Consider the following 144,179-nt stretch of genomic DNA (forward strand, 5'->3'; position numbering starts at 1 on the left):
GAAACTCTTCAGTGATAAACTCCTTGTACAGTAAGATGTAAACCTCAGCTCCTGACAACTCATGTCCATTAGAGATTTCATGGCACAGTTAATAAGAATAGGGGAGTTAGCTTGTACCACTTAATACCGCTCAGCCCAATCCCTGGCTGAGTCAGTATTAGTCTTATGGTCTAGTGGTTAGAGAAGTGGAACAGTTGTCAGAACAAGGGCAAATTCCAGCTTGGCTAATTGCTTATTGCCTCTCTAAATTCCCCTTGGAGTTTCAAATGGGCATAGTATTCTTCACCATTTCTCTCTCCCTCTCTCCACACTAGTAAGTATATGGACGTGTATCTATCTATATCCTATGATGTGCAGCTATCCCTATAGTGGAACAAGATATCTGTTTAATAATGCACAGCAACTTTATACAGCAGTTTAGACTAGGAAATGATCTCTCTGTATTGGGGACCTGCTCCCACTTCTCCCAGGAATCAGGTTTTAAAGGCTATTTGGGCATTGGCTCACTGAGCATTGCAAGGCTTACGTGATTTAGGTATCTATGTCCCATGTTCAAAAATGACATAGGCATTTAGGGCCCTAAGTCTCAATGGGACTTGGGATGCTAAGTGCCTAAGGGTATGTCTACACTACCCCCCGGATCGGCGGGCAGCGATCGATTCAGTGGGGATCGATTTATCGCGTCTAGTCTAGACACGATAAATTGACCTCCGAGCTCTCTCCCATTGACTCCTGTACTCCAGCGCCCCGAGAGGAGAGTCGACGGGGGAGCGGCAGCAGTTGACTCACTGCAGTGAAGACACCATGGTGAGTAGGTCCAAGTACGTCGACTTCAGCTACGGTATTCATGTAGCTGAAGTTGAGTAACTTAGATTGATCCCTCCCCCCCACCAGTATAGACCAGGTCTAAGTCACTTCTGAAAATGGCACTTAGCCATCTAAATCGTTTAGGCCTTGCAGCACTGAATAGAACAATACCTAAATACTTCTAAAAATCTCAGCCCATGTAGCCTCAATGGAAGCAGGGCTGGGCCCAACGGGTGGAACCAGTTTGTAATGTCTGTTGTACACTTTGGGATCTTTGGATGAAAAGTACTCTGAAAGCAGCAGCTTTGTAATATATAATCTGACATCACCTTTCAACACCCAGCCACGGCATGAAAGTGTAGTTAGCATGTGCCAATTTGGCATGCAGTGTCATTTGTATTTTGCTCTATTAGTCTAGAAGTGGCAGTGTATTAAATTAAACCTTCTCTCTTCCTGCCAGCAACACCAGCCTGGTTCTGTGCTCATTCTGTTGCCAATAATTTCCCCCACTGTCTGCTGCTAGGTTCACGCAGAGTTGCTCTGTCAAACGTCTCAGTGTAGTTAATTAGCTGTATTAAAATGGAGTTGATAGGATTTTTGGAGATCTCACACTGAACTGTGCGGAAGTCCAAAGAAGAGTAAGGACCAGTTATGGGATGAAGCTGGCTGACGCAGCAGTAGGCTATAGTTTTGTATCATGAACAACAAACCGAATATTCAGCCAGTTACATCCTGTGTATTCTGTGTGCTTTCCTGAGTGTGACCCTAGGAAAAAACCTTTGCTGCTTATTTTCCTGAAAAACTAAGGATGGAGAAATCCTCGATCTTATGCTCCCCATTCATAAACTCCAAAGCCCCTCACTGCTAAACCTGCACAAGAGAAAATCCTCATCACTAAACCCCTAATAAGCCTGTAGCAAAGAAGCATATTATTGTTAAAGAGAAACAGCAGCCATGAAATGCCTCTTTCTAGGAGTGGATTAAGGCTAAACAAGACCCATATCCTCTGGAACTTCAGAGTCATCCCAACAACTTTCCTCTTTGGCCTCTGGCCTCCTTGATCTTGCCATCTCCAAACCTCTCAAATTGGCTGTTCCTCTGAGCCTCTCTCCAATGGATCAATACTTCTTTCCTGTTGCCATCACCCTCAAACCTACTCCTTGATCTTCCTTTCCCAACTATCCCTTCCACCTCCAGCACAAGCAAATTCAAAAAGCCCTGATGCAAGTGGATGCATCTCCCCTGGAACCCAGTGGAAGTCTCACGCACTTATGCCAGGGCTCAGTAAGGCCTTTGGTTTCGCACTAGCTCACTGCTGCATCAGGCTGGAATCCCAGGTATTCTGCATCATTCTGCCCGTCAGTGTCCTTTCCCCAGACAATCCAACTCCCCAATATTTTCCCTTGACATGAATTATTTATAATTATAATTTTATGTATTAAGGACTGACTACATGCAAAATTAATCATTGGTGTAAGCAGGCATAATTCCGTGTTAGCAGTGAATTGTACTCCATTTATGCAGTGCTTTACAAGATAAGTAAAGAGCCAGCTTCTTCCATGACTTCATCAGTACTAGAACTGAGTACCCAGCTCTGGCTTGATTCCATGTCTCTGAATAAAGACAAGCCAAAGAAGTGCTGAATAAGGGTGAGTAACGTCCTCCCTTACTGTGAGGCTAGCTTCTTCAGCAGAGTAATTTTCCTATCTGGTGGAAACGCCATCTAGCCAAGCAATTCTCAGAGTGGAGTAATGCTGTAGATAGGACTGAAGGATTTATGAGTGAGATTTTCAAAGCCGGCTAGGGGTTTGAATGCCCAAATCCTATTAAAATCAATAGGAATTAACTGTCTAGTCCACTACCTTTGAAAATCTCACTAGCTTTGAAAATCTCAGTTTAAATGCTTTTCATTGTGTCTTTGGCTCTCTTGTTTATCATGTGAAATTAAAGGAGGGCAATTCAATGATCCGAAAATCAAAAAGGAATCCTACAAAAAAGTGGAAACATGGATGAATTGCTAAGGAGTACAAAAGAATAGCACAAGCAGGGACAAAATCAGAAAGGCTAAGGCACAAAATGAGTTAAACCTACCAAGGGACATTAAAGGCAATGAGAAGAGGTTCGTCAAATACATTAGGAGCAAGAGAAAGATGAAGGAAAGTAAAGGTCGTCTACTGAGTGGGGAAGGAGAGCTAATAACTGATGATATCAAGAAGGCTGAGGTGTTTAATGTCTATTTTGTTTCAGCCTTCATTAAAAAGGTTAATGGTTTCCAAATACTCAACACAATATTAACAACAAGGAGGAAGAAATATAAGCTAGAATGGGAAAGAACGGGTCAAAGAATGTTTAGATAAATTAGATGTATTCAAGTTGGCAGGGCCTGATGAAATTCATCCTAGTGTACTTAAGGAACTAGCTGAGGCAATCTCAGAACCGTTAGCAATTATCTTCAAGAACTCATGGAGGACATCTGAGGTCCCAGAGGACTGGAAAAGGCCAAACATAGTACCTAGCTTTAAAAAGGGGAACAAAGAAGACCCAGGGAATTATAAGCCAGTCTGCTTTACTTGATACCTGGAAAGATACTGGAATAACTTATTAAACAATCAGTTTTTAAGTATCTAAAGGATAATAGGGTTATAAGGAATAGCCAGCATGGATTTGTCAAGAACAAATCATGCCAAACCAACCTAATTTCCTTCTTCGACAGGGTTACTGGCCTAGTGTATGTGGAGAAAGTGGTAGATGTGATATATCTTGACTTTAGTAAGGCTTTTGACACAGTCCCACATGACATTCTCATAAGCAAACTACGGACATGCAGTCTAGATGAAATTACTATAAGGTTGGTGCACAGCTGGCTGAAAGAGTAGTTATCAATGGTTCATTGTCAAACTGGGAGGGTGTATCTAGTGGGGTCCTGAAGGGGTCAGTCCTGGTCCAGTACAATATTTTCATGAATGACTTGGATAATGGAGTGGAGAGTATACTTATAAAGTTAAAGGATGACATCAAGCTGGGAGGTGTTGCAAGCACTTTGGAGCACAGGATTATAATTCCAAAGGACCTTGACAAATTGGAGAATTGGTCTGAACTCAACAAGATAAAATTCAATAAAGACAAGTGCAGAGTACATCACTAGGAAGGAAAAATAAAATGCATAACTACAAAATGTGGAACAATTGGCTAGCTGGTACTACTACTGAAAAGGCTTTGGGGGTTAGAGTGGATCACAGATTGAATGTCAACAATGTGATGCAGCTAGGGGAAAAGGCTAATAATTAATAGGACTATTGTATGTAAGACATGGAAGATAAATTGCAAATTGTTCCACTCCACCTAGCACTGGTGTGGCCTCAGCTGGAGTATTGTGTCCAGTTCTGGGCACTACACTTTAGAAAAGATTGGACAAACTACAGTGTCCAGAGGAGAGCAACAAAAATGAGAAAAGGTTTAGAAAAGCTGACCTATGAGAAAAGGTTAAAAAAACTGGGCATGTTTAGTCTGCAGGAAAGAAGGCTGAGGCAGGATCTGATAACATTCTTCAACTAAGTTAAGGGCTGTTATAAAGAGGACAGTGATCAATTGTTCTCCGTGTCCACTGTAGATAGGACAAGTAATGGGCTTAATCTGCAGCAAGGGAGATTTAAGTTAGATATTAGGAAACACTTTTTAACTAGAAGGGTAGTTAAACTCTGAAACGGGCTTCCAAGGGAGGTTGTGGAATCTCTGTCATTGGAGGGTTTTAAGAACCTAGACAAACACCTGTCAGAGGTGGTCTAGGTTTACTCGGTCCTCCCTCACTGCAGGGGGCTGGACTTGATGGGTTCTTGAGTTCACTTCTATCCCTACATTTCTATGATTCTAGGTTCTGAACAGAACGTGAGCATCCGTAAGTGGCTAGACAGGGAGGTACAAGTCAAAATGCATTTTAGTTTCCATGAAAAATATCAAAGGAAATGACAATTTTTAATTTCCATATTTTTTTCATACAATTTTGAGGGGTTTTGTTGAAAACTAAAGATATTTCAATTTTTGGAAACCCAAGAAAATTTTGATTTTCCGATAAAACCCTGAAAACATTTGACAAAGATGGAAATTGTCTCAGGAAAATTTCAATTTTTGACCCAAAAAAGCCATTTTTCATTTTAAAAAATGGCTATGAACATTTTTTGACCAGCTCTACGGAGAGGACATGCTGGCATTCCCTCCTGGTAACTACCCCACTATTACATATGGGGTGGAGTTTGGCTTTATACACCTCCTTTCATACTCAAAGGTCTAAATTCCAATCTGCTAAGTACTATTGTGGCAAAATTGGAGTAACTCAATGGAAGTCAATTTGAGTTGCCTTGTATTTACAGTGCTGTAAATGAGATCAGAATTTGGCTCAAAGCGTACTCCATTAATGAGTAAGATACTGGCAATGCAGCCAATATGCATCCAGTAATGGCTTTAACAGAGCCTTCGATATTCAAAGTTGATTTATTGAGAGATGGGATTGAGGCCAGGATTCTGGGGCTCTCCTTAACTCTTTGGGTGAAATTCACCCCTATGCAGACAGCCAGCAAGAAGCCTATGCAAAACTTAAGTTGCACTTAAGCCCTCAAAACAGGGCTTATGTGGTAAACAAACATCGTGCTGGTTCTTTGTCTGCACAGGGGTAAACTTCTCCCTTGGAGCTTAAGTTTTTGAATTCAAAATCTTTTAAAACTTTGAGAATGTTTTCTGCTGGTTTAGGGGAAAGAGAGAAACAATGTTTGTAGAATGTAACATAGGATGACCAGACAGCAAATGTGAAAAATCGGGATGGGGGTGGGAGGTAATAGGAGCCTATATAAGAAAAAGACCGAAAAATGAGGACTGTCCCTATAAAATTGGGACATCTGGTCACCCTAATAACATCTTCAGGAGATGGGCTGTCTCATGCTATGTGTTTGTACAGCATCTAGCTCAGTGGGGCCATGATCCTTGGTTGTGGTCTCTAGGTGCTACAGTCACACAAGTAAAGTCCTTTTGTAAAACTTCAGTAAAATCCTAACACCCTTATTTGGCTTTTACTCAGGCAAAGATCCCAGTTCAGTTTATTTAATTCCACATAGACGTCTCTGAATCTCATCTCCTCTGAGAATTTTCCTTGATTTTTCCTCTCACGCCTATGAAGTGCACCCTTTGACTTCTGAAGACTTGGGTTCAAATGTGGCCAAGGTGGTCTCAGGCTAATCCACGGTGATTGTTCACACACAGGCGAAAAACCAGCAGAAGCCTAGAAATCAAATTTACAGGAGTTCTACAAACCAGGGCTGAGGGGCATTGGCAGCACGTGTAGGAGCCCAAGGCTGGAGTAACGGTTGTGTCACTCACAAGGTCAAAAGCACTGAAGCGAGCGGTGTGTTCACATCTGTCCTCTGGCATGTTTTGACTCTGATGGTATGTCTACATTGCAATTAAAAACCATGCTAGCTGACTCGGACTCGGGGGGCTCAGGCTAAGGAGCTGTTTAATTGTGGTGTAGATGGGCAGGCTCAGGCTGGAGGCCTGGCTCTAGGACCTGGTGGTGGGAGGGTCCCAGAGTTTGAGCTGAATCTGAGCCTAAAGTCTACACTGCAATTAAACAGGCCCTTAGCAACAGCCCTTTAGCCTGAATCAGCTGGCCCGGGCCAGCCTTGGGTGTGTAACTGGCCTGTAGACATACCCTAAGCCAGTATTATCATGCTCCCATTCTCTTGAGCACTAACACCTTTCCCCCTTTTCCCCACCAGAAAAAAGTTGCTACAGCATAAGCAGATCTGCAAAAAAGGTGAAGGTTCAGACATGTCTGTGTGTGTGCATGAACACGCAGGTATCATAGGTCAGGCAACTTGCATTGCTTTCTGTGGGTAGCCTAACCATTTGACAGGTGTTTCATTCCTGGCTGATTCAGTTTGGACTTAGTCCTTCTAGCTTTGTTCACAGTTGCTTTAGATCAGTGGTAGGCAACCTCTGGCACAGGTGCCGAAGGCGGCACATGAGCTGATTTTCAGTGGCCCTCACACTGGACCATCAGTCCAGGGGGCTCTGCATTTTTATTTAATTTTAAATGAAGCTTCTTAAACATTTTAAAAACCTTATTTACTTTACATACAATAGTTTAGTTATATATTATAGACTTATAGAAAAAGACCTTCTAAAAACGCTAAAAACGCTAAACACGGAACCTTAAATTAGAGTGAATAAATGAAAACTCGGCACACCACTTCCGAAAGGTTGCTGACCCCTGCTTTAGACACTTCATTCTGACAGCGGGAGCTATGGATGGGGAGGGTTAGAGAGGGGAGTAATTGCTGAAGTTCCATGTAGACTGGGACCTCTGAGACTTTGTGGAGATTGGTGTGTTTACAGAGGAACAGAACAATCATTAATTGGTGCAACAGAGCATGCGTTCAAGAGTTACTCAGCTAGGGTCAGATTTTGATCACACACACACACACACACACACTCTCTCTCTCTCTGACGGTACTGAAGCCAATGGAGTTACTCTGGATTTACATTAGTGTAACTTAGACCACACTCTGCCCCATAACCAGCTGTCAACCCTGATCATTCTCTCATAGTTGACACAGTTGGATATTTTACTGCTCACTCTGTATGAAATTCATCTGATACAGAGGGCCAGCACAGATTTCTCTATTGAGGTTTTTATGAGGTCACCCATCCCTATGGGAGCTGAGAGCTATGAACCTCTGAAGTCCCTTAAAAGCCCCATAATGGGTATTAATCTGACTTAAAAAGTGTGTAGGCCCTGCGCTGGCTCTCTGCTCAGGGGTGAATTTCACTCCATCTCAGGGGCCAACTGAAAGACTGGAGATGCAAATATGACATAGAAACTCTTTATTTTAAGAGTTTTTCCACAATCTGCTCTTGAGAACTGGGATTTACACCTGCAAATGCCTGTATCAATGAGCACATGTGCCCTGGGACAACACTACCACTCATTTGCACTGATATGGCACCTTTCATCTGAGGATGAAACCCTAACCCGAAGCACTTTATAAATATTAAGATATCTTTGAGGCAGGTAAGTTATTACTGCCCTGGTGTTACAGATGAACGTGAAACACGCAGGCATTAAGTGATTTGCCCAAGGCTGCAAGTTGAATCAGTGGCAGAACAGGACTAGAACCCAGGAGTGCTTCCAGTTCCCTGCAATTATCAATAGACCATGGTGCCTTTTTGTAACAGTTAGTTGTTTCTCTAAAAGTTAACATTTAACTCATCTGAAGCTGGATACCCAAGAAGACGGTGACACCCAAAATTAAAGCCACACAGGATTTGTGGTAGCACTATGAATAAAAGCCAGATCTCTTGTTCTCCTGTGATTTAACCACAAAGCTCTCTTCCCCATAAATTACATACACTTCCCAGTCAGTAAATTCTTGCATCACCAGGAAGGTTTATGCATACATTTAGGAGATACTTTTATTGTAACAATTGCATCAATATAATTAAAAACAAATTATTTTGCTTTCTCAGGCTGGAGAAAACCCTGCACCCTTGGAGAAAATCATTTCCCCTTTTCCTGCAGGGAGTACAGAGTCTGAGCAGCAGCTGTGATGAATGGAGAAAGAAGAGGAGGTGGATGAAAGAGGCTGGAGCAACGTGAAAGAAGATTTGTACTGAAGGAGCTGTTCAAGTGCCCAGCAGCAAAACAGAGACACATACATGCTTATATAGAGAGCATACGTTAATACATGCATGCCTTGTTGAGATCCTTTTAGATAACTGTGGTCTGAGCGCTTGTGCTCCTGCAGTTTGAATCAAAAGATTAGTGATGTCCTTGCTGTAGTGCTAACACTTTCCTCACCAGGCAGTGTCTATGGTATGGCACACATCTGCCCCTTTAAATGTAGAAGTGTGAACAATCACTTGCAAACCCAGGGCTAAATAATACCTGCGGATAGTGCATTTGCTGCAAATAGGCATCGGCTTGTCTTGGGAGGTGTGGAAAGGGGTGTTTAGCAGTTTTGACAAGAGACAGTTTGTGTGTGTATATATTAAGCTCTATGACATCAGGCAAGATATGCTTTTCTTACGACTGTACTTTCTCTGGTGCTACATTTAATGTTTGTCTAGGGCTAAACTGTCTCTTTGTGGTGCTACAGTTTTACCAGGATGATGTTCTGAAACATGAGCCTGGGAGAAATATATTTTGGTTATTAATATTTATACACAAAAACTAGGTTGAGAAGGTGCTATTTTCCTTTCAGTCTACCTGTAAATAAATTAGCAAGCAAGCAAACAAAACACACCAGCCAATCTAACCCTGAACTTTATAAAACAACTCACTTTGGGGCAGCTCATCTCTTGCTTTGCTGGAACGTACCATGGGATATGATAGCAGTTGTGCAGAACCGGAAATTCTTTTCAGCCCTAGATATTCAAAAAAGGTGGAAGGATTTGGCCCAATAATCAGCTACGTTAGAGTTTTGTGGTGGGGAGCTGGTAGGGATGCATGCCTAAGTCCTTGCTACTCTCTGAAACCATAGGGGTTTAAAGAGTTACAAAATCCTCAGAGCAGTTTCTAAGGCCACGGGGCAATAACAGCCATTCCTACTAGTACTGCATCAGCTGATGTTCCTTTGTAAATCATTAGTTTCAGAAGTCTCATAAAAACAGTGATAAAAATGGCTCTGGGCTGGAAGTTTAGCAACCAAGTCTGATCCAGCTGGTCATTGTTCTCACTAAATATTTTTAAAAGACTGGGTCTGATACATCCGTATTAAACAAGTGCATTCTGTTATTTCAGAAATGTTATGCTGGGTGATCAGCACAAAGAAGAATCAAACACACAAAACATCACTGAATGTAAATTCATGTGAGATAACATTGTGCATGACTGTTGTGAATCAGCACACATGGCACCAGAAACAAGACTAGGCCTGGCAAAAATATTTGCATGGAAATGCGTTCACATTTACAAACAAACAAATGCTCACCAGAACAGGACATTAAACAAATATTGCAGAATGCTCACAGAAAGTCACTGGGGTGTTTGCACCCAAAGATTGATTTTTACTAATTATGGTGGAGATTACAAGTGGCACAAAGGGATGTCAGATGCACAACTTCCATTGACTTCCACTGGGAATTGGACACATACCTGCTCTTCGAGGCTTTGAATATCTTCCTGTACTTTCATCCCACCATAGAACAGAAATGTACCATGTGATCTTTACATCCAATCAGAACTGCTTGAATTTTGGATACTTGCAGAGAAGAGTTTTGATGCAGTCTCTAGGCTGAAATCTATGCATCAAACATTCATCAGTTTTCAGGCACACCGGCACATGTGTGTGGGAATTACTGGTTCTTGAACAACTGATGAACAGGGAAAAGGGTGTAAAGAATAATTTTTTCCCAGGTCAAATTATGACATACAGTGAGTGAAGAATGACACAGTTCCTCTGCTGAAGAGATTTGGATGGGACATGGCTACGAATGGACCTCAGTCTCTTCTGTACCACATTTGGGGCCTGGTGCTGAACACTGTTAGCTCCACTTGGGTCCTATCTCACTCCTACTGAAGTAAATGGAAGTTTTGCTGTTGACATCAATGGGAGCAGCCTTAGGCCTGCTGATTTCAGCAAGTGTGGTGGGTGCTCAGCACTCCGCTGGATCAGGCTGACTAAGAAAACCATATATATTTAAGAAAATAAATCACAAAGGAAATTAAATTAGATATTTTAGCATGATATCCTATACAGACAGGAATCCTGTATGAAGATGGCTAGGAGACAAGGCCACCTCATGTGGCAAATGATCTGGTTTATGTTTATTTGTATAAGACAGGCGGGGACCTCCCCTCCCATGGAATGTCCTCCCCTTTCTAAATTATCGGCTTCCTGCCTCTAAACAGTCAATGACTTCCCAGTTGAGGGAGCTGTTGGTCCCCTTCCCTTTAAGCGTGTGTAGTTGAATTATCATTTGCTAACTATATTATGATCCATGGGCTACCTCGGTCTGCAGCTCCAAGACCTTATGTGGCTTTCGCTCCATCTAGGGCTTTCATAACCCAGTCACGGATAAGCCACAATCCTGTGACACAGTGAGACAGTTTAAGGGCATGAGGGACAGGTTCTGCTCTCAGTGTTGTGTCCCTGGTCAGTGGGAGCTGCTTCAATCAAGGTGCCGAGACTCAACAATGAGGCACACAGCACTGACCAAACTTGCAAGTCCCTTAGTACAGACAGGGCTCAATGTAAAATCCAGGAAGGATTCTCTGGAGGAGGACCCGGCCGAGGATGGGGATACGGGGTGGGGAGAAGAGGGACAGAGACCTCTTCAGCGGTTCCCAAGAATACAAAAGGACACGTTATGCCCAGGAAAGCTACAACCATATCAACAGCATTTCACAGGTTTACATGAGAACAGAATTTGGCACAGGAATTCCACTTCAACTCTGACTTGCCTGGCCTTTGTAGGCTTAAATCAGATGTTTTGTGTGAATGGAATATTAGGTTTACGGAGACTTAATCTAACAGCTGAGTCAAGGAAACTTTGCTAGAGAAGTCTCTTGGCAGAAGCTTTACAGCCAACATTCTCTGTATATAAATTCAGTGATTTACTAGAGGGTGTGTATTTGTCAAAGCCTTACATTTTCTGGTATAAATGACTATACTTGAATGCCTCCATCTTTTGACTAGGAGTGTTTTTATGCTTTTTTTTTAAAAAAAAAAAAAAACAACAAAACCAGATTCAACTCCAGTTGATATTTGTATTTGGAAACCAATACATCTTGTGTAGTCCCCACCATTGTTCTTGTTCATTACAAGTACTGCGCAAGATGGTAGTGGGGGGGTTGTACTTTCCTAATGTGAAGGAAGCCTACACAGTCCCTCGCTGTTCTCTCCTTTTTACAGCAGCCAAGAAGCCATTGATTTTGATTAGCTCGCAGTGGAGCCTCTGCGAAGAGCGGGAGTGCTCTCTAAATGAAAAAAAGACCTCATCTTAGGTTTCAGCAGACAGTGTGTGCGCAAGCCAGGGAAGGAGGTTATGAGATCATAGTCTGTATGGAATGCTGCATAATGTGACTGTGAAGAAAGTCTTTATTAATTTTTAAAGCCGCATTCGCATGAGCTAGATCCCATCACACATTGGAACTGCACATTTCAAGTTAGAAACGCAGCTAAGAATAGGATAAATACTGCCCCCTCATCCTCCCCATCACTAGGCCAAATTTATTCCTGGTGTAAGTCCATTGACTTGGAGTCAATGGGGTCATACCCAGGGTTGAATCTGATCTAGTGTTTCTAGATTTCTACTCTTTCTTGGAATGATTTTCACCAGCTAAAAGGGAAGGTGTGGAAGCCATTTTACCCCTTCTATATTACAAGGATATACATGCACGCCAACATTTGTGTGTCCTAGACCAAGTGTTACCATTTGGAGGCAGAGCAAGTCATCCAAATACATGGTTTTGTGCTGAGGCAGCTTAATTGATCCACTGACCGCTTGTGTACACCTTGAAATTGCACCAATTTAACTAAATCCTTCCCTAAATCAATGTAGTTAAATCAGTGCAGCTCCCTTGTGTGGACACTTCGACCAGTTTAAAAAACTTAACGTGGTTTGTTACCAACCTAAACAAAATAGAGAGAAGACCCTCAAATCCATTTTAGAGTTTCCAGAAAGAGGGCAGCAGCTATTTAACTACATTGATTTAGAAACAGATTTAGTTAAGTGGGTGCACTTCCATTGTGTAGAGTGGGCCTTAGACTTCAGCACTTTCTCTGTTCTTTTGCAACAGGTAAACACTTGACTAAGTGCTGCTACAGCCATATTCCTCATACCATAAACCTAGGAGATAAAGAAAGAAGCATTTCCCTATGGGAGCAGGTAGAGAACAGAGAAGTGAGGCAGCAGGAAACCCTTCTCTTGAGAAGCCAATTTCCCGTGTAGAAAAAAAGTGTTGATAATGGGACTGGGTCCCATGTTGCCAGGCCCAGCTTTATTTTTTTCCAGATTTCTTTATGAACAGCTTAGAGAGGATAATTATTCCTTTAAAATAAGCCTGAGTTAAATGTAACAGAACTAGGGACAGCTCCAAACCAAACCCCTGGATCCAAACACACCAAACCTTGTGGAATTTTGGATACAGAGCCACACTTAGCAGTTAGACCCTACCTCTGTAACATATTCCCATATTCACATCCCTCTACGTTTTGGACAAGTTTAATTCTGGAGGCAAACTCTGTGGTTTAGCCTCATCTATACAAGCTGCTGTATGTGGTTCATAATGTTCATCTTGTTCATCTCATGGGACAGAGGCTTTGAAAACACTGGCATGATTGATTACGACCATGTTAATCAAAGTCAAAACCTACTTAAAGCATGAACAATGGGTGACTTAAGAACATAAGAATGGCCATACTGGGTCAGACCAAAGGTCCATCTAGCCCAGTATCCTGTCTACCAACAGTGGCCAATGCCAGGTGCCCCAGAGAGAATGAACAGAACAGGTAATAATCAAGTGATCCATGCCCTGTTGCCCTTTCCCAGCTTCTGGCAAACAGAGGCTACCATCCTTGCCCATCCTGGCTAACAGCCACTGATGGACTTATCTTCCATGAATGTATTAGTTCTTTTTTGAACCCTGTTATAGTCCTGGCCTTCATAACATCCTCTGGCAAGGTGTCCCACAGGTTGTGTGAAAAAATACTTCCTTTTGTTTGTTTTAAACCTGACGCCTATTAATTTCATTTGGTGGCCACTAGTTCTTGTGTTATAAGAAGGAGTAAATAACACTTCCTTATTTACTTTCTCCACACCAGTCATGATTTTATAGACCTCTATCATATCCCCCTTAGTCGTCTCTTTTCCAAGCTGAAAAGTCCCAGTCTTATTAATTTCTCCTCATATGGCAGCCGTTCCATACCCCTAATCATTTTTGTTGCCCTTTTCCGAACCTTTTACAAGTCCAATATATATTTTTTGGGATGGGGTGACCACTTCTGCACACAGTATTCAAGATGTAGGTGTACCATGAATTTATATAGAGGCAATATGATATCTTCCACCTTATTATCCATCCCTTTCTTAATGATTCCCAATTACTTCACCTTCCTGAGAAGAATGCCAGCATATCAGGTACTCTGAAGGGAGGAGAAGAATCCTCATGTGCTGTCTCTAGTCTTCTTCCCCACTCTGTTCTGGATTGAATTTACCACCTCTTACTCTAGAGCCCTCTTTTCTCATAGCATAGAGCATGCTTCCACATCCAGAATGAGGCACTTCCACTGTCATCATCGTTAACCTCTCTCCTACTGGCTTGAATAATGTTCCCTTTGCCTTTGCAATGATCACCACTGCCACTTAGCCCAAAGTCATTTCCATCCTCAGGTCTTTTAAGGAACAGCATCTTCCTCTATTAGCTATGGGACAGAGCTGGGAGCTCTACTAAAAACTGTGGAATTAGCATACCCATAATATAAAACGGTGCGATATATTATAGCTCAGCATACAAAAACATTTTTTCTATCAATGTTCATTCAAATGCAAAAGCAGATTTTGATATTACCATGTTTGTGCACCTTCAGCACAGGTATTTGACCACTTGCGCTTTACCGGTGTGCGTATATTTGCGAAAAGTTAGTTTTCAGCTTAATGCTCGAATATTCACCAAAATTAGATTTCAAACTGTGTAAGTGACTCTCTCCCTGATTGACTGGCATTTCAGGCCATTCAATCAGGGAGCAGAAACTATGCCACCTGACTTAATTTGCAATCATATTCATAACACTCGTTAAGATCAATCTGAAGAACACGATTTATTTGCTGAAGAAATTCGCCCATAATTTCAAAGAGCGAATACATTTGAGAATTTTCCAGTTTGCTACCAGTCACACTCTGCTAACAGGTTAAAAAACGTGAAATGCATCAAATCTACTGGGTACAGGAAAGACGCTACAGAGTTACTGTGCAAGTTCCTTCCCACACCAAACCTAAGGCAAGGCATATGCTTACTTCAGATGCAATGAGCTAGTTATGGCTCTTGTGTATAGATGGACATGGCTTCTTTCCCTCTTTTGTAAAAGGAATTTCATATGCTGGAGATTCTTTGTACATATTTGTAATGACTTTATTAAAAAAAATCAATTGTTCACTGGGAAAAAAGTCTTACTTTTTATTTCCTCTCCAAAATAGAGAAGATCATTTACTATGAATTCTTTCCCCAACTCGGCTCCTGCTCCCATTGAAGGCGACAGAAGTTTTGCCATTGACTTTCACTAGAGCAGGAGCCGGCCCTGTGTTACCTTCCGAGAAGAGGCTAAGACTCTTTTGCCCCACGTTTAGGCCACAGAAGAATTACCACAACTAATACAAGACAGGACGGCTCAAGGAATTGCTAATGGACTGTAAAGCCTGTTACCTCCATGTTGCCCAGCACACGTTGATAATGACAAAAAAAGTACTTATGACTCACAACTGTTTGGTGGCCTATGTGAACTGAGCTGACCTCTGCCCTTCACGTGGAACAAGTGCCCGTGGTACAAAAGCACCATGTGTGTAGCACTAAATCTCAAGGGAGAGGAGGAAGGTCCAAAACAACTGAGCTAGTCTCTCCCCTCTAGACAGGACTGAGGTTCATTGAAAAGCATCAGCATGGAGAAAGTTACTCTGCTGCTGTTAGTGCTGCGCCTGCTCTGTAGCGAAATGGAGGCCTTCAGTCTCCAGGAGTGTCAAACCAAAACCTTCATGCGTTTCTGTAATGACAGAGACACTGGAAGCTTAGCATGGCTTCCTCACTCAGAGCGGTCTGATTGCACAGGACGGCCTAATGTACTGAAATAGAACACAGGAGAACCATGCACATGTCTCTGAAGCTAGAATACAGGCCTATAATAGAAGGGAGAAACACGAGTCCATAGGGCACTTTGAGGTGGCATAAAGATGGAGAAAAGGCACTCATATCTCCCAACAAATGGAAGTGTTTTGGCAGGTGTACAATTCTACTGAAAGCCTCAACTAAACAGAGAGATTCCCCACAATGAGTAGTAGTACCAAGCCTTGCCTTATGTTTTTCTGGAGTGTTTTAATCCTGGCAAGTTACTATTAAGATGCTAATTCACTCTCTCATGTTCACAGCTGGAAGACAATAGTCAGGGGTGGGGGTGGGGGGGGAAGAGAAAAGACCAATAACAGAGAAATCTTGCACCTATTGACGGCAGGAGAGGAAACGCTAGACAAAAAACAGCTTACTTATAACCAGAATGTCAAATGCCATCAGTAGTTTTAATCTTTCTCCTATTAACATTTTGATACACTTCACCATCATTCCCCACAGCATTGATTTTTGCAGAAGTTCCTAAAGGCAAGCAAAGAAATAGTCACTCCTACTTGGAATCAGGTTTTCAGAACAGCCTTGAGACTCTAGAAAGCAGAAACTACACATTAACCTATCAGTTTCACTCCATGGTATTACACACAGAACAGAACCCATTCATACTACATTCACCTGTGCTTCCTTGCAGAGTCAGCAATTTGTCATTCCACCCAGATAAAAGTTCACCCAGGCTATGATTCACATGTCGAAATTTTGTGCCACTTGGAAATCTCTCCTGCAGAATCTAAGAGACCTTTCCTTTGGAGACAATCAGAGGAATGTTTGGCTTAGTCCATGCCTTTCTAAAGAGGCTTTTAACAAAGGCACCTCACCTCATTTTCTGGAGCAAAGCCTCTTCTCCTCTCCCTTCGTCCTCTCTCTCTCTTAATTCAGGTTTGATTCAGATTCTGCCTCCATCATTTCTCTTTTGTCTTATTTTTTCCAAGGAAAGTTAAGACAAAACCCAATTGCCATTAGCTCCTGTTTGCTTTAATTTTTTCCCCAAGGAGGGTTTACAGTAGGAGGGGAGGAAAGCAACCAATACATACATGCAGCCCCGTTTCCCTGAGGTACAGTTCTTCCTGCTTGATTATCCAGTCAAGTGGGATTGTAATCTTACGGCCATTTCCATAGTAATGAGCACAGAAGATGCCATGATTGCTTAATGAAGCCATTTCTCCATGCGTTCAGCAAAAAGTAAATCGTCTAGTGAAAGAGAAAGCTCCAGCTCGAGAGACAGTGAACAAACATCAAATATATTTGCATCCTAGTGCCAGCAGAAGATCCTCGACAGACACTGTGACAGCTGAATACAGACTCATGCTACTCCAGCATCTAGTCTGTTCATTTGCCTATTAAGGGTACAAGCTGCTGTCCTTGAAAAGCATTTTCTGAAGCTGAGGCATTTGCTTGTTTAGGCGAGATGGGGTTTTTCAATACAGAAAGTTTGTCCCAGTCTACCCTGGATGGTGGAACCTGACTGCAAGATCCTCATAAAATACAACCTCTCAAGTAAAAAGCAGCCTGCATCTATTTCACACAATCCTCATAGCAGGAGGGGGCCACTAATCGCTTTTATTAGAGGAATTGTCACCATGATAGGGGATTTTGAAATATTGTCTGTTTGCATGCAGGCTGGCCACATCCAGATACATACCCTAGATCCAGGAGAAATCTTAAGATGAGCTATAAGATTGTCTTTGGACATCTCAAATGAAGCTCAAAAGAATCCAAATTCTTGATGTCTGTATCACACTGGTAGCATTTGCATGCAACACTCCACCCTGTTAGCAGGCATCAATCCTGCTAGGAAACAATGAAGTGGATTCTGCTGACTCCCTACAGAGAGAGGATCTAAGGTCTGGGCTGAGCAGCACTGAGAGAGGAGCCTTCGGAACAACCAAGCTTAGGAAGAAAGTTTTGAGCTAAATTATAGGTTATTGGATTTCCATTTTGTTTTTTTAATAAAGCCAATCCCCAGGAAACAACATGAGGTACTTTTTTTTTTTTTTTTAAATGACTCTATACAGTTTGTGGGCTGAGTTTGAGAAAACCATCTCTTTACATGGCCTTCAATTAGCACCTGAACTTTTCTAATAAAATTCAGACCTGGCTTTAATCTCTTCCCACCTCTCCATGCTCTCCCATTTGCAGAAGAAACAGATAATCCAACCATGAACATTAAAGATGAAACATTTCAAAACTGAGAAAATGCCACCTCCTTCTTGGTCTCTTTAATATGTTCTTCTCCTATTTCTCTTGAAGTTTCATAAAGATCAAGATGGCAACCCATGTGTTTTATGGTATCAATGACAACAACAGGTTTATCGGCCACCGACCTCTCCCAAAACCCTAAATGAACCTCTGAACCAGTGGTACTGAAGCAGTGACTCTGACATGTTTTCTCAGGTAATATAATAGTGGCAATGTAACTTTACGACTGATTCTGGGGAGCCAGAAGGCTGGTTTAATGACATAACTCCAGTCTGCTGTCCTCTCACGAGTCAGTTGAGGAAAGCTTTCCTCTAATATTATGGACTACACACTTACAGTGGGAAACTCTCATCATGTTTTCCCTACAAATACGACATTTATGTACACTGAGAGAACAGACAAAGAGGAACCTGCCTGGGGTAGTTTGTGCTGTAGATAGCAAGTTCAAGCAAGGACCTCGGCCCCAAGTTACCAGTAAAGAGTGGCAGGGATGGATTCTGACTCAGAAGAGTTGAAAACCCACTCCCCTTCCCTCTCCTTAGAAGATTCTTCATGCTAATGGACTCTGATCCCTGCTAAAGACATAACAACATGCCAACCTGCTCCCCCACTTGGATGGAGAGAGAGAGCTGTGTGAAAGACCGAGACAACAACCCACTAAATACTTGGAAGCAAGGAGTTTCCCAGCTTTTTCTTCTGTCTGTCCACATGTCATCCTGATCCTGGTATGTGCTGGGGTTAATAAACCTGGAAGTGAGCTGAGGTAGTGCCATCTTTCCAACAGCGCAGAGTCTCCACTGCAAGCGATCGACAAAGAGGACAGGTCTTCTCCCTGTCAAACCACAGGCAGAGGCACTCTTCACAAAACACATGCTGTGGAGAAAAAGGGACTCCGTCAGGCAGAGGGGAAGGGAACAACCCTGCCACCCAGTGCACAGATGCAACAGAAAAGCTTTGGTACAGGAAGCAATGCAAGTTTAGAAGGAGGGAGCAACCTGTAGGATCTCACTCACCCGTCTGCATGAAAAAAAAACCTAAATATGAGCACACTAGCCCCACACAGGCAATAACTCAAACATCAGCATCTCTTAATGAAGAAATGGAAACACATGTCCAAAATACAGTTCTCTTAAGTTCGGAATGTCTCTCTGGGTACATAACAGCAGGGTTCTGTGCTCTGCACTAGCTATCTGTTCTCTTCAAAGTGCAATTCCAGGTGTGGGCCAGGCTCTCCAAAACCTAGGGGTATGTCTACACAGCATTTTGAAATGAGTCGCAGCAAGTCTCTCAGCCCCAGTCGACAGACTCGGGCTTGCACTAGGGCTCTAAAGATAGCTGTGCAGGCAGCACTTTGAAGTTGCAGCTCCAGCCAGAGCTCAGGTTTTGAAGCCTATGGAGGGGGGTTGGCTTCAAAATCTGAGCTGCAACTTCGAAGCGCTGTCTCCACAGCTATTTCTAGCCCAAGTCTGTTGACCCTCTGTGTGGGCCAGCACTAGAGAAGGATGAGACACACATCGGCTGCAAGTTTCACAGATATTTGCTGACAGTAGAGCAGGGGTCCCCAACGTGGTGCCTGTGGGCACCCACCAGGGCACCTATGTGCACCCACCTACTGGCCGCTGGACAAGCAGCCGACGAAATGCCATCAATTTTCAGCGACACCTCTTGATGACGCTACTTCTCAGTGGCATTTCGGCGGCTTCTTGTCCGGCGGAAACATGCCTGGCAGCTAGTTGTCTGGCGCCCGCCACACGGAAAGGTTGGGGACCACTGCAGTAGAGGAATGGAGAGACTTGGGGATCTTGGTTACATTCTAGGCTCTACAGGGGAGTGTCGATGTCTATACTATGTTAGGTGCTTTGGTGACTTAGGTGTCCACTGGGCACTAGACGGAGATACCGTGTCTATTTCTATGCTATGTTTAGAAGTGACGAGGTTAAGTTTGATCCCACAACGGGTTTGGCAAGCTTGGTGTTCTTACCTGGCACATAAGGATCAAAGGTTCCCTGAACTCCACTTGGCAAATAGCACAGATGTCTCCAGCCTCACTGCACTGCTGGCTGGTTGCACGGACTCCATAGGTCTGTTAGGGAGAGGGAAGAAAAACCTCTCTGTGCAAAAGGGTTTAGATTGCCTGGTTTGTTCTTGTACACATGCACAAATGCTTCTTTTCATGCCCAGCTTTTCTACACTGAAGAAAGCCCACTGGAAACTAAGCTACATCACTGCACTGTGGCTGACTGCGGGAGTCTGGAGATGAAGGTCCTGGACCTTGGTTTTCCAGTGACTTTGCTGCAGGATGTTGGGTAAGTCACTTCATCCCTCTGTGCCACAGTATCTACAGTTGTGAAATAAGGATAAATGATATTTACTGAGCTCAGTGGGGTGTTGTAAGGATTAATTCAATATCATTTGCAAAGCACTGATAGAAGGCGCTTAGAAAGCGCTAAGTATTATCATCAACAAACTAGCTCCAAAAAATCCCCCAAACACTTTCATCCACAAACTTCCAAGCTCTTTATAAAAAGGAAGGTATATGTCATTACCCCGACTGTGTGAATGGGAAAACAGAAACCTAGAGAGGTGAAGTGACCTGCCCAAAGCAACATGATGAGAGAGTCAAGTGTCCCAACTCAGTCCAATCCCCTATCCACTGGGCCACACTGTCTCCAAACATACACATTACCCGTGCAAAGTGCTGAGAAAATACCATGGTATTAGGACTCATATCTATACTCCACATGGCAGAAAAGCCACGGGGTCCTACCACTATAAAAGATAACCACAGTATTCTCCAGTAGTGGCTGTTAATACCACCATAACACTACTGTACGTTGCCATGGCTGGGGCAAATACGGTAGTATTTATTTTAATAATAAATCAGGGGATGTCAAAGTCTCTGCCTCACACAGACACACACACAAAACAGCAACTCGCCGCTTTATTAGACTCAGTGGATCAAACAATACTATTCAGTGCCTCTAACCATCACATTTCATACATACTTGTCAATCTATTTCCAGAAATGGGATGCAGCATCTTGCAACAGACCAGCCATGCAATGTTCCATTAATATCGTTGGGAAAGGGCAGACATCAGGAATTGCTTCCCCGCCCAAAAGTTAGGTAGGGCTTCCCATCACAGCCACGGGGTGCTGGGTGACTTTTTTCAAAAGTACCATAAATCTGGCATTCCGAGCAATGCTTTACTGAACCTTTCCTTTGTGGCAACATTTCCCAAGTCAACTTGGCCACATACATTGACTACCTACCTGAGGGGTGCAAAGGACCTTCAGTGCCTTCCAGACACTCCCCACACGGCCACAGATGTCAAAAGACTGCAAGAGAAACATTTAGCTTTAGACACTGTTCACAGGGCGATAAAGACATAGAGTCTTGTAACTTGGAGAACATCTAGGAAGAGATGGTCCAAACAGATGCTCACAGGAAAGAAAGAGCCCAAAAAGCAGTAATGCCCAAAGAGACTGAGGTGTGGCAAAGAGCAGAGAAACAGACATGAGCTGACACTGCAATATGGTAAATAAAAAGGACTATAGACTCATAGACTTTAAGGTCAGAAGGGACCATTATGATCATCTAGTCTGACCTCCGGCACAACGCAGGCCACAGAATCTCACCCACCCGCTCCTGTAACAAACCTGTATGTACCCTTTGAGTTACTGAAGTCCTTAAATCTTGGTTTAAAGACCTCAAGGTGCAGAGAATCCTCCAACAAGTGACCCATGCCATAACTTTCAGTTGCATACCCAGAGACTTCACGTTAGAGGAAGGGGACAAAACAGACTCTCTTGACATCTCTGATGTGACTACAGCTGGAATATGGTATTCATTTCTGGGCTCTTCATTATAAATTGGAAGGAGTTCAGAGAAGATCAACAAAAATGGTGGGGGGGCTGGAGGGACTGATTTCTGAGAAAAAATTAAAGGATTAAATACATACAGCTTGGCCAAGTGGCGACAAAAGGTGAGTGAGTGTGTGTGGTGGGGGACATGACACGATAACTGTCTACATATCTCAAGGGAGATAAACACCGAGGAGGCGAGAAATTATTTAGCATAAAAATAGCAGTGAGGATAGAGCAAAGAAAGGGAAAAGTCTGATGGAATATCAGGGATAAATTTCTGAGGGTTTAATCTATTAGCCTGGGGGACAATCTCCCAAGACAAATAGAGAAAGCCATACTGCAAACTAGACTAGACAAGATGTGAGAAAAGGCCCCAGAGGGAACAGCTCTGCATTAGCAGGGAGTGGGGCTGCATGGCATAACAGCACTTTTCCATCTCTAACTTGTCTGGATATGGAGTGAGTGGAAGGGCAAGAGGAAGACCTAACATGAAGAACTGCATTAGACTTACATGATATGCACACACCTCAGAAAAACTGGATTTTTTTTTGTGAGGGTTTTTTTGGTTAGTGTGACTAAGTGAGCTCTCTGCAGAGAATGCCAGTGAGATCACCATGCAATAGATGTGGAATCAAATGCAGGCAGCAGTAATGCTTCCAGTCGGCAGATAAAAGGGCTCAAAGGGTTCTTCCGTAATGTTTCCAGTCAGCTCCTAGGGCTTGAGGCTGCGGACAGTTACAGATCTTTAAAAGTTAATGATCCCTAGACAGGTAGCAGCTCTCTCTCACACAACCCCATTCTCTCTCTCTGGGGCTTATTTGTGTCTCTGCTGGGGCCCCACAGTCTCTTCTAGCATCCTCCCTACAATGTGTGTTTCCCTTGCCACCCATTGAAATCTAAATTGCAGCCACCATCTTTCTGGCCAAGGAATTGCTCCACCTTTGTTCACAACTGGCCAGTGCTGCTCCTTAATGAGCTGGAAGGGCAGCCATAAAGCAACACTAAGTACCTTCAGCCTCCACTGGTCCAAGGAAAGTGAGATTAGGATGGGACTCAGATCAGGGTCCCTGACTTGGCAATAGAAATCCCTGCCTGCAGGCCGGTGAGCCAGCCCTTCCAAACTGTTTCCCAAACCCCTCTTCTCTCCTATGCAAATGGAGCCAGTAATACTTCGGGCAGGACTCGTCTCTCTGGTAGGGCATGAAGACATGGGCGTGCATACATATTAACAACTGGGATTCCCACACCAAAGTCAGCCTTGTGTTTACATGTAAGCCAGGCATATGCACTGAGATGACTAGTGTCAGTTGCTCTACACAACCTCCCTATAACCTGAGCCTGCAGAACCTTCCCTTTGTGCTTTGGAGAGGTGATACAGTCGAGCTAAGCCCTGGATTTCTGCCAAGAGCACAGCAGGTCTAAGCACCAAATAGGCTTTTGTGGTTTTTGTAATGAGGTTTGTGGTTTTGCTCATGTGGACTCCTAGGGGTAGATTTTCAGTGCGTCGGGCAAAGAATTAGACATGCAACTCCTGTGACTGTAAATGGGATCTGAGCATCTAATATTCCATGCATTGTATTGGAAATGTATACCAGCCTATTCCCTCTCCCAGTCCATCCCCACTCCTCTCACACGGAGTCTCCAGTGAAAGGGGAGCCAAAATCTCTAGTCTGATTGTCCCATACCCCAAATCCTGTATATGGCTGACAGACACTCAAAGCACCTTAAACGATCCTGGACTCTCAGCCACTGGGCTGTATTATCTTCCCACATACACTGGTTTAACTCTACTGACTTCAGAGTTACTCCCAACTTACTTCAGCGCAGAATAAGAGGAGAATCAGGCCATGTTTTGCCAACCTCTTTGGCTCTTCCCAACACTAGGCTGTAGGCTAGAGGCCATGGTTGCAGGCAGGCTCTTAGATTCAAAACAGATATTTCCTGGTTAAAGGTAAGAGATATTTGCTTAAAGCAGAAGAACCTGGGCAGTTCCCTCCCATTCCTGACCTCTGCTGTTGGTTCTGAGCCGTGCCTTTGCAGTGTCATGAGCAGGACAGGCCAGAACTGGCAGTTAGAATTATGCAAGCTAAGAATTCACAAAAGATACCAAAGAACAGCAGGTTTAGTGGTAGGGGGGCAAGGTCCTGATCTGTTATAAAGGTGCTTTTCTGAAGTAAGTGCACTGACATCTCTCCTCCCACCACATAGCCCTTGTATATCAACAAGGACTTGAATAAAGCAGGAAGGAAAGAAACTTCCACACTAACAGCATATGCAGAGAGACTTCTCCAAAAGGGAGCCCTGCAATGCTACTCCCGAGCCACAGTGGAGGGCAGTAGATCGTTATTCTCCTTTGATACTGCAGCTGCTAAATCACAAAATAGGAGAACTTTTCAGGACAATCAGATTGCCGTCCAGCTACCTCAGAAGTCAGCACCTCACCCTGTGGAGAAATGTCAGCCTATTCCATAAAGAAGAATGACCTGAACCTCGGATGGTCTCTCCAGACAACAGGAGCCATATGAGGAGCCCAGGACTGGAAATATCTCTTCCTCTTTCCCAGGCGCTGCCCGTTTACACAACAAGAGACACTTGAAGCATACAAGAAATCAGAGTCACCACATGGTGCAGGAAGGACACATAGGACTGCTTAGGTCCTTCCTGGAAACTTACAGTCAATGCCACTTTTGAAGAGGGAAGCTTCCTACCACCATAAAATATGAAATAGTTCAGTCCTCCAAAAGCACAGTGGAGAGCACAGACAAGCAGTGTGGTCCAGTGGACAGGCACTGCACCGGGACTCACGAGTCCTGGTTCTATTCCTTGTTCTGCCACTGACCTGCTATGACCTTGGGCAAATCACTTCCCCCTCTCTGTGCCTCAGTTTCCCCTCCCACCATTTATCTAGTAATCTCTTTATACCAGGGAATGTCTTTCATTCATGTTTGTGCAATACCTAGCACAAATGGAGCCATCTAGGCAATACAAATAAATTATAAGCAGCAGCTATCTCTGGACTGCACAGACTTAGCCTGTGTCTAGCTGAGCAACTTGCACAGATTTAAGAAAATCTGTTTAAAAACTAATTTCAGTTAATTCTTACGTGGACAGACTGATTTTGGTTTAAGAATGTCCACACAAGAGGCTTACACAGTTTTAACTTAATCAGTTAAATCAGATGCACCCTTTTAGTTTAGACAAGGCTACAGGCTCTGCATTCAGCCTGCCTTTCTTGAGCAAACTAATGGAAAACATGCCAAGAGCAGTCTTCAATTACATCTCCTGGACCTCTGTCAGCCAGGTTTCAGGTGAGGACACTGAATGGAAATGGCACTACTCGTTTTGTCCATATGGGGGCAGCAGGAGAGATTTATTCTATTACAAGTCAGGGCCCAATCAGCACACATCTACGGCCCATGTGACATCCTCAGGGCTGTACAGGTAGTATATATACTCTGAGGATGCAGCCCACATAACACAGAGAGAGCTGCACAGGGCACCCACAATGGTAAATAGGTTGAGAACCACTGCACTAGACCCTTCTGCATGCAGTACTGTTGATTACATGATACTTTTATTCTGCCTCACTGGAAGAGCAGGGATTGATGGGGAAACCCAGAGCTGACTGCAATCTTTTCTCTAAGGCTGCCCTCAGAGAGAATGGTGATGGGCAACTTCTCCTTGTGCTACCAGATAGTTCATCTGCAAAGTCCCTCAAGGCCCTAGACTGTCTCCCATCCTCTTCTATTGTTTTTTATATGAAACCACAGGGGGAAACAGTGACACATCAGAGACTCAAAAATGTCAACAATATGCGGTCAACCCCATGCCTACAGCTCATTCATCACTCCTGTCCAACTATCTCAGTGCCTGGCCAATACCAGTAAGTGGAGGAAGACAACTGGCCAAAGCTAAGCCCAAGCAAGGCAAAGGTGACAATGAAGGGGGAAAGAAAAACCCCTGTGAAGATCTGGTCTTCATGAGAACATCTCTGAACACTGAGTGACTCTGCCATCAACTAACCAATTCAGTTCATAATTTGGGAGCTCTCCTGGACTCTTCACTGCTTCTAGATACTTCGACAGCTACAGCTGCTCAAACCAGCTTTTTCCATCTGTAATTGTCCAGGACCCGGGCAAAGCAATCCATGCCTTTGTGGTTTCTAGGGCTGGCTACCACAACTCATTGTACTTGAACACATTGACCTTAAGAAAACTCCAGCTTGTCTAGAACACAGCAGCTTGCCTCCTTAGCAACACTAGCCATGAAGAACATAGCACTGCAGCACCTGAATCACCACACTGGCTGCCCAGACAGAACTGGGTAAATGTCACAATCTCAGTCCTCATCCTGAAGGTCATCCATCGCAACAGACCGATGACCTGAGAGCAGGACCTCCCTTGGGAGTTATGTTCCACAGAAATAAGAAACCCATCAGCAACATAGGTCAGACTCATGATTGCGGGGCACACAGTTTGCTCAGCAATCACAAGGCGATGGTGAGAATCACACTAAGGACCTTACATCCTTCAGAACTAACTGCAAAACTCACTTCTCTTCCCTCATCTTGCCTCTAGTGAAAAGCAGAGAGGAAGAGGAGAAACGCTCTTATCCACACACCCACACACCTCTCCCAGAAACCTCCTGCAGAAGGGGTGAAATTTAGTCCATTTGCTCATCTCTTAGTCTGGGGCCTAACGTTTATGCTTGTAAATGTAATCCTGCCCTAGAGCCTGGCTATTGTTATTAAGAAAAATGGCAAACTCCAGGAAGCTTCCCATCTGGGCAAGATCCATTGTGCTGGTAGGGATGCCAGCCTCAATCTCCAGTGGTATTAATCCAGTATCTTCCAAAAAACTATGTCCATCCGTCAGAGCTCTCATTCTGGCTGCACTAGTATGATGTCCTCACAGGCACATAAGTAGACATGGCTGCTTTCATAAATGTAACAGGCAGAAGGATGGTCCAGCGATTGAGGTGCCAGTCTGATACACAGGGCTTGTCTACATGAACATTTAGACTGTGGCAAGCTGTAAATCTATCTCACACGAGTCTGCTGTGGTCTCACTGTCCATGTGGACCCTGCTGAGGCATGCGAACAGTTAGCTAGAGCACTCGGAGCTAGAGCAAAGTGCTCTGAGGAATTGTTAATGCACAACAGCATAGTGCACACAGACAGGCCAGTGAGGGGCAGGATTCATACCCCAGCTTGCAGAGGTCTAATTGTTCAAGTACGGCACACCCTCAGAAGACCAGGATTCAATTCCCAGCTCCACACAGACTTCCTGTGGAACCGTAGGCCACTCATTTAAATCTCTCTGAACCTCAGTTTCACCATCTGCAAAGTGGGGATAATAGTACTTCTCATGGGTGTTGGGTGGATAAAACTCTTTGAAGAGCATGAAGTGCTTATATGGCCCCCATTAGTGTGGTATCTAAAATAGTACATTTTTAAAGAGTTTATTTTTTAATCATAAAAAATAAAAATCAAGGAGTTTGCTGCTGTATACAGAGTTTACTCACCAGACATCCCCTTACCTTGCACAGACTATACAGTATGATCAGGATCCCTCCTAGGAAATAGCTGCTGGATGGATCATCCCCCATGATGTATTTGTACCACGACTGAATGGGGACAAGTGAGCGGAACAGCTGGCTCAGCTCTTCAATAACCAAATAAAACTTCCCCTGTAAAACATAAAGGATACAAATTATCATCATTGCCAGGGGCCCAAAAGGAGAAGAGAAAGGCTCAGACGTAAGCGTTTGTGCTATGATGAGTCCTGCGTGTCCATTAGCCTCTCAGGGCCTTTGCTAATGGTTGCACAGACTAGTCTTGGTGAGTTGTAACTATTGCCCTCTTCACTGCCACCTAATTTAGTGCCCAGAAAGGGAAACGTATCCTCTCATAGCTTCCTTGTGCTCCCCCGGGCAGTCTGTTTTACCCAGTTGTTGTCTACAGCCCTACACTTAGAAGCTTCTCAGGGCAGGGACTCTCTCTTTGCTATATGTTTGCACAGTCCCCATAGGGCACTGGCTTGTAGGTATTGTTGTATGATCAATACTACTAATAACTAGGAAGAGGAGTACAAGACATGTTTCTCTTTCCCTGGGCAGAGAATTACTACCATACAACCAGCATGGCCTCCCTATTTTGCAGAGAATCCTCGTGAATCAAAGTGCAACAGGCCCTCCCTTGCTTTCCAGCGTTCCCTTCTGCACAGTGTGTGCTGGTCTCAGGTACAAACTCTGAGACACAAAGACCAGCTCTGAAATACAACCTTCAGTTTCAGGCTTGCTAAATCCTCCCAAGAATTGTATTGGGAAAGAGAATTCATCCAACTATCTGCTCTACATTAGGGAGCCAAGCACTTTGCAGGAATGGGCCCTATGCCCTTTTTAAACCTCCCCCAAAACAATCCTCTCATCTTAATATTTCCTCTAGATTTGAAACCATTTGTTCTCACAAAGGACACCATCAAGGCATCATTGTTTACCTTCAGGTTTCTCATAACCCCAGGAGGCTGCAACAGAAGTATGTTTTCTAACCACATTTTCTTTCACTCTATAGCAGTAAGAACCAGCCCCAAGAAACTGACCACATAAGTAGGATCTAATTTTGGGTCTCCCAGCTTTGATAAGGATCTGTGTTTGTGTTGTCACTCATTGTTTAGAAGGAAGAATTGATGCCAGGGCAAAGGGGTGGGATGAGGGGTCATAAACGTAAACCAACAGATCAGCTTCATGGTGTTAACACTCCTAAAAGTTAAAATTTAAGATGTTAAGATTTTGGATTTGGTAAGGATAGGGAGGGATGGGAAAAATTCCCCTAGAATTTTGCTGCGTGCATCACAGTAACACTATCGTTGACTATGTCATCACAGGTCGCTGTCATTAATCGCCATCGGTGGGGCACAGGGATTCAGCCCTCTGCAGTCCAGGAAGAAAGAAGCAGTCAGCACCCTCCCCCTGGGTCTCAGAGATGAGATCACTTGGCAGGCTGTCCTGCTGTGCTGAACAAATCGAATCCTTCAGAGAGCTCTGGCATTCTCATGATCTCATATCCCCCCTGAGACGGTGAGTGAGGTCACACCAGCGGTTGCTAAAGGACCTGGGCTCTTTTTCCCCTTCCCCCATCCCTCCTCTTTTTAATCCCATGTGGCATCACATAGCAAAAATGTAACAGCAACAATATGAGATTCTAAATGTAAGCAATTTATTAAATTAGCACGAAAGGCTCTCTTACCAGACTCACACTTCAGTATGATCATCATTTATTTCATAAGCCCTTGTGACAGAGGGTCGCAGTTTGCTAATGACTAGGCTATCACTTCCTTTAGCATAGGCAGCTCTTTCTCTACACACACACACACACACACACCAACCCCTGATGAAAACAACACATCACCACACACACACACACACACACACACACCAACCAACCCCTGATGAAAACAACTGGCAAGTAAAATGCACTGCAAATTCCTAAAGCAATCCACTTTGCTGCCTCTCCTTTTTAATCCTTTCTCCCACCAGACTCGGACGTTTCCTTCATCCAATTCAGCATCTATAACAGACTGTCCTGGTACAGGTCAACACTTGATCCTCCAAAGATTTCAGATGTCTTCTATGAAGCTATGGGATAACAAGAGGAACCTCACTCCTGTGAAGCTCAGGAGCTGGGCAGGGCTAAAACTAAGCTCCTGCAGAGTTTCGGAGCTTCCCAGGGTTGGAGCACAGGGCTAGGAAACATTCAGGTGAGCTCTGCCAGGGAGCAGAAGCATAGGAAGAGGCAGAGATGTATTTACAGCAAATGGAAGATTCTGATTCTGTTAAATATGGTGCTTCCACTCCTGTAAACTAAGAAGTGTTAATGTAATTCCAACTCAGTCACCTCCTCTAGGCTAGCACGTCCCACGGGTTTTTACTGGTAACTAGAGGACATGTCAGCAGCCTGCAGATGTGTTAGCAGCCCCAAAGGAGTGCAGCTACCAGCATGAAATGGGTATGTATCATCCTGGATGACTCACACCACCAGAATGACCATCCAAGAGAACCCTGGAACCGAATACAATATCATCACAGTCATGATGGGTGCAGCTACAAAGACAGCGAAATGAGACTTAATAAAAGGAAAGAGTGCCATATGAAACATTGCCCCAACAAAATTAAAAGCATTGCCTTCTGGGAGCGTGGAGTACAGAGTCCATACCAGGGGTCGGCAACCTTTCAGAAGTGGTGTGCCAAGTCTTCATTTATTCACTCTAATGTAAGGTTTCGCGTGCCAGTCATACATTTTAACATTTTTAGAAGGTCTCTTTCTGTAAGTGTATAATATATAACTAAACTATTGCTGTATGTAAAGTAAATAAGGTTTTTAAAATGTTTAAGAAGCTTCTTTTAAAATTAAATTAAAATGCAGAGTCCCCCAGACCGGTGGCCAGGACCCAGGCAGTGCGAGTGCCGATGAAATTCAGTTCGCATGCCGCCTTCGGCACCCACGCCATAGGTTGCCTACCCCTGCTCTATATCCATCAGATACACCAAAGTCTCAACCCTCCAGGACATTTATCTGTGACACTGGCCTCTTTTTAAATTTAGGAAAAATCTCAAAATAGCCACAAAACACTGGCAGAGATATGAGCCTGAAAAGAAGTGAGGTCCCTCTCTTTTAGCAGGTATATAGTTTCCTTTACCCTCAGCTGCAAAATTCAGCATTTCTGATGTCCATAACTTATTACAGGCAGCATTGTGAGTGCTGCCTATTATTAAAGTTGGCTGACATGTCCCATTCTAAGAGTCTGTTTCCAGTTGCTTATAAAATTTTGCTGAACTTTAACTATTTGCCATGTGTCCTCCTCAGGCTCTGTGTTATTTATTTAATTAATTTGTAAGTTTCAGACATTTCTGATAATAAGGTGAGGGAAAAGTCCATTGCTTCACCAGTGTTAAAAATAAATCAGTCACACAACCCTTCCATTAAGAAAGTCCAGCACCTTCTCACTTTGGAGTTGGCCTGTCAGGATATGCCTTTTGCTTTTTCCATCACAATCTTCACAAATCTGGCTAAGCTATAAGCCTTTGAAAAAATATCTCCCTTTGTACATGCTTCTTAGAGACTTGTTAGAACGTCACCTAAAATCTGAAGATTCTGTCAGCACTGAGCAATTGCCAGCCCCCCACCACTTTTTCATGTGACTGGATTGCGCAAGTGCCATCCCAACAGAGCAGATAAGCATGCTGCAGACCAGCGGTGCAGGGGCTGAGGAGGACTTTTCCTGAAACTGCAGTTCTCACCTGCTCCAGGACAAGGGACCAGAACTATGAGCAAAGCTTCTGTCTCTCCTGTGCTCTCTCTGACTCCTGGCTGGTGTCCAGTATGGAGAAGGAGGAGGAAAGTGTACGAGTAGAACGTAGAGGGGAAAGGTTGAGGGGAGGGGAACAGGAGAGAAAGAGAAATTGGGACAGGGAGCTGAAGTGGGGCAAGGACTAGAACTGGTTGGGAAAGGAAATAGGATCTGGGATAAAAAGCTTGCGAAGTGGAGACTGGGAATGGAAGGGGGAGTCAGTGATGGGGAAGAGATAGGACTAGGGCAGCGACAAATTGGAGGGGACAGAAGGGTCTGTGACCACTAGAGAACACTCTTTTCCAGAGTCTGGAATGGAACCCAAGATCCCAAAGTCTCACCATTCCTCTACTGTCAGTAATTATCTGTGAAAGTCACTAGCAAAGTATGTGCCTCATTTTCCTCTGGTACTGGTCCACATAGCAGTAGTAGGTTGTCATCCTCTATCAGTTACTCTACTAGCTCAAGTGGCAAAGGTCTCTGTGGCAGATCTAAAGGTGATGAGACATGATGGAATTTCTTTTTTCACTTTCCTTCTCCTCCCCTCCCCCCGAGGAAATTACACACAAAACTAGGGAAAAAATATTATGGAGGTTGCACTGTCAGAAATTAGGAAATGCCAGAATTAAGGTTGCCTGTACAACCTTAATTGAGATCCCATGTGCGTATGCATTATGATACAGTCTTTAATTATATGATTACATACTTTTTTCCTCACAAGCTCTCTGCTTCATTCAGTGCACAGGATGGATGGTGCTCATTTAATGAGCAGCTATTCAATATTTTGTCTTCATGTCATTCCATGCGTGACCTCAGGCCTCATTTACTGCACAGTATTTAAACCCTATTCTGAAGCCAGAATTATTATTTTCCACATAGGCTTTTCTATGGCTCTCATCCCCATACAATCTATCTGAATGTGTCACAAACATTAATTAATTTATTTTCACAAAACCCAGGAGAGAGGTAAGAGGGTGCTATCCCCATTTCACAGATGCAGAACTGAGGCACAGAGAGACTAAGATCAGAAGTGTCCACTAATTTTGGGTGCCCAGTTTGAGAGGCCTAGGACCCAGTGTTTCTGAGTGCTTCCCATTAGCACTTTATTTGTTCAAACCACAGCTCCCATTGACTTGAGTTGCAGCTGCGCACGCTCAGCATTTCAGCAAATTAGCCCATGGAGTTTCAAACCAGGCACGCTGAAAACAAGGAACACACACTGACTGACCACCTGTGAAAAGTCTGTTCAAGTGACTTGCCCAGCATCGCATAGACACTCTGTGGCAAAGGCAGAGAATCCAGTTCTCCAGGGTAGCATTCAGCTGCCTTAACCATGAAGCCATCCTCGCCTCATTCACTACACACCTCCAACTTCTGCAAGAAATGAAGCAGAGGACCTCTAGAGAACAGTGTCCTTCACTACACCACCCTGATTCCTTCCCAGAGCAGGCTGAACCAGTGCACTGAATGTGAGGGGTCCTGTGGAGAAAATAGCATGTGCTCGTGTAATTAAAGACTTTCATAAAGCATATGCACAAACGGGTCAAATTGAGGTTGTATGGGCAACCTTAACTCTGGTATTTCCTAATTTCTGAGTGCTTGACTTTACAACCTTAATATTCTTTTAATGGGGGGCGTGTGTGTGTGAGTGGCAATGAGATAACTGTGATTGTCACCCTGGAGAAGTTCTGAGTCACCCTTGCCCAGCTGCCAGCATTGTTAGGACATGTCCTAAAAGAAGAGGATGCTGAAGACATCTTTAAGAGAAACCTGCTGGCTTTCAGACCACAGGACAGCAGGGAGATTGACCAAAAGCCCTCTCCCTTAGAGCCTCTTTGCCAGCACAAGAAAAGAAACAGGTTGGGTAGGATGAAAAAAGAAAAAGAAAAGAAAAGACTGTTGCCAATACGTAAAGACAGGTGAAAACTCACTGCAGGCTAACTATGAATGAATCAAAAGGGGTTTTCTTTTTTCAATTTCAGTCAACGTGAGCAACTCCCACTGGACCTCTGCCTAGTCATTGGGAGTTCTAGGTGCTCAGCATTTCTGAAGATCAGGCCCCAGATCTCTTGAGTTGGCAAGTCAAAAAACTAAGGTACCCAAAAATCAGTGGCCACCTCTGAAAATGGCGGCTTTGGTGACTTTCTAAAGATCACGCAGGGAGTCTGGTGACAGAGCTCCAGTTCTGTGATGCCCAGTCCTGTGTTTTGGTCACTCTTTCCTGCAAGAAAGAAAAAGATAAAATGCCCCTCTAAGGCAGAGTCCCACCTCTTCCAGCCACAGCTCCCAAATTAGGGAAAGATGCTGTAGAATCTGCATATGGTTCCCAGGAAAGGAGAGAGGGGATGGGTCCAATGGGTTGAACGTTAGTGCAGGGTCTGGGAGCTCTGAGTCCAATTCCTGCTTTGCCACAAACACCCTGGACAACTCTGTGCCTGGTCTCCATCTGTACAATGGGGATAATAGCACTGCCCTACCTCACAGAGGCATTACGATGATAAAGACTGTGAGGCACTCAGGTATCACTAAGCACCCTAACCCCTTGGCTTTGTGGTGATCAAGGCATAGTTTGTTGCCACTAATGCGCTGCATCATGTGAATGTCTGAGACATCTCTTCCTTTGCAGGTGTCATCAAGGACAGGAAAGGAATGACACCCTGGGCTAGCACCACTATCGGAACAAACCATTGTTTTTAAGTCACGCTGCTGGGGAGGATGGGGAAAAACTTAGTCATGGAATGTGAGTTACACAAAAGAACCCTCCGTGTCTCCCACACTGAATCGAGCAGTGGAAGGGTGGCAATTTCAGGCACAGAGTCCAATCCTGCACCTTTGAAACCAGTGGGGAGTTTTTATGGGAGCAGGAACATGCCTATAATGACAGAATGTAAACTACCCACAATGTTAAAGAAGGCCTCTTTTTCCACCTAAAAAAGCCCAGAGGAGCAGAGCAGAAATTTAAATAGCAGCTGGGTTCCTAATTTCCACAGGAGGGGGGCTTGGCTGCCACCCCACAATCTGAAAGCTCTCCATTAAAAAAAACCCCCAACAAATATCATTTGGTTCAATATAAAATGAATTAAAGTAAATTAAACTGCAGGAGCCATGTGGCCTGCGAAGGCCTCTATTGTTGTACATCTATAAATGGCAGCTTTTCATTTTCACTGCTAAGGAACGACAGCTTGGTGGGTGTGGAATTAGAAGTAAATAAATAGAAAAGATACACTTATTGAAGATTGCAGTTTAGGAAATCCCAGGTGCATGTGAGACTCCCCCATCCCCTCCCCATGTGGCTATTAAACAATCTTTGTTGCTCTTTCAGTGAATGGAATAAAGGGGAAAAAACAAAAAAAGAAAGAACGATGCAAAAACGCGTGAGGTAAGAGAGAAAGGAACCAGGCTTCCATCCTAGGAATCTTGATTGCTGGAGCCTTTTAAACAACGGATGGGGGCAAATTTTCTTCATAGCTTCTTGAAACAGCACTGCAACAAAAGGGGTTTCCTGGTCCTGTTTTGTATTACCCATTTTCCCCAGGAGAATCATGGAAACCAGAAGTTCCATTTCAAGGGGGAAAAATAAACACAAGGGGAAAAAATCCAGTAGTTCAATTGTTTTAAAGCACTTTAATGAAATAACAGTATTAATAAATACTTATCACTCTTTTTAAAGATCTGGACCTAAATACTCCCAAATTTCCAGGGCATTTAATATGGCCCATTGTGATTTGGGCCCTGGTCCTGAACAGATTCATGCATGCACCTAAGTCTGTGCCCTTGTGAGTAGTCCCAATGGCAGGTATTCAGCACCTCTGAAAGTCAGGGCCGAGCTACCTCAAGTTGGCCACTCAGGACAGAAGCCCCTTTTGAAAACTTGTAAGTGACTTATCAAAGGATAAAAAGTGTCAGAGATGACATGAGAACTCAGGAATTCCCGGGTCTCTGGCCTGGATCAGACTACTACTCCATACCGCTTATCAAACCTCTCATAAAAACCTCTCTTCCCAGTCTCTCTCCCAACCCAAGGATTTTCTACATGCCCAAGAGAAAGAGAAGAATGAGCGCACTGGGGAAAGCGCATAATGTTCAGAAAAGCCTGGGAACTTTGATGAAGGGTGGGAAAATATTGAGGAGTGGCCAGAAGAGCCAGAATAGTTTTCGACTCAGAAAGATGGGACTAATCTGAAAGTGACTGGTCTGAAGTCAAACTGAGAAAGATAAAAGGCTTTGAATTAGACCCCAGTTAGCAATTTTCACTACAACCATTGCTGAACACCAGAAAGGCACTGCCAGCAAACGCAGGAGAAAATCCCTCTTCTCCCCACCACCTTCTCCATGGTGTTGAACTATATCATCTCTTTCACTGGTGGCATGAGGTTCTCCATTCCTGGTCCTGGTCCTGGCAGCTGGAAACCACTGCTTTGATCAGGAAAAAGAATCCAATAGCACCAGCATTAATCTCATGGCAGCTGAAATAAGCATCCATCTCTCCACTGTGATTTTAAGTGGACATTCCTCTGGTAGCTTTCACCTTGAAGGATCCCAAAGCATTTTGCTACATTAGCCACATATAGATAAGATTCACATCCCCCACCATTAGGCTGTAGCCATCAATGAAATGGAATGCAGCAGCTGTTTAAATTGCAAACACCAATGCCATAATAATAATTTTGGGCAGACAGTGAAGAATACTATATCCAGCTGACTTTGCAAGAGGAGCTGTCAGACTTTAAATACCTCGAATGGATTTTGGCCAAACCACAAAGAGTATGTCTATACTGCAAACGGGAGCGTGCCTCCCAGCCTGGGGAGACAGACACTTTCTAGGTTCAATTCAGCTAGCATGCTAAAAATAGCCGCATCGACACTGTGGCACAGGCTAGCCAATCAAGCTTGGACCCTGGGGATTGGACGGGCTTGTGTTCAGGCAGGTAGCCCGGGCTGCAACATCCATTTTTAGCATGCTAGACACACTAGCTTTGCTTGAGCTATCTACCCTATGCTTCCAGCTGCAGCACAGACATCCCCTAAGGTGCCATAGGATCTTCAATACTCTTAAGTGGACGAGAGCTTGGGTTCTCCTCTACCAATGGGACTTCCAGCATCTCATTGCCCCCTAAAACTACGCTGGGGCATCAGCTCAGCAAAAAGCGCTCGACACCATCACTAACAGCACTTCCTGTAGTGAGCTGCTTTTTTCTTAGAGGTCTCCCCTTCGAGTCCAATCCTGCTTAGTTTTTAAGATCAGAACAGATCACAGCCCCAAATGGCTTGATGGATGTAGAGAGAACTCTGTGTGTGTGTGTGTGTAAACCCATGATTAAGTGATAGCAACAGAGCCTCAGATGTCAAGGGACAGAGAAACCATCAACAACATCTCAAGACAAAAAGAGACTCAAAAAAAATTGGAGAAATATCACTGTGCAGAAAAAGGTATTAAAAATGAAGCATCTGTGCTGCAAGCCATTATAGGCCCTTGACAGATGTGATCTTACCAGCCTCCCACTGTAGCTGCAAATAAAGACCCAGTCTCTTTCTTCTCCCCCGACAAGGATTAATGAGTACTTGGGATAGCTCTCAGACAAGCAAGCAAAGGCTGTGAACCTTTTCCAGTGCAGCAATTTATCTTGGGATGACTATTCACATCACTTTTTTTGCAAGCTAGATTATGCTCTGACCCAGCACATTAATCTCCCAAAATAAAATAACAATAATAGAAAAAAAAAACTGGACAATCGCCAGAGATAAATTAATAACCATCTCAAGTACCCCTGGTGCGCAGGAACAAACAGCTCAACTCCCCTGCCACCCATGTTATTTGTAAGCATAACTATTCCTGCTTTAAAAATTCCCTTTAAGTGCTTTGTCTGAGACTTTCAATAAGAGATGAGGATAGTAATATCTTGCATTTCTATTGTGTGTTTCATTCCAACCAAAATTTAACTGATCCACAAGCTCTACTTACCACATCCACCACTGATGATGGGTTGAGGGTGGGGGGAAGGAAACATGACAGCTCTAAGCGTGAACAGGCACTTTACACAACTGTTTAGGACAGGAAGTGAAAAACATCATACACCGAGACCTGATCTACACACAGTTTCAGTATCAACAGAACAGTTTCAGTCAGGGATGCAATTTTCTGCTGAAATAGTTAAATAGGTACTGCTCCTACTTTGGGTGCAAAGGTGTGGATATAGCTTTTCCCCCTTCCCTTACAAAAATAAGCTATATCCATACAAGGCACCTTCACACCCATATAACTGCATCCACACAGGAGGAAGGTGTTCTACTGCTTCAACCTGCGTGCAGACAAACTTCTAGGGTGATATAAAGTCATTATTTAAGCTGGAACGTTCCCAGGACACCTGGGTTAACACATCTATTCTTGTAAAACAATAAAATAAAAATAAAATAAAAAGGTCTGCAGTGAACACAAGAGCTCAGAACCAGAGTTTCACATCTCATCCAAGAATCACAGCAGCATAATGTACCCTGAACATGCTGTTGGTTTGGATAAGTACTGACTCAGAAGGAAGAATGCCAGCATCTCTGAAGATCAACCCCTTGGGGGTGTCTCAGCTTCAGTGTCTAAAATTAGAAAGCACTTTTTTTAAACAAACATTCACCTGCCATAAGAACTCAGATGCAACAGCACTGAGATCCTGCATGCACATCAGGAAACCAAATCCATAAAATGAAATGGATTCTAAACATGAAGTGACCCTGGCTTGTTTAGTTTCATTGTACACAGTGAATGATGCTAGAATTCAGGTTAAAAAAACAAATGGTGAGGGAAGGAAGAGAGATTGTACCAATTAATAAGTACACATATCAGAAAAGTTGCTACCAGCTCTACAGTCGGTCAAAAAAATTACCCAGGAAAATTGGTGCAAAAATTTTACCAAAACTTTCTATGATTTTTTCTTCCCTAACATCACATTTTCATCAAAATGTTGATATTTGAAAAATTTTGACCATTTCTACTAAATACATAGTAAATCAGATTTCTAAAATTCCATTTAAATAATCTAAGGTGCTAACAGTTACACAGATAAGGATGCTTGTCTTCCACAAAGCATGCAATTTTTATCACTTTAGTCCACTGTTTTTCCAGGGGAAGGAGGGAGGCAGGGAGGCGGGCGGTTTGTTCACAAAAGGCTAGATAGTGCAAACTGCCCACAGCCTGTAGCAAAGGGCAGCGCTTCATTCTCATCCATTGTTGCTGGCTACAACCCCACCTCCCCCCTTTTCTTTTTGGGGCAATCTGTAGTTCTGGAAGCGAGGGAGCTAGCAGCCCCTACCCTACCTTGTACATGGGAGTGAAAATCTGTCTGGTCCTTACACAAATCATGCAAGAGTTTGGGGAAATGGAGACTCCCTTTCCTTTGCACACCCAGCCAAGAACCAAGCAGAATCTGTATCTAACCTCAGAGGCATAGTTTCATTGGGTGGCTCCCATCAGACATGGACCAGGAAGAAAGCTGAGCCCTTTACCTTTGACTTGACAGCCAGAATGATTTTAGGCAGGGCAACGACCAGGCATTTCAAAGAGATGGTGAGATACTTCAGTACGAAGTCCGTGATCCCCACAGTCCACATCAGGTCAAAGAAATCCAGGCTCTCCAGGTTGGGTTTCAGAAATATCAGGCTGAAAAGCAGGACAGCAAGACCCAAACATTAACAAATGGCCCACGATCTGCCCTTCATCAAAGCTCCAGTACAAAGAATGGGCCCAGGGACTCCACCAAACATGAGCACATGTTCTTAAGATCAAGTGTAACAGGAGCAAGGTCAGCAGATTAGTCCCTTCCAGCCTTTGACCCATGCCTGCTCTTATCCAGCCCCACTGAGGTCAATGGCTTCAGACTTGCCCATTTTCAGTAAAGGGAATACAGTCATCCACAAAGCCTACGGTGGAAGTTAACCCCTGCACTCCATGCTGATAAAAGAAACTTCCCTCCAGGGGGGTGTTCCCAATATCAGCAGCTCTGGTGCCCATATGTCCCCCCTCAATCCTATTCCTGAAGGGAAAGCCACCTACATCTCTCCATCTTTACCACTGGGGAATGATCTGAAACATGCACACCACTGCAGTTCAGAGCTGCACTGTGGGTAGTTGCCACTTCTCAGTAGGAACAGCACAGACCAATTCAAGAGCACCAAGTGCGTAGACCAGCCTTGAAACCCCACAAAAGCACATTCTGGCAAAGGCAGAACTGCTACCGGGGCAGCATTCTCCACAGCACTAATCTAGCTGGGAATGCAGGGCAGGCATGCGACAAGGGCAGCACCGCATAAGGCACAGCAGAATGCTCAGGGCCATTCAGCATGGGGTAACCGCACTGAGACAAAACAAAAAGTTGGCTCACAAACTTTCGAGGCCGACTAAGAGCTGGGCTCTGTGAATCAGCATCGCCTATTGAAGTGCACGTATTCCAAACCTATAGAAAGGGGAATCCAAGCTCGGTCATGGATTCCAGCAAACACAAATTAGTGGGAGGTGGAGAGCAGTGACCCAGCAGGGCTCAGCACGCAGATCCTGCAGCTGTAAAGGATCCATGGGCAGCGGAAACCAGCATGGTTCTGCTGCAGAGAGACAGAAGGCTGGATTCCGGGGTGTCTTGCAAGGCATACATGCCCCACGTGAGGCATTCAGCACAGCAGCTCTCACTGAATAGGAAGGAGCAGGGCATGGGTGAGGTAGGGTCAGAGTATCCGCTGCAGCACACATGCTCTGATTAACCCCCGCACCTGCATTGGGGACACATTAGGGAACGTGCAAGTCTACTTCAGCCATGGGCTAGAACAGCCTTCAGAGAGCAGCAGAAAGATGCCTCTCTTTTTCCTCCTCCCACCATCCCCAGTCCAGCAACTCGGGCTGGACACTGAGTTGAATATTTGCTCCCTAGGCAGGACGAGCCTAGCGTACCAGTACTTCAGGAAACCACTGCATGGGGTACCAATTAAATCAGGTCCTTCTTCAGCAGTCACAAGGGGCTTCTTGTCACTATTACTGTCCAGCAAGCTCTCTTGTGTGAAAAGCAAAAACTTAACAAAAAGAAAATCCCGAAACAAAAAGCCTGAGCATGAAATTAAAATACTCACAACTCTGGCACAGCGCAACAGGTAAAATTAAACCCTAAAAACAGAAACAAAATCAGAGACTTAAATATTATTGTGGGCTATGAAAATAAATACACAAAAACAACAGCAAAATCAGGAAATGAAAAATAACTGAAAGGAACAAAAAGTGAATGGCGATTTCTAACCTCTCAAGCCTGTGCAAGACTCTGGGCCCCACTGCTGCCAGGGTCTCTGCACAGACAGAGCTCTCCATCCACACGGAGCACTGCATGGGGGATCAGGCCTTGGTGTGGAACTCTCTGTCAGCCTTTGCAATATATTTAACCCTTTCGCCTCAACTCACCACTCCCCAAACACAGGGGCACAATGTTCCTGTTTTGCTGGAATCCTTTGAACTAACCTGCCCCTCTCCCAGCCCAACTCTGCTGTTCTTTTCCAAATCGGCCTGGCCTCATCAGCTCCCCCACACCCCCATCTCACCTTCCAGCTCCCCCACATCCCCATCATCCTCATCAGCTCCCCCACACCCCCATCTCACCCCCCTGCTCCTCAGAGTCTCCCAGCAGCCTCCTTCCTGCCTTCTGTTTCCCGGCTGCCCACTATGGCAGCCTTTCCAGCACATTCTCCCAACTTGTTCCTCCTGTTCCACTCTGACCCAATCCTTCCCTCCAGAGCCTCTGAACTGCAACTCTCCCTCATAGTCCCGTCACTCGTCTGCTTCCACTCTGATTCACACTACAGCAGCCCCTCCACTCCAAACACCCAGGCAGAATCCCAGATGAGAGTCACATTTTTTTTAAATAAAATAATTCAGAGTGTTGGGGTCAAATGAAACTCATTTTTCTCCAAGTAACAGTTAAAGACACAGGTATTTCTAATAACTGCTAATGGTAAATTTGGTTTAATAATGTAAATTCAGTTGGGTGCCATGGTTCTGAGCATACAATCGTTCTACCATTTAATATGTATTTTTCCAGGGAAGAGCTGGTTCTATTACTACTGCCTTATCCCAATTAAAAATGGAAAGGCTCTACCTGTGATCTCATCTCAGCTATTATTGCTCATCTGATGCAAGACTGTTCAATATAATTCATATTCCAATGATTTCTTGAATATGTACAGTTCCAAACCTCAATCAGTGGGACTCCCACAACTTCCCTTGGGAAACTTCCACAGGGGAACAGATCTCATTGTCAGACCAATTTTCCTAACGTTTGGCCTAAATTTGCCTTTGCATCATTTCACCCCATCTATCCTGGTTACACTTGCTTAACCTAACTCCAATAGCTTCATGGCATTTAATTCTTCCTTTACCATTGTAATAAGAGATTGACCCCAACCAAAACCCTGGATGTTTACAACCCTCAGCTTCAGAAAAGTTGAGCTCCATAACTAAATTTGGAGACTGGCCCCTATTTGCACCAGATCCAAACACCCCCAAATGCTGGGAACATTTGGCTCTGGATCCAAATCTAAACGTTACTACTCAAGTCCATCTTTAGTAACAGAATAAAAGCCTGATACACAGCAATGGCAAGAAGCCATTGTGGAAAGGGAAAATGAAGGTCAGTATTCTCATCTGGTTCCAGCACACTGGCTGTCTATATCTCAATTACACCATAATAGAAAATCCAGCTTCCATGGGCAACAAGTAACTCGTATGCTTTTCCTCCATTTACTGTAGCAGAGATGGCTACAGAGATTCCATGGAACTACACTTGCATCTCACAAAAGTGTGAGAGAAGGTGGGCAACCTCTTTTCCACCCTGGCAATTACTACCTGTTTCCACCAGGTAGGATTTACCACATGCCCACCTGTTATATAGCTGCTGGGAGCTGAAAGTGTAAAGCAAGTATAAGGTATTTCCCAGGAGGAAGGCCAGGATCCAGAAGACAATCAGCACCGACCTCTTCTCCTGAGCACAAACAAGAGGCAGACAAGACAGATTCAAAAGTCTAAAGGGAACATGCATATTGTGCACCAAGCCTTTAACTGCTGAAAAATGTGAGACCAACCCAGGGGACAGACACACACTTCTAAGCATTCAGTAATTAGTTATTTACATGGGAGTGAGACATAAAAATAGGCAGCAAGGTACAGACGTAGATAAACAGGACCAGAATCTGCTCTCATTTACTTTGTCAAGCAGAGCTACTCCACTGAAATCAAGAGAATTACACTGGCAGAAAGGGAGAGTCAGACCCACATAACCCAGTTTTCAAAGGTGGGTACCTCAACAGGACATCCAAATCCTGCATGCTTACACTCAGCTTGATAAGTAGGAGCAGATAGGCTGTACCATAGGTTTGAGCTTCAATAGGCAGGAGCTAGATGACCTTATCAGGAGACACATTTGATAACTGAACCTATCACATCTAAACATGTAGCTTTAACAAAAAAATCAAAAAAACCACCTAGACTCTTTTAGATCCTCATCATATCTAGAACATACTGCATAGAGCATGAATGGACAGTGTTTGGATGCAGGAAGGTTTCAGGGCATGTGATTTATAATCAAGAAACAACTGAACAAATGAAAGAACCAACAGTAACTTAAATTCTACATTTGTGAAGATGGGAATGAATGGCACGATATTAGATCCTAAACCTTCAGGTCTGAAGGTTACTTCTTCTAAGCCTTGGACCAGCATAATTTTGAGAAGGAAATTCCACATTTGGGAGGGAAAATGAGAAAGAACTTTTTGGGCACGTTTATTTAGTAAAAATGCAGCTCTTTGAAGCTGTTGAGAGGAATGCTAGACTGAGTCTTCAAGCAACTGGATTAATGGACAGGGTAAGGTTGGGCAGCCAAATGTGCAAGACAGAGATAATTAACACCAAGTTGTGCAATTTATCCCATCGGCCTGCATTTTGTCACATTTATTTCATTACCATGTGTGTATAATTATATATTTATGCCACTTACATATCATCTATATGATAATGCAGCCCCAACCCGGAACTGCAATGCTGTTGAGATATCCCAATGAGACTATAAACCATGATACCTGAAGAAGCCAACTGGTTTATTTAAGATGTAACCAGAACATCAAGCATATTAATAAGTAATACTTCTATAGCGTCTTTCATCTGAAAATCTCCAAGCTCTCTGTAAGCGTTAATGAATTAAGCCTCACCACACCCTGCCGAAAGGGGCATTATCACTTCCATTTTTACATATAGGGAAACTGGGGCACAGAGCTTGAAGTTGCACTGCAAGTCAGTGGCAGGGCCAAGAATAGAAACCAGTTCTGATTTTTTATTCTCTAACCACTATACCAGGCTTCCTGCAAGACATGAAGGCTCTGTGGGGCACGGGGGGAACAGAGTATTCATATATGCAAAGAAATCTGTGCACATTCATTGTTTCATCCACATAGTGCAAGACAAGATCTGTCATCAGCATTATTTAGCATATTAAGAGCAATGTCTCAGAACATCATAGAGCAAGATACTGGACTCACCTTCAAAGAGACCTGTTCTCGGAGAGTTGAGTTAGCATATGCAAATGTGCTGGCCATACCAATGCACACAGCAATCCCTGCAAGGAAAGACACCCGTCAAACGGTTGTTGAGCCAGGCAGGGAGTATTCACATTGTTAAATTATTTCATAGTCAACATTTTAGGTTTAAAAACAAACAAGCCCAACACCTGTAATTGCTGGATATAGTGGGGGATGCTAACACACTGACCGCTAAGCTCTGGAGAGCGGGGTTAGAATCACAAGCCAAATTAATGTGAATGCATCATGGCGATTTCCAGTGCATATATGCACAGAAGCACAAGCTGCCACACAGTTTGATACAATACTGAAGAAATGGCAGCCTCTGTTCATGAGAGACCCAGGAACACAAAAGCAAAAGTACTGCAGGGTATAGCTGACTTGCACGAACAGAGCTAGGAAAGGAGGGAAGACTGGAATACCAGCTGGTTCTGCAGATCAAGACTGAGGTGCGCTGGCCAAGCTGCGCGTTGTGACCTAGGACTGAGGGGTGCTGCAGGCAAGGATTGATGTGCGGGGCGGGGGGGAGCAGCCTGCACATTATGGCTTCCTCTAGCTAGCAATATCAGTGTCCATAAAGACAAATATTCACCAGACAGTTACATACTCCATCTACAAATGAACATTTAAAAGGGGATGCCCAATTCCCATTCAAATTAAAGGAAATTGGGTGCCTGAATCCTTCAAGCAGCCTTGAAAAATCTCAGTTGTAAAGTTTAACTGGTCATCCCATCTCCCAACTACCATCCTTCCAGCCAAGCACAATTCGAATCCCTTCCAAGACTTTCAGCGCCACACAAGAGCTGACCAGCAGAGGCTGCTATAAGCATTCTCATCCCACCTCTGCCCCGGAGAGCTGAGTGAGGATTCTTCACTGTGTTCTCAGCCCCTGGTGGAGAGGGGCAGGGAGAGAGACCAAGGCAAAGAACAGAACAAAAATCTGCCACATGGCAGGACAGGACATCAAACATGGGCCTCACTCAACTGTAACAGCTAGTAATGAAATTAAAGGAGAAGAAAAGGCAGGATGCCTAAAGATAGGTAGCTTCACCCCTGCCCACCTAGATCCCCTTTGGCCACTGAATTTGCTACCTCTAAGAATTCTTACAGAGATGAACACAGTGGACACTGCGGCAGGACCCAGCTGCTGAACCAACCTTGGAACCAAATGAAGATGGTGAGTTGGCTGCTTACCAAGCTTATGCTGGAAACAAACTTTAGCCAGGAGTATCAGGATGAAGGGAAGCCCCTTCTGGAGCCAGCAAATCACAGCCTTCAGCTCCGAGAGGGCAGGCGCAGGAGTCCCAGGCTGGTCCTCAGCATTATCTTCTGCGTGTCCGTGGCGGTCTCCACTAGCCACGTGCAGCAGAGAGGATCCCCGATGGTGACCATGGTGATAGTGATGGGGCTGCTGCCGGTGGTGGAATGGAGCTCCTTCTGTTCGGCTGGCCCCTTCTTCCCTTGGGGCTGGCATCTGAATGAACACATCCCCGCCTCCTGCTGAGGAACCCAGGACTAAACCTGACTGGAATGGGGTAGTTGGGATGGTACCAGATGGGATGCCTGCCAGCCCTGAGAAAAGCTGCTGGGGTGAGGGAGTTTCAGCCTTCAAACCTTCGAAAACTCCACCTTCATCCACGCTGGTCTCAGAACTGACTGTCTGACTCCGGCTTCTGCAATGGAGAGAAAGAGCCCCACAGTGGGAACCATCAAACAACCGGCTGTGCACTGGGAAAGGCATCCTCCTGATTCTCCAGAACACCACGGCTGGCTTTGATTCACCTTGGCATGGCTGGAGTCATTAGGCAGTTCAATTGTGCTGGTCAAATAGTGTTGCTTTCCCCCACCCCCCAAATGGGTCATAAAGTTCCTGAGCTCCTCGCTGGGTTTTTAAATCAGAGTTGGAGTGTTCCCAAAAACAGCCCAGTTACAGGCCAATTTAAAACTCTACATCATCTCTAAAATGGTTTTGACAGTAAACACGTGGTGTATGCAAAACACCGTGTGCAGTGGTGTACATTTGTTATCGGTATGAATCTGGGATGGCCACACTACCCAGGAGTGAAGTAACTGTGTCATCCCAAATAAATGACCTAACAGCTCCAGTTGCCAGGCTCTTCCCACTTTAGTTAAGGTGGCCAACTGCCATCCTGGCGCTGTGTGGAGGGAAAGCCAAATGATAACAACATGGGGTAAATCAGCCAGAAGGAGCTACTTCCCTGTCACATGACCTAATAGGGTATTTAAGGGACGAGAATGCCCTCCTGCATTTGTTTTGGTGTTATATATGAATTTTGTGTTTCACTGATAAATTGTGCCCTGAGGCAAGGGTCTGAAGCAGACTTGGGCACAGCATCCGTGCCTTCCTGTGCTCGGGAGACAGCCCACCAGCCTATAGAGAGTTTCCAAGAAGAGGCTCAGGAATCTCGTTATTTCTTCCCAATGCCACATGCCTAGGGAAAATATGCTCTGTTTGTCTGTACTCAGTGGCATGGCTCTACAGTGAATGTATGGAACGTATGACCCCATGTGGCAGTGGGAACAGAGGGGACAATTCCCAAAGCAAGTCGCTAGTCAAGAAAATGCCCAGTGCAAAGTAAACACTTATTAACACAGAGAGAGAGAGAAAAAAAAGAGTAACTACAAAGATCAGCAATAGGTCGAACCCACAAATAGACACTCGGTGCAGCACTACAGTCTCTCCGGATCCTAATCCCTGGAAGCCTCCAACTTTAGAAACTGTGATCACGAGCTGAGATTACACAGGTACATACACAGTGCCCGCACCTTCCCGTAGCCGGTCTCCCCCCCGGAGCCCATAACCCTCCCTAGACCTCTTACTCAGCACAGCTTTGAATTTCATCTTGCTCTGGAACCAGCTCCAACTCCCTCTTGGGCACTTCCCCACTAAGCAAGCTCCAAACAAGGCTTTTCATAGTCACACCCCACTCCCAGAGTCTCTGTGCAGGCACCCGCAAGGAATCAAAGCAACCAGATACTGTACCATTTTCTGTGGTTCAGAATTAACCAGATACATACTGGATGACACACAGAATGCCCCGAATCAGGGTTGGACACAGAAGCTACACCAGTAGCAATTCTGTATTTATCTCCAAAAACATAAACATAGACAATATAACATACCCAGGGCAGGTCCATATGCCAATCAAATACACTGATGTTATCTGGAACAATGCTGTTAGGATACATGACTATTCCTCCACCAGGAAAGAGGTTAACTAGCTACATAAGCGATACTCTGAAGGTGAACATTATGGGTGAAATCTTGGCTCTGTTGAAGTCAATAGGAGCTTTGCCATGGACTTCAATAAGGCCAGGATTTCACCATTTTTTTTTTTTTAAATAATCCTTGCCCATGTTAGTGATAATACTTTATTGTATTAAAAATGAAAGAGTTTTTAGAATCCATTTTACTTTACTTACTTTTTGCATTTGATAATGGTACAAATCCTGAATTTGTACAGCACCTTTCAACCTTATCAATCCCAAAGTGCTTTACACATTTTTTACTGACTGGGGACAAGCATGTCAGAAGGTCCATGCAACATCCAATGAACCACTCAGCTAACAAAACCTCTGTTCCAGTGCTCAGCCCACACACCAGACTACATGCCAGGTAGCATCATGGAAGTGTGAGGTGACAAAACTAGAGGTTGGCCAAGAACATAAAAATAATTTAAACAGAAATACATGGACTGTCTCTTCTGCACTAACATGAAGAGTTACATTCCTGTCAGAATTTGAGCAGAAGACCAGACTTAACCTGCTCCTGTGAAAAGTGTTATGGAATAATTAATGATCACAAATGGTCAGGATCTTTTGCTTCACATTTCACTTGACAGACATTTCCCTCAACTCCGCAGAAAAATGAGACTGGTTAGTTTCACTTTTGTTTCTGATTAATTTCATTTCCCCATTCTCTAGCCCAAGAAAAATTTAACATTGAAAACTACCACCACAACAAACCTGTGTTCACAGAAGTTATAAAAAAAAGATTAAAAATAAAGTAGGCATACCATTATCTATCCATGTACAAAGGGATAAATCCTGGTTTACAGAAGGTCTCAGGAACCATCCAAAATCTTCATAAAATTTGAGGGTGTGCTAACCAAGAGTTTCCACCTAAGCTCCAGACAGCTGCAGTTAATTTCTTGAGGAGTTCCACAAGAACATCTCAAGAACACAGCTGTCATGGACCTTCACTCCTGCAGAGTTCACTTCCAAATCTTCAGCACTTAGGATCCCCACAGGACAACAGCCTGAAGTTCTCCTATGGAGTTTAGAAGTGCCACAAAAGTAGAGCCTCAGTCAGTAAATCTTGAGGGACATAACTCTGGCTTATCTGAAGTTTGGTTATCAGGAGTTTAAGCTAGGCTGAATGTGAAAAATGTTTAACTGTATATATACAAAACTAAATGTTGGGCCTAAACTATGTTGTCTCTGTCTCTTTACTAAACAAACTGTAGGAACCGCAGCCCACGCCGCTTCCCACTACCCCATTGGCCTGGGATGGTGAACCGCAGCCAGTGAGAGCCGCAATTGGCCGAACCTGCGGACACGGCAGGTAAACAAACCAGCCCGGCCAGCCAGGGTGCTTACCCTGGCGAGCCGCATGCCAAAGGTTGCCGACCCCTGCTGTAGCTTTTACCTTTCAAAAAGATATGAAATACACCAAACAAATTAATCAGAATATTGCCTGTGGGAGAGGAATGTGGAAGAAACGTGGGAGGAAAGAAGACTTACCTTTCCGGAGGAAGGCTATCAGTGTTGCTGCTGTGCCGTCTCTGCATTTTCCTTAACACCTTGAAACACAGCACACTCAACATTAACGTTGCAGATCAGCAATCCCCAGGGGGACTAGTAACAAAGGCCCAGAGGGTCAGAGAGCTGTGACACCCATTCACTCAGTGACATGGCTGGCAAAAATCACCTGCTTCTCTGAACAGTGGTTCAGGAGTGTATCAGTTTTTTTAGCACACTAGCAAAAAAAAACAAAACAAAACTCTTGAAAGGTTTTCTGCTGACATTTGGTAGCGCACAGAAATAGCTCTCCAGTCGGGGCAGGAAGGAGCCAGATCCCATTCTACAGCACCAGGAACAAAGTTGAAAGTCACATGGACTTTAGATGAGATGATCCGAGAAGTGACTCCAGGATACTGACAGCAACCCTAGATGTGACATACAAATTGGCTGTTTGCTATCTAGGAATAAGATCTTCTCCTCCTCCTCCTCTGAAGGAGTTTGCAGGGCAATGTGAAGCACACAGAGAGGGGAGAAAAAGTAATATTTTATGAAAAATGCAGTCACATAAGGACAACACAGTTTTATTTTTTGTTACATAGTGCATCCCCGGTAAATCACATAATTCACACTAGCAAGCTCTCCAGGCTTTTCTTAAATATGTGCATGTATGAAAGATCAGATCTTTTGGGCACTGTCAAGTTATTTAATAAACTAGGGTCTGGAGTAGGAGAAGAATAAGCACAGAGATTATAATAACTTGAAACCCTTGGCTACAGTAGCCTGTCACAGAATTGGGATGAGGTTTTATTTATTTTTTATTCTCTTTCCAGCAGCAATTTTGAGTCCATGAAACTATTTTTTTTAAATAATCATTCTGAAAGGAGAAACAAATGTGTCATCACCTTAATATCAGTGCCACACAGACATGAATGAGAAAGGCTAGCATTATTACCCCATTTTACTGCAGGGGAAACTGAGGCACTGAGCGGTTTGGGTTTTTTTGTTTTGTTTTTTTTTAAAGTGACCTGCCAAGGGTCAAATTGACAGTTTATAAGAAAGTTGGAAATAGAATCATTAAATACTTATTTCCAATCCTATGCAATCCTTCACTGAGATTTTTTTTCAACATCACTTAATTTAGTTGTTTTTTCTTAACTTTTCAAGGGTTCGTTATAGGTACACCTCTACCCTGATATAACGCTGTCCTCGGGAGCCAAAAAATCTTACCGCGTTATAGGTGAAACCGTATTATATCAAACTTGCTTTGATCCACCGGAGCGCGCAGCCCACCTGCATCTGGAGTACTGCTTTACTGCGTTATATCCGAATTCGTGTTATGTTGTGGTAGAGGTGTATATTAGTTACATATAGGATGGATCAAAATTTATGATTAAAAAAAATAAATCTATAAAAAAAATCAGATTTTTTAATTTAAATTAAATACAAGGTTTTGGTTTTGGTTTTTTTATAAATAAACCTATACATTTGAAACTGAGAACCTAAATTAAAACTTTTGGGCTTAATGTATCAGAAACATATAAATTTAATTAAAAAGTAACAGAACATGTTTGCTGTCAAGTTTTAAGGAAAGTCATGCCACTAAGCTGGTGGAAGTCACTGGCTAAACACCTGGAACCAGAGTTTATTGAAATGCTAATCAAGCTTTTGGGAGCAGTAGCCCCTTCTGCAGGTGCAGAGAGAATGTTTGGCCTTGCCTACACTGGCACTTTACAGCGCTGCAACTTTCTCGCTCAGGGGTGTGAAAAAACACCCCCCTGAGTGCAGCAAGTTACAGTGCTATAAAGCGCCAGTGTAAACGGTGCCCTAGCGCTGGGAGCGCGGCTCCCAGTGCTGCAAGCTAATCCCCACGGGGAGATGGAGTACCTGCAGTGCTGGGAGAGCTTTCTCCCAGCACTGGTACTGTGACCACACTCGCACTCTTCAAAGCACTGCTGCAGGAGCGCTCTCGCGGCAGCGCTGTACAGCTGCAAGTGTAGCCATGCTCTTTGTTTCAATTGTATAAACTGGTTCAGCTGAATGACTAGTTCATTCAGAGTTAAGAAACCAATTGGGAAGTTAAAAAAGCAGGAAAGCTTGTTTTCCTCTTCCAATCTCAAAATAAAAATTAGGTGTGTGTGTGAGAGAGAGAGAGAGAACTACTAGTTCTAAAATCTTGAAGGACATGGTAATCAGAAACAAATCAGTTCAGTGAACGAATTATAGACAATACTTCCTATGTTTAATAAAACAGTTTGTTTTAAATGCAAAACATGTTTTGATGAGCTTCTTGGTAAACTTCTTTTCTTATGTATCCAGCACACGTAAACGTAGTTTTTAGTTAATAAAAGAAAATTAAAATGCTGTTTATGTGCATTTTAACTGAATTTTCATCCAAATAGAGCTCACATAAATCACAAGTAAAAATGAATGATTAACTAGTAAATAAGACACGTGTTGTTTATCATTTTCTAACCTAATCAAAAATGTAAAAATTAAGAACCTGAATAAATGTAAGTTAAACTAAACAATTGCTTAAATAAATGTGTATAGACATTGTGTATCCTCCAGACTAGCAATAAGAAGCACCCCATTTAGTGTAAAGGCTATATTTAAGCTGCAAATCAACATGTTTTAATGGGAACCAACCAAGGAGAATGAACCTCTCTTTAGGAAAATAACTAGAAAGTATAAATGCAAAACTTGATTAAAATCTGTGATTTAAATCAAGATTTCCTGCTTGCTGACTTAAATCACAATTAAAATCTGTGACTTAAAACACTTCGATGTAACTCAATCCACCCTGGTAAACACATACCTTTATTCTGTAAGGATATACCGTAGTTGTTCTGGTGATATTTCCCAACTCTCCCTCAAATATCCTAAGGTGTTTGATGTGTAGCCTATACTTTGTGAGAAGCTATAGAAGAAAAAAGAAAAAAAAGATTTAACTTCAAAATCTTTCTGCTCATTTTGCCTATGTTGCCATATTCCTCATCCCTCATTCTTTATTCCTAAAGCCCCACATGGAAACAGAATAAACATTTATTTGGCAGAAAAGCAAAAGGCCATGCAAATTGTATCCTGGTCCTGCAACTTACCATACGTAAGCCGACGGATGCACATATAGGGAAGTCAGTGAAGCTAGGTGCAGGCAAAGGAGTCCACCTGTGCATTGTAAGATGCAGGAGTAGGATGAAAATAAATATTTTGCATGAACCTTTCCTCCCAAATCATTTCACAAAATTATAAGATATACATATCCACCTCCACCTCCCCACATATACATCCCAACACTGAAACATAGCCAGCTCAGAGGTGGAGCTAAGTGACAAACCAATGAGGAGAGAAGAGATATTTTGGCTAGAATACACAAGCAGATGCCTGTACTATTAAAGAGTACCACATGATTTTGATATCTGCAAAACCCAGAGAGGACCTTGGTTTTTAAAGCCTGATCCTGAAGATTACAGTCTACTGTGTGTGTCTTTGTCCTATACCTCAGAAGGATGAAGTGCTGGATAAGAGTCAATAGCAAGAAGAGGAATTAGAGCGAGAGAGAGAGAGTGGGGAAAACCACAAATTGCATAGGAACATGGCTGAAACTACATTATACAGAGCGTACACAGATGGGCTGACGGACTCATGAGCTCCAAGGAAGTAATTCCATTCAGGATCTTTGGTGACACTCTAACCACAAGCACTGTTCTGATTATAAACATCTTCTTTGTAATTCATGGCAGCCCTTTGATTAGATACATTTTTTAATCCAAGGTTGTGTTTTAGGATTCAGAATATATTATAAAAGATACCCCCCTCTGCCCTCTCCCCTGCAAATAAAATTGAAGCTGCAGTTACAGTGGCAATACTTAGCATTTTAACAACAATTTACTTTTTCTCCCCCCAGATACTGTGTAAATGTTAACCCATTCTTCCAACTCCCCTGCAAGCTACGTACACACTATTACCCCCATCTTACACATGGAGTGAGACAGAGAGAGATTAAGTGACTTGCCCAAGGCCTCAGTCTGATTTGTGCAAGCAGATTCCTGTGCCTATGCACAACCACGGAGCTCCATGTTATAGCAGAGATCTGCCCATGCAGGTCTGATCACAGGATGAGAGCAGAAGTGAGTGAGAGAACTCAGGAGTTCCTGACATCCCCCCTCCCCTCCCCAACAGCCCTGAGCTCAGTCTATAGGGGCTCCACTAGTTTGTGCTATGGGGTGACTATCCATCAATTTGTCTTTTCAAATGTTTTCCCCTAGCTAAACCAAGCATGGTCCTTCGCAAAGTGAATTCCTTTTAGATATCAGCCATAGTGGGGGCAGTGAAGAGAACCCCAAAGGGTTAGGAGCCACGATTGTCTAGGGATCCAATAGGACAGCTGATCTTTGGCCTTGTACACAGTATTAGAAACCTAAAGCCAGATACCATTGGAGTAAATGTCATTTCAAAAGACACCTAATTAGGGCTGTTAAACAAGTAAAAAAATTAACTGCACTGTTAAACAATAATAGAATACCATTTATTTAAATATTTTTGGATGTTTTCTACATTTTCAAATATATTGATTTCAATTACAACACAGAGTACAGTGTACAGTGCTCACTTTATATTTGTTTGATTACAAATATTTGCATTGTAAAAAAAGAAATAGTATATTTCAATTCACCTATTACAAGTACTGTAGTGCAATCTCTTTATAATGAAAGTTGAACTTACAAATGTAGAATTATGTACAAAAATAACTGCATTCAAAAATAAAACAATGTAAAGCTTTAGAATCTGCAAGTCCACTCTGGCCTACTTCAGCCAATTGCTAAGACAAACAAGTTTGTTTACATTTACGGGAGATACTGCTGACTGCTTCTTATTTATAATGTCACCTGAAAGTGAGAACAGGAGTTCACATGGCATTGTTGTAGTCAGCATCGCAAGATATTTTATGTGCCAGATGCACTAAAGATTCACATGCCCCTTCATGTTTCAGTCACCATTCCAGAAAACATGCATCCATGCTGATGACAGGTTCTGCTCAATAATGATCGGAAGCAGAGCAGACCGATGCATGTTCATTTTCATCATCTGTGTCAGATGTCACAAGCAGAAGGTTGATTTTCTTTTTTGGTGATTTGGGTTCTCTAGTTTCCGCATCGGAGTGTTGCTCTTTTAAGATGTCTGAAAGCATACTCCATACCTCATCCCTCTCAGATTTTGGAAGGCACTTCAGATTCTTAAACCTTGGGTTGAGTGTTGTTTTTATCCTTAGAAATCTCACATTGGTACCTTCTTTGCATTTTGTCAAATCTGCTGTGAAAGTGTTCTTAAAACAAACATGCGCTGGGTCATCATCCAAGACTGCTATAACATGAAATATATGGCAGAATGTGGATAAAACAGAACAGGAGACATGCAATTCTCCCCCAAAGAGTTGTCACAAATTTAATTAATGCATTATTTTTTAACATGCATCATTAGCATGGAATGGTGGCCAAAGCATGAAGGGGCATACAAATGTTTAGCATATCTGACATGTAAATACCTTGCACTGCTGGCTACAAAAAAGTGCCATGAGAATGCCTGTTCTCACTGTCAGTCAGCAGTATCTTCCGTAAATGTAAACTTGTTTGTCTTAGCAATGGGCTGAACAAGAAGTAGGACTGAGTGGATTTGTAGGCTCTAAAGTTTTGCATTGTTTTGTTTTGGAGTGCAGATATGTAATTAAAAAAATCTACATTTGTAAGTTATACTTTCATGGTAAAGAGCTTGCACTACAGTTCTTGCATGAGGTAAACTGAAAAATAGTATTTCTTTTGTTTATTATTTTTACAGTGCAAATATTTGTAATAAAAATAATATAAAGTGAGCACTGTACACTTTGTATTCTGTAAATCAATATATTGAAAATGTAGAAAATCATCACAAAATATTTAATCAATTTCAATTGGTACGCTACTGTTTAACAGTGTGATTAATCACAATTAATTTTTAATTGCAGTTAATTTTTTTGAGTTAATCGCATGAGTTAACTGCGATTAATCAACAGCCCTATACCTAACTTAAACACTGAATGATTGAGTTGTGTCTGGATTTGGCTATTCCACATCATGTTGTGACATATGGTAATTTTGCACCTGCAGTGCCATGTGCACACTAGCATTTAAATCAGGAAAAAACAAATCAGGCTACATACATCTTGCTAACAGAGGACTTTGGATGGTCAAAGATTGCACATTATTCAAGTGTTCACATCACAGGCAAAGAGTACCACACTAATTAGGTATAAGAACAAAATACTTATATTGGGTATAATAAGGGGTCATATTTCAAAAAGTAATGCTTTTATTTTTATTATTTGTATTTCAGCACTAACTAGAAGCCCCAGTCAAGGACTAAGACTTCATATTGTGCTAGGCGCTGTAGAAACAGAATAAAAAGCAGACATTCAAACCTTGTCTGTTTATCATGCAGACACACACATAGGCCTGCCCCTATGCATCACAGTACATTGCAATTTGAAGCTAACCTAACAAAGTTCAGGCTGCCGAGTGTTTGATTTGATATGGAATGACTGATATTTTCTCTGCCTGTGCTCAGATTTCCCCAGCTATTCTGAGATTTGAAAAAATGAAATTTACGATGAAAGAGATGGCTAAAGAATTGCATGGGGGGGGGGAAGAGAGGAATTTCCCTCTTCTTTTAACGGAGCAGCACAATAAAAACCGATACCACATAGTCACCATCCCATCATCCCTTTTACAAAGCAGTACAAAGAACACAGCACGTTACACAGGAAGAGGACAAACAGCACAGCGCTCCTTTACCTACCCTCACAATCCAGCCATCGCAGACTCCATCATCCAAACCCTGCCAAGCCAACTGCAAGAAACAAAACCACCCACGTGACGGGCGACTTCCGATTCCCCCACCTCTTCCAGGAGAGACACAAAGTAACTTCCTCCCTCCCGCTGCTCCCGGAGCCTATCAGGCGGGGGCAGCTGGCTACAGCGGATCATGTGCCGGGAGCGGGATTGGGGAGCGGAGCGGAAGCACTTAGCGGGTCTGTTTAGGTTCCTTTGCTGCAGGCAACAGTAGCAGGGTGTAGGAAGGGGTGAGTTGGCAGCGCATTTGCTTCAGATTCGGTGCTTCGTCATCAGCGACTAGGTTTTTGTTTGTTTTTTGATTGATCCTTTTCTGAGAAAGGAGGAGAGGTTATTTGCCCCTGATTTAGACAGGCCCAGGAGGCTGGGAGCCCCATATACCATCCTAGTATGCTGTTTTTAGGAGCATGCCATGGGGGGGAGTGGGGCTAGCAACAGAGGTATAGGTTGGCGTGATAGTTTCGTGTTTTCAGAGACTGGAGGGCATCTTGGCTTGGTGAAGGTGCCCTCTCTAGGCTAGGATCAGAGGGGTAGCTGTGTTAGTCTGGATCTGTAAAAGCAGCAAAGAGTCCTGTGGCACCTTATAGACTAACAGACGTATTGGAGCATGAGCTTTCCTGGGTGAATACCCTCTCTCTAGACTAGTGTGTTTTGTTAGATTTCCTCTACTTCATGCTAAATCGATATGTAAAGGTGGTCAGATGGACCTGACTGTAGCTGCAACTTCAGTTTGCTTTTTAAGGTTCTAGAGCCCTCCTGAAGTGTCTTCCCCCCTAAACAGCATTGCTTGAAAATTTACTCACACAGGAAAAGCTGTGGCTTTTTCTCTCTGTATTTAGTCCCAAACTCCTTGTTAGGATTTAAGCTATAGCTTCTATTTTTAAAGATTTTTTTTTTGTGCTCTTCCAGTTCCTCCAGAGACTTCTCAGGCTGGTTCTGTGTGCAGCTGATTAATGCACTCCTGGAAAAATTAGTTTACCTCTAGGGGTTCTCCCCCCCCCCCCCAAACGAGCAAGGGCAGTGGCTGAAGGAGAAATAAAAATCCAGGGAGAACCAGAACCTGGTGCAGCTAGTGCAACAAGGGGAAAAACCCACAATTCCAGAGCAGAGCAGTGTCAGTAAAGGTGTATATGGGAATGGTGCAGTTTGTGTCAATGGTGTGGCGCAGGCTGCTGCGGAAGCGTTGGGTCCTGGGTATTGTATTTGGACTCTCCCTCATCTATTTCCTTACCAGTACCTTCAAACAGGTCAGTATTGCTTTTCTTCTTTGTCTTCTTCCTCCACCCTGCCCCATTTCTCTGTAGGTCAAGGTCCAGCCCTACAAAAACACTTAATGCCAAAATATAGTTCTTATTACTGCTGGAAGGGCTCCCATTGTACGACTACAAATTGAATTAAGTACTGCACCTGGCGGTTGCTGCAGGTCTGTGAGACTAGAGAACATCCTCTACCGTGTGTAAACTTGCAACACATTGTGAGAGATTTAAAAAATGACTTCTCTTGATTTCTCTTGCAGGTTGTAAATTATTGATGGTGACCTAAAAATAATATGCTGAAATGCTAAGATTTTTTTTTTTTTTAAACCTGTGTTAATGATGGATCTCAAAATCTTATCCTAGGCACCTTTACTTCTGCCAGCATCATCAGTAAGATTTAAGGGTACTATTAGTTAGTTAGGAGCCTGAACCTGAGACTCTGTGTAAAATGAAAGTTTTACATCAGTAATATGCTGTAGCAACCTGTTCATGGGATCTAAAGGGCAAGTGGAAAGTTTTATGGGCTCAAAGTGTTCTCTTGTAATGTATGTTGTAAAATGCCGTCCCAAGCAGGATAACAGCATTGTACATGATGGACAAAAAGTGAAACCCACTGCTCCAAGCAAAGGCCCTAATTCCACATTAGGAGCCATGCAGGCAGAAGGGCCTACCTGTGTAAATCTGGTTGGAGGATTGGGACCTCAGTGAGCTGCAGAAAGAAAGCAAATATCATAAATGGTGAAAGCTAATGGGAGCTGAATAATTAACTCTGTTAGGTGACCTTGAAAGTCTCTATACGTGTAAATTCTTTTTTTTTTTTTTAAATGAACTAACCTTCTTTTATTAAAAGTCAGGACATTTTTTTCCCCGTTGTCAATGAGTTTTGTTAAAAATATCCCTGTAATTAGATCTTTGTTTAAAGAAAAATACAGAGTCCCAATGGTGAGATTTGTTCTAGGATTGTTACAATCTTAGGATAAGTCCAGCATGAGGCCTAGATTTCTTAACACCTGTACTTTCTTAAGCAGCACCCACATAAAGCCCTATTCTTTTTTCTTTGGAGCTGCTTTAAAGGTGCATGTGTAAGATGGTTTTCCAAAGGCAATCTTGAAATGTTTTAAGTGTCTGTCCATCCTTAAATGGACTTCACCTGGCTGTTCTTGAACTGCCTCTATCACATATCACCTCTTTATTTGAGGTGAGGTAGCAAAAGCAGCTTTGAATGTCTGACCTGTCTGGAGCCTTAGTAGATCTTGCAAGGGAGTGTGTTTTAGTGACTAGAACAGGGGGACTGGAAGTCTGGATTCTTGGTATCTGCCCTGTCTGCCCCACTGACTCCCTATATGACCTTGAGTAAATCAGTTAAGCTAAGCCAAATTTTTACAGGTGCCCAGTGATTTTGAGTGCGGAGGATCTGCAGGACCTGACTTTCAGAGGTGCTGAGAAACTGCAGCTCTTTTTGACCTAACTGGTCCATAGAAGGGCCACACCAAAGAAAATTAGGCCCTAAGTGTTTCAAGTTGGGCACACAAAGTTAGTGGATGCTTATGGAAAATGTAGGCTTTCAATGCTACCTGCCTCAGTTTCTCCCATCTTTAAACTTGGAATAACAATATTTAATAAACCTCTCCAGGAGTGAGTTGCAAGGTTTAATTCAAAGTGAACGTTGCCCAAGTGCTTTGGGATCCTTGAATGAAAGGTACTACAGAAAAGCTCATTTTATTGTTCTTAGTGTCCCTGGTTTGTAAGGAGAGCTGGTGGGGGATGGAAAGGAGAGAGCATTCTTTCTGTTGCTAGGAAGAGGATGAAACAACTTGTAATGTATATTACTTAGAGAAAGGAATGCTACTTTTATGGCCTGAAATAATGTCTGAGGTAGGATGTGTTAAATAGTCCTGCAATTAATATCTACAACACCCTTTATTTTTATGATGTTGGTTTAATGTTACATGCAGTATGTGGTAAACCACTGTCTCAGGCTGTTGGTGTGATATCTCTTATACATTAGTTTCTTGCAATTTCTTTCTGTCTTGGGAATTGCAACCATTAGAGTTCAGCTGAGAGAATGGAACACAGAGTTCAATAAGAAAAGGGAACTGTGTGTTAACTTGCATTGCTGTGTTTCGTTGCAGGAAGAGAGGACAGTACGTGATCGGAATCTTCTCCAAGTACAGGAACATGAGCCCATCATGTGGAAGGTGCAGTTCAGCCTGGGAAATAACAGTCAGCGGAGTAACCAGTGCAGAAATTCTGTCCAAGGGAAGCTATTCATTACGGATGAGCTGGGTAAGGCCACTGATAAGAGCCTTTCCTGCAAACCATAATGCTCAGCACTGTGTGTACCATCTGGACTTTGCTGGGACCCTCTAGCAGCAATTCCCTCCACTCTCGTGCATTCCCACTAGAGTAAATTCTTCTGTTGTAGAAATGTTGTCTGAGATGCTACTTCCTGGCAATAGAACACCGCCTTGAATTGAAGCAAGGGATGTTCAGTAATGGCTGTAGGTACATCTGGGGCGAATGCAACAACTGTCTTAACAGCACACCAGAGGGAGTAGCATACATTGCTGAACACCCTTCACTTCATCTGGAGACAGTGTTCTGTTATAGGGAAGTAGCATTTGAGACATTTCCCACAACAAAATAATTGACTCTAGTGGGAATGCACTAAAGTGGAGGGATTGCTACTTGAAATTTGAATGTAGCCAGGACAGTAAAAACTCCAGTTGTTTCACTTTTACGTATTTTTAAAAATACCGTGCTTGGAATTTTGGTTTGGTATTGATTTAGGGAAACGAGTAGAATGCTTTCAGCAGGATTCACTTTCTGCCACACTTAAATGGACCCATCCTATTTCTGAAGCTGACCCCATCCTGCCCTAGTTTCTGAGATCTGACAGGTTCATAATGTGAGAGGGCTTAGGCGTAGGCTACATTTCCACCCTAGTTCCTTTTCATGTTTTATTGTAATAAAACTCTAAGATCACTGGCCACCCGTCCTTATCAATGCCCATTTTAAAGTTGTTTGAATGTATCTAGCTGGTCTGCCCTTAATAGGAATGCAAAGGGCATATTTCAGAACTACATCCATTAGAGGTAAAATACATGCAGTTTTTCTTTTAAAGGTACACTACAAACATCTTTTTCCTTACTTTTGGCTTGTCTGAAAATGATTCACTGCTTGCTCAAATGCTCAACTAACTTCATTGTTTTATTATTGCAAATCTGTTTTTTAAGACACTTACAAGCACTATCATGCCAGAAACCCTACAGGGTGCCAGGAGCATAGGTGCAATGTCCCTCTAATTGCAACTTTATATTGTTTACTTTGCCTGGGGCTGCCATATGTTACATTTTTTGTAAGCTCATTGGAGCTGGGACCATCTTAGTTTGGTACAGTGCCTAGCACAGCGGGGTTCTAGACACCAAACCATACCATAATATAAATAATGTATTAGTCACACGTGCTTTGATATGGCCCAACAAATGGTACAGGCACCAATCCTGCAAACATTTAAATGTGTTTAACTTTAAGTATGTGAGTTGTCCCCTCAAAGGCAATGAAACTACACACTTTTAAAAAGTTAAATATGTACATAAGTGTCTGAAGGATTGTGGCCATAGAGTTGAAAGAATGAAAATTTTAAATCAACTTTGGTATGACTGGGAGTTTCCAGGATTTTTTTTTTTTTTTAAAAACATGTTTGCAAGAATAAAAGATGCAGAAATCAATGCTGTATTCCGATGACTCCCCTATTCACTTAGCATTTGTGTGTATGTGAAATGCGAATGCAGTGCTTTCAGTGTGAGAGACCAGTCTCCCCGTCTTATATTACTATTATTATTTAGATTGCAAAATCCTTACAAATGCGCTAATTACTTTCCAAACACCGAGGAAGACACAGTAAAAGCAAGAGAGTCTTGTACAAGCTTGCCCCCCAGACAGCTTTGCAATGCACCTTGCTCATGTTGTTCCAGCACTGGACTTTTCTTGACAAGAGATCATCAGTAATGCAAAAATTGTGTAGTAACTTTTGTGATGTACGCAAGTAGAGACTAAACTGAAATCTACTGCAGGGGTTCTCAACATTTTTCTTTCTGAGAACCCCCTTCCCCCCCCCAAACTCCACAGCCCACCTGTGTTGCAACAACTATATTTCTGCATATAAAAGCCAGGGCCAGTGTTAGGGGGTAGCAAGCAGGGTAGTTGCCTGGGGCCCCACACCACAGGGGCCCCTGCAAGCTACTTTGCTCAGGCTTCAGTATTAGCCCTGGGTGGTGGGACTAAGGGCCCAAGGTGTCAGCCCCATGCAATGGGGCTTTGGCTTTCTGCTGTGGGCCCCCAGTGAGTCTAATGCTAACCCTGATTGGCAGACCCCCCAAAGCCAGCTTGTGGCCCCCCACTGATCTACTGAACTCACTGTCACTTGTGAGTCAAGCTAGGATTTGAATTCCAGTCCCAAAGTTCCTAGTGTACATATTCCCTAAAACATTGAAGCGATGCAACTTCTTCAGAAAGCTTCATAATGAACCTACTCAGTTAAGATTCCTCCTAAGGGATGAGTCCGTTTTGTATATAGGGTGTATCTAGACTGTAATTGTGGGGTGTGATTGCAGCGCAAGCTGATATACCTAAAATAGCTTTAATTTACTAGTATGGGGCCTGAAGCACTAATGCTGCCTCAGTGTGAACTTCAGTGCAGGCTTGCCCCAGAAGTAATTACCCAGGATTTCAGTTGGATTTGTGCAGCTCTTGCTGCCACGGCTTGGCTACTCTGGTAGCCAAGCTAGCAAGATTAAAGCGAGTTTGCATATGTTGCATCAAGCGACAGTTGCTCCTACGGATTACTGCAATCACTAAATAGTATGTATAGGTGACAGGATTCGTTTTCAGATTGAGATGGGCAGTGATCTATCTGGAGAGGTATGGGGTGAAATTATTGTAACCACCCTTACTCATGCCCTCCAAAATAAAGCACTATGGCAAATTTGGAAGAGTGCAAGTTTTGAATGTATTTTAGTTCAATATATTTATCTACAAAGTATTGAGTTAGAGACAGACTGGCCGTAAGCTTCATTATTTCCAAATAGCATCTGCTGGGCCACCTGGTCATATCAGTCATCGGTGTACAGCAGCATTCCTCAAACTTGCCTGTTCTCAAATGATAGGGTCCTAATCTTGTGCATGCGGTCCTTATTATAGCCCCATTGCTTTCCGTGACCCTGCTCCAGTGGGAGGCCCAGCAGAGTGAATTCTGTAAGTTACTACTTTTTCCTCTGTTTTTTCAGGCTACATCTGTGAAAGGAATGACGTGTTGGTGAATGGATGTTGTAACGTCAACGTGCCTAGTGCGAAGCTCTATAGTTGTGACAGCTGCCTGCCCAATGGTTGTTGCAGCGTGTATGAGTACTGCGTTTCCTGCTGTCTGCAGCCCAACAAGGTGCATGGAGTGCCTCTTGTTTTTCAAGTTCTTATCCTGTTCAGCTGGCTGAACATCCTCAGATGCCAGCTGGCCAAGTGTGTGCACTCATTGTGAAGGGGGCTGGAAACAGGGAAAGCCTGCTAGGACCATGTAAGAAATTGTCTCACAATAACAGCTAGAGCTCTGTGGAGGATGGAAAGTCCATTTTGCAAGGGATTTTGAGATTTCTTGGTTCCAATTAAGAAAGAGAGCCGTAAATTTCAAAATTCTCTATGAAAGAAAATTTTTGAAAAACCTATTTGTAGCCATCCTCCCTCTGAGTCAGGGTGCCCCCTCTTGTCAGAGTTGGGCAGTCGATGTGTGGTCTACCTTACGGCCACACAATCACCCAGATATCATTTCAGGTCTCCAACAAGGAGGAATCAACACCCGCACTCAGCTGGTAGCCTTGGCCTCTTGGTGGCGAGGGGGTGGGGGGAAGAAGGGGACACAGCCCAATCTAGGGCTCTGGCTCTCTGTGTGTGGGCAAAGCACTTCAACAGTCTGTGGCCTGCTGCTTCCTGGCTGGGGCAAGTAGCAATAGGCTAGAGCTCTGGCCCACTTGGTATGGGCAGAGCAATTACAGTTTATAGCCCTCAGCCTCCTGGATGGAGCAAACAGCAACAGTTATCTATGTTGCCAGCCTTTTGGCCTAAAGGGTAGTGCACTGCCAGCCTTGCACACGGGGTCGGGGATAGGGGACTCAGGCCCACGCTGCTCCACCAGGTTCCAGCTCAGGGCCCTAGCAGTGGCAGGCAATCCCGCCACTGGGTTGGTGGGAAACATGTGGTTGCTGCCTCATCTCTTGGCAGCACAACTGGACCAAAATATTCTTCCCTGGGCTACTTCCTACCAGTTCCTGCTGTCGCTACTCCATCGCTGCTGGGACCTGGGTCTCCATCTCTCAGTCATAGAATCATAGAATATTAGGATTGGAAGAGACCTCAGGAGGTCACCTAGTCCAACCCCCTGCTCAAAACAGGACCAACTCTCATTTTCAACTATCTTTTATGGTCCTTGAGTATTGGCATTGCAGCACTTCCCTACATTCCATTAAGCAGGCACAATCCAAAGCTACTTTGAATTTTATTATTTAAAAAATGGAGCACTGAGAAAGCATGGCTAATAAACCTTTCAAAAAACAGTGTAAGAAGAACAGTTTGGTGAAATTGTTCTGCTGTAACCTTAATTGTCAAGCTCTCAATGTATGCTAACAAAGAAATCCACTTTTCTCTATTCCCCTTCTGTAACTAACTTACGCAGGTGCTTATTATGTCTGCCTCTTTCAGCAACTTCTCCTGGAGCGTTTCCTGAACCGGGCAGCTATTGCTTTCCAGAACCTCTTCATGGCAGTGGAAGATCACTTTGAGTTGTGCTTGGCCAAGTGCAGGACTTCATCACAGGTCAGATGCTGCGGCATGTGAAGTGGAGGAGGGAAGGGAGGTGCCAGAAATATCGGAGAAGGTGGTGTTGATGCTATGAATGTAGAAGCTTGTCTTCACTACGAGGAGATCAACACTGCTGCAATCGATGCAGCAGGGGTCGATTTAGCGGGTCTAGTGAAGACTCACTAAATCGACGGCAGTGCACTTTCCAGTTGACCCCGGTACTCCACCTCTCTGAGAAGAGTAAGGGAAGTCGACCGAAGAGTGTGTCTCATCGACACAGTGCAGCGAAGACACTGTGGTAAGTCGACCTAAGCTACATCGACTCCAGCTATGTTGTTCATGTAGCTGAAGTAGTGTAACTTAGGTCGACTTACCACGGTAATGAAGGGAAGCCCTATATTTCTTATATGTGCATGTTTGAGTTTGATTAGAATGTGTGCATGGGAACTTGAGTAGTCTGACTTCAGCCTGCTTGGGTATTTCCTCTAAAGGAGCTTCTGGCTACTGTTCAGCGACCATGTATTGTAATGTTGCAACTAATTTTTTTTTTTTTTTAGCTCTGCTCCCTAGATACTATGATGGTGTGTCTGTGAAACAGCCTTTGCCATATAAACATCACTGCTATCTGCCCTTTGTGGGAGAGGAATGAGGTCCTTTACACTGGAGAGCTGCTTTTTAATAGCATGTGTTGTTCCTAAGGGCTTTTCCCTCTCTTCCCAACAGAGCGTGCAGCACGAAAACACCTACAGAGACCCCATTGCAAAGTACTGCTATGGCGAGTATCCCCCTGAGCTCCTGCCTATTTGAAAGCTGCATAATCTGAACTAACATGGGGAAAACAAACTGAGGATCGGAGTCTGGAACTGCAAGACAAGAGCTGCTTGTACAAAAGCTTAAATTCTCATCTTGAGATTTCCAAAGACAAACAGAGTGATTTGCAGTCTAAGCTTGGGACTTATTTCTTGGGAAAATCTCTCCTATTTAGACTGAAGAACATGACAGACCTGCCGTGGACGGGTGGGAGGGAATCCTTTGAATGGTTAATCTAATTGAAGAGTTACCGTTTAGGATACACACAATGGATTTAGTCTGTAGATCAGCATAGAAAAGGGCATAATACAGCCGTTCATCTGTACATAGAAGTTAAATTATATTCCCAAAGAACATGGACTTTAGACCAACTGCTGTAGATATGAAGAGGGATTTTTTTTGTGCTTAAAAGGTAAAGAATGCCTATGGAGCTTATCTCCTTCGGCATCCACGGTGCAGACTTTATATGTAACTATGAATTATTTATTGGGTTTATATGGAATAGCTGAAAGTATTGATGTTTCTTGTAGCCATTGACTGACTCCTTCCAATCCATAGATTATCCTGGAGAAAGGTCATCCTTCATTTTGACCAAAATAACTCATCTCTCTCTTCTGGCAGGGTTTTTTGTTTGTTTGTTTGTTTGTTTTTTACTGGGGCCCATCCCCATAGTCTTTATGTGCCTGCCAGTTTAAACTGGCATAGCAAAGTCGCCTCTGGAATTCTTGGAGCTTTCAGTTCCCATAACATGAGAGAGAAAGTAGAGCTCTGCATGGGCTGGGGTGTTTTGTGAGTGGATGCATATGCCATCCTAGTTAGAAAAGCTTAACTAAAGAGAGTCTCACAGGGTAACCTGTAAGTCATCCAACTCTTGATTATTCAGATCTTGCCTGAAGTACTGAGGCTTCTGCTGCTTGTACTGCACATCAGCATGGCTCCAAAATGCTTCGCTCCTGGTTGTGCAGGGGCAGGAAGCAAAAGGACTGAGGTGTTTTGGGATCCTGATTTTAATGAGATCCTGATGTAGTAAGTAATTAGACTAAAATGTCAGGCTCTAGCCCTCCTCAGAAGTTAGATTAGTGGCCAGTTTTGCAGTAGTTCTATTAACAGCTTATTAATGACATTCCAGCATGGGGTTCTGACCTGGCTGCTCGGAGGACTCTCTAGTTTGAGATTTCAATCTAATTAGCGTGCTAATTGAACATAGTGTTGATTTCCCCCTGCAGTTTTCTATCACTCTTGAAGGCTGCAGTTTAAATCTTTCCTTCTGATGCCTCTGTGAGGCCAGTCTGAAAGAAGAGAGTTGGGAGAAATGTTTTTCCCGTACTTCTAAATGCTGAGAGAATTTATGTTTCCTGAAAGTCAGACTCCTAGCACTGAGCCAAACGAGGCAGTTCTGGTGTATACAGCACCTCCTATTCTCTTCCACTCTTACCTCTACCATATCTCTGTAGCTTGTGTGTTGCCATGGTTCTGACTTTGTGCTCATGTATGTATATCAGTACCTCTTATTCCTCCCTTGGGATAAAGCAGTTTACCCAAGTAAGAAATTAGAATAATGTGGCCAGTATTCTATGACATCCCTTTGTTAAAATATTCTTTATCCCATTGCAGGTTGTTCTGTTGTGCTTATAGTTAAACTGCATGTGGCAAAAGCTAGAATTAAAAAGTTACCAGCCATCTCTGATACGTGAAATTGTGAAAACTCACTTGCATTTTTTCCTCATCCTTTCCCAAAAGTTTTCAAATGAGATAAGGTCTCAGAAAATAAAATGTCCCTGCCAGCAAGTCCTATAGAAAGTCTTAAAAACTTGAATCTCATGGAGCTGTGACAGCAGAATTTTATCCGGTCACCATCCTTTCTCCCATTTGCTGCCCTCTTATGGCAACTTGCAGGAAAAAACATCATTGTACATAAAGTTGTATGTATATGCTTTTTGGTGGGCTTGGAGAAGCATGGTACTTCAGCATGGCAGCTGCCTGCTGATGGGCAGATATAGCTGGACCAATAAACCTATACTGGCAGAACTCCTAGTGGAGATGCAGCTTATACTGGCAAAAGGGCTGTGTTGCCAGTATAACTGCATCTATAACTAAAACTTAAGTTGACCTGGCTATGTTACTCAGAGATGTGAAAAATTCACACCCTGAGAGAGGTATTTAAGCCAACCTAACCCCCATAGTAGACAGGTAGGATGACAGAAGCATTCTTCCATTGACCCAACTACTGCCTTTTGTGGGGGGTGGTTTTACTACAGTGATGGAACAATTCCTTCCATCACTGTAGCAAGTGTCTGCCCTACAGTGCTAGAGCTGCAGCACTGTAGTTGTGCTGGTAACATCTGTTGTGTATACATCGCCTCAGGCTTTTGCCTACATAGCTGTGTTGGTTGGGAGTGTGAAAAAATCACACCCCTTATCATCATAGCTATGCCAGCAAACAAACGTAGACCAGGACTTTGAGATTTAATGGAGCGTGAAGTCTAAGGTGATACCCTCTTTGACACTAAGAAGATCACATTGGCTGTCTGGCGCTTTTGTCCCTGTGCCATCCTGAGCCTGTCTTATTCAGAGAAGACTGTCAGATTTGTCTAACACCTTGTCTATGCTGAGCTGTATTTTAACACTTCTCACAAGTGCACAACTACTCCGGTATAGCTCTAGTACAATGCAGCAGCACCAGCCACTGGCATTTTTTTCTTCTGCTTCTTCCTATTTGGATTGAGTTTTTAGGTTAAACAATATGGTAGTAAAACACTCTAATGCTTTGTCTACACTAGACCCCCTGTCATTGATATCGCTGGTAGAATGGCGGTGGTAGGAAATTGTAAGAAAAGCTCAGCCTGTACAACCATAGGGCAATTTCTTGTCTCCCGTCTAGACTAGTGAAATAACACATTTCTCAACTCCACATAACTGGCCATTGTCAATTCTGGGGGTACCGTGTCCAGCTCATGCTTCTGTAAAGGTATCTAAATCTTGGGTCTGCTAGGGGCAAAAGGGTATGTAAAAGGTTAGCTAATGTGTTTTAAAACCTCACTTGTTTTCCTAGTCTCTTTGTGCCCTTGTACTACAATGTAGATGTAGCAAAACAATAAATCCAGATAATGCAATAGGGTGAGAAGTGACAGTGAAGGTAAATATATTATAATTAAGAAAAGGAGGTGCAGGCAAACAGGAAACCATATTTTTTTCCATTCCATAAAGAGACATAACATGTTTCTCTTAATGGTCTGAAAAAGGCAAAGTTTGAGAGCTAGCCTATAGAAACTTATTCTCCTTTGGGAAATCTGATTGTTGAGGTAGCTGAGTGCCAACAGGAGATTCCAGAAACTTACCCTTCCTCTTTTTGAAGTATCAACTTATTACCATGCGACTATAAATTTATATGTTGGTTATGAAAGTGACAGCCCCATTATATGAGATCTAGTGACTCTACCTGACAAATCAATCAGCTAAGCAGAGTTAAGATTCCTGGAAAATTTGTCCTGTGCTTAGAAGAGCTTGTGCATGATTCCTTTCCTGCAAATCCTCAGCTAGTGATGACTGGGAAACGGGTTCTGTGCAAACTCCTGCGCAGGGACCAGGGCTGAAGCGTGGAACCTTTTCTGTTTTTCCTGAGCTTAATGGAGTGTAAGTGTGAATGGGCAAACACAGAGTCTGGCTTGGGACCCTCACTGAACATTTGATGACCATGGCTTTAACATTCTAGCTTCTCTGTCTCACTGAGTCTCTTAGGTATTTTGACTGTATTACAGTGAAAATTTATCACTCCACTTCCCTTATTGATACATTTTTAGGCTCTGGACCCTTGCAATTGTTAACATGTGGTCATAGGATTAAAGAATTGTAAAGCTGTGACTATACAGCACTAGATACAGCAACTGCTAATTAATATCCTTTTACTTCTGACAACCTTCTACCCTCTCTTTGCTTTCCCTCTTCATGTTGTTGACTCTGAGCTTTTTCTGTACTTAGCTCATGGATTTGTTTGGCGGTGGGCTAATTGTGTTGCTCCTTCAGTTCCAGTCTAATTGTGCCAATTCCCTATATCAAATTTGCATGCAGGATTGATACTTTTTCTCCAATCTTGGCAAATTGAGGGGAGAAGAATCCTTTCTCCCCTAATGAGTAACCTCCAAGGGGTTAATGAATTTAGTAAATTGTGGGAGTCTTAAAAAACGGCCCTGTGCATTCCCATTATATCAGTGGGAAACTACTGTAGGCAGTGAAAAAGAAAGGGAAAAAACCAGAACCATAGCCTCATCTGCTGGGGATGAAAGGAAAACAGAAGGCAAAATGGTGTTGGTTTCTGTCTCTTATTACTAAGGATTCCCAACCATGCACGTCTGGCTTTTAGCAACTTGCACTCTATATACAATATTGTGTTTTCTAACATTGCATTAGTCTGACTCTCACGTGGCAGCTAGTGTAGTTTTTAAACCACAGCTTCAGCTAGCTTGGAAATACTAATTTTTGCAGGGATGACTAAAATGGCTTTAGAATGAAAGATGCTTGCAGTAGCTTGGATATCTCTTATCTGTGGTGCAAACTGCCATATGAAGGTTGCAAAGGGGAGAAGAGTGGGAAATGTGGTGCACTTTCTCCCTGGCCGTTGAGAGCCTGCTGTTTGCAAAAGAAGGTCAGATAGCAAGCACTACGTGGTTTGAGAAAGCAGAATTTCTTGTGTACGGGGAAGACCACACCTTACTGTTACAGATGGGACTGAGCAGCAGAAAGGGGATCCAAAGTATGTGATGCACATAGCTGAGACTGCAGATAGCTAATTGTAGAGACAGACCATATCTGATCTTCTGCCAGTTTTGTGGGAGTTTCAAATTGGACCCAGCTCTCCTTGCATACAATAAATATTTTCTACCACAATGTACAGTCAGTGTGACCAGCAGATAGAGCACTGAAGTGAGAGCCAAGGGACCTGCGTTTTATTTCTCACCCTGTCACTGATCTGCTGTGTCACCCTGGGTAAGTCACTTCGTCTGTTTCCCTTCTCCCTTTTATGTCCCTTGTCTATTTAGATTGTAAACTCTTTAGGGCAAGGACTCCATGTATGTACGGTGCCTAGTACTACTGGCCTTGATCTCAGATGCGGCTCTTGGTATTATTTTAATACAAATTATACCTAGCTCTTGTATAGCTTTATAAGTAGAAAGTGCAACATTCTGATAAGGGAGCGTATAACTGCATGGGTAGCCAAAACTACTCTGCAAATAAGCAGTCCTGATCCAAACCCAGCATGAAAAATGAAGCTTCCAACTGTGTAGACTGCCACTCTGTATGGATGTTGGAGAATTACATGCTATCTCAAATGTATTAATGTGTCCAAATCACACTTTCAGGGCCCCTTTGTAGTAATTTACAGGGCTCTGTCATCCCAGCAAGCAAACTCCTTCATACTTGGATGGACAGTTCATTGTTTACATAATATATAAACTTGAAATCACAGTATCTTTTAAAAAAAAATCCATGGCAGTTATGAGTAATCAACTTCAACGTACCTCTTATTTTCTCCGCCTCCTCTTTACTTTGATCAATCTTTGTTGAGATCAGCTGCCAGGGAGACAGGCTGAGGCTAACACCAATGTAACACTGTTGATCAGCCAACAGAGGTTACTGTAAGACTTAAGTAGCAGTTGATATTCTCCCATTTAAGATGAAGTCTGACACATGTCCCTTGGAGCTATTGAGACAAAACTTCACTTGTCAAAAAACAGGAACACTTTCTGAGTGCAGGGGACAAAGGTGATCAATGTTCCTCAAGGAAATGTGCAATTTCTCCTGTATTGCCAACTCTTGTTCTTCAACAGTAGTGTAGTCAACAGGCAAACAAACCCAAAAAAGTTAAGGCTGCTTGCGTTTTTAATATTTCACCCACATGCTTAGATGTTGTCATACATAGGGAGTTAGCTAGGGAAGTCACTGGTTTGAGGCAGCTTAATTCACAACCACTGTCATAAAGAAAAGTACCTGACCCTGGCAGAAACAAGAATATCGCACTACATAGCAAACTGCCAACTGCTCAGTAATGACAAATGGATCCCTGCGATCAAGCCCCAGACAGACAATGAGTAACCTTGAGGCGATCTTACTTATTTCTGACAGATGACTGCCAGTAGAACCGTCTCTCAGGGCTTGTCATGCCCACAAAGTCTCCTTGACTTGACCTGTGTGCACACTGCAACGTGGAGGCAGCAGTGAGGCAGCTGGTACATGCCAGTGAGATGCACCAGCAAGAGTCCCGCCCCCAGCTCCTGTTCTGACCAATGATGGTCAAGTGTTGGTGGCAGCCTTCCCGCCTTTGCTCTTTCCCCCACTCTGTCACTGGGGGTGGGCTACTGAGACCTGCTCCCCCTCTCCAGGAGCCTCATGGAGAAGGGGCAGCCAGCCTCAGAGAGCGGGAACGCCACTGAGAAAACTCTCTCCTGCCCTAGTGCAAAGACAAAGGCGGGGGAGGGGACAACCACTCAGCTGCCCTTTCCACACAACCAGGTGGGGCAGCAAGGGAGAGTGGAGACGTACTCAGTGCTCCCCAGCCCTGGACCCAGGCAGCTCCAGGAGAAGGGTGACACTCTGGTATCTGAGAAAAGCAGCTGCTAGGAGAGGACGAGAGAGCAGAGCCCCCCTCAGCCACCACCTGCCTCAGGAGAGTTGGTGAGTTCTGAGCGTTCGAGTCCCCTCTACTCGCTTGTGCATCTGTTTACTCAGGGCTCAGACTGGCAAAAGGAGACGTCAGAGATGCGGCCTCTTCTGTGTCATGGTTGCCCAAGGCCTTGTCTAGTTTAGTTAAACTGGTGCAAACCCCGGCAGAGGGGCCAGTTTAAACCTGCTCCTAATGGAGTTTAAGCTAAACCCCAATAAGCTCTGTTTTAACTGAAACAAGCGGGCACACAGAGGGCCTTGTGCAGCTGTGTAATTAAAGTGGTTTAAAATCACACCTTTAAAGAGGTGCAACTCTGAGCCTAGGCAAGCCCTGTTAGGTCCTCTCCTCCTCCAGAATGCTGGAGTGCTGTGCCTCTGCGCCTACTCTTTCCATTCCTTCACTTCCTTCAGTGTCTTACACTCACCATTTCCATTGTGTCCTTTCCGTTCTCTAGCTTCTCTGCCTTTCCTTCAGGCCCATTACCACTCCCCACCCCAACTATCAGGTATTTCCTCTACTGTTAGAGGATTGAAGCAGGAGAGGGTGCTCTGACTGCACGAGGGGAGCTCTGCTCTTCCAGGACAGGGGAAGGATGGAGGGCTTTCTTCTGCTTTTGAGATGGGGAGCTGGGCTGCACCTTCTTTCTCTTTGCTTTAAGCTCCTCCCACCATTGCTCTTAGATCTGGTGTGTCAGGCAGTATACGCCAGCACTAAAAGCACAGTGCTTTTGAACTGGCTTCCTCCACTCACCTATGTTTTGAGGATGGGATGCAAAAGCATCATGTTGTTGTATTGACAGAACGTGCCAGCACCCAGACAGTCTACAGTATTTTCAGGCAAGCAGCAGCTCAGCTGCCAGTGCTTTGAGGTAGAATGGGATGCAGAATGTGGATCTTAGTGTTTGTACTTCTGTAGACCCTGGGAGCCCCTCAGCCCTGTACAGGCATACAACAAAAAGATGGACCCTGCCCCAAAGGGTTGATACTTTTTTTTTTCCAGGGGCAACAGGTGCTATCCTTTCTGCATCTTACTGAGGACCTCTAGATAGCTAAAGAAAGAGAAGTGGTACTGGTTATGAGATACTAGCTCAATGCCAACATGGTTTATTGTAAGACGTTTGTTTGCAAAGAGAAGACGACATGGGAGAGGGGCAAAGCACAGTGTGGGCTCAGTAGCTCCTCTCGACACTTGACTATTTCAGTATTTTTTTCAATGGCGAAGGACTCAGTATGAGACACGAACTAAGTCCTTGCAAATGATCAGTTGAAAAGATCTTTTGGTATTAGAGCTTTACAAACAATTAACTGATTCTGTAGGGCTAATAGGAATAAATTAAATTGTCACTCAGTAAGAAGATAGCTGGAACACACACCAAGAGCAGATCTGTTAAATAAGCTGTCACTTACACAGAGTCACTTTTCTGACCCTAATAATAGGTCTTTGGGTCCTACAAGTCAAAAAAATGACCTGATGGGTCAAATTTGTTTAAGGGCAAATCCCGACAACAGGATTTAGGCCAAATTCCTTTGAAAGTTAATGAGTGTTTTGGTTGGGGGAGGGGGTGAAGGCTTTAGACTGAATTGGGATTCACCCTGGCATCATTTTCAGCTTGATCTCATTTCAAACAGCTGGGAGATTCTTTCCTGAAAACTAAGGTTTGTGCTAGAAACTCTGCAAGGGACTAGGCCATTAAAACAAACTAAGCTATTTGTGAAGACAAGAGGAAATGTTTTTGATGTCAGCCCTGCCACATCAAGGTTAGAGGGGGAAGGTGACTGGCTGGTAGTCACTTAATCAGACGGAGATGCTGATTTTCAGGTAACCCAGTCAGGGTGAGGTTTGCATGCTCTGTTGCTTTTAACAGCCACATAATGAATATGCTTTCCAAAATTCTTGTTTCTTGTGGCGGGAGTGGCAGTGGCAGCAGCACGTGATCTGTGTCACTGTCAAAAAGAAAGTGAGATGTAGTTAATACAGAGCTGCACAACAAAGAAATATTGATCAGTTCTCCCCATGCTATGCTTGAGTATCTGCAGTGACAATGGATAGTGCAGCAAATAGGGATGGCAGAACAAAAAACATTGTGTTCCAAGGTCAAGGACATGATGGGGCAGGACATGTAGCTCCGGTGCTGAGCAGCACCAGTGTGGAAACAATTCAACTCCCACTCTCAAGCATTCCCCCCAGGACACTAAATCCAAGTGAACTGACAGACACCTTGTTCATGTCATGAATGTGTCTCAGATGTAGCAGCGATAGTGTTAAAATCAGAGGCTCATTAAAGACAAGCTAGAGCAGATTGGCTTCTCCAAAGAGTCCTCACATCTGGTGACTCCAGACACTAAAACAAAATCAAGTAGTTTATGCTTTGGTGAGTCCAGGTCAGGTATATTTTGTGTAAGACATTAAGCAGTTTTAGGAGTTACCAGAGCACTTCAAAGGGAGTTGTGCTGTGTCACACTGCACTGTCTACAGTGGTTATATTTTGGCTTGAATGGACTATTACATATTTTGACAGGATGTTTCATTCTAAGATATGTGGTTTCTTTATGGAATTTTTAAATTATCTTTTTTAAAAGAAAAACAAAACAAAAAAACCTTAGATGCTAGTTGTTACATAATCAAAATGAAATGACTGCTAAAGTTAACTTCAACTTGACTGTAAATTTAAGAAACACAAGTTGAGTCAAAGGCATCCAGAATCTTGGATTCTTTGGTTGGAATTTTTATGATCTACATAAATTTAAAAATTATGCTTCTAAGTTCATATTTAGCTATTTAAATAAGTGCCCTCATTTATTTTCCCTCAGCAGTTCCCATTACATTCAATGGGTGCTCAGCACTTCTGAAAAATGAGGACATATTTATTTAGGAGCCTAACTTTAGGGTTTGATTTTATGGCTGTGATTTTTAACAATAAAGTAGCCTACAGTCATCACATGAGATCATAGCTGTTAGTTAATAAAAATCTTGGACAAAGGGCCCCCTAAGCTGTCTGCAAGTGCAACACATCTAACTGTTCATTCCAGTCAATTTCACATAACAATGGATGCATTATTTTTGGTTTTATGCTGTAGGGAAGAAGTCGTATGCTAATGGATCTGCTAACTTCCCTCAAATCTTTCCCACCCTAGTTGATGGAAAGTTCTTTCCATCTAGTTCTAGATGCAAAACTCTATTATGTAAAGTAACAGAGCTGCAGTGGTAATGTGGTTCCCTCCTACTTCCCACCCCATTGTTGTCCCCCCTGCGCCTACAACTCTCTCTCTACTGTTAGCTTTGGCCTGTTCTACACTTAAACCATAATTGACCTAGCTGTGTTGCTCAGGGCTATGAAGAATTTTGCACCGAGTTCTGTAGTTAAGTTGAACTGACCTTCACTGTAGACAGGACTGAGTACAGTGGAATTTAAGGAGTCTTCTGTTGACCTAGTTATCACCTCACGGGGAGATGGATTAACTACATTGAAGGAAAAAACACCTTTTGTTGACATAGCATGGATGTTTCCTGTGGCAGCGCAGCTACAGCGTAGACATAGCCTTTGTCACAACATCCCTTTGTAATTCCTCATTATCTTCCCTGAATTATCTTTAAAGGTCCAATCTTGTAAACTCTCTATTTCTAGTGACTTTAGTGGGAGTTGAGACTGCTGAGTATTCTTGCTGACTGCATCCTATCCTATGACTAGTGTCATTGTCCTTCATAGCTATGCTAATGCAGTACTTTACTGTCCCTTATAATCCTTTATTATTGCACACTGAAGCATGATCTTCAACCTCACTCCATCATTTTGCCACTGACACCTGTTTTGCCATCCTCGATGTAATCTATCAGTGTTGTCAGTGTCATCATCCTGAACAGTATTTATTGCAACATACTTTCGTCTCATTGCTATGATTATGTGAGCTTCAGTGATTGTACTACATCTATCACCTCATTACTGAAATAAAGTTAATGTTAATGGGAGTCATGCGGCTAACCTCCTGCTCACCGTGCTGGAAATTTATTCTCATGATGAAAAGGAGATGCATATGGATTCATTTAAAATTGAGCCAGCCATTCAGTTAATCCAGAGTTAAATCATCTTTTATATGTATAGAGTGCTTGTCATGCAGAAGGCCTCAAAGCACTTTATAAACTTTACAACATGAAGGAGGAAGTTGCTGGTAAAACAATGCAGAAAATCTGAGTTTTAGTTTCTGTTCTACCCCGGGTCGGCTCTAGGTTTTTTGCCACTCCAAGCAAAAAAAATGTTGGCTGCCCCCCACCCCAGCCCTGGGCTCTTGCCCCCTGCACCAGTGCCCTCCCCCACCCACACCCCCTGTCGCCTCAGCCCTGAACTTGCTGCCCCAGCCCTGGACTCCCCACCCCACCCGCTGCACCCCCTGCCGCCCCAGCCCTGGGCTTTCCCTCCTAACCTCCCCTGCCCACACCTCCTGCTGCCCCACTGCTGGGCTCTCCCTCCCACCCACTCCCCCTGCTGCCCCAGCGCTGGGATTCCCCCCACCAGTGCTGACTTCGCCTACTCCCCCCTCACCTCCAGCCAGTCCAGCACTGGCAGGGTCGGGATAAGCAGCGGGGCTCCCGGGCCGCGCCTCAGCCCAGGGTCTCTCCAGCCAAGGCTCCCGCCTCCAGGACCGTCTGGGACCCAGGAGGGCAGAGCCAGGGGACTGCCCCAGCAGGGGCTGAGGAGCTGAGGCAGAGTAGCCCCAGAGGGAGCGGAGCCCCGGAGAGCAGGATGTGGGCCCCGCACGGCAGCGCCCTGCCCTCTATGGCCTCGCTGCTGCCACTGCTTCTGGCCGCCCTGCCACAGTCCCTGGGCGGCTCGGGCCACTTTGCCCAGCCCTGGTTGCGGCGCTGAGGGACAGCAGCTCTGCAGCACCTGCAGGCAACTCCATGTGCCCCATAAGACGGCCCCCAGCTCTAGTGTCACCCACTCGGAGCCTGCCCAGCCCAGCCACAAGGTGCAGGTGCTGCTCCCCCGCTGCGCAAACCGCAGGCTTCCTCTGTGACCCATATTTCTGCATGGCTATAGCATTTTCATTTGTGAAATGAGGATCATAATTCCTACTTTCCCCAGAGGAGGATCAATTTATTGTCTATAGACCATTGTGTGATCCTTGGACTGGGGAGATGAAAGAAATTCAAGTTATTGCTACTCCAAACCATTTTGTCTATTGATAAAAAGCAATCACCTCTGAGGAAACGTGGCAATTACTTGAATAGCACACAACAAACAAGTTAGGACAGAAACAGAAAATATTGTCTTCAGCTGAAATGGAAGGTTGAAGTTACATCAGCAAAATATAATAACCTAATTCACAAGATGGCCAGAACAATGGGTTATACACATCTCCTGTGAAGAGAATTGTGAAATCTTTAGTGATCTTAAACAACCAGGAACAACCTTGGCTTTCTTATAGCTGGGATCTCCTTCCCACTGATTACTGTGCAGGGGGATAGGTTCTTTCTTACTTAGTTTGTGAATCGGTTGCACCAGCAACCATCTTTTCAGTATGTGCATGTACAGTACCTAGCACGCTGTCATCCCGATAATGAATGAGGCCTCTAGGCATTGGGGCAACACCAGTTAATAATACAAATACCTCCCACTGAATGTTTTCCTTCACTGTCTCCCATTGACCTAGAGACCAAGCCTGACCCTGTCTTAGCTTCTGACATCTGCCATGGTCACATACTGCATTAGAAAAGCTGCGCAAACTTACAATGTATTCTTAACTTCAAGTTCACTTGCTAACTCTTCAATCAATGTAATTATGGAATAATCCATTATTCCTTTTTTCCCCTTTTATGTATACAAGAGATATCTCTTTTAAAAAGGGGGAGAGGAGGGTTGGGCCTGTCCAGCAGGCTTAATTCTCCAACTGGCTAAATAGCTCACATTGCTTTAAAATGTTTACTAAAAGCTTACTAAATGTTTACTAAATGTTTACTAAAAAACTAAGAGAAACTAAATGTTTCTCTAAATGTTTACTAAAAAACTAAGAGAAACTAAATGTTTACTAAATGTTTACTAAAAAACTAAGAGAAACAAAAAAATCAAAGAATTACCAAGGCAAAGATGCATCCTAAGATCATCTTGAAGTACTGCTAGAAGTAGTAATGCTTCGTACTTATTACACCTTTGATCCAAGGATCGCAAAGTATTTTCAAAAGCAAGTAAATATCTCCATTGTACAGATACAGGAATTTCACCTGGTTTCATAAAGAACAGGTCATGGCTCCATTACCAGAAAGAGTTTTCTAGCTGACAGATTGCTTAAACTGGTACCTTAGACTATTGAAATCCTTTACAAAATAGAGGTTGGATAGAGGCAAAGCTTCCTTGAGCCCTGTCATAGAAATGTAGACCTCAACAGGTCAGCTAGTTGAGTCCCCTGCATTGAGGCAAGACTAAGTATTATCTAGCCCATGCTTGACAGGTGTTTGTCTAACAAACCTGTTTTTAAAACCAAGAGTGATGGAGATTCCACAACCTCCGTAGGTAATTTGTTCCAGTGCTTAACAACCCTACAGGTAGGAAATTTTTTCCTAATGTCCACCCTAAATCTCCCATGCTCTCTCATGCTGTGTATCTTTTCTCTTTAATAGCTACTGAGAATTTCAAAGCATGATGCAAAAGTTGTTAAGTAACATTAACTCCTCTTTTGCAGATGGAGAAACAAATACAGAGTTGAGCTAACTTACTCAAGGAGTCAGCAGCAGAGCTGGGAATAGAAGCCAGAACTCCTGGTTCCCAGACTACTGTACTGACCATTGGACCATTCTCCTGCTCTGACATACACTCTGCCTTTCAAAAATTCCCACTCTTTTGTCTGAAGACAGCAGGCACAGTGATTCCTTCATATAGTGTCTATAATTTATAAAGCACTTTGGGATATTTCAGGATGAAAAGTGGTTTATAAACATAGGTTATCATATGATTAAACTAAAGAATTTTAAAAAAAATAGCTGTTGGTGCATATTAAAACATTTTCTGTATGGGCAAAGCAGAGTTTTTGATCTTCCACTGGCAATCCTTCAGGTCTTCCCGAACTGCTCTGAAAATAACCCGCATCAGCAGCATGTATTAACATCCCCATACTTTTTTGTAAAGTGTACAACTCCCCAGTCCCACCTGCTTCCTGGCTTAGCTGTTCCTCTTCTTGGTGCCCAGCAAATGCCGATGTCTTGTTGAGTTAGCTGTGCTATAAATCACAGTGTCACCACTTAGCTGGTAGAAGTGATTTAATTAATGTGTTGTGCCATCCCCAGAGTCTCTCCCCACCTGACTGCTAATCAACCTTCATCAGCAGTAGGAAAACGCAGCCCTTCTTCTTAGAACCACACAGGAGAAGCTGAAGGAAAGACTGTTAATTGCAGCTGTAAAGATGAGCCTATTGCTTATCTCTAAACTATAGTCTGCTTCTTCAATTCTGTTGTCCTAGTCTCTGACAAACTAGAGAAAAGACCAAGTGCATTAATGTTATCTAGTGTCATGTTGGAAATCATTTCTGTCCTGGAAGCATGTAGCTGCTGAAACTCTTAACAGGATCCTGTTATGTACATAAGTATTTGAGCCACTTTTACAGCCTGCATACCAGATGGGATGAAATAATCAGTTTACCATATAAACCCTGCCCACACTCAGTGGTTACACTTCATGGTTCTACAGCACAGTATAATGATCACTACAAATCACTGAGCCAAACATGCCAAAGCCAGTAAGGAATTATAGGGTAGACCAGGGGCTCTCAACCTTTCCAGAGTACTATACCCCTTCACAGGCATCTGATTTGTCTTGTGTACCCCCAAGTCTCACCTCACTTTTAAAAACTTACAAAATCAGATATAAAAATATAAAAGTGTCACAAGTACGCTATTACTGAAAAAAGCTGACTTTCTCATGTTTACCATATAATTATAAAATAAATCAGTTGGAATATAAATATTGTACTTCCATTTCAGGGTACAGTATACAGAGTAGTATGAGCAAATCATGGACTATGTCATTTTAGTTTGTACTGACTTCGCTAGTACTTTTTACGTAGCCTGTTGTAAACTAGGCAAATTTCTAGAGGAGCTGATGTAGCCCCTGGAAGACCTCTGAGTCCCCCCAGCAGTACGTGTTCCCCTCGCTGAGAACTAGTGTAGACCAGGTAATGCACTGGCTCCCTTGGAGTCTTTTCTTGCTACTAAGTAAACAATAGGTGATTTTCAAATTGGAATATATATGTCACAACAATGATTTTATTGCCGAAGGGCCCCCTTGCCTAACAGAAAAGCTTGGTGTGCTGAAAAACAATGCAATAAAATAATGTAATTGGGGAGGGTTGAAAACATGATCTGTGTTTGGCATTCATGAGCCCATGTCTAATTATAATAATAAACAACCCTCTTAAACAACCAAGAGGGTCTGAAAAAAAGGGGAGAGGAGAGTTTATAAATAGCCAGCTGCACTCTAAAAAAAATAAAAAAATACTTTGCATGTTTGTGTCATTGAACAGGTTGAGAAGGAGATTAGGGGAGCAACCCACAGGCCACAGAGCTCATTGCAGCTAAGCCTGGACTCCCTGCTGACTTCAGATACAATGATGGTCTCTCTCAAGGTGGGATGGTGCCATATGATAGGCTGTGCGGTTCAGTAGTTAGGACAGGGACTCAAGAGGCTTGGCTTCTATTCTTGGCTCTGCCACAGATTACCTATATCACCTTTAGCAAGTCACTTCACTGCTCTGCACCACAGTTTTTTCAGTGATTAAAAATGGGAAGAGAAACAAGTGTAATGAAAGAAAGATCCTTGAGAATCTCTTCTGCTGGGGTTCCCATGGCTCCACTTGATGTTCTTATATAATTAATCCTAGTTAGACCAACCCTCCTGACACAAAACATATTTAACTTGGCAAGTAAATCCCTTTGCAGGCTAACCTAATGTCCCTTTGGCTATGGTCTTTACTAACATGCAGGAGACTTCGATTCAGTGCCGCTCTGGTGCATTCATCCCCCTGCAGGGTACATCTCAGTGCAGTAACTCCGCCAGTTGCATCAAAGGGAGTCTCGCTCAGTCCACCACCTAATAAAGGATGTGGAAAGGAGGAGAAGTAAGGGGAGGAAATTACAAAGAGTGCATCCGTGATAATTAATGTTCACCCAGCCAAATTAGATAAAGAGAGGAAATTCACACCCATGGGCGAAGTGTTTTTCTAGCACGAGAGCGGGAGTCAGGACTCCTGGTTTCTATAGCTGACTCTACTAACAATTTGCTGTGCGCCTTATGTGAGGTAATTAATCTGTCTGTGCCTATGTTTCCCCCAGCTATAATATTTACCCACCACAAAGGTGTATTATGAGAAGCAAGGGCAAACCCTACTCACCCTATTCGAGTAATCAATCCCAGTGGAGCCCAGGGGCCCTGATCATTCTCCTGTTAAAGTCAATGGGGTTGCTTTGGTCATCTAGCATTTGGCCAAGTGTCTTTGAGTTCCTCATGTGATTGACACTACATAAGTTCAGTGCATTAATGCTTTGGCCACTATGCCTGCAGACTCAACAAGGCTCAGCATAGCTTACTCCAGGAAAGCTCTGCCCAGCCAGAAAGGGCTTTACACAGGGCAGATCAAAGCTCGCTGCAAGGTGTGTGAGATGTCCCTAATTCTGCAATTCCACCACTGTTCCTAGAGAGCCAGTATAAATGACCATGATCGGAAGACTCAGTGCCCTGCAGCCCTTCTAGCACTGCCTAACAGGGCCATTACCATTCTGGCTAAGCAGCTGTTTCCATTGTAAATTCCTAATTTCAAGGGTTTATAATTTGGCCATGAAAGTCCTCTCCAGGCAGAGATTTGGCCAACAAGGCCTAGCCAGGGAACTATTTATTTGTTCATTTATTTATTTTTGAACACATTTTAAAGACATCTGTTGGGAAATATTTTGTATTTTGTGTAGAAGGCAGGAAAAAATACAAATATGGTGTCTCAGGTTTCTTAGAGGCGTTTAAATAAATGTATTTATTAGAAGAATGAGATCTTGGTTTTTATTTTATCAATCACATTTTATTGGATGAAAAAGGAAATATTATTATGCTCCCAATTAAAATAGTATGAAAACAGGTATGCATAAAAGAAGCAGCTCTTTCCCTGACACAGTGCTAATTTTCTGGGTTAATTTGTGTGTTTTGTTCCACTTGCCTCCCATGAACTAGAGGCAAAGTCAAATCCCCTTCCTGTTGCTTCTTATCTTGATGGTCTTTTGTTTTGCACCGTAATGTCCCTTAGGAAACTTCCTCTCGGCATAGGAAAGGAGTTTGCTGTGAAAGCAACTCTTTACTCTGCTTTGCCTTTCAGCATCAGTCACTTCCGGAAGGAGAAACTGTCTAATTTCTGGAGCAATAAAGTGCCTGACCTCACCATAATTATCAAATGAACCAGTAGACAAAGAAATACTTGTTTAAACCTTTTCTGCCCTGCCTACCCTTTCCCCTGTTTTCTCAAGGGAACTGAAAGATTGGCACCAGGGCGGATTGCTAACAAGCCACAAAAATTCACCATGAGGCCAGATTTTGCTCTTAAAATGGTTCCAACTGGGAATCAGTCCAGTTACATCAGTGGAGTTACTGTAGATTTACACCAACGTAACAGAGCATAATTTGACTCCTGAGGTTTTTTTGGGAGGGATATTGAACACAACTTCTATGAATTTGTTCTGTCATGGAAAGTACAACCTAGGCCTTGTCTAGTCTTTAAACTATCTCTAGGATAGTTATTTAGGCAAAGTGAAATACCTTCAACTGTAGGGACTGTGGGAACCCCACATCAGAGTATCCCTCAGCTCAGTGGTTAGAGTAAGCACCCGCAGGGTGTGTGAGACCCAAGTTCACATCTGTTCTCTCCATCATGCAGAAAGAGGACTTATCCTCACTCTCCCACATCCCAGGTGAGTACTATGGGGCTAAATGTTATAAGGTGAGCGCCAGTGCCTCCTCCTCTGGCTGTTTCACATAGAATGAAGTAGGCATTTAATTCATTCTCACAAAAAATGACTTAAATGCCGAAGCTGCCTGAGTCCGAGAGGGGTTCCTACTTGTAGATTGCTGGCAGAGATAGGCACCTCCGTGTGCCCAGGACGGAGGCACCGAGCTCTGAGAGCAGTGGGGTTTAGGACACATCCCTCTTCTTGGCATCTTGCATAGGCTACTTTAGGTGGCTGCCTGCCTAGCACACTGGCTTTTGTGAATTGCATTGTCAGGCACCTCTCTTCCCATTCACTGTATAGGGAGGCTAAGCACCTAACTCAGACTTTGTGGATCACAGTTTCAGAGGGGTAGCCGGGCTGGTCTGTATCAGCAAGGAGTCCTTGTGGCACCTTAGAGACTAACAAATTTATTTGAGCATAAGCTTTTGTGGGCTAAAACCCATGTACATGGCCAAACCGGAGGGGCATTGCTGGTTAGGGTCGGCTCTAGGTTTTTTGCCACCCCAAGCAAAAAAAATTTTGGCTGCCTCCCACCCCAGCCCTGGGCTCTCACCCCCACACACACACCACCAGTGCCCTCCCCCACCCACACCCCGTGCCGCACAGCCCTGGGCTCTCTCTTCCCCCCCACCCATACCCCCTGCTACCCCAGCACTGGGCTCCCACCCCACCCTACCTGCACTCCCTGCTGCCCCTGCCCTGGGCTCTCCTCACACACACACACCCGACCCCCTACATCCCAGCACTGGACTCCCACTACCAGTGCTGACTCTGCATCACTCCACCCCTCGCTCCAGCCAGTCCGGCACTGGCAGCTGTCGGATAAGAGCACGGGCTCTGGCCATCCTCAGCCAGGTCCTCCAGCCAGGGCGCCCACCTCACAGACTGGCTGGGACCCAGGATGGCAGAGTTGAGGGGATACCTACGGTCAGGGCGCTAGGGAGCGGCAGAGAGTAGCCCCGAGGGATAGCCAAGCCGGGGAGCAGGACATGGGCCCCACATGGAAGTGCCCCACCTTCTATGGCCCCTCTGCCACTGCTGCTTCTGGCTGCCCTGCCACAGTCCCTGGGTGGCTCAGGTTGCTTCACCCAGCCTCAGCTGCGACGCTGAGGGTGGCCGCCCTGCAGCACGTGCAGGCAGCTCAGTGTGCCCCACGGGGCGGCCCCCAGCCCAAGTGTCCCCCACTCGGAGCCTGCCTGGCCCAGCCACAAGGTGCGGGTGCTGCTCCCCCACTGCGCAAACCGCAGTGGCCCCAGAGCACCCCCCGCACACATCCTGCTGCTGCTGCCAGGGCCAGCTTTAGACTTTTGCCGCCTGAAGCAAAAAAACAAACAAAAAAAAGATGGCTGGAATGCTGCCCCTGAAAATGTGCCACCCCAAGCATGTACTTGGTTTGCTGGTGCCTAGAGCCGGCCCTGTTGCTGGCACATGATGGCATATATCTCTGTCTGAGGGGTTGGAGCAAATGTGGTTGTATCTTAGAGCTTGGCTGTAGACAATGGATTGCGTGGTGTGGTCTGGATGAAAGCTGGAGGCATGTAGGTAAGTATAGCAGTCAGTTGGTTTCCGGTATAGGGTGGTTTCTGTAACCATCGCTTATTAGCACAGTGCTAATTGTTTACAGCCAAGGTCTAATATACAACCGCATTTGCTCCAACCCCTCAGACAGTGACAAACACCTACAAGATCTCTATCAAGCATTCTTACAAGTACAATATCCACCTGCTGAAGTGAAGAAACAGATTGACAGAGCCAGAAGAGTACCCAGAAGTCACCTACTACAGGACAGGCCCAACAGAGAAAGTAACAGGACACCACTAGCTGTCACTTTCAGCCCCCAACTAAAACCTATCCAGCGCATCATCAAGAATCTACCACCTATCCTAAAGGACGATCCCTCACTCTCTCAGATCTTGGGAGACAGGCCAGTCCTCGCTTACAGATAGATCCTCAACCTGAAGCAAATACTCACCAGCAACTACACACCACACAACAAAAGCACTAATCCAGAAACCTATCCTTGCAACAAAGCCCGTTGCCAACTCTGTCCACATATCTATTCAGGGGACACCATCATAGACCCTCATAGAAAAAAAAAAACCCTAATCACATCAAAAGCCACACTATCAGAGGCCGTTCACCTGCACATCTACCAATGTGATAAGTATGCATCATGTGCCAGCAATGCCCCTTTGCCATGTACATTGACCAAACCGAACAGTCTTCTACGCAAAAGATAAAAAAAAAACCAATGGACATAAATCAGACAAAAAGAAATTATAACATTCAAAAACCGTTGCGAGAACACTTCAACCTCCCTGGTTTACTCAATTACAGAACTCAAAGTCGCAATACTCCCAACAAAAAGCTTCAGAAAACAGACTCAATGAGAAACCTGCAGAATTGGAATTAAATTTGCAAACTGGACACCATTAAATTAGGCTTGAATTAAAGAAAACTGGGAGTGGATGGTTATACACAAAGTAAAACCTATTTCCCCATGCTAATTTTTCCTCCCTACTGTTACTCACACCTTCTTGTCAACTGTTGGAAATGGGTCATCCTGATTATCACTACAAAAGTTTTTTTTCTCCTGTTGATAATAGCCCACCTTATCTGATTACTCTCATAGTTAGTATGGCAACACCCATTTTTTCATGTCCTCTGTGTATATATATCTTCCTACTGTATTTTCCACTGCATGCATCCGATGAAGTGGGTTTTAGCCCATGAAAGCTTATGCCCAAATAAATTTGTTAGTCTCTAAGGTGCCCCAAGTATTCCTCGTTCTTTTTATCAGAGGGGTAGCCGTGTTAGGCTGGATCTGTAAAAGCAGCAGAGAATCCTGTGGCACCTTATAGACTAACAGACGTTTTGGAGCATGAGCTTTCGTGGGTGAATACCCACTTCGTCAGACACAGATCTTTTTGTGGATCACAGTATTGTTCCTGAGATTTGCACGGCCCTTAAAAGTTAGGCATTGTGACACTGGACATCTCAACACCCACATCCCTTTGTAGACCTGGGCCTAAATGATTTTTTTTCATAGAAAGTGTCTGTTTTCTTCACAATTTTTCAATTTATCATAAAAACCCCAAAACCTGAACACCAAAAATGTTTCAGTTTGGACAAAAAGTTTTGGTTTTTGCTTTTTCAATAAAAAGTCAAAATTTTCCATAGATTTTTCCACTGATTGTTTTTTTTTCATTTTTGTTGAAATTTTCCAGATGAGAGAATTTTTTTTTCTATTCAGCTCTACATAGCAAAAAGATGCTGCTTGTATGGTAAGTGTATTATTAGCTTTCTGGTCATTATGGCTGATTTCTTATCATTACAAAAAGTGGTGAACATTATAGGTAAAATGCAAAAGTGAAAATTATTGTTCTGAAAGTTATTTTTATTTTGCATTTCTATTACTATAGTGCCTAAGGGCTCTGATAAGGGCCCTGTTGGGCTAGGCACTGTCCAAATATGTAATAAAAAGACAGTCCTTGTCTCAAATGGCACACAGCATTAAACTGTTATGGGAAATCATGTAAAAGCCTGGTAAATATCCTTTGCAATCAAAATGATTTAAAATAATTTAAATCAAAGGCATTTAGGTTTCTTAACTCCCATTGAATGGGAAATGGGAGATAGACATCCAAACACCATGAAGGATCTGGGCCTAAATAACTTAAGAACACAAATCCTTTTGTTTTTTAAAATGGTACTTCTGCTCTGAAGTCATTTAAGGCTTTTGAAAATCCCACCCTTCATAATTAACTAACTGTTTAAAGCCATTAATAAACCATACCCCGTTAAACTGGCCAAACCATACAGAGAGAGCCATGTTTTTAAAAATTCATTGAGGAGTTTTGCTCAGAACAGTGCTTAATTTGTGCCAGTGCTCACCAGGGCTGAGCCCCAGCATCTCTGGGCTTGCCGCGTCAGTTATGAAAAGTAAAAAAATTGCTGGATCCCAGGCACAACACTTTCATTATGAATTAAGCACTTGCTCAGTAGCAGGGTGAATGAGATGATATGGGGCTTGGGTCACTTGCAGGTTTAAACTAGTGTAAATGGTGAATTCTCTGCCACTTGAAGTTTTTAAACCATGATTTGAGGACTTCAGTAACTCAGCCAGAGGTTATGAGGTCTATTTCAGGGGTGAGTGGGCAAAGTTCTGTGGCCTGCAATGTGCAGGAAGCCAGACTAGATGATCACAATTGTCCCTTCTGACCTTAAAGTCTATGAGACACAAATTGTGACCATAGATGAAAAACTTCAGATAGTCACAGTTTGTGTCACCAAACGTCATGACCCGCACCCAGCCTCACTTTTACAGAATTAAAGCAGAGGTGGCTATAGCATGGTCCACATGGTTTGCAGTGCCCATGTTATAAGCACCCAGGTATGGGCTGCACATTCCAGCACTCTGCATGTTCCATCTTGGACCAAGCTGCCTCCAAGCAAAAGCAAGATTCTTCTGTGTGCAAAAGTAACTTCTTGCCTTCTTGGCTCTCCTTTTCTTGGCTGAGATCAGAATCCAGCCAAAATCACACTTTTATGACATCACAGGCTGTTGCCATGGAAATGACTGATGTTCTAATTTCATCATGGTGGTTTTAGAAAGAAGATGTTGAAGGAGAAGCAGGCAGATAATGAGAAACAAAACAAGAATGAATGCAAATTACCAAAATAAATGAATGAGCCACCTGAAAGAGGAGTGAATTGACAGCTCTTCTTACAGCTTTGAGCATGTTTCTCAGTGAGAGAGATATTTATTAATTTTGGGGGCACACTGTCATTTCTGAAGGAATCAGCAAAGCAACAGGATTTTTTCTGCCACATTTCTGAATCTTTCACCTTCTCATTTTTGTGTGTGCACTAAGTGGCACGTGCTGAGCTTAGCCTTGGGATGTGTCATCATGATAAATCACTTTTCATGGGAATTATATTTTTCCCCCAACTGAAGCTGCCAGCAAGACACATTTTAATAGTTGCAAGTGAAAGTCTGCAACATCCTCTGCCACTTCCTCTCTCTCTCAACACCCTGAAAATATTAATTAAGTAAACCCCCAATACCTGCCTTTAGGGACGCTTGTCCTGTTTTAATTTTAGCTCCTGGTGAATAAATCCAGTGGTGGAGTCTTATAACTATAAGCACTGGGTCACAGGCTGTCATAAATAGATAGCTAAGGGTTAATGTTTCTTTTACCTGTAAAGGGTTAACAAAGGGAACCAAACACCTTACCAGAGGACCAATCAGGAAACTGGATTTTTCAAAGTCAGGGAGGGAGTTTTTGGGGTCTGAGTCTTTTGTCTGTCTCTCAGCTATGAGAAGGTTCTTTCTATCTTCTAATCTTCTGTTTCCAAATTGTAAGTACAGGTAGAAAAACAATATAGGCTTTTATGTTGTTTTTTGTATTTTACATGTGTGTAGCTTGCTGGAATGTTTCAAATTGGATATCTTTTGAATCAGACTGTTTATTCATATTTTCTTATAAGCAATAGCCCTGTATTGTCATCTTGATGTCAGAGATTAATTTTATGTTCTTTTTCTTTCTTTATATAAAGTTTTTTTTTAAAACTTGTTTGAGTTTTTCTCTGGTAGGAAAGAACGAACGGGGGAGGAATTCTCTTTGTTTAGATCTACGGAGGGTCCCAAACTCTGCAGCACCAGGAAAGCTGTGGGGAGAGAGAGAGAATCTTTTGTTTCCTTGTATTTGGGTTTGTCTCTTTGGTGGAATAGAGGAGACATGCTTCTTGGTATTGTGATGTAAAGAGATTGCATCAGTACTCCAGTTAGCCAGAGAGGAAAGTCTGGGTGGTGAGAGAGAGGGAAGAAGGAAGTGAGTTATTCCCTTTGTTGTGAACTCAGAGTCCTCTGAGTCTTGGGGTCCCTCCAGGGAAGGTTTTGGGGAGACCAGAGGGGGCCAAAACCCTGGAATTTTTGGATGGTGGCAGCGAGATCAAGGCCAAGCTGGTAATTAAGCTTAGAAGGGTTCATGCTAGGCACCCAGATTTTTGGACGCTAAGGTCCAGATTTGGGAAAGATGCTTATGATACAGGCCCTCTGCATATGTGGGCAAGTCTGTTTCTCTGCCCCCTCTGCTGCTCATATTCAAGGACCTCAAAGTTCTTTACAGCATTAATGAATGAAGCCTCACAACTTTCCAATGAAGTGGGTATCGCTCCCATTTTACCAACTGGGAAATCAAGACACAGAGGCTGAGATCAAATAGCAAATCTATGGCAGGGCTGCAGTAAGAGAACTCAGAGGTTCTGACGTCAAGTCCCCTGGTCTAACCACTAGAACAGACTGCTTAATGTTTCAAAGTGAACTAGGGAAATGTCTTTCCCATCAGATTTCTGGGTAGGAGAGAAGAAAAGGGGCTTAAATAAAAATAAACTCTACACCTTGCTTTGTTTTAAAACTGTTAGAAATAAAAGGGGGATGGGATGGCTTTGGGCTTGTTACTAGAAGGTACATGATCACCTTGCTGAGTGTTAGCTTAACTCCAGCCTACATCAACAGTAAAGGATGGCTTTCACCCCGGTAGCTTTTTCTCAGGGTCTGTCTGCATATACTTCAGTGGATCACAGTACAGTTCCCTAGGAAACTCTGGTTACATCCTAGCAGGAACATATGAGTAAGTTAAGCAGTGAATATATATACATATATATATATAGGACTGAATAGACAGAGAGAGAGTGACATACCTTCTCCCTACATGTGGTTGGTCCCTCCAAATCAGGGTTGAGACATGTTTGGGGAAATTTCTCTTGCTGCTGTCTATGCTGTACCTGTCTGGTGAATACATAGCAAACTAAAGTCTCCAGGGTTCCTAGGTTGGCATCTTTCTGTCCATGGTTCTCTACTCGATGTCGCTCTGGTTGCCTTGTTCTAAACCTTATGCCCCCACTCCCATTATCTCTCTTATTTGTCTCCAGTGCTTAGTTGAACTCCATGTTGTTTTGGCCTCTGCCTGCCTTTGAGGGGAAGGTCATTGTCATCCCTGGGTGGAGACTCCTGGGGCTCTATCTCCCACTCCAGCTGTCTAATTGACTGGCACCTTTCTGGCATCTTACACCTGCTCTAAACTCACACCCATACAAGTCATTTTAAAAAGTCCACAGAGGCGTTTGTGTTTCAGAGGGTTTTTTAGAACTTCATTCCTGTTGTCCCTTTCTTTTGTACTTTGCATTGCAGATTGAGGCACGCAGTAGTTGTGTTGGTTTCCATAGGCCTGGATCTACTGATCAGTTATAATTTGATATTCTGCAGTCTTGATTGTTTGCTCCTAACTATGCATTACCTGAACTGTCACAGCCCTTCCTAAGCTAATATGTCAGTATATTCTGAAGTCAATGTAGGCTGTGGGAAGAGGATGGATGACAGCTTTTCTTTGAAGGTTGTGAGCACAGATGTTTAGCTCAGCAGATGGAGACCCTCACTAGCAATAGGCCACAAATAGCATGCCGTGTTCTCCTTGCACTTATGGCACCAGCAGATGGAGATGTCTAGAGGGAAGTGGGTTCTGCTTGTATTTCAGTGTTCCGCAAATGTGCCCTTTTGCGGAACACTGTGTGGTATGTGCTGCTCTGTTCTCAGGACAGTAGAATCTAAGACTCCTGCCATATAGAATCTAAGGTACGTCTACACTACGGGATAATTCCGAATTACATTAAACCGGTTTTATAAAACAGATATTATAAATTCGATTTCACGTGGCCACACTAGGCACAGTAATTCAGCGGTGTTGGTGTGCATCCATGGTCCCACAAGCTAGATCGTATTTCTGGAGCGTTGCATTGTGGTAGCTATCCGTAGCTAATCCCATAGTTTCCACAGTCCCCCATCGCCTTGAATTCTGCGGTGAATCATGTCAACAGTGGTTCTGGTAAATTCTCAGTCATTCCGTCTCCTGGGAAACAACAGCAGACAATCCTTTTCGCAACCCTTATTTCCCGGATTAGCCCGGACAGACCATAGCACGCGCAACCGAAGCCCATTCAGCCTTTTTTTTTTACAGTCACCGTATGTGTACTGATGCGCGGACAGAGGCATACCAGTGCTACACAGCACCATCATTTCTTTGCATGATAGCAGAGATGGTAACATCGTTCTGTACCGTCTACTGCGGGATAAACTGGCAATGAGATGACGGTTATCTCCCCTCCTCGTACTGGTCTACTGCTATCATGAGTGCCCCTGGCTGAGATCGGCTGGGGCGCAAAAGCAAAACTGGAATGACTCCCTGAGTCAATCCTCCTTTATGTTTCAAAAAGAGTCAGTCCTGCTAGAATATGCAAGTGTAATAGGACCAGTGTATCAGAGAGCACATCTGCTCCGTGCAGTTTTCACAGGGGGTCGCGCCCCGCAACAGATAAACCCTCCTCTCGTCGAGGAGGAGTACAGAAATTGATTTAAAGAGCCCTTTATATCAATATAAAGAGCGTTGTAGTGTGGACAGGTACAGTGTTAAATCGATTTAACGCTGTTTAAATCAATTTAAACGCATAGTGTAGACCAGGCCTAAGACTCCTGGCTGGCTTACAGCCTGCTTGAGGCTTCTCTTGTACTAGTTCTTTGCTTTGTGCATTTTTTTTTAAACCATGCACAACGTTTACTTCACTAATGAATGAATCAGGATGAGCAAAAGGACCCCAACCATGGTGTATGGACACTGGATCTAGCTTTGCTTAGCAGCTTTGCTTCTTTTTTACCATGCACTTGTCAATAGAAACTGCCCTCTTCTTAACGTTACCATTCATTTTAATGATGCAGAGGGGGATGAAATAGTAGCAGGGGTTTCTGGCACCAGGTTTGATCAGGAGTAAAAATGTTGGTGGGGGATGAGCAACACACCAGTGTTAATCTGTGAGCCTTCCATGCGTCAGTCCAGGGCCATTAGTGTTTGGTTACACAAGCCTACAGTGCAGTGACAGCATGTGAAAGGAATGAGTTGCTCATGAGGACTTGGGTGCCACAGTGAGTTGGTTATTGTTGTGTTCCCTGTTGAGATGGTGGGCTCAGTTCCTGCAGCAAAGGGGCTACTTCCTGGTGCTGAAAAGGAAAGCACCCACCGTGGCCAGGTAAATGGATTTAAAGTGCACTTGCATATGTGGACACACTTCAGTGTCACTGGGTGGCCAGATAGTGAAAGTGATACGTGGTTATATGGAGTCATTATTTACTTGCTCCTTAGGTATCCTAGTTTCCCTTTGGGGTGGTATCACAGGGTTCACTCACTGCTGGTGGCATCTCCTATGGGCCATCATGGGGATTAATTCCAGCCAGGCACTACACCCTCCGCTGGTGGTGACTCTCTTGTCATCCTCTCGCCCTACAGACCCCTCACTCCAGGAACTACAACCTCCTCTTCATGACTTGGCTCTCTGTCCAGGTCACCAGATATACCCCTCCTGCCCTTCCAGGATATCAAAGTCTCTTCAGCACAAATCATCCCAGGCAGTCAACTGTCCTCTGCCTCATCTGTGCCACCTCCCCAGTGGCAGGTAGGGGAACCCAGGCCTGCCCTCTACTCCAGGTTCTAGCTTAGGTACCCTCCAGTTAGCAGCTAAGGCCTGCACAGTTGTACTTTGCTGCTCTTTCCCTGAACCTTCTCCTATCTTCCTGGCTTCCCCATCTCTGGGTTTGCTAGCCTCCCAACTTCCTCCTCGCAAGGATTAAACATGGACTACCTGTATAGTCCGTAGCAAAGCTCCCTCCTTCCAGGGTGTGACCATAGCCCCCTTCTAGTGGCAGCTTCCTAGTTTATATGGGCCCCACCTCTTCCTCCTCAGCTGGGCCTGTTCTACTTAAATCCCTGCTCCCTGTTTCCTTCTCCAAGTGAAGTCTGAGCAATTAATTGGGCTACTTAGACAACTTAACCCTTCCAGGCCTTGTGGGGGATGTTTATTCCACCACAGGTGGGAAGAGGAGTCCTTTGTTTGTGGGTGCAGAGGAAGAGGCGTGAAGCCTTACTTCTTAATGTCTGGCAATCTGCTAGTCTTTATGCTGCCTATCAGCACCTGTTCCTCCTTGAAACATGTTGGTAATGTGAAGTCAGGCCTGTCCCAGTAATGTGTTTACAATTTAATGGATTGTCCAGAACAACCAACTTGGTCCCCCATCGCTGAATGAGGACTCCCAAGTGTGCATTTATGTATCCTGTAGAGGAGAAGTGGGGAAACCCACTCCAAGCTATCATGTTTCTATATGGCTTCCTGCGATGTTCTACAATAAATAAATTAAATGAATCATTTTCTCCCTCTTGTACGCTAAGCACTGTGAATGTGATTTGCTTTGCTCTGTATGTAACTCATATTTCTCACTGCCTCCCAAATTCTTAACAACTGTAAGCTCCAAAATAAGAAGCAGAGGTCCAATATGCCAAGCAATTATTTTTTGTTTGTTGTCCATGCTACTATTGATCTAAAAATCTTCTTAGAGGGCAAAGGGGAACACTGTGGTCATCTATCTGATGCCGCTGTTATTTCACACCACCTCAAAATAAATACTTCCAGTTAAGGTTGGAGAGACCACAACACTATCATTTTGACGTCTGGTTTCATCACACATTGAACCAACAGAAGGGGCACTAAGACAGCCTGCAGCAGAAAAGGCAACCTATGGTAAAAAGCGACAGAGTCCTGTGGCACCTTGTAGACTAACAGACATATTGGAGCATAAGCTTTCGTGGGCATTCATCTAATGAAGTGGGTATTCACCCATGAAAGCTTATGCTCCAATACATCTGTTAGTCTATAAGGTGCCACAGGATTATTTGTCACTTTTTACAGATCCAGACTAACACGGCTACTCCTCTGATACTTAAAACCTATGGTAAGTAGTCTAAGACAAGGAGGGCAGCTGAATTGCAAAAGGAGAGACCTTTTAATTCTGACCTCCAAATGTGCAGTGATCACCAAAGATGGTCAGGCTCAAAGATGCCTTTCATATTTACAGGGGTGGGCCAGCTGGTCACTTAGGCCCAGATCCTCCAAGATATTTAGTGCCTCCCTAACTCCCCATTCCCACTCTGGATCAGACCATGGATCCATCTAGTTCAATATTCTGTCTCCATCCATGGCCAACATGAAACCCCGGAAGAGAAGGTGAAAGAACCTTGCAGTAGACCATTAAGGAATAATTTGTTCATGTGGAGAGCTTCTCCCTAACCTGTATTAGTCAGAGGTATGGTCCCGAGGCATGAAGCTTTTCTGATCGTGACCAGATAGGTCAACTCCATTTCATTGCTTTCCCTTTCATTGAACAGTAGCATCCTTATAGATCTTCAAAAGAACTTGGGCCAGATTTTCAAGAGATCCCAGCACACAAATTCAAAGACAGACTTTTGAGAGAACTCAGCCTGAATTTGAGTGCTGATCTCTGTCTTGAAAGTCTGATTTTTAATGTTTTGACACAGACATATACCCGTGTCTGACAGCTTTCTCTTCTCCCAAAGATTAAATCTTATAGTTTCTGGACCAGTGAAGCAGTAGTGAATGGCTGCTTGTCAAAGCAGAGTGAAGATAGTAGTTGTGTGTCCTAGGGGTTGGCGTTGACTAGCATTTTAACTAGACTAGTGGCTTGGAGGAAATGGACATGAAATTGTTGAAGTTTGCGGGTGAACATGTTTGGGTTTGAAGCTATGGGGGTTTGTGATACCCAACTAGACAAAGTAAATCAGAAGGCCAAGCACTATAACTTATTAAATTCATTTGCTGTCATCACAAATTAATGGCCTGAAATGCTTTCCAAGCATCACCTTGTATGTCTCCCTCACAGATATCCATTAACTGGCCACGATCAAATTTGGCTCCAGTTGCACACATTTTTTCTTTAATTTAATTACTTTCATTAAAATTAAGATTATCAACAGATTAAGGCAAATTTTAGAAGAACTAGTAGGTGAGGAACAGTGTGGTTTCAGACCAGACTGAAGTTGCATTGATCAGATATTTACTCTCTGACAGTTTATTTGGGGGGAAGAGTGGAGGGAGGGGAGCAAGAAGGGGGAGCTAAAGATGTTTGCTGTTTTCATCAATTTCACTAAGACATTTGATTTGCTTTAGAAGAAAGCAATATGGAAAGTAGTGAAATCACAGGAGTTCCAGGTAAGGTAACTGCAATTATAACAACTATGTATGAAGACTCCTGCAGCGCTGTATGAAATGGTGGAAAATTAACTGGCTGGTTCAAGTCAAAGTTTGCTGCAAGACAAGGCGGCATGGAATCACCATCACTTTTCATCTTGTTCTTAAACTGGATGTTCAGAATGTTAGATGAACATTGTATGAACTAGAGTTACACTCTTTAGCTTATGCAGATAATTGGCAGACAGGTTTGAATTAATGCTGATACTCTTCACTATTTTGGAAAATTGGACTTTAATGTGAAGAAGACTAAGTGGTTGCCTCTTGAAAAAAGAGACAATAGATAAAGTGTTGAAATAGAGCAGTGGTGAAGTAGAACAAGTAGCATTTTAGGTGTACCTCAGAAGCTTGATCAGTGTCTGCAATTCCATCAGGAATGAGTAGGGGCCTACCAAATTCTTGGTCCTTTTGGTCAATTTCACAATCATGGGATTTTAAAAATCATAAATTTCATGACTTCAGCTATTTAAATCCAAAATTTCAAGGTGTTGTAATTGTAGGAGTCCTGATCCAAAAAGGAGTTGTGGAAGGAGTAGGCTATTGTAGAGGGGGGTTGCAGTACTGCTACCCTTACTTCTGCAGTGCTGCTGGCAGCGGTGCTGTCTTCATTGCTGGGCAGCTGGAGAGCAGCAGCTGCTGGCTGGGAGCTTAGCTCTGAAAGCAGAGCCGCTGCCAGCAGCAGCACAGAAGTAAGGATGGCATGGTATGGTATTGCCATTGCCAGATTTCACGATCTGTGACACATTTTTCAGCTGTGAATTTGGTAGGGCCCTAAGAATGAGATTAAGAGATGTGCTTTAGCTATAAGTGCTGCACAGAAATTGACAAAATTATGACAGATAAGAAACATTTTATTTGGTACCAAAGTGAAAATGTATCATACTGGTGTATTAATGGTATTAGTCTGTGGTGTGGCTAGAGCTGCATCAGAAGGCTGAAGGCAGTAGAGATGAGAGTTCTCTAAAAGATGGCAGATGTAAAAAGGAATGATTTTAAGACAAATGAAGAAGTTAGAAGGAGAGTAGGGTATGAAACCAGAGTTTGGTATTGGCTACAATTTAAAATACTATGAGGGTGAGGACACAGCAGAAGACAAACAGATGATAGGATACTAAAGAAAATAAAGCAAACAAAACAACTCAGTCTGACCTAGAGGCCAACCTCTGACTAGATGATGGGACATTATAAGTAGGGATGTGACCAGGCGGGGCTTAATGATGGAACAAGCCACGGGTAGGTATGAATGGTGATTGTGTATTATTCTCAGTGTCTGCAAAGATGCTCCAGGATGAAAAGACAACATGTCAAGTATGATGTGCAAACAAAAATAATCTAAACTTCTCGTACGCCGTATGCTAATGGGTTCTGAGCTTCCAGTATCCTCTAAGGAAAGACTGAGCAGTCATTATGAATAGTTAAATCAATGAAGATGTCTACTTGATGAGCAGCGATAGTAACAAAGCAATTAAGATACCTGGAAGCATTATAAATGGAACAGAAATTGATATAAACCAGAGTGGTATTACATCACCATGCCAAGCACTCCTATGCCCTCACTCACATCCCTTCTGACCTACAGGGCTCAGATCTGTTCCCTATCTTATATGAAGTATCCTGTATATGAAACTATTATCTGTTCCCAGCCTCTGCATTCTTCTCAACTCCTGAGTGCTTTTGGACACTCCAAGAGCCAGACTGCAGAAAGATTCCACTTGCAGCAGGCCAGAACAACCTACCTTGAGAGATGCAGATTTGACCAGCTGAGTTATGCATTCATGACCTGAAGCTTCAGCCTAGGAATGAAGCCATTAGACCTGGAAAAAGTTCCAACTAGTACAAAACACAGCAGCTGACCTAGTAATACGAGTCTCCCTCAATACCTCACCCCAGTGCCCTGCTGGCTCCCTATTGAATATAGAGTCCAGTTCAAGGTCTTTCTTTCCTGATGTTCAGTTTGGTTCATGGACTCAGCCCTAGCTACCTGAGGTCATCTCTTTCCGTGATGGTGAACTCTTATGGTTCCAGTGGCATATACCTACCCTAGAACTGTCACTCTAACAGGGAGACAGACAGAATTTTCACAGGAGCTGGACATAGGCTATGGAACTTGATCCTGAAAGAAATAAGAATGACTATGGACCTCTCCATTTTCAAAGTTAAATGCAAACTAGCTCATGTAGCTTCATTCTCCCACAACTGCTCTCCAAGCACACAGTCAACCATGCACCTACTTCCTTCTCTTTCCTCTCTTCCCATTCCCACTCTCATGGTCCTTAGACCTGCACTGTGTGGGATAGTGCAGGGTAGGGGGTCCCCATCCAGTGCAGGGTGAGTACACCCTGTCCCTCAAACACCCATTTCTTCAGGATAGGATGCTCAATGGACTTCTACTGATAAGATTGTCCTGCATTGCAGGGCAATAAGGCCTAATGGTCCAAGTCAATGGGGGTTCCCTGGTTCTCAGGGTAGGCCGGCCTAATGGCTGTAGTCTCCAAGAAGCCCCTGGGCCACAAGGTAGGCAGACCACATCCTAGGGGAGGGTGGAGGCCTAGGGTATGGGTACCCAGGCCCTCCCTACTCCACCAGATTCCAGCCCCGGGCCCTATTAGTGGCAAAGGCTTCCACCACTGAGGTCAGCGGGGATCCAACCACAACACATTGCCTATGTCCAGGACTATGGCTAATTCCCTCCCTTTCCTGGCTACTTTCTACCATGGTTCTGATGGCAGTAGTTGCGGCTTCAGGTTGTTCATCTTGAGCTGTTCCCAGTGTCTCCAACACCTCCTGAGTATTGGTGGCCACGGGCAATTGGGCATCAGCTGGGGCCTCAGGACTTTGGGCTTCTACAGTGTGAGCTGGTAGCTGCTCCCTGGCCTGTATGCTACATCCTTCCCCTCCAGCAGTCAGCCCTAACTGAACTGGTCTGCCTGCCTTTATACAGCCACTGCACCTGGAGCATGCCCAGTAGGGCCATAGGGGCATGGCTTCCTCAGCCACCAAGGAAGAGTTAACCCCTTCCTGTCCAGTGCAGGGTGAGTACACCCCGTCACAGATAATAACTTATACTCTGTATTAAACACAGTTACTATACTGCAGTAGAGGATCCATGAACAACAGTTTATGTAAACATCCCAAATAAGTAGAGCTGGTATGGAAATTTTCAACAAATCTTTCGCCCTACCTCCCCTCCCCACCACCACCACCACCACAAAAAACACCCTGCCAAGTCATCAAAAACAAAAGCTTTTGTGGAATCGTTACCAGTTTTAATGAAACTTTCATCTGGAAAGTTTCTTAGGTCCAGGTTGGAATGTCTCATCAAAACCAGAGTGAGCTGTCTTATAGCCTGTTGGTCAGGGCACTCCCATGGGCCATGTGAGACCTAGGTGCAAGACTCTATTCTGACTCAGGTGGTGTTAGAACTTGAGTCCGTGTCTCCCGGGTCTGGGTGAGTGGTTTACAGTCTCTCTCTCTCTCTGGTTTTGACAAGACTGGGCTACAGGTTATTCTGGGGTGGGCCTGACCCAGAGAATATTTAATTATTTATACACAGTGGAACAGCTCCAACAGGAAGGATTGAGAGAGACCTGCCCCCATATAGCCAAGAACCTAGTGGCACGGGGGACAGGCAGGTTCAAGTCTCTGCTCTGAATCAGGCAGAGTAACTACTTCAAGCTGGGTCTCCTACATCCCAGGTGCATGCTTTAACCAGCAGGCTATTTCTCTCTTGTGCCACCTCTCCTTTCACTCCCTTCTCACACTCTCCTCTGCCCCCTACTCCCCAAAAACCCCACAACTCTGTGTCATCCTGATTTAAAGTGGGAAACTTTTTTGAAACCTTGAAAATTTTTGTGAGATGAGAAAAATGTTTCCCATCCAGCTCTATCAATATGTTCAAAATAAAGTCTGTTTTTTATTTAATGTAATTAGGGTGATGTTTGGCACTAAACTCATAATTTTTGTTTGTCTTAAATTTCAAATTTTGTTTTCACACACAATATTCTTGACTCACAACTCATTATTCAGCTCCATTATTGGTGATCTCTCTGGTGTGACTAAGGACTGATCAGGTCTGTGAGACTCTACAGAAGAATTTGTTGTTTCATCAATTTCACATGGCCACCCAGACTTGAAGCAAATTTTCTATGGAGCAGCTCAGGTGCATACCTTGCAACAGAGTTTGCCCCAAGTTTAATAGGCATGGAGCAGCAGTACAATCAGAAGGCCAGGAAGAGATCAATTCATAACACCATGGAGCAGCTGTAACAGTATTTACTGTATATGCCATCCAGATAAACAAACCCTCCACAATATTTACAGCATTCTTGGTTCTAACCCAAATACTGAACAGTGACGGCAGGGAAATTAATGTTGTTTTATGATCACTAAGAAGAGATTCAGTGATGACTGACTTTAGTTCACAATAATGAACCCACAAAAAGTTATTCTGGGTTGTGCATAAAACAGGTGCCACAGTCTTAGCCAGCAATAAGGACAAGGAAGATGTGAGAAGAAAAGGAAATAGGTAAATTTTCATCTAAGTTGATCTTGTAAATGGAATATCTGAAAATGCATGGTGCACTGTTCAACACTGGAGTTAGACAAATCTTCAGGCAAAGATGCTACCATGCAGAAATATCAATACTTTTGTTGAAAGAGGAGCTTGTCATTGCACATGCACAGCTGTGAGAGCTCCTCACTTAGGAACCTAGAAATGTAAAAAATAATCTGAGTTTTCATTCCCCCCTCGCCCTCCAAAAAAAGCCTTGGAAATGTAACTGATGCAAACCTATGACTAGGATTGAAGGCTTCTTGCTGATCTTCTCTAAAACACATGGGTTATTCACAGCCAGCCAGGGCTGGCTTTCGGGGCCTGGAAAGAAACCAATAGCCGTAGACTTACTGGTTTTGTGGAAGGTCCCAGATCAGTTCAGAGATGAAGGGGAAATGCCCAGTTGATGCTGATGGCAATGAGGCAGCAACACTCTCCATCCCAGATGGCAGTCTGCAGCTGAAACAGTTCCTTTGCTGAACAGAGAGCTGACCTGTGGCCACAAAGAAAAGAATCTCACTAGCACGTGAACAAGCATGATTGTGTGGAACAAGGCCTGTTTTTATGATCAGTTAGTACTTGTAGTTTTCAGTGATTTCGAGGGGGGAGGGTGTGATCTGGCCTTTAATTTTTTGGCAAAACAGCTAGAATGTCTCTTATTTTAAAAGGTCTCCTCCAGAAATCTCCATCCAGTAAATAGCATAGATGCTAATAGCTCAGGAAGGATGGATGTTGTTGGGAGCAGGGCATTGCAAACCTGAGGCTTAGCCTACTAAGCCATCCCCCCGGCATACACCTGAAAATTGTCATCTGCAGAGAATCTTACAGAGGTTAATCAAGTATTGTGGGCTATGGTAAGCTTCTTGAATTCAAGTGGTCTCTCAGCTTTATTGAACATGTTTATACTGTCTGTGTATCTGCACACTACTAACTAAACTCCAAAAGCCCTCTGCTGTGGCTGCTGCTAAAACCTGGGTTTGTTCCAAGTCCTTCTCTGGCATCTAAAAGGGGATTTTCCAGGACATTACAGTTCACACAGCACTTGTAACTAGGCCTTTTCCCCCAAAGGCTTTCTTGCCTTGAACAACACACTTTTGAATACAGTAAAAAAAAAAACGAAGTGCTCCTAGGTTATATAAAGCAGGAAAATGGCAAAGATCTTAATGAGAAAGATCAAACTATCCTGAAATGCTTTCTCTCCCCACCCTATCTTTAGGTTTCCTGAGCTATTCAAGGTGTCAGTGTTGCTGTGTGATAGAGTGTATATGGTTGTTGGTGACTGATGGTGTCCATCTGGGAGCTGTAGGCAGCTTCTGAGGTGTTGAGAAAAAAAATGGCTGCTGCCTATTTTCAATATTAAGGACTTAATGTGAAGAAGAAAAACACTACCCAAAGTCATACACCAATTCTACCTACAGTCTGAAAGGTTCAGATCTTCTAAGCCTTGCTGAACTCTAAGAATGAGAAGGCAGTCAAAATGTGGAGGTTCAGGGAGTACCTTCTAGAAAAGTGAAGGATGGACCTGATTCTGGGGAAACTGAAAATAGAAGGTATCTAAAGCTGCAATGGTATGAAGTTATACAACAATAAAATTATGCCACAGGAAAAAAATTTATTCCTAGTGATTAATAATTTAAGCCCTCCTTCCCTGTGGACTGAATGCTGCACAGTAAGTAATCTAAAACCAATCATTCTTAATGGGCAGCCAGACTCCTCTTTTAAAAACTACTTAAAATACAAAACTTTGCCAAAACTCGGGGGGGGGGCGGAATTTGTTCACCTCTAAGAGACACTGATACAAAGCTAACATCACTGTGTTTCTTGACCATCTTTCGCCAAGTCCAGCCAGAGCCATAATGCAGAGCAGCACACAGCTTTAAAAGCACACATTATAGCAGTCACAATGAACTTCACATCCATTGAATGGCATCATTTGGGACAAGCTCTTAAACCCCAGCACTGCCAACCTACTGCTTCAGATGAAGACTGGATGCCTTTCTGGGAGATATGCTTTACCCAAACACAAGTTATTGGGCTCAAAGCAGAGTTAACTGGCTGAAATTCAGTGGGCTGAGATATACAGAAGGTGAGACTAGACAATCTAATGGGCCTTTCTGGCTTTAAAATCTATGCTCTGGTGATCTACTGAGACTGAATCATAGATTCCAAGGTCAGAAGGGACCATTGTGATCATCTAGTCTGACCTCCTGTATAGCACAGACCATAGAACTTCCCCAGAATAATGCCCTTTGGCCATAGCATTGTATTGGGAGCTCATGTTCAGCTGATTATCAACCAAAAGCGTTTAGTGGTCCGGATTTGGCCCACGGTCTGCGTACTGCCTGCCCATGTGCAAGCCAGCAGGAACACAGCAGCTATATGTAGAATCCAGTTTAATCTGTCTCTATATAGTGGGAGATAAATTACTGGATTTAATTACTGGATTAAACACTGAAAAATTCATGTCTGATAAGTAGGATGGCAGTTTGGCTACTGAAGTTGGGAGTTGCAGTCATGTGACTTAATTTGCCAGAAGAAATTATAACTATTTGGATATGGCCAGAATGGATAAGAAGTCCTGAATTCATCATAACGGCTGTTTTTCAATGAATAATATATCTGTTTAATTTGGCTGTTTTGTTTGTTTGTTTTTTGCTTATTCTAATTCCTTCTCTACCGTCCATCCCTTCTGACCAGATTCCTCCTATATTTAGCCTCATATTTTAGACTATGGTTGTGTATTAGAGGACATCACCCACACAAGCAAGATCCATTATTGCTTTTGCACATCCCTTCACATCTGTTTCATACAGGGCAAGTCATTGAAGAGGCTGATAACCTTTCAAGAGAAGCCATCGTTCCAATCTCCACACCAGTAATCCACTGCTCATCTCCTGAAGGGAACAACATACTATGCTTCAAATAATAAAGAGATTGTTTTATTTGCTTTCATACAAGCCATCAAAGCCTGAAAGGCCAAAACAGCAAATAGAATATTTTCTTTTAGTATTTGCAGCCTGGAGTTATTTTTCCTCTTGATGTGGACTTTAGTTTAGCTTGGATTACTGGTGTTAGGGTAAAGAAGATGTGTAAATGGTAGGGGGAAAAAATCTCAGAGCACAAGAATAGAAGACATGTCAAAAATAGTAATATTTCACATTTAGATAGCGTCCCTGAAATGCAGCCACCTTAGAAGGGAAGGAAAGGTGCTAGGTAACCAACAGACCCTGAGAAGGGTGCATGGGTAGAATCCTAGCCAAGCAGTCTAGGGCAAATTGCTACTCAAAACTAAATGTGCCATGGCTCAGGCTCGATATAGCGCACACAGGACTTTAGTTTTAAAGTTCTCACCCAAAAGATACACATTAAACTGTATGAAACTAAAAGCATAATGGTAGGAGAAAGATGAAAGATGGAGAATGAGGAGATGTTATCCTTAAAGTATTTATTGGTAGACGTAAGCAGTGTGCAGTTTTACCAAGAGAAAACAATGATGTAATGGAAATTAAATGGAGTCCAGAGTATTATTAGAAGGAATGTCTCCATTGATTAAATGAGTTGCTGACAGACGGCAGCAGCAACGTTGCTGGGCTATCAATCTTGCATTCTTTGTTTGACATTTTAAAAGAAAATGATGAATGTCACTGAGTTTTTCCTGTTATTATTTGCATGAGGTAAGTGATTCTGCCTCATGCGTTTCAGATCTTCTAGGTTTGTAGGATCTTGAGCACATCTAAATATTTGCTGTCTATCTTGTTTGGAGCCAAGTTTCCTTTGTTTTTCCCACTGGGGCTCCAAAAGTAAGTGCTTGTCTACACACAAACTGGAACTGAAATAATCAAATATCTTCCATTGTTTGCAGTGTTGTTGTAGCCGTGTTGGTCCCAGGATATTAGGGAGACAAGGTGGATGAGGTAATATCTTTTATATCTATTGGTGAAAGAGACATGAAGAAGAACTCTGTGTAGCTTATCTCTTTCACCAACAGAAGTTGGTACAATTAAAAGATATTTTCTCACCCACCTTGTCTCACTGAAATAATTAAGTCAGTTTTAATACACATCTGTACTCATTTCAGAGAAAGTCTGTATGTAGAAAGACTTCCCATGGATTAAGCATGTCTTAAAACTGACTTAGTTATTTCAGTTCCAGTTTGAGTATAGACAATCCCTAAATGCCCTCTTCCAAGATGCGTTTCCGATGCACAGGATTTTCCATAAGTTTTGAAGATGGTATAGTTGAGCATTTGACTATGGCTTGTCTTTGAGGAAGCATTTCTTTCCTGCTTTGTGAAGCCATCCACTCTGATGAAGAAGAAGAAGAAGAGAAGAGAAAGAAATGTCTTTTTTAAAGCAAGCTGATTTCTTTTTCCATTTGGGTCTCTAGCAAGCTGATCATTGTTATTCCATATGTTCTTTCAAAATGACCTTTTTAGTTTACATTAAAAGAGCAAAAAACCAACTAATCAAAGTGTAGTGAGGAGCAATTGCAGAAGCATCAAACTTCTTCAGTGAAAAAGGCCAAATACTACATTTGATTACAGTTCATGAGTTACATATTTAGGAGTACATGCTAGCCTCAATCCACAGCATTTCTCCCACTGCTATCAATGTGAGGTTTGCACAAACATCAAGGGTAGAATCTGGTCTTTATGCAGGAGCTACATTTTTAATATGAGACTTTCCAAGCTGTCTAAGGATTTTCGACACCCAGTTTCTAATGGGAATTGGATACCCAAATCCTTTTAGCAAATCGTCATCTGAATCCCCTAAGTTACTGTGAAAATCACATCTGTAAGTCCTTATTTATGATTATTAAGTACTATATTGTTGCATTCAGTATCACTCAGTGGGAAAAGTCTGCTCCCCTTCTGGACCACTGCTATTTCTGCCCTGTGTTCCTATTACTTCACCATCTTTCTTACTTTGCATCTTTACCTTTGTCCTGGCTTTTTGCCTCTCCTCCTTTCTTCCATTTGCACCTCCTTCTCTGCAACAACTCTCAGTTCTACCCTCTCTGCATCCCATCAGCAATGAAAGAGCTAATCATAGAATCATAGAATATCAGGGTTGGAAGGGACCTCAGGAGGTCATCTAGTCCAACCCCCTGCTCAAAGTAGGACCAATCCCCAATTAAATTGCCCCAGCCAGGGCTTTGTCAAGCCTGACCACCACCTCCCTAGGTAACCCATTCCAGTGCTTCACCACCCTCCTAGTGAAAAAGTTTTCCTAATATCCAACCTAAACCTCCCCCACTGCAACTTGAGACCATTACTCCTTGTTCTATCATCTGGTACCACTGAAAACAGTCTAGATCCATTCTCTTTGGAACCCCCTTTCAGGTAGTTGAAAGCAGCTACCAAATCCCCCCTCATTCTTCTCTTCTGTACACTAAACAATCCCAGTTCCCTCAGCCTCTCCTCATAAGTCATGTGCTCCAGCCCCCTAATCATTTTTGTTGCCTCTCGCTCTGAACTCTTTCCAATTTTTCACACCTTCTTGTAGTGTGGGGCCAATAACTAGACACAGTACCCAGATGAGGCCCTCACCAATGTGAAGAGAGGGAATGATCAATGTTCCCTTGATCTGCTGGCAATGCCCCTACTTATATAGCCCAAATGCCGTAGCCTTCTGGCAACAAGAGCCACACGTTGATGCATCATCAGCTTCTTGTCCACGTAACCCCTAGTCCTTTTCTGCAGAACTGCTGCTAGCATTCGGGTCCCTATCGGTGTAGCAGTGCATGGGATTCTTCCGTCCTAAAGTGCAGGACTCTGCACTGTCTTGTTGAACCTCATCAGGATTTCTTTGCCCAACACTGCTAATTGTCTAGGTCCCTCTGTATGCTATCTCTACCGCTCGCAGCATATCTACCATTCCTCCCAGTTTAGTGTTGTCATAAACAGAAAGCTACGGGTTAAGTTTCTCTTTCCTGTAAAGGATTAAACAAAGGGAACCACACACCTGACCAACGACCCGTCAGAAACCCAGATTCTTCAAAAAGCCTCAAGGGGAGGAATTTTTTTTAGTCTGTGTCTGTTGTCTGGCTCTCAGCTATGAGAGGGAATCTTTTCTATCTGTAGCTCTAATCTTCATTTCAAAGTTGAAGTACAAAGGTAGAAAAAAACAATAGCTGTTTGTTTTTTTTGTATTTACATGTGTGTAGTTGCTTGGAATGTTTTAAATGTATCTCTTTTTGAATAAGGCTGTTATTCATATTTTTTCTATTAAGTAATAGCCTGTGTATTGTCAACTTGAATGCAGAGATCAATGTTCCATTGGTTTTTCTTTCTTTTTTATATAAACAGCTTTCTTTTTAAGACTGTTTAGTTTCTCTCTGGGTAGGCTAAAAGAACGAAGGGAGGGAATCTCTTTGTGTAGATCTACAGAGGGTAAAGCTCTGCAGCCCAGGGTAATATTGTGGGAGGGGAAGAGAGAGAGAATCATTTCTGTCCTTCGTATTTGATTGTCTCTTTTTGGAAGAGAAAAGACATGCTTCTTGGTATTGTGTGTAAAGAGGTGCATCAGTAACTCTCAGGCTTACCCAGAGAGGAAATTCTGGGTGGAAGAAGGAGGGGAAAGGGAAGGGAGTTATTTCCTTTGTGGTAAGACTCCGGGATCTGAGTCTTGGGGTTCCCAGGGAAGGGTTTGGGGAGACCAGAGGGAGCCAAAACCCTGGAATTTTTGGCTGGTGGCAGCGAGATCAAATCTAAGCTGGTAATTAAGCTTAGAGGGGTTCATGCTAACTTCTCAGGTTATGAACGCTAAGGTTCAAATCTGAGTAAGAAGTTATGATAAGTGTCATCTGCAAACTTGCTGAGGGTGCAATCCATGCCATACTCCAGATCATTAATGAAGATATTAAACAAAACCGGCCCCAGGACCGATCCTTGGGGCACTCCACTTGATACCAGCTGCCAACTAGACATGGAGTCATTGATCACTACCCGTTGAGCCTGACAATTTAGCCAGCTTTCTATCCACCTTATAGTCTAATGCTAATATTTTAAGTTGTCCATGTTAATTTGCCAGTATAATTAATGGATGAATTCACCTTCACCATTTCCAGCTGTTTGTAGACTCAGGAAGATTGCACTGCCTTGGCTTACCCTTGGGGTGAGACTTTCAAAAGTGCCTAAGTGCCCACATTGACTCTCAGTGGGACTTGTGCTCCTGAGTCCCTGAGGTGCTTTTCAAAGTCCCACCCTTGAGTCAGCTTTTCATACCCAAGAAAGCCAGAGACTATTAATGAAAGCTTGAATGAAATCCTGTGGCAATGTGGTCATAGAGCACACTTTCCCTTAGAAGATGCCTGTCACCTCCATAGATCCTCAGCTTGCCCCCCAGCATTGTGCTGTCATTCAAGTCATATGGTGAGATGCTACTCCCATTACACTACTAACCTGAGTAACATTCCTATTATGGATGAATTTAAAAAAAAACATGCTGACCTAATACTGCACCTTAAAAATGGCATTTGATTTCAGCTCCCAACACAAAGAAGTCTTAAGGTATAACATGACCGATTTATGCAACTGGAGAATCAATTTGAAAATCAGAAATCACTATTCTGAAGAAGGGATCCAAGTAGGAACATAGGAATCAGCATTCTGCATCAGACTAATAGTCCATCTAGTCTAGTATATTTTCACCTACAGTGCTTTAGAACAGGTGCAACAAACTCACAGTAGGCGCTTTGGGGATAAACAAATTCCAAGGAACTTTTTCTCTTAACAATTACGGGTTGACTTAAATTCAGAAACATGACAGGTTATTCAGCAGATGCAAAGGATATAACAAAGTTCATAGTATTTGGTCACTATTAGGTTTTCTACTTTACACCCCCTGTTAACTCCTTCTCACACAGCACTGTTATGTGGAAGCTGTAAAGACCTGGGCAACAGCCAACTCAGTTCTGCCATTTTAAATCAGATTGCCACCACAATGTTGAAGCAAGAGTCATCCAGAAGTTGCCTTTATAGTCATCCAGATAGGACTGTCTTAGCTATTGTGTACACTCCAGGTACTCATTGGTAAAGAAACTTTATGCATGAGATTTTTTTTTCCTTTGTAAAAATACCCTCCATTTCCCCCCTTCTGAGTGATGCCTGCCAGTGACTTTCTATAGGACAGCTCTACAATTTCAGCAGGAGAAATTATCCCATCTTTATAGTGCTATGTCTGTTATTTCCTTGTAGGAACCTGGCCTACCTGTTTTGTTGGTGATGCAGTGGGATTACTTGATGCTGCTTACATGACTTAGTCATATCTCTGATGGTCCAATGATGCTTTTTTCCCCAATGCCATGGAAAAGGCAGTAGGGGCCCCTGCCTGTGTCTCTAGCCAAGAAACAGGGCACAGTTTGCTAGTGACCTCTGGTGGAATAATGACAATGGGATTAATCCATCCTTGTGGATATATAATGAACCACTTCTGCCCCTTCTGGGGTGGAATGCACTTGCTATTTTATAGTTTACCTCACTTACACAACAATTTAAAGCAGGGAAATGAAATATAATACCGAACCTTCTGTGGAAATGTAGGTAGACAGAATGTAGCTACCTAACTTGACCAGGACTACCAGAGTCAACATTTTTATCCTTGGAAAAATTGCATTGAGACCTTTTATAACAAGAAAGGGTCAGGGGTTCTGGTTTTGCATCTCATCCAAAAGATGGCAACTCAAGCAACCCTTTGTTTGTAGGTGGCAGGATATCATTATGAAAGACAGCTAAGGAAGACCTGCTTACCTTGTGAGAAGAGATGGCATCATAGCACCATAGCATAATGTCTCTGGAAAATAGACATTGCACGTGCTCCATAATCTGTATAGTCCATATCATTTTCGTTCCATGCCTGAGGAATGAAGAAGGACTTGTCATAACGGGCACTCCTTTCCAAGCCTGAGGAAGGCCTAAAGAAGATATCTTATGTAGCATGGGGAGTGAAGAACCAGGTTCCAACATGTTCAGCTCTGTAAATCTGCAGTTGTCAAGCCCCTCAAGGTAGGTACATCTTCACCTGTTTCATGGGAGTTACAGGCCTGGCAACAAACAGCCTGCTGTAACATACTTAGTCTTTGGCTCAAGCAGTAGAGCAAGCTGTGATTTGAAGCTAGAGAGCTTAGGTTTAATCACCTACTGGGACAGCTGTTTCCTCACACCTTATTTCCTCTGCATCGTTATGGGAGGTTTCAGCACCCACCTCCCTCCATTTGTACACCCCTCACTATCATGATCCCTCCTTACAGAACCAGTATCCTAGGCAATGCCACTCATTAACCAGCCAAGTGGCAATCGGAGACACTCTTTCTCCCACTTTGTTTCTGCATCACAGTAACACATAACACTCATTCTGATTGAGGTGGGCTGCATGAGGCTCCTTCTGTTCCCCACCAAAACTCACTCCATGAAACAGTCAACAGAGAAGGGGGACATGAGAGCACAGCAAAATGTGCACTCTCTCTCTTGTTCTCCCAGACTGTGTAAGCCATAGTGGGGGTATCAACTGTGCCCCTTTTAACTTTGAGTGCCTGACTGGCAGCCAGTTTATTCAACTGCTATTGCAGAACGCACACAAAATAGGCAAAAAGTCAAGTTCCAAGCAGGGAGATATTTCTGAAGATGCACACATTGCACCACGAGAGGGCACCACACTCCTCATCACAGCAATAGATAGCAATGACTCAATTTACTTTGAAGGGCTGGTTATTCAAGTGCCTAGACTCTTTGCTATTCCTTGGGCTTTGTTTACATGTAGCTTTTGGATTAGTGTAATAATTCTGGTGACTTTTCCCCTGAAAGAGTTTAAGTACAACCCCTGGGATGGAAGCAGTTATACCAATATAAAGATGACTTATACCAGGATACTCATTCCCCTTCCCATACGGGAAAAGCTATACCACTATAAAGCACCTTTATACCCATATAACTGCCTCCAAACTAGGGGAATTATATTGCTTTAACTATACTAGCATAGTTAAAGCAGTCCAATTTGTGTGTACAGACAAGAATTTACACAAGTGTTACCCCAGATAAATAGGGATTAGCATCACTTACTTTTTTATTTGGTATACTTTAGCCCACACTCAGAAGTCTGGAATGTGGTATAAAGACCTAAATAGAAACATTAAACAAAAATAAAGAGATTGGACACCAGAGGTGCTGACTATACTCTCCCTGCGCCCACCCATCACTTGTGCCTTGGAAAAGGCCGCTTCATTTTACAAGTTTATTTGTTGAGAAAGAAACTGGATACAGGAACTCAAGTAACTGAGTGGGATTCTGGGTGTGCACATCTGCCTTCCAGTTCCTGCCTTCCCCAGAGCAATGCTGGTTGGTTGACATCGGAGAGCAAATCAAACTGTTTAGGAGGTAGGTGTATATTTCTGCCTCTTAACTAAATGTTGAGGTGCCAATTCAGGGCTCCTGCAAGAGAACTACTGTAACTGGATGTAAGACAGCACTGTACAGACTTCCTCTGCATACCACTCTGCTATTGCATCTCTCTCTTGCCACAGAAAAACACCTCTTTACTTCCCTTAATATGGACACCTCTCTCCCCATCCCCCACCATGCTTAAATCTTGATCTGCAGCATTCTTAGTACACCTCTACCCCGATATAATGCTGTCCTCAGGAGCCAAAAAATCTTACTGTGTTATAGGTGAAACCGTGTTATAATGAACTTGCCTTGATCCGCTGGAGCGCGCAGCCCCCCCTGAGCACTGCTTTACCATGGTATATATAAATTCGTGTTAGATCAGGTCATGTTATATCGGGGTAGATGTGTATTCCATACTTGGGCTTTTCTTCAGAAGAAGCTGTCATCTAAGCAAATCTAGCCAAGCTGCGGGATGGTTTGGCAATATATGGCAGGCACTCAGATGCTATGGTGATGGATGTCAGTATAAAATCTGAAATAGAATAGTTATGGAACAGACTAAAGCTACAAAACTTGCTTTCATTTGTGACCTCAACCAGGTTTGAACTCTGGGCCCAATATGGCCTTCTTCGCGATAACGATAATCTCTTTTTCTTTTGCCTTTGTCTCCCCTCCTCAGGGTAAAGGTGCAGTGGTAGAGGAATCCAGAGACCTTGCTGCCTTTCCATTCTGTTAATTGATTCCATATCCATTGTGTACACACTTCATGACTCATTAAGGCTCTGCCCCTCAAGGCTTCTCCATAGTATCGCCTAATCACTAATAAGAGCCAGATTAACCTTGTGTATAGTTGACTATTAAGGTTTTTCAATCTTGCACTCTATTGCTTTTATGAGTCCTCTGGTACACCATTCTCTGAATCATATAGATTAACCCCATTTATTTCATATATAACCCCATTCCCAGCCTCAGCAAAGCGAAGGCCTCAGTACTACATGGCACTTCTTGGCAGGAAGCTCTTTGCATCAAGTCTATTAGGGCAGTGACAGCTGAGCCTCCCCCTAATGACTTGCAGTACCAGATTGGAACAAATTGTTCTTATTTTGTTTCTTTAATATATATTTTGAGAGTGAAGTCTAGTGCATGCTTGCACTTTCTCTGCTAATAGACTGTTTTAAAATAGGGACAAAAAGAGATTGGAAACAGAGGTCAAAGGGATGCTAAAGAGAGGAGGAATAGCTATTTCTATTCTGCTTCCTGGGCTAGAATGGAATGAGCAGCTGCAGGAGACAACCAGGCTATGGAAAATACAAGGATCCCACTCTACTCCAGTGCTGCAGAGAGAGGCCCCTGCACTCTGGCTTCAGAATACTCCAAAGTCCCATAGAGATTCTGGAGGAGATTTTTAGAGGCACAAAGAGCAGTTTGGTGACCAACTCTCATTGAAAGCCAGTGGGGGTTGTGCCTTTGAAAATCTCCTTCTCCTTTCTTTTCAACCAGCACTAAACTTCCAAGAACAGCTTGGGCTGCTGAGAGATGTATACTAGATCAAAGTGGTGCAAAGTGCAGCCCAAGGGTTAAGTGAGGCCGCCTGTAACACACCTGCAGCCATCCATTGGTTCAGTATAGGCCTGACCCAAAACCATCTGACATCCATGGGCATCTTTCCACTGACATCAATGAGATTTGGATCAAGCCTAATCTTTAACACCTTCTTCCTGACAATTTCAAAGATTTAAGCTTAATAAATTATATACCTCACAACTTCCCTATGAGAGGAAGCATTGTCCCCAATTTACAGATAAGAAAACTGAGACACAGCAATTAAGTGACATCTCAGAAAACTTTTCCTGACTACAGATGTACAGTCTGCACTGATAAACAATTTTCATGGGCCATATAGCCCATGCCAGCTGTTCCTCTGCAGCAGTCTGGTGAACATCTTGGCTTTTGGTTTTCATAGCTCATGAAGTGTCAGCAGAGAAAATTCATGTTTATCTAATAATGAAGGAAGAGGGCCAGACAAATATTCTGAGCCTTGCACTAATTCATTGTTTATTTAAAATGGCAGGTAAATATATGCAAGTTAGGTGTGGCCTTCGCCATTTCCGACTAGATGCCAGTGTAGGTCTGTTGGTGTGAACTGGGGAATCACTGTACTAAACAAAAAATTGGAAGGACTAATATAATAATAATACCTATTTCTTATATAGCACTTTCCATTAGTAAATCTCACAGCACTTCCGAGCTTTTAATATATTTATCATCACAACACCCCTCTGAGGTAGGGGAGTATTATTGCTCCCATTTCACAAATGTGGCACTGAAGCACAGAGAGATGAAATTGCTTTGCTAAGGACATCCAAGAAGCTCACAGAAGAGCAGGAATTTGAACCCAGCTCTTCCAAATCCTAGCCCAGTGCCCCAACCACGGATAAGGGAAGGATTGTAGCTAATTGCAGTGCTTTCAGCTGCATTTCTGAGTCAGCCTTTCCACTAAGGGTCAAAGCCAGAGCATGTGAATCTGCCTTACCTCATGAAATGTTTTGAATGGATGGCTGTGGGGTACAGTGGCCTTGGAGACATTAACCCTTTCTGTGCCAGGATGTTAAGCTTTCACACCCATTTAATATGTCACAGCTAGTATAACAACTTCCTCTACAGGGCAATATGGGATTCCTGCTTCCCAGACTCTTTGTGCATCTATAGCAGACTGAAACAGTTAAATATAGCTGTTATTGACAGTGTGTGGCATGGCTGAGGATTAGGGCTTATTTTAGCTGCTCTTCCTAAACATAGCAAAGGTCACGAGGGAACTGGCTTCATTGCTAAGTCTTGTTGGCCTTGTTCCTTCTGTGGGTTTTGCTGGAGGATGGGACTGTCTCACTTACAAGGATAATAGATGACTAGCCTGGTGCTGATTAACCTCATTTTAATTGATAATTAATTTAAAACCCTATTTACTTTCCCTGGAACAGTTGAGACTTCAAGGAAACCACACTGAAGGCATACAAGGTTTGAAATCTTCTTCAAGGGAATGGTTGAGGGATATAGATTTATATTCAGAACTAGTTTCTAGTCACATGGTAAATTTAGAGCTTGAGTGAATTTGTGGTTTGGGGAAGAGAAGGACTATCAGTTTTGACTAGAATGAGGGATAGTGCAGGTAAGTTCAGTCTATGCTTCTCCTGATTGGCTTGGCTAAGCTAATGCATCCTTGTCTTGATCTGTAAAGATATCTGCTGTTCAAATCCTGATTGGGCCCTCCTCAGGCTCTGTCAGTGCACCTGCTTTCAGGTTTACCACATTCCCTATTATTACAGTCCTGGGCATTTGATGGACTGACTGGTGATGTGGCTGAATAGTCTTCCAGGACCAGTTAAAACCATGAAGGTTGTTTGGCTTGTTGCAAAACTACCCAAAAGGGATGTGATTCCATAGTTATACAGCTCTCAGAACTTGAGGGTTGTACTGAAAGTCATTCTTATTCAGAGCCCTATTCTTTGCCCCTTTTGGACTTTGTTCTGAGACTCTCACCATCCCAGCATAATCCTTTAATACAAGGGTTCTCAAACTGGGGGTTAGGACCCCTCAGAAGGTTATGAGGTTATTACTGGGGGTGTGAGGGTATAAGCTGCCAGCCTCCTCCCCAAACCCCACTTTGCCTCCAGTATTTATAATGGTGTTAAATATGTAAAGAAGTGTGTTTAATTTAAAAGGGGAGTTGCACACAGAGGCTTGCTATATGAAAGGGGTCACCAGTACAAAAGTTTAGAACCACCGCTCTAATAGCTACGTTAAACTTCCTATCAGTACATTCACCCAGGGGCTTTCCTAACCACAGTTAAAATCCGTTGAGTAGCCCTAGCTAGTACAGTAATACTTTGTCCTTCTATAGCACCTTTCATTCAGTGACCTCAAGCATCTTGTGAGACTTAATTCTTGAATATTCATAACACCTGTGAGGTAGGTATTATCCTTATTGTATAGGCTGATAAACTAAGAGGCTGTGATTTGCTCAAGGTCACACTAGTGAATCTGTGTAGAAGTGGCAGTAGATCCCAGCAGTACTGACTCCTCTTAGCTTGAGGCACTGGTGTACACTCCTTTCCAATACAATACACAGCTGATGTGAGCTAAATTTTAAATTACTACTTTTATCATAAGATATCTTGACATCTCACTCTGTGCTATATTGTGATGTCTCATAGTCAAGTATTTAGTGGCATTACTAAGTCCTAAAACATAGCCTCTAGGTACTGCAATAATGGGCACTTTAGAAAAACCTAGGTAATAACAGAAAGCTTGAATTTCCATTATCACAATATACCACCAAAGGTAATTAAAGCAAATAAAGGGGGCTGCATATTCACTATCATTCCCAGCTATTCCAGTAGTTGGGATGTGAATTGCTGCCTTTCAATTCTGTGTGTGTGTGTGTCTCACTTGTAGAAGCATCTCTCACTGCTGAAAGGAAGATGGGTTTTCTTTGAGTCCTGGCACAAGCTGCCAAACTGGCTGAATCTTTGGAATGTGCAAGTACATAAAAAAGGCCTCATGGGGTTCCTGCACTCTCCAGGGGATTTCTGCATTATAGCAAATAGGTTAAAAATAGCTATTGTCTAATCAGATAGAATTAGAAATGCTTATCTAAAGGGTGCTTGCCACTCTAGGCAATTTCACCCTTTATAACTAATGCCAGCTGACCTCCACTCTCACCCCACCTGTTATAGTGAATGATTGAGGATTCTTTTTAAAGTGGCATCTGCTCTGAAAAGTGACAGTGTATTAAATAATAACCCTGTGTGATTCCAGGTTTGTCTGAAAGTGTCTTCAGATCAGATTTGCTCCGTTTACAAGTAGAAAATACTTCTGACCCTCAATTGCCAGCCCTACAAACTCAGAATGGAATCCGAAAGGCAAGCTGAGCTCTCTCTTGCTCTTGAATTATCACCAATGATAAAGACTCTGCAAGCCAAATCTTTCTTTTTTTTTTGTTTGTTTGTTTTATGTCTTGTCTAAGGGTTATTTGCCAGCTGAGCAAAATAGCTCCCTCCTGGGGTCAGATTTTCCACTGCTGTTCAGGCAGCCTTTCAAAAGTGCCCAGCACCAACAAATAGAGCCAGACTTTCAAAAAAGCTCTGCACCCAGCAGATCCTATTGTTCTCAGTGGAACTGCTGGGTGCTAAGCCCTTGTGAAAAAGCTGACCTTAGTGACTGCTTTCCCCTCCCCTCTCCAGTAACGTAGTCCAGCCATGGCTCTTATTAATGTATTGGCTATTTGTGAGATGGAATGTGGTGTAGCAGTTAAAGCAGGAGGCTGATACTCAGGATTACATGTTTTAGTCCCAGTTTTGCCATAGACTGTATGTGACTAGGCAATTCCCTTGACTTCTCTGTGTGTCTGTCTCATCATGTGTGAAATGAGGATAATTCTTACCTGCATCCCAAGCATATTGTGAGGTTTAGTCCTCATTTGAAAAGGGCTTTGAGATGTATGAATGGAAGGAACTGTAGAAGTTTTAATAGCAGAAGTTAATACTCATGGGGGTCAGAAGGGATCAGGTTTTACTAGCTGGTATGGGGGGGAATGACCTGATCAAGCAGGGAGAGGTCATTAAAGGTGATGGTAGGATGATTTCCATGAGCTCCTCCTACATCTAACAGTTCTAGTATTAGAACTGCTGAGTGGCTGGCTGCTACACCAAACAGCACAGGTGTTTACACATACACAAAATTTCCATAAGCTAGATGCTTTCTGGGATTTTCCATAAAGTCTTTGCCCACCCCACTCCCCTTCGAGTTGGGGAGGGGAAGAGATTTCCTGTTGGCTTTCTCCATAAAGACTGCTTGTATATTTTTAGCTGCTGAGGATGTCTCCAAGTAACACGCTGACTCTGAACTTGCCATGTCAGCCTTCCCTTTTAAACTCCCTCTCAGGAGGTTTATGACTGGCTCGCTGCAGCTTTGCTGATGCAGCCTGTAACGTTTATACTTGCAATCAAGTATCAGCTGAAGCCCAAAGCTGGGAGTTTTCCTCTTTCTTTCTCCTGATGCTGAGTTTGCAAGCTGGTAATCAGGTAGTTTTCCATGCACAATCCCCACCCCCACCCCTCAAAATCCTGCTACCTGATAGGTTTATAAAAAGCTGTGTGTTTATAGTCAGTAGGGGATGGGATGGACCTAGCCTCTAGATTTCTATTTCTAGGTGATTTATAATGCAATCTTCCCCCAGACCCTTACCTTCCAGAGCAGTACACAAACATTGAGATTCACCACACAAGAGTTTTATCTACATTTCATAAACCCCCTTCTAAACAGAGAGGGAAGGTTGGCTCCACCCGAGTGTGTTCTCTCCTTGCAAGCTGCCTTCAGCACAGAGTATCCAGTGGCTTAAGATGTCCTCAAAACTCCTCAGTGAAACAATAGGCCTGGATCAACATAGCTGCTTCCCACAATTGTATCTGTTTCCGTCACTTTAATGCAACAGACATTTCAAGTTTTAAAGTGACATACAGACAGAGCGACAAGGTAGGTGTTGAGTCAGTAAAAGATCTCACCTCACCCATCTTGTTTCTAATATCCTGGGACTGAGATGGCTACAACAGCATTGTATAGACAGAGTGACTGTCCTGGAGTCTTATAGATAGGTGACATGGCACCATTCTACCACTATGTTGTCTAAGCCTGATCTGAGCTCATGAAATGGCAGTAAAAATACTTAAGTCCTGTCTGAATCAACGATCAAATCCATGGTAGAGCCGGTATAGCTGCCTTACAGTTGAAAAATGGGTAAACAAAATTATATGGTAGACAAGGCTCAACAAAGCATCAAGCCTTAAGCTTCAGAATTAGCAACTCTTCCCTCTTCCTGAAGTTTAAATTGGTCTGAGATGAGGTTATCTTACCCTCATCAGGTCATGTTAGGGTGTCCAGACAGCAAGTGTGAAAAATCAGGATGGGGTGGGAGGTAATAGGAGCCTATATAAGAAAAAGACCCAAAAATTGGGACATCTGGTCACCCTAGGTCATGTGTATATTGCCTCAGTTTCCCCTTCTTGGGCTCCCCAATACACTCATGCTTCAAGTAACATCCACTTTTGGGGGTCTAATTATTAACAAAATGGTTCATTGTGGAGAAAATGTGTATTTAAGCTGACAGATTTCACAGTTCCTTCCCCAACCCATGGCCTAGTGTCTGATCTTTCCTAAAGCCTTTCCCAGCTGTGTCGTTTACTCAAGCTCTTTGAGAACTTCCCTTCCCTATCTCAGGCAGCTGTCACTAAAAGGCAAAACTCTCTATGGCTGAGTTGCTGTCATGTGACATTTGGTCAACCTGACCCAGTCATCAGTCAGGACCTTAAAACCGGGGGCAAGGAAGCTTCCAAATGTATTTGCCTAAGGACCAGTACAGTGTTATGTGGTCCCCTGATTTATAGGAAATTTCATGCTAATATAGCTCATAGGGACAGGGCAAAGATTTCTATAGTTAAGACTGCTTTGCAATAGTAAGAGCTAGTAAATCTTTCCATGGCAGTTGTCATGTTTCTCATACACAAAGAGCAGCCACCTGCTTTCAGTCTAAAAACTCTCATTTTAAAACTTCCTTTTAAATTAAGGTAAATAGCAACACAGTACACAGGTAAAACCCTCCAGGGAAAGTACAGTGTGCCTACATCTTCAGAGTCACAGGCTCCTAGCAGCTCTCAGAACAAAATGGCTGCTGTCTCAGGAAAGCAGTGGAGAAGTTAGACATTTAAAGATGCAGTGCACAGAAAAACACATCTCAGATTTCTAGCTACATATACCAATAGCAATGAATTGGATTTGCTCATGTATCTGTTTGCAGGAGTGGGTGTGAGAGGGGGGAGGTGGAAGTAGTCTTGCTTTCTCTTCAAAACTTTTCTCTCTCATCTGAGAGAGATCTACATTTGAACCCCTTCTGTTTTCTTGTACATCTGCAAGTACAGTGGCAGCCCGGTCATTTGGCAGTTCCCCCCTCCACCCACCTTTCAGTTATGTGGCCTATCTACACTGCAGTATGTTTTTTAACAGGAATGTACTGCAATACAGAGAGACCTTGGGGTGGTGCCATTCCCTTTTTTCACAGACCTTGAGAAAGGGACTTGGACGTGGTTAGAGGATACGGATAGCAGTTCTGAGTTGTCCAATTGCTCATCAGAGAAGGAAGCTTCAAGGAATATTTCACACAGAGTGATACACTGTCTAGCCACTGGCTGTCTGGAACACTGTGCCAGCATAGGGTGGGATCATGAGTCTCTCCAAGTTGCACTTACACATAGATCCAAATGGGGGCGGGGGGAGTGGGAATTAGAGGAGCAGAGAGCACTGAGCAAGAAGTCAAAGGGGGGGGGGGGGTTTATGTCCCAAGGAACTGGGAACTCCTAGACTCACTTATATGACTCACTGTTATGTGCTTTATTGAGTCACATCAGCACTGCCTGCATAGCTGCACAGCAATGACTAAAACTTCCAAAAGCCCATCCTACTATCTTCTGGGCTCTGTGTAAATCCTTGGGGCAGGGGCAGGAGCGGCGCCAGGGTTTTTGGCACCCTAGGCGGAGGTCCTTCCGTGTTCCCGGTCGTTGTCAGCAATTCTGCGGCAGGGGGGTCCTTCTGCGGCTCCCAGTCTTTGGGGCACTTTGGCAGCGGGTCCCAAAGCGAATGAAGGACCTGTCGCAGAATTGCCACCGAAGACCCGGAGCGCGGAAGGATCCCCTACCGCCAAATTGCTGCCAAGGGTGGCAAAATGCCGCCCCCCCCGCAAATCCTAGTGCCCTACGCGACCGCCTAGGTCGCCTAAATGGAAGCACCGGCTCTGGGCGGGGGAGGAAGGCGTGTTTTCTTTGTTAGCTACAAAGGCCCAGATCCTCAAAGAAATTTAGGCTCCTTACTTCCACTGAATTCAATGGACGTTAGGTGCCTAAATATCTTGGAGGATCTGGGCTAAAGGACTGTGGTGGGATTGTTCCTCAGGGCAGTTACAAGACCATGCTATGGACAGAAATGGTCGGGAAGAGGTGCTTGCAAGGAAGATCTGGAAACCCTTTCAAACTGGCTCTGTATTTCAGGAAAGAAGTTGCACAGACCAGACCCTAATTCAAGGAGAATCCCACTCATGCTCCAGCCTGAGCATCCACAGAGTGCTCAACTGACCTTATTTGCTATGGTGGTACATTGGCCAAAGACTGTCCTGTAAGCACCTCTCTTCTAGATTACAATCCACTCCAGCATGTTAAAATAAAAAAGATATGATGGGAGTTGTGGAGAAATTCCCAACCTTCAGCCTCCATGCCTGGCTGCAGAGATAAAAATATAGCCTAATTGTGATGTGAGGAGGCAACGTTCCCACCTTGCTCTGAAACAAAGGCTCTGCACTCTGGATAGGGCCAAAATTTGCGTCTTTTCTTGGGTTTGGCTTTAGTAACAAGATACACAAAGTGCAACACAACCTCACCTTGTGACACATTTGTTGATGGCCTGGCATGATACCACATGACAATCTGAAGGCCCTTCCATCAGTGCAGACATGGTATATTGGCATATTTCCGGTAGGGTCAGATTTTCAAAAGAGTTCAGTGTCCCGCAGCTCACATTGTGACACTTATGACCAGATTTTCAATATTGTGGAGGCTTCACTCAAGAACTCCTAGTCTTACTGAACCCATTTCCATGTCAGTTTGAATATTTATGTAAAATGTTCAGAACAGCCACAGAACTGAAACCTTTGGCATATTCCTTTGTATATTGACTTTAAAAACCATAGCAAAATCTTAAAACGGTTGGCAATAACCACATATACACAACTCATTTGCATGGAGGAGTGACTGGTTATAGCTCTTCTACCCATTTCATTTTCTTTTTGATTTTATTACCTTAAATATGTGTATGTTGGGGGTGGGATGGGATGCAGTGGGCAGGGAGATTAATCTTTTTAAGCTGTGAAGTTTGTTTTTGTAACTCTATGGGTACATAGGGAGCTTTACAGACAGAATATACAGGGCCAAATTCTGCGCTGGCTGAAATTACTGTAATTCTACTGAAATCAATAAAGCTACCCCAGATTTACATCACCATAAATGCAATCAGAATTTGGCCCATGGTGCTTAAAGCATTAGCTGGACCAAGTAATAGATCCAGACAACACTAGAATTTATTTACTGTTCTGAGGCAACTTTAGAGAACTCCAGATCCAAACTTGGCAGGTCTAGCTCACCTCAAATTAGACTTCACAGTTTTGCCTGCACTTGAGATCTGTGTTCAGTTCTCTGGGCACTTTATTGTAGGAAAAAGATTACTAACATGGAAAGGGGGTAGTATAAGAAAATTGAAATGAGCCCTGATCTTGAGGATCAGTTTCAGGAGGAAAGATTTACCATCGTCCCTGAGCTTCTTTTTCATCGGGCAAATTTTAAAGTGCTTCACTAGATGCCTGCAAAAATCATGGACAAGAAACATGTAAGAGCTGATTCAGGCAAGTTATTGACTGTGGAGACAGGATTTAAAAAAACACAACACCTAGGGATAATCTCAGTGCCACTTCTGAATCATATTTTATATATGGTCCTCTGGCCCTGTTTAGCTCAGCACACCCTCTCATGAGTGCTGGAGTTCCTCTTCTCAAGCCTACCCTAGGTATTACTCTAAATTTCCCTTGAATGCCCCTAGTGACTGAGCCTCAATGACTTCCCATGGGAGATTACATTGAAGAGGCACTATAGAAAGATTTACTGAATGTCTGTTAAAAAAAGTGTATAGAAAAATCTAAGCAATATGATCGCCATGGAGGAGAAAAATGGTGCAATTTGCCATGAGGATTTTTTAAAGCTTGATTCATTTTTTCCATTTAGTAATTTTATCTCTCTCCTTGCCACATAATGGGGAGTGGTATGGGGTGGGAGGAAAAGGAGAGCCTTTGTTAGACTTGGTTTCTATATGACTAGGTGTTAAATCCAAAGGCCACCCTGAAGAGTGAGACAAGGAGCTTTCGGACATTCCTCCAGAAAAACACGTCTGCACTTTTGGGATGTACTGAAACTGGCACACTCTGGCATTCCCATTAATCTGAAATGACGTTCCACAGAAAACCTCCTTAGTGGACTCTGTTGCTCAGAACACACACCCACCTTGTGTCAGCAAGGGAAGGGATAATCCGCACGGCTCAGCTGATAAATGGATCTGTAGGTCAGTAGGTTGTGGGGCCAGAATTTCAGGACAAAGTGTCTTGCAGTATTGGAGTGGGACACCATCTGCTCTGAAAACCCTAGTGCTGAATATATTTGCTCTCCCTGTGGGATCTTATATCAGGGAAACAGACAGCCAGGACCAAGTGGCATGCACATACTGACTTTTACCAGCACTGGCTGACTTTGTGTTTGTCTCTTCCCCCAGGCCTGAACTCTGGAGGAGTGGGGGAGGCAAAAGCAGAGGAGCTCCCTCTCCATCCTTGGCTTGGTTAGAGCAGCATTTCTCCACAGTTCCCCTCCACCCCACCCTTGGCTTGCGCTATGAGACTTCCCCACCAGTTTCAATTTACATTAGCCAGTGCGTTTCCCCCATCTCCCTGCTGCACCCTACTTCTTTCAGCTTCTTGAAAGTTAATGGACAAAGAAAGGGCAGAGGGAGGTTAGTAGGTGTCCTCATTCAGATGGTCTTTGTCTTTAAAGTGGTGTCGAGAGGGTGCGGGGGAGAGAAATAAGTTCTGAGTATAACACACACACAATTTCTAGACTAGGTCGGTGCCCTAATTTGCTGTAATCTTTATGGGTGTCACCCTCCAAAGTGCCACTACCAGATGAAACCAGCAGGTGTCGCTGTGGTCTTTGCTTACCAAGGAGCCAGCGAGAACGTGGAAGAGAGAAAGCAGTGGAAAACAGGCATTTAGAAAAGGAACAATTTGTTCCAAAACATTTGCTTTGTAACAGGGTCATCTATAAATTCTGGGATTTCCTGTTTGCTGAATGGCAGGCCTTCTTTTTTTCAAGCTGCAGACTGGAATCATTTTATTACAGCTCACTGCAAGTCGCTTTCCTATTCCATGTCTAGATTTGCAGACTTTGCTTAGAAATTTCCCAGCTTTTTAGGATTTTAAGTCAGATCCTTCAACGCCGTCCTCTGGAGTTGTGCTTGAATTTCCTTTGGGCTTTGGAGGTGGTGAGATCATGGTAGTTTTAAGAGGAAAGTACTGGATGTATTCATGACTTCTTTTCATGCTGATGTATGTTTGTTCTGGATACAAAGGAAGAAAAATATGCTTGTTCTGGATACAAAGAGGACAGAAATCTGGATTGCTTGGTAAACTGGGTGCAAGCAAACAATATGTGTTTTAACATGACTAAATGAATATACATCTGTGAACAAAGAATGTAGACCTTACTAACACAATGGGAGACTCCATCCTGGGAAGCACTGACTGAAAAAAATTTGGGGGTTACTGAACACAAGCTGCCAAAAGGGCTAATGCAATCCTTGGATGCGTAAACAAGGGAATCTTGAGTAAGTGTAGAGAGGTTATTTTACCTCTGTATTTGGCATTGGTACAACCACTGCTGGAATCCTGTGCTCATTTCTGGTGTTTACAGTTCAAAAAAGGATGTGGATATATTGGAAAGGGTTCAGAGAAGAGCCATGAGAATGATTAAAGAATTAGAAAACCTGCCTTATAGCTATAAACTCAAATAACTTAATGTATTTAGCTTAATAAAGAGAAGGTTAAGGAGTGATTTCAGTACAGTCTGTACTTACACAGAGAGGGAACAAATATTTAATAATGTGTTCTTCAATGTAGCAAAAGACGATATAATTCAATCCAGGGGTTGACAACCTTTAAGAAGTGGTGTGCCGAGTCTTCATTTATTCACTCTAATTTAAGGTTTCATGTTTTTAGAAGGTCTCATTCTATAATACATAACTAAACTATTGTTGTATGTAAAGTAAATAAGGTTTTTAAAATGTTTAAGAAGCTTCATTTAAAATTAAACTAAAATGCAGAGTCCCCCGGACCAGTGGCCAGGACCTGGGCAGTGTGAGTGCCACTGAAAATCAGCTTGCATGCCATAGGTTGCCTACGCCTGACCCAATCCAATGGTTGGAGGTTGAAGCTAGTCAGACTGGAAATAAGATGTAAATGTTTAAGTGAGAGTAACTTACCACTGCAACAATAATTTATCAAGAGTTGTGGAGGATACTCCATCACTGATCATTTTAAAATTAATATTGGACATTTTTTCTAAAAGCTCTGCTCTAGAAATTATTTTGGGGGGATTCTTTGGCCTGTGTAACACAGGGGGTCAGACTAGATTATCAGAGTGGTCCCTCTGGCCTTGGAATCTCTGAGAATTTAAATAAAGAAGATTTTAGAGAAAGCAATGCTTAACTGCCTGGGGCCCAATCCTGCATTCCTGATACATCCAATGAGCCTTCTGTATCGAGTGGGAATTGTCCCAGTGCAACGAATGCAGGGTCTGAACTAATTTACCTCTATTGAGCAAAACTGGCACCCATAGCTTACAATCAGAGAGCTTACAGCCAGAAGGGATGGTCAGATCATCTAGACTGACCGTCTGAACGTGACAGGCCGCTAGCCCCCACCCAGTTGCAACTGCATTGAGCCCAATAACATGGATTAAACTCAGAGACAAAACACAGGGTAAAAATCATATTGTGTCCGACTCAGACCAGAGTAGGCAAATCCTCTCCTGCCTACCCCATGGAGCATTCACTGATTGACTTTACAATAAGAGGAAGTGACCCATTTTTTTATGGGGATTTGGGGGTGGGGGGAAGAGAATATTCCATCCCTCACACCCCACCTTGAACTTAACATTTGAACAAATTGATTCCTCCTCTTCTGGGGAGCTCCCAACACTCTCCAATCACTCCCTCTTCCTCCCTGTGGTGGCAGATATTTTAAGGGAGGTGCCCCCCTCATCTTTCCCTTGGAAAGCCTCTGCCCTGTTATGCTTCACAGACAGTAAAGTGCACATGGTATAAAAATCCTTGGAACTATTTTATTAGCATTTATTATTGTACTATCTGGCTGTGGAAAGCAGTGGGCAAAAGGAGTAAAGACGCAGAGACTAAAGTCCTTTGGCTTGTAATGTTTTCCCTAAATTATAAAGGGAATTAGTTCATATTTGAGGGCTTCTCCACACAGAGACGTAGTGCACAGCAAACTGGGGTATAAATATACAGGACACTAGCATGCCACATGCCAATTCGCCATTTGGACTTTACCACACACTAAAAGTTCTGTAGTGCACTTTGACCCACAGAATTCTTAGTGGGCATTAGCAGGGTCCTCATGGCCAGTTAATGCACAGCAAGCTAGTACACTGTAGATTTACACCTGACTTGCCGTTCACTAAGTCTCAGTGAGGACAAGCCATGGTACAAATGCCCTCAAAGGCTGACTTAGCCATATGGAGACTGATTTCAGAGTGTTCGGCACCCAGCAGCTTCCATTGTGACATCTATTGCAATTTGTAAGTGTTCAGTACCCCAGTGTTCTGGGCTCTTTGGAAAATCTGACCTGATTGTGGCTGCTGAGCACATTTTTGTTCTGTGTTTGTACAGTGCCTAGCACAGTGGGGTCCTGTGCCATGACTAGGGCTCCTAGGTGCTACAGTAATACAGCTAAATAATAAAAATCCTTTGAAAATCTGTCTACCAATGGTAGGGTACAGCACATGGGGATTTGAGTGAGGGTACAGAACTCACTGTATCGATCCATTGAATCAGGCACAGAGCCCACAGTAGTAAACCCAAATCCAATTGCTCCTACATTTTGGAATGGGGTGTGTCTAACACACCCTTCTTTTCTAATACAAGGCAATGGAATTGTGAGGAGGGGATAGAGAGAGCAATTGTTGTTGTTTATATTTTGACAGGTGAAACAACTTATCCCACTGTTTGCATGGTGCTGATCCTTTCCGTGGATATTCTGTCTGCATTAACTTTGGCGAGGGCTTCAGACTATTTTTGGCAGCAATTAAAAATATTCAGGAGGCACCTGTCACTTCTGTTCTGATATTTCCACAGGACATTTTATTTGTACGTTATGAAAGAAATATAAAATTCAGCAATATGGTTTCTGCTGAACTTCAGTCATCTTACATATTGAGGTGGAAAGTGACAAGCTATTTCTGTTCATTGGAAGCTGTTCTTCCAAGTATTGCAACATGGAGATGGCAACGGAAGATTTTTACAGTGAATAGCACTTGCTGTCCAAGAATCAGAAGCACTTTTGTGAAACATTAATGAGTACAACTTCATACCTGTGAAGTAGGAAAATGTTATTGGTCCCACTTTACAGATCAGGAAACAAGCACAGTGATTAAATATCAATTATTCAAAACTGACAACTAATTTTGAATTCCTGCATTTTTGGAGGCTCAAGTTGAGGCATCAAGGGTAAGATTTTTCAGAGGCACTGAGCATTTCTGCTCCCACTGATTTCAGCTGGGGTTATGAGTGCTGAGAAACTCTGAAATATTAGCCCACGGTTTTCTAAAGTTGGGCACCGAAGTCAGAAGCCTCTACCTGTTGGAAATTTGGACCTAACTGACTTGGCCAAAGTGACACCAGAAGCTTTTGGCTTAGCTGGAACTAGAACTCAGATCTCCTTTTTACTTACATACCATCCTTTCCATCCAGCCTGTTGAGTACGTCTCTTTAATGCTGAATGCCTGGGGGACACATTAAGTCTACATATTGGAATGTACATTGTAACACTTTTTTGTTTGCTTGTGTGGGTATAACCTAAGAAAACATTCAGTTAGAGGAAAAACTAAAGAACTAAACTCATTTTACTTATGATATGTGTAGCTTTGAAAAGCTATTTCACTGCTACTAATAAGCATTTCTCCAAGATCTAACTCGGCTACACAGAACTTTTAAGGTTTCAGAGTGGTAGCTGTGTTAGTCTGTGTAACCAAAAAGAACAAGGAATATTTATGGCATCTTAGAGACTAACAAATTTATTTGGGCATAAGCTTTCATGGGCTAAAACCCACTTCATCAGATGCATGCAGTAGAAAATACAGTAGGAAGATATATATAAACAGAGAACATGAAAAAATGGGTGTTGCCATACCAACTATAATGAGACTAATCAATTAAGGTGGGCTATTATCAGCAGGAGGAAAAAAAATTGTAGTGATAATCAGATGGCCCATTTCCAACAGTTGACAAGAAGGTGCAATAACATTAGGGGAAAAATTAGCATGGGGAAATAGGTTTTACTTTGTGTAATGACCCATCCACTCCCATTTGTTATTCAAGCCTAATTTAATGGTGTCCAGTCTGTAAATTAATTCCAATTCTGCAGCTTCTCATTGGAGTCTGTTTCTGAAGGTTTTTTTTGTTGGAGAATTGCGACTTTTAGGTCTGTAATTGAGTGTCCAGGGAGGTTGAAGTGGTCTCCAACTGGTTTTTGAATGTTATAATTCTTGACGTCTGATTTGTGTCCATCTATTCTTTTTCATAGAGACTGTCCGGTTTAGCCAGTGTACAAGGCAGAGGGGCATTGCTGGCACATGATGGCATATATCACATTAGTAGATATGCTGGTGAACAAGCCTCTGATGGTGTGGCTGATGGAATGTACATTGGTGAGTATGGCTCAACCATCTGAAACCCAAAGAGCAGCATGGAGTTATCCAAGCACTCTATAAAGCACCTCCAGAACAGCTCCCATTCAGCCTTCATTAATTCCACAAACATAAAACACCATCACGCAAGCACACACACACATTCAAATTTCAGTGCTGTAGTTTCTACTTACAAATTTCCATTAATTACTGACAAAAGCCATCACCCACTCACATAACATTGCCCGAATCATCGCAGAAAAAGGGACCTCATATTCCCCCTAATGGTAACCTGACTCCATTACGTCACTTCTGATCGTGCACTCTGATCGTGTATTGCAAAATACAATTTATGGAAGCCTCACCAGCTCTATATTTATTAATCATCAAAACATAACCAATAAACATGGTGGGAGTTAAGGCTGCACATTGGTTGCTCAGGATGAGGGTGGAGATATGTGGGCTGTATGTGGTAGAAGGGAGGTAGTTGAGATTGAGAACGGGAACTGGTGAGGCAAGTGTAGATTGGGTGTAGAATTATTTAACTGCTTATTTCCTTGCTTCTTACGGTTTGAATTTGGGCGATGCTGCCTAGCAAGCTTATCTCAAAGTTAAGCACGATTTTTTTTTTTTTGCAGGGGAATGTATTGGATGCTGTGGTTACATGTGTAACATCCTTGGCAGCTTTTGGGGATGCCTACTCAAGAAGTTAAGATTATTCTTGGTGTGAGGTTCATGCTGCTGCCTGTTACAAACCCTTACTTTGATGTTTCTTATGTTACTACCGCACCTGCCCGTGTCTGGCTCAGGAGAGATCTGAAGGTATTGGAATACGGTATGCATTTTCGTGTTTTGCTCCCAGGGGTAGCTTTTATTATTTATTTATATTTATTTATTTTATTTATTTATTTGGGTTACAGTAGCAGCCAGGACTCTGTCACGAACCAGGAGTCCATTGTGGTAGGTGCTGTGCTAACACAGAACAAAAGGCTGGTCAGTGTCTTCAGCGATTTTTGACCCTCTTAGACAATATTGCTGCCTGGTGAGGTGCTGGGAAGGATAAAAGTCCCAAGGGAAAGCGCTTTAGCCTCTGTGAAGAGCGAGATTCTTTTAAATAGAATTATGACTGGATATTAGACCTAAGAATAAGGTCCTTTGCATAGCAAGGCCATACACCAGAGATTTTTAAAAATATATATGTATAATTTATGCAATGTTTCTGTTAATCACACTCTCTACTTTAGATATCCATTAAAGCCCATCACATTAATTTAATTGAAAAATTCTAAGGGAATTGTATTAGATTTTTTCCCATTAAATTAACATTACAGCCTTTAAATAGAAGTCCTAGGCATCCATTGTTGTTAACAGAATTATTATGCAAATTGATAGCTACTATCTGCCCTTTTTGGAACTGACCACCAATTCCTTCTCTCTTCCCCTCTCCCCTCCCACTCAAATTTAATTATCCTTTTCCTTCTGATTTCTAGGTCATTAACACTGTGTTTTCAGCAGTCCTTTTCATATGGCACTCCTTGCTTATCAGTCTGCTTGGGCCTTCCAGACTTAACATGCTACCATGTTAAGTTGTGGGGAGTATGAAAGGATAGTTCCCTATGTAGCTCACTGGCCCTACAGCAAGAGAAGCAAGAGCTCATTCCTCACACCTGTTCTTGGTGAGCGGGGCAAGCTGAAGTGAGTTTTAGCCCTGTTCAGAGCTATTCCGTTAATTGGCCATCTTGGGATCAATGAGAACACTAGGCCCAGGACTTGAGTGGTATCTACGAGTATGGTTGTGCTGCAATGAAACACCTGTAGCTGGCCCATGTCAGCTGACTTGGGCTTGCAGGGTCCAAGGTACGGGGTTATAAACTGCAGTGTGGACATTCAGGCTCTGGCTGGAGCCCAGGCTCTGAAACCCTGCAAGGTGGAAGGGTCCCAGAGCCCGAACATCTACACAGCAATTGTATGGCACCGCAGCCCAAGGCCTGTGAGCTCCGAGTCAGCTGTCCCAGGCCAGCTGCAGGTGTTTTATTGCAGTGTAGACATTCCCTATATTTTCCACTGGATCCATCAACAAAATACTTGGGGGTCTGCTTAGAATCCCTGATGCACTCAAACAGCACACCGGCTCTTCAAGAGAGTAAAGTCTAGACTCCTCTATAGAGGAGGGTGCTATGTATTTGCATATAAATTGCTGCTCTTCTTAGAACCTAACAGTACCCCAATAAAGGCAATGCACATAACAGAGAATTCAGTGCTGGTCACAGCCAGCAACAATAGACCATTCATGAGACTTTCATAATCCTAGATTACCTGTCTAAAAAACCCAAATGCATTTTTTCTTAATGACACCTCCACCCCCAAATTCTGTCTCCATGTCTCCTTCCCCTTCACCTTCTCCCCAGAGTTTTTAGTGAAATCTCATTTCTGTGCTGGGTTGTGTTGTTTTAACTGGCAGCAATGGTAGATGGAGCACTCTAAGGAAACAGGGCATTATCCAAGTAGATTCTGCATCTGTGAGTTGCAATTTAGCTGTGCTGGAGCACTGAGGGAACAGCTTGTGCTCATATCTAAAGTAACAGGTGGCTCTGCACAACTGGGTAACTTCATGGACCCAGACACAAGAAAGCAGCAGTTTGTACAGACCTCCATTCATGCTGTTCCATAACCTGAAACAGGCAGTTGAGTGCATAAGGCAGATCCTTACCTGCATGCTGCTCCCCTCCCGTACTAATCATTAAGCTCAAAACTTTCCCACCTTGGATTGGTAAGATCCAGGAAGTGATGGATTCAAGCTCATGCTCAGTTGCTGGGACACAGCCCGAAAAGAACAAAGTAGTGACCAGCACGGGCCTGGGCCCAGATGAAGAATAGAGCAAAGACTAAGAGTGCATCTTAGTAAACAGAGGGCTTTGGGGTTTTGTTGTTGGTTTGGGGGTTGGTGTATTGCTGGATTTTTGTCTTAATGAAAATGTGCAAGCCCTTGCCTTCATGGTTATTTTTGCATAACAGCTGTGTTTCCATTGAGTAGCTGGGGGAGCCATCTGACTCAGCAAAACTGCAGCATTAACTGTCAAAAAGAGCACTCAGGCAAGACTAGAAATCCTGTGGGCCAAACAATGGATCCTTTTCACCATGACTGAGAAGAGACAAAGTGATTCATATTGTCATAGGTGCTCAGATACAACAGTGATGGGCATGGTAAAAGAGTTAAGATTCATTTACCCCGGGGCATATTCTCACAGAGGAAAAATCAATGGTTCTTTGTTTCATAACTGTATTGTGTGCGTGGCTGTTAAAGGTATCCAGCAATGTATAAAGGAAACTTGATAGAGGGCCTGATCCCTCAAAGTGCTGGAAGCTCCTTTCAATGGGAGCTGGGGGTTCCCAGCATTTCACTGGATTAGTCTCACAGTTCAAACAGAGCAATTTTTATATTTCAATCTTATGACAAAATGCAACATCTCAGCCACTATTTCCAGACAGGGTCAGTGTATCCTCTGTGCTAACTGGGTTTGACATGTATGTGAGTGAGACTGATTTTTAGGACAATTGTATGGAATTTTGTTAGTGATGGAGAAGCAATGTGACCTCAAGGACAGGGCACTGGACTGGGAATCAGGAGACCAGGGTGCTATTCCTAACCCTGCCATTGATCTTGGGGAAGTCCATTTATCTCTTTATGGCTCTGTTTCCCTTCCTGCTCTTTGGTAGAGGAACTGCCTTTTACTAGGTGGCTGTAGTATAATGGAACCCTGGCCTCCACCGTGACCTTTAGGCACTACTGTAATACAAATAAGTAATAACAACAATGGAGATTTGTCCATTTTGTACACCACAATGGGACCCACCTATAAAGAGAGCAAGATGACATTTATAATTAAGAGGAATTAAATGTCCAACATGGTTTCAGTCTGTTGCAATGAGCAAATTGCAATTCCAGTTACAGTGAAGGGGTGTGTGTGTGTGTTGGTGGCAGCAGGGAAATACTTATTTTACAATAAGTGAGTTAGAATGGCTTTGTTTTTAACAAGGTAGAAATGTCATCATTGGGCTTTTTAGAAGGGAAACAACTTCTTGGATTGGTGAGTAGCCTTCTGGCAGCATGTCAGAGTAGAAAGTGGGAGAGGCTAATGGTGGCTTCAAAATTTGGAGGAGATGGAGATGGCCCTCACCCTGCGGTGCATGCTTTGGAATAAGCAAACTCTGTTCTTAGTTGTCCCTGTTAGGAGCCTGCAGACATCCTCTAACCAATATGATTGATGTGTCCCTAGCTCCTGTGCCAGCATGTCTGTTTATATGCACTTCCTATTCCAGACAGAGCAGACTAGACTATATAGGTCTGATATATAATAACCAGCCTATATGCTATAATACCAATGTTGAGGCTTGATGCATGTCTGTCTCCTCTCACCCCCCAGATCACAGGCTAGTACCTAAGCAGTATCCTGGTAGTTATTCCAGGCGCATTTGGGCCCATGTATGCTATTCAGTTTTTTTATTAATTGGGCTTGACCCTTAGTCAAAGTGCAGCTCTGGGTAAAAAAGAATCTGGTGCCACATCTTCCCTAAAAGCAAGAAATGGAAGATAAATATTCAATTATAGTTCCAATCGCACTATATAGTTTTCAGCATCTTGGGTGGCCACCCAGGTCGGCAACCAAATATGTTGGGTATTCTCTCAGCTGATAGCTTAGCGTTTACATTGGATACCAGGGAGTTTATATTGCAACCCCATTCAAAAAATTCCCAGGTCACTTCCTGTATTCACATGTTCATTTTGTGTGCTCAAATCACCAGGTGATTAAAGAGTACCCTGTTGATTATGAACCTTGCAACCTTTGCAGATGTTGCATCATGTCATGAAGATGCCAATGTTGGTGATTTTGCAGTTCTAGTGTAGCTGTTTGTTCCACAGATCAGACATAAAAAATGTTATCCCTAATTCCAGGCCATGTCTGTTTATAAAATTAGGATCTGGCAACAATAATCCTGAACACTTATTTAATTCGTTACGAACATATGTTGATACATCTTCACAACAACTCTCTGTACTTGAAGGAAAAAAAGAGGTTGAGGTGTTCAATTGACTTGTTCACTTCACCCAGCTCCAGGGTGAAGTTTCCTCTGTGTGGACAGCAATGAATCCTTCCCCACTTGTTTGCTCTGTTACCTTTCTCCCCCCTCCCCCCTCAGAACAAGTGTTAACTTATGCCATATGTAGAACTTTATTGAGGTCACAAGAAGCATTTTGCTGTATAGAAGGAAGGACTCAGATTTGCCCACATATTCCTGCTTCATTCATTAAAATTCTTTGTGAAACTAGTTGTCCATGTGACCTTAATGTTACATATGTTGGAGTGCTATCTAAAACTGTCTTAAAAATTGTAGGCTATGAACCTTGTTTATTGCAATTTGAATCAACTCAGTTGAATTCATATCCAGTCTGGCCTACCATTGTGCAGCTAGGGTTGGTAACTTTCTAATCCAGGCCTGGGCAAACTTTTTGGCCCAAGGGCCACCGCTGGGTATAGAAATTGTATGGCAAGCTATGAATGCTCACGAACGTGGGGTTGGGGTTCAGGATGAGGTGAGGGCTCTGGCTGGGGGTGCAGGCTCCGGGCTGGGGCCAGAAATGAGGAGTTCAGGGTGTGGGAGGGGGCTCTAGTCTGGGGCAGGGGGTGTGTGGTGGGGGGAGGGCTCCGGCTGGGGCTGCTGGCTCTGGGATGGCGCTAGGGATGAGGGGTTTGGGGTGCAGGAAGGTGCTCTGGGTTGAGACTGTGGGGTTGGGTGGACAGTAGGGGGATCAGGGCTGGGACAGGGGGTTGGGGCACGGTGGGAGTGGCTCAGGGGTGCAGGCTCTGTACAGCGCTTACCTCAAACAGCTCCCGAAAGCAGTGGCATGTCCCCCTCCTCCAGTTCCTATGCAGAGGCGTGGCCAGGTGCCTCTGCTGCATGCTGCTCCATCCGGAGGTGCTGCCTCTGCAGCTCCCATTGGCTGTGGTTCCTGCCAATGTGAACTGTGGGAGCAGCACTTGAGGCAGGGGCAGCGTGTGGAGCGGAGCCTCCTGGCTGCCCCTACACATAGGAGCCAGAAGGGGGACATGCCACTGCTTCCGGGAGCCGCATGGAGCGGCCTCTGACCCTGCTCCCAGGCTGGAGTGCTGGAGCGGGGCAAGCCCCAGACCCCACTTCTGAGGGGGAGCTCAAGGGCTGGATTAAAATGGCTGGCAGGCCAGATCCGGCCTGCGGGCTGTCGTTTACCCACCCGTTCTAATCGCACAAAACTGAACACCCTAGCCGCACCCCTTCCCAGATGGACGGACACCTGGCAACCCTAAGTGCAGCTGATACGGGGATTTCAACATAATATATCAATAGATAACAGGTATGAGAGGCTTGTGACTTGCTCAACTCTCCTACTGGTAAGAGAATCCACCTGCAGAAAGCTGTGCTCTAAATATATGAATAAACTAACTAAAAAACTTTCTCTCTTCTTGACTCATCCCATTGTGCCTAGAAATAGTAGCACAAATGAGATGAAAAAACCCTGTATGCCTTTCTGGGCAATATGCTTTAGCCAGACACTATTTATTGAGCTCAATACAGGGGTAACGGGGTGAAATTTTCTGGCCTGTGATAGATAAGAGGTCAGACTAGATCAGTGGTTCTCAAACTGTGGGTCACGACCCCATTTTAACGGGGTCACCAGGGTTGGTTTAGCGTTGCTGGGGCTTGGAGCCAAAGCCTGAGCCCCCCCGCCTGTGGCCAAAGCGAAAGGGTTTCAGTCCTGCGTGGCAGGGCTTGGTTACAGGCCCCCTGCCTGGGACTGAAACTCTTGGGCTTTTGCTTTGCCCCCACCCCTGCGTGGGGTCGTGGGGCTCAGGCTTCGGTGCCCCCTTCTGGGGTCGTGTAGTAACTTTTCTTGTCAGAAAGGGTTCTTGGTGCAATGAAGTTTGAGAACCCCTGGACTAGATGATCTAATGTTGCTTTTTGGCCTTTAACTCTGTGAATCTATGAAACCCCCAATAGTTGGCTACTGAAGTGGTAAAAAGGAATGTCAGAAGTCCCACTGCCAGAGAGAACATACACCACTTTCTGAACATACATCACTGTGAACAGGCTTAACGTTACCTTCTGAACCACAAGCACTTATTGTTTACATATTAAAGTTCTTGCTATTTATTAAAGCAGGAGGGAATCTGCATAGTTTGACTCGGTGGACTTGTCTACGTGGAGTGGCATCACACACCAGAAGGAGTGTGAACTGTAAAGCATTCTAAAGTGCTGCCCTCTAACTACCCCGTGTAGACCCTGCTGATGTTCTCCAAAAGATACCTAATCTATGTTAACATAGTACTATTTCAAACAAGATTACATCAGAACACGCTGGGAACCCTTTAGAGTGATTCACAGGGTCTGTTAGAGCACAACTTTTTAGAGTGCTCTACAATTTACACCCCTCTGATCGGCACTGCCATACTGTGTAGTCTGGTGGTTCCCAACAAGGAGTATGGATACCCCTGGGGAAATGCAGATTGCTTCTAGGGGGTACATCAACTGATCTAGAGATTTGCCTAGTTTTACAACAGCACTAGCAAAGTCAGTACAAACTAAAAGGTCATATAGACAATTACTTGTTTATACAGCTTTATATCCTATACACTGAAATGTAAGTACAATATTTATATTCCAATTGATTTATTTTATAATTATACGGTATAAATGAGAAAGTCAGCAATTTTTCAGTAATCACGTGCTTGTGACACTTTTTGTGTCTGATTTTTGTAAGCAAGTAGTTTAAGTGAGGTGAAACTTGGCGGTGTGCAAGACAAATCAGATGCCTGAAAGGGATACAGTAGTCTGGAAAGACTGAGAGCCACTGGTGTAGACAAGCCCTGAGTTCCCATGCTCTATGTCACAAATGAAGTGGCTTTCTGGCAGGATAATACTAATATGCCCCTTTCATACACAAATCTCAAAGAGCCTTATAATCACTAGTTCAGCCTTACAAAACAACAGTGTTGTAAGCGGTGTTCTCGTAGCCATGTTGGTCCCAGGATATTAGACAGACGAGGAGGGTGAGGTAATATCTTTTATTGGACCAACTTCTGTTGTCCAGGCTTGCCTCTCTCAACAGAAGTTGATCCAATTAAAGATATTACCTTGCCCACCTTGTGTCTCTGAACCTGCAGTGTAGTATTTAATAAGCAAACAAGCCAGCATCCCATTTTAAAGAGGGGGAAATGAAAATGGCGTGATTAAGTGACTTTTCCATGGCCACACTGCAACTCAGTGGCAAAATCAGGGATGGCCTACAGGAATTACCTCATTCTCACCTGACAGCTCTTACCACTCATTGGAGACATCTCTCAAGAACCAGCTGTGTTGTAGTGTTGTGTTAGGTGTCAAATCCCTTGGTGTTGCATTTGAAACTTTTCATGAAACAGAAGGTTTTAAAAAAATCAATTTGGAAACATCAAAATGACTTATTGATGTCTTTTGATAATGTAATACAAAATATTAAATACATAAATATTAAATACAGCATAGAAATTAATATTTAAATACAATTTTATAATATAAACTTAAAGCTGAAAGAAAATGAAATCATCAAAATGAAATACCATTTCAATTTTGAATTGTTTCAAAATTTCTCAGAAACTTTTGACAAAATTCAACATTTCCCACATGAAACGTTTTGATTTTAATGGAAACAGCATTTTCCAATGGAAAACTGTTACATCTAATATTTGTCAACAGCCTCTATAGCAGAGAGATTCTTAGAATCATAGTGTAACAGATTAGCCTGCCTCCCTGTTCTTCTGGGTGTAACAGGGTCTCAAGCACTCTAATGTCAGAACTGCCATTGTATCAACAGGCCAATTGAGACACAAAACAAAACCAACCAGATTCAGCCTGGCAGAGGCTAATGGAGGGAAGCATCTAATTCTTGCTACTGACAAGTGAACGAACTGCCAGCTTAAGTCAACAATGTGATAGTTCATGTGTCTTGCTCCTCTCAGTGAAAGGAGGACCTTAGAAACTCAACCCTAGGGCTGGAATCGTAAGCCCCACTTCTCTGCCATTGTCCCATTGGGGGCTGGGGGAGGGGAATCTCCCCTTCCATGCCATCTTTTGCTGTGTGTGTGTGAGTGAGTGTGTGTGTGTGTGTGTGAGAGAGAGAATAACTGCTCTTTTTTGGTTTGGAGGGCTGAACTAAATACCTTAATCCCCATATTCATTTTGGTTCAAACTAAACTGTTTTCATTTTTTTTCCTCTCTCTGAAATGAAGCAAACTGGAAAAAAATTGTTTGGGTTTGACTGAAACAATATTTTTTAGCTTTTTGTTTTATTTTGGGTTGTTTTCAGGGGTTTTCACTCTTTCTTAAAAATGGGCTAAATTTCTAAACAAAACACTGTTTTGAAATAACGTCAACATTTTTTTTTATTTTGAAGTGTTCAAAACGCAATGTTTTAAAATGGTTGAGACTAACCATTTTGACTTTTTCAGAAATTTTTTCCTTTTTCCCCCCAGCTGAAACAATTTCCCATATTCAACCCAAATTTTCAAATCATTTTGGTGCCTTGAAATATACATTTTCCAGCAAATGGATTAAATTAAATCTCGCCCAGCTGTAATAATGAAGCTTCCTGTGCACAAGCCCCTTTTCAAACCAGCTCTGCAAACACAACTCACAGATGTAAGATTCACTTCTCCACACCTTCTGTGTGGAGTTCTGGCTCTTTCAGCATACACCTTCTCCTCCGGCTCAGCTGCTCTGCCCACACGCTGGCTCCTCTCTCCCCACAGAGCCACTCTCAACTTCCTTACATCAGGGTGGGAGGAGGAGCAACCTGCCTCAGGGAGTCAGCAGAACTCAGTTAACCTTTTCCCAGCAGGATCAGCACCAGCTATGTGGCGTTTCAGCCAAACACTCACCAGCCTATTACACTCTCCTGCCCTGCAATCCCCTTTCTCTAGTTACTAAACCGCAGTATTTCCTGGGATTTGTTTAACAGGGTGAACTGCATTGTTCCCCTGCCCGAGCCCCGGGCAACCTAATACAAGAGTTTACAGGCCCATTCCTTAAAAGAAATAAGATGAGGAGAGCACAGAGACCCAGCACAGAGAAACAAAGGCAGGCGCTTGCTGGTACAGCTGTGTGCCTGCTGAGAAATCTACCTTGCTTGCCTGCTTTGAGCACAGTGGCATCAGCAACATCCTCCTCTTCTGAAAGCTTTGGCCTGCATAACACAATAAATAATGCCTCAGAGCAATGTGACCGGTGGCGGGCAGTAAATGATGACACTGTCAGCCGTACACAACTGTTGAAACAAACACAGACTGTAATCATCATGCTGTACCCATAGAAAGATACTTGGCAAATGAGATTCCATTTTCACATTGGTTTGTGCCGTGCATGTAAATTTCCAGGGGGAGGACCAGCATTAGAGATGTGTAATTGATTGTCTGAATTATAATAAACAAGCTGTGACAGGTGATCATCCATCATATTCCTGCTGAATGTTCCAGTACCACAGCGAGAGAGCGATAGCAGAAATGTGAAGGAGGGGAATGGGGAATCAGAATTCATACAAGAGATAGAGGAGAGGCAATGGGCAAAGGGAGGGGGAAAGAATGTGAAGGGAGACAGGAGTGTGAATGTGAGAACGCATGCATCAGGGAGAAAGAGTCTAATTAATTCTTTTAATTAGATGATGTGTTCTTTTGGATAATTTATTGGATCAAAAAAAATCCTTTCTAGTGGTGGGGGGGAGAGAGACTTGGGGGATTTGGTAGGGACAGCAAATGGAAGGTGGAGCTAGGGATTCCAAGAATTGAGTGTGGAAAAGGACAAGTGGAAAGTAAAGAAAGAAAGGCCCTTCCAGCTGTGACTGGGACAGATCCAGTTAGAACTAGAGAGAGAGAGAGTGTGAGACACTCAGACACCCCAGCCTATAACTGAAATGCCCAGGGGCAAACTTATTCAAGAACATATTTACAAATAAACTTATATGCTTTATCTTCTGTGTTTAAAAAAAAAAAGGCTCTAGAAGACTGAGGTTTACAACAAAGTTACTGCAAAATTTCAGACCATTCTTGTAACATTTTTAATAACGGTTCCATTCTAATGACATACCTGCGGGAAGGAAACCATGCTTCAGGAGCAGTTCAGCACTTTTATTTTCACGGGCTAGCAGAGGCTATTTGTATTTTGGAGAGGGTGGAGGTGACAGGTGAAGTTACTGGTCTCTAGAGGGTAGTGTAAGGACTATGATGCATGTTGAACTTTAAAAAGTGGGGAAAATTTGCCTCAGAATGGAGGGGATGGAGTGTTTTGCTGAATTCTACATCAGTATCCTAGGCAATAAATAGATTGTGGGTTTAGTTTCACCTCTTAAATGGAGCAAGTCAGCAGAGGGTGGAAAAGCTTTGCTGCAAAACTGGATGAGTTCTGGGCAGAGGTCTCTCTCCCTGCCCCCTAGACAGGATGTCTACCTTCTTCTGCTCATTCAGTCTCTATAGGCAGCTCTAATTCCATGTTGCCAGACTGGTGCAGATCAAGAATTTTCTTTGCAATTTGGTGGGATGTGGCCTTGATTTTCTGAGAGTTATCCTGGGAATCTAGGAGGGCATGGGGAAGGGGCAAGGGAAACAGAAAAGTGGGGGTTGGTTTTTAAAAAAACTTATCTATTAGGAGAAAGTGGAGGAAGGCTCTGGTTTAAGAAACTGAAAACAGTGCGTGAGGCTTGAGTGTAAGTAACTGCTGCTGGCATGGCAGAGGTTTATTTTGGCCCAGGACTGCCCTGGGAACAGCAGAGAAGCTAACACTCTTGGAATTCTCTGCCTTTACAATTCACTCAGCAACTTGGCTTCAAAAGACAATTAAAAAAAAAAAAAGGAAATGTATCCAAATATCCAAGCCAAGGTTTGTATGTGAAACTGTGAGGAGGAGATTAAAAATCCAACAAGGCTGATCTCTGACTGAAATGTTGCGGGAAGGGGTGTGTGTCAACATTTGGGATATCAGCTTAGATTGTACAGAGCCTGTTCAGTCCTGGGTAAAAGTTATTTGTGATCACCCTCTCTCGCCAAGCACACACAAGGGTGGTAGTCTCTGTGTCGGGGACAGGAATGGTCTGGGGGACAGTAAGGAACCAAGCTGCAGAACCTTTTTCTTTGTATGCTTCCAAGTTTGTAGGGTTTTGTTTTTTGTTTTTAATTCTGCAGCTGTTTCCCCAGGGTCACCCTCTTGTTTCACTTCCCAGAAGCTTTGTTGTCCCTGGGTCTTAATGATCCTCCCATGCGTGGGCAGAGCAGAGTCACAACATGGTGACAAGAAAAGAGATGAAGTTGAGTGGTGGCACCAAATGCAGCGGTTGTATGAAGAAGAATCACAAAGCATAGAATAAATAGAAAACAGGTTAAGGCTGTAACTCTATGCAACAACTTATTTGGGCAGCAATTCACATGGGATCCAGTTTAGTCCATGTATATACAGTATGATATTGTAACTGTTCAGTATTGATATATATTGTTGTTATGTGCTTTTCACAGAGAGGGTGGGTTATAATATCTGTGTAAGATGCCAATTTCAACACACAACCATGTAATTCACTAGAAACCTCTGACATTTTATGATGGAACCATCAGGCTATGAGCAGGCCAGTCTGGCTGGTTCTTGTCTCTGTAACAGTGGTGTTGGGGAGGCCATTGTATCAACCCCAACCTCACAAATTTCTGCAAACAACGATGCTATTTGCAATCTAAGACTTTCATGCAAAAACAGCATTTTTGCTCATTGCTGTATTTTTTCCTAGGTCCCAATTTGGGTGATCTGTCATCGTGGTCATGTCTATATTCTTCTTCACAAGAATTTTGTTATTATAAACCAGGCTGAAAAGTCAATGCTGCTTTAAGATATCTAATTTTTACTTTACCTTTATAAAAAGTCAATTTGTGCTTTGTTTGTTTCCCAAACATGAAATCTAAAATGCCCTCCAGTCACTTCTGCACAGTATTCATTTTTCACCGTCAGCAATACAGTGCTGCTGTTGCTCTTTTCAGGAACAACTAAAGCACAGGAGACAGACAAGACCTTTTTTTTTTTTCCTCTTCATTTGTATTGGTTCAGGAGGAGAGTTCAGGTTTCAAAATTCTGGTGTCACCCCCATAATGCCACTCATTTTGGAGTTATTCTGTACTTGGAAATGTTGATATGAACTCAAAGTGAGAGTAAGCGTGGTATAACTAAGCAGGGACTGGAAGTTGTGAGTTCTCACTCTGGCTTTGCTGCAAACACTAGTGGGTGTCCATAGGCAACTTACTTAGCCCAAACTGCCCTCCAGTTTTGGGTGTGTCTATGTTTAAGTGCCCCATTTGAGAAACCCTGGGTCTGATTTTTCAGAAGCATTAAGCACCCACAATTCCAGATTGAAGGCAGTGGGAGCTGCAAGTGGGCTGCAAAACCCCTTTGGTTATGTGGAAGATTTGCCACAGTAAGGAGTGCATGGACAGTGGTGTTTTGAGGATTAATGTGTAGAAGTTTTCAAAGCACCAATGGGGGGATATTTTCATAGGCACAAGGGGCAGTTTAGGTACCCAACTCCCATTGACTTTCAGTGTGAGCTGGCTGTTTAACTGCTCTTTGTGCCTTTAAAAATCTCCCTGTAAGTAATTATAATCAAATAGTCTTGCTCGTTATTGGTGACTTCTGGTCATGTGATTGGAATACAGCAATTAATCAGAAGATTGTAGGAATGCAGAATTATTTTTCGAGGTGTCTGCCTCTCTCTCTCTCTCTCTCTCTCTCTCTGGGGTTCATAGGGGTGTACATTATTACACCATACTCACACTTCCCAGTAGAAGGCAAGTTTTGAAGGCACATGTCCTTTGGCTTTGTTCTTTACACCACACCCAGGGCATGTATTTTTGGACACACATGCATGTCTTATCATGCCAGCTGTTGCTTAAGAATTCGCACGAGACAATATTTCCAAAATGAAGACGCTGGAGTTTGTGAGTGCTGATGAAGAAATGCAGGATTCCCGTCAGTAATTCAGCCCACTGCCGAGTTTAATTTAATTTAGTTACATTTGTGGTATATGAGACTGCCTATGAAAGCGTTATCTGCTGGAAACCAGATAATGCCCTGGCAGTATGATCAGCCAAAGGGCGTTTTCTCCCATTTTGCAGATGGGGAAACTGAGGTACAGAAAGGGTCAGTGACTTGGGCAAGGTTCTAGAGGAAGTTTTATGGCACAGCCAGGAATAGAAAGACTCCAAATCTCTGTGGATCCTGTGCTTCTACCACAAAATCTTCCTTCTTCACCTATGACTTTAAAGAAAGAAAAGAGATTTATTTTTCTTGTAATTAGATGTAATAATTAGAATATAGAAACAAATCTGTCGCCTCCCAAATGTCACAGATGTCACTCTATTGCCTACCATAGACATTCAGGGTTTCAGGCCAACATCGGAGATACAACTCAGATTGTCCTGCTGCAGTAGTACAGGCTTTTGCTAAAGGAGACTCTTCACTAGCTGTTGACCATACAGGCCCCATGACATGCATAACTAAGGAGTTCCAGTTCTATTCAGTGGAAAAAAATGTTATGTGATCATGTAATTTATGCAAACACATGAGGGTACAGAATTAAGGCTGCATGGGCAACATGAATTCTGACTTATCCTTTTGAGTGCTTGATTTTGCAACCTTAATATTTTTTTAATGCAGCTCTATGTGAGCAATTGTGTGTGTATGTATGTTATATAGATTGTTTCTCCTTCATAGTGGCCTGTTATCCCGGTTTGCTGGAGAGATCCTGTAAGTTTCCTCTCTGTGGTGCTCTAAGTAGCTACAGGAATTGTTTTTTTTCCTCTTTCTGCTTTGGTTCCTGTTTTTAGCCACCTGCCTATCATGACCGCTGTCTGCTGTGCCAGTGAACCGCTTTCCAATGGACCTTTGCAATCTGGGTTATCCAATTCTTCTAATCTGTCAATCTCATCATTTCAGTCTCACACACCCACTGCGTCTGGGAGTTACCTGTGTCTTATTTTTATACACTCTGCTTGGATTAAAACCTTTAAAGATGACTTACAAATTGTTCTTAACTTACATCTTTTTGCACCCCTGCATTGGCTCAGTGCATAGAGTATATAATTACTAACATGGATGGTTATATATAATAATGTTATGTTAGAATGGTTTTACTGGCATGAGGTCAAAATGGCACATTATTCATAAATGGCAAAGCCATGAGCGTATTATGCAGATCATCCCAAATAACTACTATTTAAAGCTGAAAATCAACACAGTTATCAGTTCTATATATGCCACATATTTAAATATTTGAAAGTTTTAAATAGTTTCATTGATACTATTTTTCATATCTCTTTGTATCTGTAAATCCAGATTGCTTTAGTTACCATGAAAGATTTTCAAAGCAGTCTAGGCACATGTTCTATCTTTCATTAAAATTAATGGAAGATGTGTCTAAATTGCCTAAACCGCTTTGAAAATCTCAATTCATGAGTTCAGCTGTGTAGGACAGGAAAATTTTATAACAAGTAATATTTAGAGTTGTTAAAAGTGTATCTATAATAGGTTTTTCATAGGTAATGTAGAAACATTAAGATTATATGTCATGATTTGCCAGGGCTTGAATCAAATATTTTATATCTCATTGGAAAGCAGTGGATTTCTCTATAACAGGGTATGTGCCTGGTCCCTGTGGTGTCCGGGAAAGTGTTAAAACTCTTCACTAGACTGAAAGGTGTAAACTGAGATATTGCGTGAGCTGCTAGTCCTGGAGAGAAGATCTGGCAACTGATAGACTACTGGGAGATGGAGCCGACAGCTGTGCCAGCCTTGTCTATACAAGGAAATTTACCTGCATAACTGTCCTAGTATAAATACTCTTATTCCAGAATAAGAATGTCTACACAGGGAATTATACTGCTGTAGTTATGCTGATAAATTTCCCTGTGTGGACAAGCCCTTTAAGTAGGGAAAGCCATAAAAGAGAAGCAGAGGTAACTAGTATACAGGATTACGGGAGAGGTGTTCTTTTTCCCTAGAGATGCTTGGCTGTCTCCTGTACTGGGAATTCCCTGTGGGACGTAGCACCTGGGGGTTGCCCCCTGCTTTGAACTCAAGAGGAGTGTACTGCTGCACAGAGACTGTAGCCACAATAAGAACTGGTGTTTTTTTATTTGTAGCTGAAAGAAGCAGCCCTGTGTTAGTGGACCCTTGGATCAGATGGAAGACTTTTCAATGCGACCTTGGCCAAAGGAAGCTGCCGTGGGACTGGCTTTTGGTTTTTTTCCTTTGCTGATATTGACACCTCTTTTCCTCTCTTTTGGGACATGATTTCAAGGGGCTTTGATGCTCAATGGGGAAGTCACTGCATAGCACCCACTTCCAGCCTTTGTGGATTTTGCAGTATTGGGCCTTTACAATTGTGAGTAGTGCACGATTGAATGCTATCCATCTTACACCTCAGACCAATATAACTGTGGGGGAGAAAATAAAAAAAAAAAACTGCCAGAGAAGTGTTTCTTCCTCCTCTCTTTGAAGTGGCAGCTGTTTGGAACTGCTCCCAAGCTTTGGAATGTTAGGAGAAATCCTCAGGGAGATGGATTAGCATGTAGGGGGCAGGTGAGGTGGTCAGGGGTGAATGATAAAATGCAACTTGTATCCTGGCTAGACAATTTATCATATAGATATTGCCACCACTTAGTGTGTGGGTTTTGTATATATAAATGGTGTTTACTGGCAAGTGTTGTATTACTGCTATTCATTTAACTGCTCAGCAAATGCCTGCAGCACTTTACAAAACATCCAGATATGTTTCCTGCTCTGAAGAGCTCACTATCTGTATATCAAATAGATTTAAATAACTTACTAAGCCTTCATTGTGGCTTTAAGCTGGCTCTGTTCCTCCCTCACTGACAGGTCTCAGAAGGTAGGCTGGGTGTCATTCGCATTTTGCAGCCTGCACTGTTTCAGTCTCTCCTGGTGGCCTCCTGTGCAGGATGATGGACAAGGGAAGTGAGGAGCTCTTTTCCTCTCAGCATCCTCCGATGAGAACCTTCGGGGAAAAGGAGCATCTTCCTTCATTGACCTCTACGTAGACCCTGTGATTGTAGCTAACAAAAAGCAAGAACATGATCACTGGAAAACAAAATACAGCAATAGTTAAGACCCCACCAGACATACTTGTACTTGAGGTTATTCTGTGAGCACCTCTGGAGCCCCAGCCCTACTCCCACCAGCTTCAGTGAGAGTAGGCTTAAGTTCTGGGTATGCAGCCCTTCCCCAATGGAACCTCTGAGTCTTCATATTTGCATCAGTCCAGCCATTCACAACACACACTTTGCATCTCTACAAAGGAAAAAGGACACTAAACTATCTAAACTCCTACGTGCCACAAGGGGTCTGTAAGCGTGTGTAGACTCACCCCTGCAGCCATCTCTGGGAATTAGCTTTCCAGTCGAAGCGCTCTCTGCAGGCCGGTGTCCCACTGCTGCTTGGCCCCCGTGTCCCTCCCAGGACCCTGGTGCCCCTTTAACTGGGTGCTGCCCCCTGGCAGTACCTCCACAGTTCTGGGTCTCCCCCTGCCAGGGGAACCCCCACCCACTATCCCCACTTCGCCTCAGTCTTGGCTACTGCCCAGTCTCCATCTAGCCCCCGTTCACTGGGGCAGACTGCAGTATAAGCCACTCATCACAGGCAAAGGGATATGGACCTGCTGCCTCCGGCTACCTGTGGGCTGCCCCTGCAACCCAGTACCTAATAGGCCTTACCAGGCCTGCAGCCTGAGACTTTCCTAGGCCGGAGCTCCCAGCTCCTTTGGCCCTTCCCCAGACCTGTTCCACTCTAGGTTCCTTATTTAGCACTTTGCAGCCAGGCCCTTCTCCCTCTCCAAGCAGAGTGAGACTTATGGGCTTCTGGTTCACATTCTCTTACAGGGGCCAGCTGGGCCAGATTGGGACATGGCCCAGCTGCGGCTGCTTCCCCAATCAGCCTAGTAGCTGCTTTCCCTGCCACAGCCCTCTCCCAGGGCTGTTTTAAGCCCTTCAGGGCAGGAGTGGGGTAAGCACCCCACTACAGGGCCACAACAATGGTTCCCTTAACTCACCTAATAATACTGTTAATCTATCCAGCTATACTCTTAGCCCGACAGAACAGTCTGTCCTATCTCAGGGTCTCTCCTTCTGCCCCACCGCTCCCACAAACATGATACAGTTCTGCGGTGAACTAGAATCCTACTTTTGACGTCTCTGACTCAAGGAATATTTCTAACACACCACTGAACAGCACACTAACCCACAGGAAGCTTCCTACCAACACTACAAAAAGAAGGATTCTGCATGGACTCCTCCTGAAGGTCGAAACAACAGACTGGACTTCTACATACAGTGCTTCTGTTGACGTGCATGAGCTGAAATTGTGGAAAAGCAGCATCACTTGCCCCATAACCTCAGCCATACAGAACACAACCTCAGAAACAACTCTGACATAATAAAAAAGGCTGACAAAGGAGGTGCTGTAGTCATCATGAATAGGTTGAAATATGAACAAGAGGCTGCTAGACAACTCTCTG

General features: G+C 43.4%; 2 protein-coding genes across 6 annotated transcripts; one reads left to right on the top strand and one right to left on the bottom strand.

Annotated features, from left to right (window-relative positions):
- Nucleotides 1-16,063: 16,063 nt before the first annotated feature.
- Nucleotides 16,064-55,331, bottom strand: RNFT2 (ring finger protein, transmembrane 2). Of its 4 annotated transcripts, none has more exons than XM_032800019.2 (11): nucleotides 55,277-55,331; nucleotides 51,264-51,365; nucleotides 48,449-48,936; nucleotides 44,879-45,357; nucleotides 43,646-43,722; nucleotides 41,996-42,096; nucleotides 38,591-38,744; nucleotides 27,288-27,437; nucleotides 21,156-21,221; nucleotides 19,866-19,967; nucleotides 16,064-18,757 (listed from the first exon to the last, which is right to left on the bottom strand). In XM_032800019.2, the coding sequence occupies exons 3-11, from the start codon at nucleotides 48,529-48,531 to the stop codon at nucleotides 18,623-18,625; spliced, it is 1,347 nt and encodes a 448-aa protein (XP_032655910.1). In that variant the 5' UTR covers nucleotides 48,532-48,936; nucleotides 51,264-51,365; nucleotides 55,277-55,331; the 3' UTR covers nucleotides 16,064-18,622. The 4 variants fall into 4 exon arrangements, with proteins under 4 accessions (XP_032655910.1, XP_032655911.1, XP_032655908.1 ...); XM_032800020.2 differs by lacking the exon at nucleotides 55,277-55,331 and having other exon boundaries at nucleotides 48,449-48,507; nucleotides 48,636-48,873; nucleotides 51,264-51,351; XM_032800017.2 differs by lacking the exon at nucleotides 55,277-55,331 and having other exon boundaries at nucleotides 48,449-48,873; nucleotides 51,264-51,351.
- A 35-nt stretch (nucleotides 55,332-55,366) lies between these two features.
- On the top strand, nucleotides 55,367-65,940 carry SPRING1 (SREBF pathway regulator in golgi 1). Of its 2 annotated transcripts, XM_032800024.2 has the most exons (6): nucleotides 55,421-55,559; nucleotides 56,239-56,576; nucleotides 58,718-58,871; nucleotides 61,874-62,025; nucleotides 63,336-63,449; nucleotides 64,158-65,940. In XM_032800024.2, exons 2-6 carry the CDS (start codon nucleotides 56,460-56,462, stop codon nucleotides 64,239-64,241), a joined length of 621 nt encoding a protein of 206 aa, XP_032655915.1. In that variant the 5' UTR covers nucleotides 55,421-55,559; nucleotides 56,239-56,459; the 3' UTR covers nucleotides 64,242-65,940. The 2 variants fall into 2 exon arrangements, with proteins under 2 accessions (XP_032655914.1, XP_032655915.1); XM_032800023.2 differs by having other exon boundaries at nucleotides 55,367-56,576.
- Nucleotides 65,941-144,179: the final 78,239 nt, after the last annotated feature.

This window comes from Chelonoidis abingdonii, chromosome 22, assembly GCF_003597395.2.
Source record: "Chelonoidis abingdonii isolate Lonesome George chromosome 22, CheloAbing_2.0, whole genome shotgun sequence".
Lineage (NCBI taxonomy): Eukaryota > Metazoa > Chordata > Testudines > Testudinidae > Chelonoidis > Chelonoidis abingdonii.

Excerpts from the sequence above, each read along its gene's own strand:
- RNFT2 (XM_032800019.2), bottom strand. The coding sequence starts at position 48,531 with ATGTTGAGTGTGCTGTGTTTCAAGGTGTTAAGGAAAATGCAGAGACGG. Across the intron at positions 45,358-48,448 it reads GATAGCCTTCCTCCGGAAAG|AAGCCGGAGTCAGACAGTCA; the intron begins GTAAGTCTTCTT and ends TCTCCATTGCAG. Across the intron at positions 42,097-43,645 it reads GAGAACAGGTCTCTTTGAAG|GAGAAGAGGTCGGTGCTGAT; the intron begins GTGAGTCCAGTA and ends GTTTGTGCTCAG.
- SPRING1 (XM_032800023.2), top strand. The coding sequence starts at position 56,460 with ATGGGAATGGTGCAGTTTGTGTCAATGGTGTGGCGCAGGCTGCTGCGG. Across the intron at positions 56,577-58,717 it reads TTACCAGTACCTTCAAACAG|GAAGAGAGGACAGTACGTGA; the intron begins GTCAGTATTGCT and ends GTTTCGTTGCAG. Across the intron at positions 63,450-64,157 it reads AGTGCAGGACTTCATCACAG|AGCGTGCAGCACGAAAACAC; the intron begins GTCAGATGCTGC and ends TCTTCCCAACAG.